The following is a 144,179-nucleotide window of genomic DNA, read 5'->3' as shown; positions in this document are numbered from 1 at the left end:
AAGGACGGGGCCGAGGGTATATGGGCTGGGGTCACGGGCCTGGCGCCCTCTTTGATCCCTGGTCGACCCCGTGGACAGATCCTCCCCCCTTGACCCTGATGAGCGGGCGGGGCTGCCCGGACGCTGTTTTTCCTCCCTACCACGAACCCGGCAGTCGGGCAGCAGGGGGGGAAGTTATCTAATACTATTTTGCTTTGTGTTGCAGGCGGAGTTACAGGGCGATCCAACGCTGGAAGGTACAGAAGGGTGCCCTCTACAGGAGCACAGTAAGGGTGCAAGAGCCAATTATCCCCAGGGAGATCCCCGGTGGGATCCTGGAGGAGTGACGGCGCCCCATTAGTCTTTCGGGCAGTGGTGAACCTGAGCAACCGGGGGTTGCCTGCAACGCTCTGCCCCCGTAGTGGGGAAGGGCGTGAGTAAGGGGTGGACTGGAGGTCCGCCAGGGGGAGGGGATAGCCCTTCCCCCAAAATTGACAACACCCCCTAGGTTAACACCACAGGGGGTTTGTGGCTCATCAGGTGGGCAGGTGGCGAGGGGCGGCCTGACCCTGGATCGCCCGTAAGATAACCCAATATGTTGGCATGATGTTTATGCAAATAAAGCTGCAACAACTTTCGACAACAAAACATTGTGTGGTGTCTGTTATTATGGGAAATTGTTGTGAGCGGGCTGGGGTATGGGCCGATGTTGGCACCAAGGGCTGTGCTCAGGCACAAGAGGTCGGTGACAAAACAAAGGCAACATGTCTGGTACTGCGGGTGAAGGCTGGAGCTGACTGCTCTATACAATAGATACGAGGATGTTCGTGCTGCTGTCCATGCGAGCATATGCCTTCTCGTGGCAGGTCACGGAGTTTACCGATAGCTAGGACTTATTTGCGGAGGATGTCCCAACTAGGTACAGCACATCTTCTAAACCACCACAGAGCTTCAGGCGAAGGAGGGAAAGGATTAGTGCTGCCATCTAGCTGGTTTTCTATGGTACCACCATTATTTTGATATCTCGCCGGTGCAAAAGTTAGCAAAATCACCTATAGCCGGTATTTTTTTTTTTTTGTCAAAGTTATTTTCATTGATTTAAAGACAGAGAGAAAACCAATCAAACATAGCGACAAAATCAACGGGTCCCACAGGGGGGACTCCGGTAATGCCCACCCGCCAAAGCACTGAAATGCAAGGAGGATAATCCACATAGTCACTTCCAAGTCAGTATCCAATCGTAATAGTGGCTCTTATCAGACCTCCATCAGGTGCAATGAGCGATAAGCCCCGCCTCCATCTAGGTACATCTCAGTGCCGGAGTCCTCTATAGTTCGGCACCAATTGCCGGCAGTCGCTTAAACAAAAGAATCAACAGTCCCCAACTCAAACCCACCCCCCCCACCCCCCCTCACCCGTGGTGGCAGCTCATCACTCATTCATACTCAGACACATACGTTCCCAAATCAAATCTGAAACAGGTGGAGTGCTCGCAGTGCTGATGGGCAAACTGCTGATGGAAGGCCCCGGGATAGAAACCTGACCAAGGGGCCCCATGTAAACATAACGTTCTTAAACTTGCCCAGAAAGATATCGGACACCCTTTCCAAACTCAGTAGTCGCCACAACCGCGCATGCCATAGTGAGGTCGCCGGCGCCGTCGGCTTCTTCCATGCCGCCGCCAGTGTCAATTTAGCCGCACCTAGGCACAACCATATAATCCTTTTGTCAGCTCTAGTCTGGTGCGTCAGCATCGGGTCACGGAGCCCCAATAGGACATAGTCCATGGATTCCGGGATCGGATATCCGACCACTTCTTTAATGTGAGCCAGTATCTCCGACCAGAAAGGCTTGATGGTTGGGCAATCCCACCATATGTGGCGGAAATCTCCCAGCAAACCGCACCCCCTCCAGCACTTGTCGGAGGTCGACGGGAAAATGCGGTGCAGCTTGGACGGGTAAAGGTACCAGTCATACATAAGTTTCAAATGAGCCTCCTTAAGGCCAAGCGAATGGTTGTGGGCCTTGATGTCTCTCCATAGCCCCTCCCACTCGGCTGTCGAAATGTCCCGCTCAAGACAGTTCTCCCAGTGTTCCATATATCGAGGCCTCGGGAACATCACCGTGTCCAAGAGCAGTTTATATATGAAGGAAATCGTACCCTTCATACAGGAAGTGTGGATGATAAACGTCTCGAAGGACGTCAGCTGTCTCGTAGCAGCATCTCTCACTGCGGGTGAAGTAGCCCAATGTAGGAGTTGGGTGTGATGGAATCTTTCAGTGGGCGGCACCCCATAGTCCCTCATGCAGTTGTGGAAGGTAAGGGGTTCCGACCCATGAAACAGGTGGGTAAGCGCTCTGCAGCCCCCCTCACTCCACTGTGTAAACGGACCATCGCGTTCTGCCGGCGGGAAGGACGGATTCCTATGGATAAGGGTAAATGGTGACGGAAAGGTGGTCCATCGGTCATCTCCAGTGACCGTGTCCCACACTTTCAGGACAGTACCAGTAGGAGTGCATATATAGGCATTCTTGGGCCGGTCCACCTTGGGTTTCCAGGCCAAATCCCATATGGATCTCCCAGCCACACTACGCTCCATATGTAGCCAATGCTTCTCCGAAAGGGGTTGCGACCATTCCACCAGCACTCGTAATTGCGCCGCTTTATAGTATAAATGCATGTCGGGAAACCCCACCCCTCCCTCTCCCCGTGGCCGACGAAGTACTGCATACGGAAGCCGAGCCCGGCCCCCCTGCCACACAAATTTCAACATCAGGGTTTTCAAGCGCCGGAAGAAGTTCAAGTCCATAGGTATGGGGAGGGCCTGGAAAAGGTACAAGAATTTAGGCAGTAGCACCATCTTAATCGCATGAATGCGACCAAGCCACGAAATGAACTTTGGTTTCCACTTCTCCAGTTCCCCACGGGTCGCCGCTAATGCTGGGGGAAAGTTGGCGGCAAACAACCCACCCAAGGTGGGGGTCAAGTTAATACCCAGATAGAGCAAGGAGGAGGATGACCACGAAAGAGGCGTAAGTGTCCGCACCTGTTCTACTACGTCAGGGGGCAGTGTCAAATTCAAGATGTACGATTTACCCATGTTAACTTTAAAACCCGCCACCTTCTCAAACTCAGACAGGACCTCATGTACCTGAGGCAGCGAGCGAACAGGGTCTCCTAACGATAAGAGAACATCATCCGCGAACAGGGAAATCTTATGCTGTTCACCAGTGAAGGGGATGCCTGTAATCTGTTCCCTTTCCCTGATCGCAAGCGCCAGTGGCTCTATACTGAGCGCGAAGAGGAGCGGGGAGAGCGGGCATCCCTGCCGCGTACCGCGGGAATGGGGAAAGCAGGCAGACCGATGTCCATTAACCAACACCCTAGATACAGGCCGATCATAATTAGCTCGAATCATCCGCACAAAGTGGGGGGAGAACCCAAAGGCTTCCAGTGTTAAATTTAAAAATCCCCAGTCAACACGGTCAAACGCTTTTTCCGCGTCCAGACCCACCAGCACGGCAGGTAAGCGAAACCTGTCAGCCTTTTCGATCAAATGCGCCACTCGCCGCAAATTGTCATGGGTTTGTCGCCCTTTGATAAATCCAGATTGATCTGGATGGATAATGGCCGGCATCAGATCTTGAAGCCGCTTCGCAAGAATCCAGGAGTATAGTTTGGCGTCCAGGTTAAGAAGCGCTATCGGACGGTAGGAGGCGCATTGGGTGGGGTCTTTCCCAGGCTTGGGGATAATGGTGACTAAGGCCTCCGCCATTGATCTTGAGGTCCGCCCCTCTGTAGCCATGGAGTTGAAGAGGGCAACCAAAATCTCGCATATTTCACCCGCGAACGTCTTATAAAACGAGGCCGTGTACCCGTCAGGCCCAGGAGCCTTGTGGAGTTTAAGAGCTTTTATAGCGATAGCCGGTATTTTTACCTCTTATATGTACATACATCAAACAGCAAATATAAATAGAAAACACTTTTAAATTTGTTTGGGAGCTTTGTTAATCACCCCTGACTATTAATTAAAGGAAACAAAAGCAGAAAATTAAATATACACGTGAATATATTTTATTGTATTTAAAGTCCTATTTATTATTATGCCTGCACCTTTGTATACATCTAAAGCAACAACAAATAGCCAGTATTTTTCTTTTGGAAAGATAGAAACCCTGGGAGTGATGTAGGTCTGCACGGTGCTTACAAGCACCAACTTTGCTTTATCAAAATCTAGGAGAGTGCGGTGAATCCGTTGCTTAGTTGGTATGGCTTGGTGAAATGGGTGTTAGACAAGTGGAGGTAGATACATGTTTTAGAAGTACTGCTCAGGGGCATCATGAGGCCATTTATATTTTAGCTGCACTCGTATCCAAAATAAATGCACTGGATCTATTATATTCTCCCTTTAAATGGAAATGCTGAAGTGCTTGTACTCACTGTCCCATAATACTTGTTAATACTAGTACTGGTACTCTCCAATAAAAAGTATTGCACCAGCGCTGAGCAGTACAGGTATACTGTTTTTCAAACTAAAGCAGTTCAGCTACCTTAAAGTGCTTGTTTTAAGGGGAATTATTCCTGAGTAAATGAGTTGACTAAACAATGTCTATCTTCCACATGAACATAAGTTAAAGCCAAGTAGTTTGCAAAATTGGGTCATGCATCTTTTGCTGCTTCAGTGCTCCTTTTGTGCTTTTCCGCCTGCTCTCAGCACACCTGTGCACCATTTTCGAAATATAGAAGCTGTACAAATGTGCCAGCCATGCACCACAGCAAAATAAAGGGATGTACCATGTTACAACGCATACCATTACAACTACCTACCATTACAACGCGACCATTACAACGCATACCATTACAACGCATAGCGCTTTGAGGTGCTGGATAGTGGTAAGTATAATTTACTATTCCAACTCCAGTCCCCGTGGACACTAGGGAAGGTGTTGTATAGTAAATTATACTTATTCCCTATCCTAGAGCGCCCCCCAGCGCAATGCATTGTAATGGTATGCGTTGTAAAAGTTGCGTTGTAACAGTAGGTAGTTGTAAAAGTTGCGTTGTAACAGGTGTATACCAAATAAGGCAATAAACATCACACTCCTGCCCAGATTGCCCCTACAGGTGCCCATCTCGCAGTGCCTCCTAGCTACAGTTGCAACAGCCCATGCTTCGATTCCAGTTAATGTAAGCAATGCTACTTGGATACAATAACTGCAAAACACATGTAGCTCAAACAAATGTTCTGAAACAGTGTCATGCCCTTTAATGTTTGTGGCCATTTGATGAGAAGATGCCTTGCTCTCTGTAGATTATAACTTGGTGGAGATTGTGTTGTGGTGTGAATAATTCTTGTTGTTTATGCTATCGGTTATTTGTGAAATGTATGTGTGTCGGATGAAGCTTCAGAGCGCTGCAGAGGGAGTAGGAGAAAAGAAAAACACGAGGAAAGGTGGGAGGAAGACGCGACACTGGTTTACCCAGTATGTTGTTGATGGGACTTCAAAGAACTGTTGGAGGTATCGAAGAAGGGAATAGGAGAGGAGTAAGGTGCAGCATGCTAGATCATGTTTTGCTTTTTATACCTCTAAAGCTACACTTAGGCTGCTTCAGTATGCCAGTGGGGAGTAGGAAGGACACAGTATGTTGTGCAATATGGGTTAACCATGTTTTGCGCTTGTTACCGAAAGACTACTTCAAAGAACTAACAGCCTGATTCATCATTCATATTTGCGCTCGCAAAGGGCCAGATTCTGAGAATCTGGCACTTTGCGAGTGCAATTTTTGCATTTGGGATTCATCATCCCAAATGCGAAATTCGCTATTTAGAAACTCGCAAATTTGCGAGGAATAGCATTTAAGGAATCTCTTCCTTACATTTCGGCCGCTATTTGCTGCGAGGTCAAACCTCGTGGTAAATAGCGAAAACTTAGAAAAATGCTTTTAAAGGCATTTTTCTAAGTTGCATGTTACACACACACATGTCCTTTGGACATGTGTGTGCGCAACACCTGTTGAAATGTGCATTTAAGGGGTGCTACAGGGTGTCCTTTGGACACCCCTGGCACCCTTCAAATCGCTATCTTATTTGCGATTAGCAAATTGCTAATCGCAAATAAGGAATACTCCCCATTCATTCCTATGGGCCTTTTGGCCCATAGGAATGAACGGGGAGTTATTCCTTATTTGCGATTAGCAATTTGCTAATCGCAAATAAGGAATCTGTAGGAATCGCATTTAATTTTGCGATTCCTACATGAATCCCGTTTTGCGAGTCTGTAATAGCGATTCCTTATGAATCGCTATTTCAGACTCGCAAAACAGGTCTTTCATGAATCTGGCCGTAAGAGGTAATAGGAGAAGAGATGAAAGACTCTGCGGTTTGGAATGTAGAATAATAAATGGCTAGCTTAGAGAGAGAAGTGATGCTAGAGCATTTGTGTAAAGTGGATGCTGTGAGTGTAACAAAGCTGCTCTCTCAAATTCAATCCAGTTGGTATATGAGATTGAACCTTCTATTTTAATTTGTATGTGTTAACAAGTCCCTGTGGTGTAGACAAAGTTATTTTGATTCTGCTTCCAAATGTGCACTTTTGTCATTGGAGTACTCCAGGTTAAATGCACATGCTGCTTGTTAATGTTTGCTAACCTTCACTTTTGGCGAACCCTCATATTTTAATTGTATTTAACTACTGCATGGAAGGGCAGGCGAACAGCAATGCAGGGAAAGAGTTTGTCACTTAGCACTAAGGTTCCCTCTTTCGTGAATGAAAGGATCAAGTGTGTTAGTGTGCTAAGTACACAACAAACATTGTCGATAGCTGTCTGGGTGCTCTTTCATCATTGACTACCTATATATTTCTTTAGTTTACCCATTTAGTAAACCAGTGATGGCCGGTGCAGATAAGAGTGGTTGGGCGGGGTGGGGGGGACTAGACAGACGATAACGAGGGGAGACAATATAAAAAAGAGAAAACCACTTAAATGATGCGACGAGCGCAAGGTAAGGGGTTATCTTTTTCTAAAATGTTTATTTTAGCTCATCAGCATCTATTGACTCCCCCTAACCCGCCCCACCGCTCTTACCGGCACCGGTTGTCACTGTAATAAACCAGTTTTATGGTTGTACCTGGCATCTGCGTTCTTAGTAATGTTAATTTTTTTCAGCGTTTTCTGGTGTAAGGTGCGTTGAATATAATTATTTTTGATTGGCCCCCTAATTTTGCTTTGAATACCCCCTCATGTTCTTTGAATGCCCTCCCCTCCATCTTCTGTGTGCACCCTTTCTCTGAGTGCAGCCTACTCTAAGTCCTGTGCTTGTTTTCCTATACCTCTATTATTGTATTGTGGGAAACTCCCCCATAACTGATCTCAAAGATATGAACAAAGGACACTTGGAGGACATAATTAAAAGAGTTTTAGACCTGCCCCACTGAAAGCCCTGATTGGTTGGCAGATGTAAAGAAGCTGCACATCTCGATGCGATTGCACAGGTAAGTGGGACAGTGATAAAGGGGAATGGAATGGGGCAGGTTGAGCGATAATGGTGTTAGCAGACTTGAGGGAGTAAAAGTGAGGAGATGTTAGAGGAGTATTCCACAGAAGGTTTTGGGAAAAGGGTCTTTTTCTGATCTGCTCCAGATGCTGCTTCTTGCCAAGACACCACCCTTTAGTGTAGTATTCGCTGCAACACAACGGCAACAAGATAGGTCCTTTATAACATCTAGTGCCAGAGTAAGTGGTTATGTTGAAAGACTTTGGCGTGAAGGGCATGGGAGTGGTCAAAGTAAGTGACTGTCTCTTTACCAACCATCTTAGATTTTAACTAACAGTAGTGGGCCACTTGTCGTACTGTTACTTGCTAAACACAGTCATGCCAGAATTGTTTTAACCCTAGGGAGGTTTCTTTGAACATGTTTTGTTTTGTGGTGTTAATCCAGTGAGATCCATTAAATGTACTGTTTAAGAATCCATATTACGTAATGGGTTTCAAAGTCCCACCTCTGAGGCTTTTGTAAAGATTTTCATCAATGCCAGTTTCAGATTTGTGGCGATTGAAGTGCCAGTTAGAAGGTGATAGTGGGGACTGATCTTCAAAATCAGTAGTATTAATAGAATTTGGACATGATTGCAGAAGTACATAGGGGCCCATTTAACATGTTCCCATTGTACACATATTGAATAGAAATTAGAATTACACTTAGAATGTTTCCTGAAGGCTGCTTTTGAATAATAAGAGGGTTTCAACTTTGGGCTGTTGTTTGAGCTTATACTGGTCTACGTTGGGCTGAAATTGGACTTGAACTTGGACAGCTTTGGGCTTGGGACGGGTCTCAAAATTTGGCAAAACTGCCTCCTGCAAAACCTCAGAACCACAACCTCCCTCGTGGAAGGAACCCCAAGACATGGCTCTTTCAGATAAAACAGGCAAGATCTCCTCCTCCCCCTCAGGCCTGCACTACTCAGCGCCTGGAGACCCTCACTGGTGATTTGCAGCACTCTACAAATTCACAAAACATATGACATACGACTTTACCTGCAAAAAATGCCTCAGTTGCATTACAAGCCAATGGGGAAAATACACTCACCCATTTTTTTCATAATCTTCCACTTCCTATTTTGAAAATGTTGGCTATATGCACTTGCGTGACCTCTTGTGATACTTTTTGTTACCTTACAAACTGGGCGTTTCGCGGAGAGGCTAGAAGGGTGGAGGGAGGGATGCTTTTGTTACTGAGAGACGCTTTTGTAGTAGTGCAGCAGTTCTAAAAGCACTGCAGAGTTCCTTGTATATCCAACAGTTTTCAGGCAACAATAAAAGTGCTTAGATAACTATGGTGATTAATGTACCTGCTAGAGAGAAATCAAAGTTTTGTTTAAGGTCAGGTTTGACTCATCTAAGGTAGCACAGACGGGTAATATGCCTGCTGAAAAGAGTGTGTACTATGCAGATGACCCAGTAGTATGTGCATAAATCAGTGACTTACCGCTTTTGTCACAGAGATAATTTTTTTTACTGTGCAGTTCACAAGTTACTATTGCAATCTAGGTTAGAAAGTTATGTCTTTTTTCCAGTTTTTCATTATCCTAATTTTGCTAAAAAAGGTTTTTGTAGTAAAAATAAATTCTTATGAATAAAATCAACCCTAACCACAGTGTTACATTCTGAATTCTAAATTTGCGCTTTCCCAGACAAATCACTCTTAAAAAATGCCTACCATTATGGAGGACATGTGAATCCTACACCTTGTAGTCCCGTTTGTCTTATGTAAAATTTTCTCTACACTGCTTTGCACACGTATGATTCATTGTCTCTGTATGTATGTGTGATGTTAAATTCTTTTACACCCTACACTGGTATTAGAGGTGCTATAAAACAAATGAAATACATGTGAGAGAGAGGCTATGGAGAGAAGAGAGACTCTGCTGGAGGGTGATAGTGAGGGAATCATTGAAGAATCATTGAAGAGCCCCCTTATAGATTGCATATACTGGTGCACTGTAAGGCCATCACTTATTGTGCTTTAAAAACAAATACAATTAAATATATAATGAAGAATGTGTTGTTGAATGCACCATTTTTGCAATTTCTTGAGGGGAGAAGCCCCCCGCCCTATTGTAGTGGCCAGATTTGTTCGCTCTGCATTGTATGGAGGCTGACAACATTTTATAGGGCTACTTTGGCTTCCTAATCCAGCCCTGCTTATAATAGCTGCCAAGTTACCCAAGTCCATGTGTGATGAGCTGCTTCAGTCCAGGTTTTTCTTTGAATTATGGAACTTATTGTCCTGATATTGTAATGAAATTAGCAAGGCTACATGTACCATAACTAAAATAAAAACCTTACATGGACCGTAGATACTTGGTATGGCTATGCAATGGTCATAGCCATTCCTTACCATTGGGTGGCTTCATTGTCACTCTCATTTGCTTGATCTTTCTACATCAACTTCCATAGGCTTTCCTTCCTTTTCTTGTGTTTGTCACTCCCCTGGAGCATGGATGCATTACTGTGTCTTTCCACTGCTCGCTTTTTTTTTTGTTTGAGCACTTTACTCGAGAGCGTGTTTCTCAGCTGTCCAGCCATGGCCCATGCAGGTAAAACCAGTGAGGCGTGTGAGTCGACATTTGTTGATGAGGGAGAATAAAATGAAAACACGTACCTTGTGATCGCCGCATTGCCCATTAAGCGATGCGGCAAGAGCTAGGTAAGTGTTTTTCTTTTTTACATTTTATTCTCCCTCGTCGTCATATGTCACCTACCCGCCCACCCCGCCCCACTGTTCTTACCTGAACAGGCTGCAGCTGTCTCCTTAGCGTACTTCTCCCTCTTCCGTACTCCTACCCCATTGCCCTCCCTCCCACCCTCCATTGTCGGTGTGTTGTCCCAGCCTCGCCTGTCCACTCTTCATTATATGAGTGCTAGTCCATTTGCTTTCCAAGCCACTCCCACTCACCCTCTGCATGTGTGCTGTCATTCCCTGACTTCTCCCACCACCCGTGTCCTTCTCTCCTACCCTCCCATTCTGTGTGTTACCTTGTGCTGCAGCCCACTCCCTCAGTTTTTTTGTTGCTTTTTTTAAATAGGGAGTGTGTGGGGGACAAGGCAACACAGATGGAGGCAGAGCAGTAGAGAAGAACACACAGCTAAAAGTAATATTAAGAAAAAGTGCTATGACATGGTCATTGTATAAAAAAGCACATTAGCACTGGCCATGTGATAGGGCTTTATAAAAAATAATTTTATAAAAAATATTTTTGGCCACGGTGCACAGCAGCTGCACTGCTTGTTGTGTCGGGTGATGAGGGAGTGGGATGACCTTGGGGAGATGTCTATGGGATCTACGCTCAAGGGGCATCTACCCTGACTAGGCCTAACACGTGGCCCTAGAATAAACTCAGCCAGACACTGGGAATAAAGTTGCTTGGTCGGTCGGCGCGTCTCTCTCTCTGAACGCCCTCTCACGTGCTCGACCTCTTTTTATTATAGGGCGGTCACATAACCAACTTGTCCGTCCCTCCGGACATCGGGGGCGGACCTTCAGGAACATAACATTCCTCCTAAAACAAGGAAACAAAAAAAAAACAAGAACCAACTGCAAACATTGACCATAGTCTAACCATACTCTTGGTCTTAGCAACATCAGGGCCGAGGCCTTCAGCGTCTTTTGAATGCCAGTACATTCAGTTCAAACATCACGTGCATATATGTAAATGAGAACAGTCTTACGTAAAGTAGTCTCTCAGCCAGCCGGAGGGGGTGGGGTTGTCACGTAGCTGGCGTTGGGACCCCCGATGAGTCATCAGCTCTGTTCCAACTGCCTCCTCGCGTCTTGGCGCCTCGCTGTCGGCCCCCTCCGGATCTGGGGCCTCATCCAGGGCCCCCGTGTCACCGCCCACTTCCTCGCTAGAAACCTGATGCTCGTCACGTGGCCTGACCTCGGGCTGAGATGTTGATTCACCAGACGGCAACGTAGTGGCAGTTTCGGTTTGGCGGTCGCCTTGCTGGCGCCTTGGCTCGCTGCTTGAGGGGTGATAGAGTTTAAAGTGAGACACGTTGCGAGTCACCCTGTCTCGTCCTCGAGTGGCTGTGATGCGGGTGCCCTTTACACCACTGACTCGCCATGGTCGTTTTTCATAACTGAGCTTGAATTTGCCACCAGTTGCCCGATTCTTGATGAGCACTAGGTCACCTCTTTTGAAGTGGGGGGCCACAGCCCGACGTTTCTTACTGATCTTGTCACATGTGGAACGTCTCTTATTCTCCACTGCATGTTCATCTATCATTTCAGGTGCCCACTGGGGGTGATGGGGAATGGAGTCAGTTATTACCCGCCCTAGGAGAAGGTGTGCGGGAGCTACCCCTGTTGTGGAGTGCGGGGTCTGTCGGTAACTGCGGAGGAATGTGAAAATGGCCATTTCCACAGACTGTCCCTTATCATGCGCAATGCGGATGACCTTGTTTAAAGTCCTCATGAATCTCTCGGCCTCCCCATTGGCTTGAGGCCACCTCGGTGTGATGCGCCTGTGACGCGTTCCTAGGGACGAGAGATATTCCGCAAAGTCCTGACCCTGGAAGGGAGGTCCATTGTCCGTTCTGAGTTCTCGCATGGCTCCATGGGTGGCAATAATTTTTTCTATCTTGGGGATCACACAGTCTGCACTGGTGCTGGTGACAATTTCGACCTCAGGATATTTGGAGTGGTCGTCGATCATCACCAGCGTGTGTCTTCCGTCCGGTAGACTGCCAAAATCCATGCTGACCCTTTCCCAGGGACCTCGGGGCCTGGGTTCCACGATGATGGGGGCTTCGCGGGGGCTGTCGCCCGTGGTTTGGCAGGCCGTGCATGTTCGCACCACATTCTCCACCATATCGTCCATGAGCGGGAACCACACCTTTGTCCGCAGCCGGGCCTTTGTCTTGACCATTCCCTGGTGCCCCACGTGCGCCAGTTGAACTACTCGTCCTGTCAACGCCGTCGGAATCACCAGGCGATGCCCTCGCAGGAGGCACCCCGCCGCGTCTTCATTCAGTTCAGCCCTCACGTGGTACAGACTGTCCATGATTTTCTGGGCCTCTGGTGTGAGCACTTTCCAGCTCTCCTTGGCTTTCTGCCAGTTAGCCTTTCGGAGCAGATCTTTAGCCCGTTGTAGGCAGGCATCCTGAGCCGTGGCGCTCACAACCTCTTCCAGGGATATGGGGCGCGGGCATGATCTGGCCACAACCCATTGCACATAGGCCTCTGTCTCTTCGGCTTCGTCCATCTCCTCTGGGGTGGCCGCCCTGGGGTGTCGTGACAGATAATCCGCAGGATTCTTTGCCCCTGGCTGGTACTCGATTGCACAGTTGTATTCTTGCAACTGCAAGATCCACTTTTCAATTCTAGGGGGTGGCTTGGAGGAGGTACCTGAAAACAGCGACAGCAGCGGCTTGTGGTCCGTCACTACTGTGAAGGGCTTGCCATATACGTACAAGTGGAAATGCCGGCATCCCCAATGGATCGCAATGGCCTCTTTTTCGATTTGGGAATACCTTTGTTCAGTGTCCGTGAGGGACCGGCTGGCAAAAGCAACAGGGGCCCAGTCTATCTCGTCTCTGGCTCTCTGCATTAGAACAGCCCCCAATCCCGCTGGTCCGGCATCTACCGCAATGAGAGTGGAATGTCTTGGATCAAAAAATGCCAAGGTGGTGTTGCTGGACAGCGCACTCTTGATGTTTTGAAATGCCCTTTCCTGCTCGGGTCCCCAGTTCCATGGCGTGGAGTCTTTGGTTAGGTCACGCAGAGGGAGGGTCAGGTTGGCTAAGTCTCTTATGAAGCGACCACAGTAATTCACCATCCCAAGAAAACTTCGGACTTCTGTAACAGTCGTAGGCGGAGGTGCATCCTTGATGTCCTTGACCTTGTCAGGATCAGGGTTGACGCCATCGGCTGAGAATACGTAGCCGAAGAACCCTAGTTTGGTCTGGAGAAATTCGCATTTGTCTCGGTGCAGAGTGAGACCAGCGCTGCGAAGCCTGCGGAACACCTGTGCCAGACGTTGGTTGTGTTCGGGGATTGTTCTCGCGTGTACCATGATGTCATCACTGACATTGATTACCCCCGGTATTCCAGTGATGAGCTCTTGGATAACATTCTGGAACACCTCCGCGGCGCTAGATATCCCGAAGCTCAACCTGGTGTACCTGCGCAGTCCGATGTGGGTGGAGAACGTCGTAATGTTCCGGGATTCTTTATCCAGCACGAGCTGATGGTACCCCGCACGGAGATCCAACTTGGAGAACCACCGGGCCCCGGCCATCTCTCCGATCAGGTCATCTATCGTGGGGGTGATATGCCGTTCTCTTTTGATAGCCGCATTGGGGAGGCGCATGTCCACGCATATCCGGACCGCTCCCGGCTGTTTTGGTTTCCTGGTGACCACGATGGGCGATACCCAGGGGGTGGGTCCGGACACCTTCTCAATGATACCCGCTGCTTCCAGCTTCTGTAGCTCTTCCTCGACCAGTGGCCTCAAATGAAACGCCACCCGCCGGTGTCGCAGGGCCACCGGTTGAACAGTGGGGTCCACATGTAGGTGTATTTCCCGACCCTTGAAACAGCCAATCCCTTCAAACAGGTCAGAGAAGTCTGCAATCAGTTGTTGCACCGATTCCTCGTGCACCCCAAACGCAAAAGAGACCACTCCCAAGTCCTCTGCCGTCCGACAACTCAGGAGCATGCCTTGACCTTCCTCCGACACGAAAATGTTGGCACGCGTGATCTTGTCTCCGTGCCGGACTGCTGCTTTGAATTTTCCTCGAATGCGGAGTGGAATGTCCTGGCCGTAGGCAAAAACAGTGATCGGAGTGGAACGGAGGCTGGGAGGGGTAGCCATGTCTCCGTAGAGGGACGCACTCATGAGGTTTATTGAGGCGCCCGTGTCCACAGTTGCCATTATGTCCTGATCAGCCACTTGTATTGCGCATTGGGGCAGTGTCCTGGTGCGTCGGGTGGCCGTGCCGATCATGTGCACCTTGTGTACGGACCGCTCCTCCTCGTCGTCGTCCATATCACTGTTGCTGGGTCCTCCTTCCGCGCCTTCGGGCTCCGCTACTGTGTGTATTGTCTGGCGGGGTTTGCTAAACTTTTTGGACCGGCACACCTTTTCAAAATGATTCATTTTCCCGCACCCGGAGCATATCTTGCCTCGTGCTGGACATTCTGGCGCCGGGTGTCTCGGGCCTCCACAGTACCCACATGATTGCGCCGAAGCTCCGCCCTGTGGAGTTGTTGTTCGCTTCACCCATTTGGGTTGTGGGCGGACTTGTAGTTTGTTCACCGGTTCCACTTTCATGTTGGCCTGTAGAGCTGCTTCCATGTGGGCTGCCCTGGCCTTGGACAGCTCCTTTGTGCGGCCCAGCGTGAGAATGTCTGGTAGGGGTTTCCCCGACTCCTCCAGAATTCTTTCGCGTAGTTTAGCAGAGGCGCAACCCTGAATTATCTGGCCTCTGATTTCCTCCGTGACGTCCTGAAATCCACACGTTAGAGCTAGCTTCTTCAATCTCGAGTGGTAAGCGTCCAGTGATTCCTCTGGCAGTTGCCGCGCTTGCCTGAAAATGAAGCGCTCATAGTCTTGGTTGGCCATCGGTTCGAAGTGCGCATTGAGTGCGTTTATTAGTGTGTGGTGGGTTTTGGGAGTTGCCTCCGTAAGGGTGCGGGCGATGGAATGGATGTCCTTGCCACCCAGATGGAGAATCATGGCACGCTTCTGCTCCTTATGGACCTTGGTGGCCTCGAAGAATATGAAGAGCCTGTCCACCCATTCTTTCCACTTTGGTGCGAGAGTGGATGGCGCACCTTCCACCACAAACGGCTCAATGGGCGGAATGTTGGTCATCGCTTCGGACTCCCGGGAGGATGCCCGCGGGCAGCCGGGAGACGATGAGGCGGCAACCGGAGCGCCTGGCCAGGCGTATCTTGGTGCGGTGTATGCCCGTGCAACCCAGTGCAGCGTGGCACTGAGGCGTAGAGGGCCCACAGAAGGAGCCCCTCGCGCGACCAACCAGACTCCTGTTCGCCGCAGGAAGATGCAAGCCAGCGCCGCTCACCTGATGAGTGCCAGGGATCAGAGTATGTCCACCCGGCAGGCAGAGTGGGGGGTGTGTGGTGGCAAGGCACGAGCACCGCGGACACGAGGGAGTGCCCGCAGCCGCCTCACCTCAAGAGGGACACACACACGCACCCCAAGCGGGGGATCGACAACCACCCTCGTCGCCAATTGTTGTGTCGGGTGATGAGGGAGTGGGATGACCTTGGGGAGATGTCTATGGGATCTACGCTCAAGGGGCATCTACCCTGACTAGGCCTAACACGTGGCCCTAGAATAAACTCAGCCAGACACTGGGAATAAAGTTGCTTGGTCGGTCGGCGCGTCTCTCTCTCTGAACGCCCTCTCACGTGCTCGACCTCTTTTTATTATAGGGCGGTCACATGACCAACTTGTCCGTCCCTCCGGACATCGGGGGCGGACCTTCAGGAACATAACACTGCTGTGCAGCATGGCTACAAATCATTGCAAAGCCAATAGCTTTCAGAGACAAGACCTATTTGCTTTGGAAATGCTTGATACGTGAAGAGATTGATAGGGAAGAGAACCAGTAACCTGTACCACAGTAACGTGTAACTACCTGGTTGATTATCTTCTTATTGTATCTGTCCGGTTTCTGTCAAAAGGCATTATGAAATTTAAAGAATCATTTATGGCTCTGTGTCGTGTCTGAAAATTTTAACATGCCTCTCTTAAATTTGCATATTTGTACATATCTAAATGATCATCGTTTTATTGTGTCTCAATAATGCTAACGAACTTCTATTGACTTGATTCCGACGGCCTTGGTGTGCTCTTATAATTTTCAAGTATGCTACATGCCTTTTTGCTAGTTTTATGTTTTTCATGCATTTTATCTATTTTTGTATGTGTGACTTTTATGGTTTACTAAAACCGGGTAACGTTTTTCAATGCATTCATTCAGTCACAGTCGTTATTGCCATATATGCATTTCATTGAATCCTCCGAAACCACCTTTTTCTTGCTACTAAGTTAAGTTATTCAGTCTTTATATATTTCTGTGGTGATTTGTCGATTTATTTTTGTCTTGTTTCATAAGTAAGGTAAGGTGCACCATGTAGTCCGCTGTTGGTGATATAGCGTCCTTCCCTGTTGGTGTAGCAACATGTAGTCTCCTCGGCTCACGGCTCCAGACCTCTTGAAACTTGGTCAGATAGTTACAAGACCCTTCCAAATTATGGTTGTACCAGCACAGACCGCATTGAGACTGACAGCCAGAGGGCTGCATTGGACTAACCCTCTACCCCATGACAAATGATTTCACTGAGAGGAAGTCTCCATTAACCTGTAACCTTCATTTAGATACCAAATTCCGGATCGTAACTCCTTTAATTACATTCAAAAGACAGGAAATATTTGTCGATTTACTGAACGGAAGGACTAGGTATAACCTATTCACTATTCTAGGCACAACATGGGCCAATATAAGAATTAACTGTTGTCATTGTCAAGTATTAACGTTTTTGTAAGCCTTGACATAGCTCTGGGCTTGCATGCCATAACACAGCGAAACACGTGTTGATGGTCCAGTCAACTGCAAATAACTCCCATATAATAAATATGAATGGTATTGTTGCATTAAACCATAAGAATATTGTCAGTCAGTCAGTCAAACAAGCTTGATTCGACGATTGTCATAAAAGCAATACATTTTAGAACAATTCATGTTATAAAAAATAAGGATAAAATTTACAGAGAAATACTACAAAACCTAAAATTCGTCAGGATAGGAAAATTTCATCAAAGCTAAGTACATCAAAAGTCATAAAATTGATCATAGACTTACTTATCCCTTTAGACATTTACTTCTAATGACCCATGCCCATCCTAAAAATTTGGCAACTGCTATATAAATTAAGGGGTTGGGGTTTGTGCAAATGATTCTAAGGGCCAGTAGTCCACTCCGAGTGCCCAACAATTTAGCCATTGTCCGCAGCCATGCTCTACGTGAAGAGGAGTATGCTTGACATTCAAAGAGCATTGTTTCCTTGGAATTCGGGCAGAATGGACATGAGGCATTTCCACCACTAGACCACCTGGATGTGAATGCTCTAACAGGAATACTGCCAAGTCTCAATTGAAAGTAAAGCTTTCTGTCCAGTGGTTTAGTTATGTCGTCCCAGAATGGCTCGAATAACGTTTCATTCTTGAACTCCATAAAAACCCCAGTTAATGAAAGTGGGGGAGTGGTCCTAAACAATTTGGAGAATATCATTCCCCAATACATGCCCTTTATAGCTTTTTTTGACGGGAATGTGGCATTCATCGGGTCCTCCCATGTCTTCACCAGACCCAGCTCTCTGAGAATCGCTCCAATTCCAGAGAGCCATTTTATCTGGTGGAAGACATCACTTTTGATAATATCAAGGAGGCCCCTTGCGAATATTTCCAGTTCCGGCATGACCCATATTCGCCTTCAGTATAGTACTGGGCGAAGATTTGCAATAATCTTGATTGGTCTCATGCCTAGGTCCTGAAAGACAGGCCCCATGGGGGTACTCTGTGGTAGCATGGTAAGCTTGCGCAGAAAACTATTTTCGGAACCTGTGAACTTACTTAGGTTCCCGTGCCCTCAGATTTCTACGCCATAGAGAGCTGCACTTATAGCCTTCGCTCTATAGACCATGATTGCGGGGGCCACTGGTTTAGTCAAGGACTTGGCATGTTCACTGTTCAATACCCCTGCAAGTTGCCTATGTTTTAGGGCTGCAAGGTCTATCTGTTCGTTCCATCGCAGGTCGTGCTGGATGGTTACACCCTGATATAAGAATGATTTTACTTGTTCCAGGGGTAGTTTATTCATTAGTATTTTCCCTCTAAATGACTTATGCTGATTAAAAGACATGAATTTTGATTATAAAACATTAATTTCAAGCCCATAATTAATACAAAAGGCTTCAAAGATCCCAAGCGCTTTTTGCAAGCCACTCGTAGTCTTGGAAATAATAAGGCAATCGTCGGCGAACATTAAAATAGGTACTTTAGCGCCTGCTAAGACTGGAGCATCAACATTTGCTTCAAGCAAGACCTTTGCCACATTGTTGATATAGAGAGAGAAGAGCGTTGGGGCTAACACACAGCCTTGGCGCACTCCTCTCTCTACTGGGAACTGGTTAGTGACACTTCCAGGAGGACCCCATCTTATTTGGGCATAATTATGCTCATGTAGTTTCACAATCAGGGAAAGAAGGGTGGGAGGCATGCCCATATCATTCAGTACAAGCCAGAGGTTTGTGCGCGGGACGAGATCAAAGGCGGCCCTCAGATCAATGAAGGCAGCATATAAACGACCCCCCCCCCCAATTGGACAACCTTCCAATAGACCATGGCAAAGTGTGGGACTTGGTCTACTGTGATTATGCAGGCCCTGAACCCTGCTTGAAGGTGAGACAAGATTCTCTTCTCACGCTCCCACTCAAAAACTTTGTTTAGTACCAATCTGCCATAGATCTTTTGGATGGTGTCGATTAAGCTGATAGGGCGATAATTGCCTGGGAGGGACTTATCGCCTTTTTTAAAAACAGGGATTATTTCTGCCCTGTTCCACGATCCAGGTATTGGTGAACCTTTGGCTATCGAATTTGCCAATAGTAGAATATACTTTCCCCAAAGTTCTCTGTCATGCAGGAAGATATCAGCTGGGACACCGTCTATTCCTGGCGTTCTAACAGGTGTAATGGAGTCTAGCGCGCATTCAATGTCCCTGATGGTAAACGCGTCTTCCGCCCAGGGGGTATATTCCATTCTCTCTTTTTGCTCTGCGGGCAAATCCTGCCCTTTAGCATATTGGGGCATGAAATGGGGCAACCAGTCCCCTTGGGCTACCCAGTTTTGAGGCTTTTCTGGGCAGCCTCCTGACCCCCATTTTACTAAGTCCCAAAATTGTTTGGAGTTCCTGATTGTGCTAGCCTCCTTAAGTTCCCCCTACCTTTTTTGTCCCAGGCGCGCTTAGATGTTTGGATGACAATTTTATACGTGCTCCTGGCAAGACGAACACTGGCTCTAGAACCGGTTTTAGTAGCCTGTCCTAGGTCTAGCCGGGCTTCCTACAATCGTTGTTATACCACCTAGGGGAATGGTTGGTTGGGGATTTGTTTGGGTTGTATGTTTTGAAAAATAAGCCCTTTATTTGAGAAAACAAAGTTTCATGCACCTTTATAACACTATCTCTCCCTAGGGTTGAGGCATCATGGTCAGCACAGGCTCGTTCTAGATTTTTTAAGATAAAATCAAGGTTTGACTGGCTTTGGGCTACTTTGGCCCACTTCAAGTGGCGTGTATCATTTGTGAGGAGGACAGCTTGGGGAATTACATTGCTCAGTTCCTCTACTGCGACTGGCACTTTCCAATATGAGAAAGTCATACATAGAGGGTTGTGATCGCTCTCAAGGCGGTCAACAACCATCATGTTGTCTAAGTACTTCCACAACTCGAGATGGACTAAAATGTAGTCGATTCTACTTTCTCTATTGCCGCTCTTAAATGTGACAGCACCCAACTTATCTTTAGGGATTCTGCCATTGGCCGCCCTTAACCCTTTATTTAGACAGATGGAGTTAATCTGAATAACCAGATCAGTCCACCTCTTAAATGGGTACAGCTCGAGCTTAGGAACCCCCCACTGGCTGTCCTGTTCCTCTAAGAGATAAGAATCGTCACTTGATAAGGGTTCAAAATGTACATTAAAATCTCCTGCGACAATCAACCGTGAGTGGGCGGAATGTTTATCAATAAAATCATCGAGTGCAACAAGAGTACCAGACTTCTGCCCCCCTGTGCTCCTTGCATAGGCATTATAAATGTCTAGTGATTCTGACTGGTTATGTGTAAGGGAAACAATCTGGATATCCTTGTGACTCTTCGTGAAGAATATTGTCATAATATAAGTGTTGACGAATGGGAAACCAGCGACATAATTTAATGTGAAGACGTTGTGAGTGAATGTAGTCTTACTTAACATGCTGAAATGTAACTGCCGACATTCAGCATCCTAAACATGATGCTTTAAGTACATGAAAAAAGGTCTGCCTCATGTCCATTAAATCGGGGTTAGCCGTGAAGGTTTATCATGCTAAAAAGTGTGATTCCAAAAGGTTTGGGAAGCACTGCCTTTGAGGATCAGCAACCGAGTGCCTGATGTGACGCTACAGGTTCCCAGGTCCCTGGCTCCAACTGTCAGAGATCCTTCTGAATTTGAACTAAAGTTTAAACTCTACTCTTCCTGCCTGCCCTCTTTGGAAAATAGTTTCTTAAGTCACATTCCGTTGTTCTAAATAACTGTCCTACAGGGTCCTTTTTCTGTCCTCATGTTTACCTGTGCAGGTGAACCTATGTGCAGAAGGGCTTTGCTGTGCAATGCGCATAGCCATATGCACTACATTGAAAGGACCCATACTTTTACTTGCATACAAAATCTCTGTACATAGTATTGCTCCAGAAAACCTAGTTCTTCATGGGTAAATAAGATAATCTGAGAAGGGACCTTGTGATCAAGCTGATTTATACCTCTGATCCGGGTCAAATACAATAAAGCAAAGAGGGCTCCATTAATGATTAACATCAGAAATTTAGAAGAGAGCTTCAGCAGACAGGGTTCTCAACCTGGACTAAAGGTAAAATAGCCTGCACCACACAGCTAACAATCAGCAGTCCAGGTGCGTAGCTGTCAGTGGTGCGGCAGGTGCAGTGGCGTTGGGGCTCAGAGGCCTAAGGGGCCCATTGAACCTTGTTTATTGTTGTATTTTACTAGTTGACTAGCGGGGGCCTTTACCTTGCTGCATCCAGTCCCATGGCACTATTTCTGCGCACTGCAGCTGACACCATCCATCAGATGTTTCTTGGCTTTGACATGGGTACAGTAGTCATCCCTGTTAAAATGAGGCTCATTTGGTGAACTAGCTCTAGCAAAGTCAAGTACTCCTTTGGGGAGTGACATTTCCAAAATTAACATGAAGCCCCTTCCAGGGAACTCATGATAGGATTATTCACCACGGGAAAGAATGCTGGATTGGTCCTCATGACATGTTCTATGGCATAATTAATAACATCCCTGATGACATCTCAAATAACCTCACAGATGACATCAGCCAAGCTTCTTTTGTACACAATGCTTTATAAATGGGTATAACATTAGAGCTATGAAAATGAGTGCAACATAGATCAGAATAATATGAAGCATCATTTCCGCTATCATACATGCAAATCCCATAGGTAAAACAAGCCTGTGTTATGTGCAACATTGACCATATACCGTTTACTTCATGGATAGTCAAGTTCATGTTGACTATGAACCACATGAAAGGGTATCCTATGATGCACACTGTGTCTAATCTGTACACAACTATTCAGGGAAACCAATTTCCTCCAGGTACTCAAGCTCAGTTACATAACTAATGCCCCCTACTATGGACAGCCTTTACTTGTATCAAACTCCTGATAGTCACTGAACCCAAATTGAGAAAACAAGTAGATACAAGTAGAAAAGTGCATACTGTTAACACGGTTTAATAAATGGAGAGAGTTTACTCTGTACCACGCTGGTTGCAGATAGTGAAAATCTCATGAAAAATACACCACAGAGTTTTCAAAAGTATCTACTAAGATCAGTGAACACTATATGCAGAACTTGCCTAAAGACTGACTATTCACTTAAAATAGCCATAGTCTGAAGGTGCTAAAGCTCATACTTCCTGCATCCTTCGTACTGTACTGAAAACTTTACAGATAGCCTATCTTCTGAAGCAAAACAAGCACGTTTACATAGGTTAGTACCTGGTGCACACAGTCTTCTATGTTAAGTAGATTCTGTCTAATAACTCAAGGCTACTTACAATACTTAGTATGTGGTGTGTTGAATCTCTGCCCTGTGGGAAACTTTATTTGCAGTACCAAAAAACTTGTGTGGAACACAATAAACGCAAGTTATTATCAGTCACCTACACACAGAGTTACTATTCAATACAAAGGTTTATAACATGTTCAGTGCCTCTACACACCTATGGTGCATTTGGAGCGCTTGCCTTTTGTAAACACTTATAGTGAATGGCTGGACACAGGCTGTACACATTTTGTAGAAAAGAAATATCATTACTCTCTACTATGTAAACTATAAAACAAACTAACAGAATTATTGGATGATATCATCAGTGATGCCATAAATGATGTCATAGAACATCATGAATGATGTAATATGTGAGGTCATATGCATCACATGACGGGGCCACAATTTATAGTTAGCTCTGCCTACTATAACTGGTGAATTTTTGTGTTTTATTTTATTTCAAAACATTAATGTTGCCACTGACATATTTACCTAACTATAACGTTACTTTAACCTTTGGTTATTTCAGTGAAAAAAAAAAAAATATATATTTTCACTGAAAAAATCATAGGTTGACTTAACGTTATGTTTTTTTCTGTGAATATATATATATATATATATTCACTGAAAAACCATAGTTAAAAAGAGAGTTATGTTTGAGGCTCATGCAAAACAATGGAAATTCACCTGCTATGTTTAGGAATGCACACATCCCCTAACTCAAGGATAACCAGTACCGCTGTAATCAAGTTACCTGTATATTGTATCTGTGCTGGTGCTGTATATGTGTTTCATTTATGGTGGCTGGGAGTTATTTTATGTGCTAAGTGATCCTAATCATAACTGATGAATTTCAGTAGTTTTGCACCTTTGAGCCACTAAACACAACTTACTTGTTGACTGTCTTTCTTTCAGTGCACTTCATTGATTTCTCTATCATGTGCCATGGAGGTAGGCATCACAGCCTTGTCTGTGGTTAGACCCAGTACCCAACCGGCAGAGGGTGCAGCTCACTGGGAACTGTGCAGAGGGCCAGGTCTGTGCCCTACTTCCTGCCTTCCAAGTAAAGCCAGGCCCTTCTTTTAGTGCCCATCAACTCCAGCACCTAAATTAGCCTCAGGCACGCTCACCTGTCATCTCCCACTTATGATCACCATGCTGAAAACCACACTTTTTTCAGACATGCTATTAATTTTACACATATTTGGGTATCCATGACTTCTGCCTTGGCCTTGTTGTCAGCCACCTTTGGAGTTGGCTACTCATTTGTGTAGATTTTGTTTTTTATACACAGCGTGAAACTTTCAAGTAAGAGCCAACGTGCAAATTTGAATGTATACAACATTTTATTAAGCCCTATTCAAACCAAAACAGTGTCTTAAAATTTGAAAACGGTAATGACAGAATTGATTTATTTGTTTAAAATGGAAGAGCTATACAAATGGTATTAATCCTTAAAGTTTTTTTGAGAACACAACTGTTAACAAATTTTAAGAAATCATCTAAGTACCTTTTAAATATACTATCAAATAGTAGGCATACTTCAATTGAAGTGATTTAGCATGAGCAGAAGACATTGCTGCACTGATGCCCAGCTCTAGTCTACAAAAGCACTGAGGTCATTACGCCCTCAAGAATGTAAGGGCACGCGGTGCAGTTCACAATGTACCAAGGACGTAACATTACCCTGTAAAGAGACACCAAGATTTAGCCTGGCTGCCATCCCCATGGTTTTCATAAATTGAAAAACTATAGCTGGTAATTTCCTTAAAGTAAACAGAAAATCAGAGAAATTAGGGTAAGCAGTTTCACAACTGCTAACAAATTTAAAGAAATCATCTAAGTACCTTTTAAATATACTATGACACGATTCTCATTTCTCAAACCCCCCGGGGCCTACAGATTCTATTAGATAGGTTCCAGCAGTATTGTATTACAAAAGGGTTAGAAATTAATGTAAAAAAGACTAAATATATGGCTCTCAATCCTCATAAAAGTTTCAGGAAAAACCTAACGCTGAATGGAGAAAAACTCGATTACGAACAAAGTTTTACTTATTTGGGGGTATTATTAGACTCATCTTTAAATTGGAGACCCCAATTAGAAAAATCTAAAATTGTGTTGAAAACAAAATTGTCTTCCGATACTGAAAAGACATAACAAATGTGCAAACAAGGCAGTTACCCCAGCATTAGAGCTCTTTAAATGCAAGGCCCAGTCAGCAGTTTTGTATGGGGCAGAACTTTGGGGACCTGTGTGTAGAAAGACCTTTGAAATCTTGGAGAATAAGTTCATAAGGGGATTATTAAAGGTTCCTAATAATACTCCATTATTACCCCTACTCCTCGATATGAACATACGACGCACCGATCTACATGCAATATTAAGACCGCTATTGCTATGGGTCAGGTTGTGGACTACCCCTGAGTTAACTGAATATAAAAATGGACTGGTTGAAGTTTTGGAACTAGACACTAGCAGTAAGATTTCTTGGTTTAAACATGTTAAAATCTGGTTAACAAAATTGGGTTTATCCCATTTTTGGAGCCAGCCAGAATCTTTGACTGTGTCCTCAAAGAAAATAGTCAAACTTTCCTTTTGGGCCCTTGCGAGCCATGATGCAGTATACGTTGGAGCACATGGCCCCATAACTGAAAAATTTTTAATGGTAAAAAATGTAGCCCAGTTTGAAATGTTTCTTGATGAGATTCAGCCACCATTGGCGAAAACCCTGTATTTAAAGTATAGGTATGGCATACTAAGAACCCGGGAAACCGAGTCAAAATGGGGGAAAATTAGTAACGATTAATGCACCTTATGCACAAACAATGTAAGAGAAGACATTTTTCACATTCTATTTTTCTGTTCAAGCTATGCAGAAACAAGAAGGAAATGGATAGTGCCATTGTGCCGTAATATCGGATCAACTTCGCATAAGGAAGTTGGTAGAATATTAATTACGGACACTAGTCAAGTAATTGTGTTTGGCATCAGTAGATTTCTCTTGGCTGTAAAATTCATTAGACAAAAATTGTCTCTGCCATTTTAAGTGTCTGGCTGTTATACCCAATTTAATGCTCTTTTAACCTTGTAAATTTTTTAACAAATCTTTTAACTATATTTATTGATGTGTGTTTCAAGCCCCAACTCATGATTTAGCTGTGAAGGGTTATGGTAATTATCTGGTCATGCACCAGCACTTTTCTTGATTGTATATTTTTGTACATTTGTCGAAAATAACGTGGTCATGTATATTATGTATTTTGTATATCTTTTATGGTGCAACTACAACGAAATAAAGATTATTGAATTGAATTGAATATACTATCAAATAGCAGACATACTTCAATTTAAGATACTGTGATCCGGCTCTTCTTTTAAAAAGTGCCAAAAATCATCAAAAAATATCTTAAGAGATATTTCCTGAAGCTAGAATACTAACCACTGCCTATACATCAGCATTAACTGTGCGCCACTCTTCAGATTTGCATGTAAATGAGTCTGAATGTGAATGACGCAATATGTAAATGAGCATTGATCCTTGTGTGAGATAGACTTACATTTTCAATCAAAGTGTTGCTTTTTGTGCCTACAGTGACAGTAGTGCTGCAAACTAGATGAAGCAAAATCCTGTCATGGTCACCCTATGAGTGTGAGTAACTTGAATACTAACATATATATACTGCATTGATGAGTTTGCTCATTAGAGCAGAGGAAGCTCAACATAGAGGTTACTGGCTGAGTGCATTTGTTACTCCCTCACCTTAGGAAAGGCCTGAGACAAGAACTAGTCACCTTCCTAGTAGGGATCTCCTGAGCAAGTAGAACAAGCAACCAGAAACCTGTAGCTGGCAGCTGCTGCAAAAGAGGTTGTGCTGGGGAAGTTTCTGATTCCCAGACTAGCTGATGCTGTTCTCCTGGTATTGAAAGTGGCTTGTGGTTGGCTTGGCTGAGTGCAATGGTTGAGATGAGACAATGTCTCATCACCCAATTCAGAATACTCTTCATCTGCTCATATTTTTTCCTAAATTGAATATGCATCACACACTATTCTGTAAGTGCTAAGAAAAAATGACCAACAGTGCTTTTCTTCCAGTACTTCTTTTTTGTCATCAAACAGAAACACTGAATAGATCTGATATCATAATTCTCTCAACAGCATGCTTTATTAGCATTTTCCAGGATATGTTCTTCACCAGAATTCAGACAATTTTCCACTTACTTCATCAATGCACTGGACATTAATTGTGTATCCATCCTGTAATACACAGAATATACGTCAATTTCAAACACTGTCAATGCAGAGATCAATCAAAATACTACAGAACATATGTTTAGTGTGATAAAGTCTTTCTTTAAACCTTTTTTTCTGAGTTGCATCCAAAATAAAAGGAACTTTTTCACAAAACTGAACATTTGGCAACAATTCAGACGACCGCCCTCCATTTTGTGACATGTTTGCTTATTGACCATGTGCAATAGAGCACTATAAACTGAATTTTGTAAGTTTAAAACATATATTTTTCCCTTTCTACAAAAAATGCTAAATTCTGTTTCAATTGTCTTTTAGTATTTCAAACATATTTCCTGACATTCACTTCTAAATTCTTGACATCAGGGACTATTCAGACAGCAGTTTCCACCTCTATTAGGAATGAGACTTAACATGTGTAGTATATTCTCCAACTTTCAAGATGAGCTCCCCTTTATTTCATTCATAAGATTTGGTATAGCCGGTCAGCCACTAACTTCTTTAAAAACTCAGAACTGTGCATAAGTACATATACACACAATCATCAAAGTATCCAGGAGACCTACAAGTCATGGACCAACAACCAGGTATGAATAAAGATAAGCAGTGAGAACATGAATGGCACAATGCAACTGGATATGGAGGGTATCAGGTTCACAATCTATACAGTTTGGAATATGGAGCTAGGATGTAGCAATAACAGGCTTCCGTGATTTAGCCTGAGCAGAAGACATTGCTGCACTGATGCCCCACACCCGCTCTAGTCTACAAAAGCACTGCGGTCATGACCCTCTGAAGAACGCAAGGGCACGCCTTGCAGATCACAATGTACCAAGGACATACCATTACCCTGTAAAGAAACACCAAGATTTAGCCTGGCTGCCTTCCCCATGGTTTTCATCAATCAAAAATATAGCTGGTAATTTGCTTAGAGTAAACCGAAAATCAGAGAAATGATGGTAAGCAGTTTCACAACTGCTAACAAATTTAAAGAAATCATCTAAGTACCTTTTTAATATACTATCAAATAGTGGACATCCTTCAATTGAAGTTACTGTGATCTGGCTCTTCTTTAAATAAGTGCCAAAAATCATCAAGAATTTATCTTCAGAGATATTTCCTGAAACTAGACTACTAATCACTGCCTATCCATTAGCATTAAATGTGCACCACTCTTCAGATTTGCATGTAAATGAGGCTGAATGTGAATGATGCAATATGCAAATGAGCATTGATCCTTGTATGAGATAGACTAACATTTTCAATCAAAGTGTTGCTTTTTGTGCTATTTTGCATCATGTTTTTATGGCTACAGTGAACAGTAGTGCTACAAACGAGATGAATCAAATTCCCGTCATGCTCACCCTATGAGTGTGAGTAACTTGAAAACTAACATATATATACTGTATTGATGAGTTTGAGCATTAGAGCAGAGGAAGCTCAACATAGAGGTCAATGGCTGAGTGCATTTGTTACTCCCTCACCTTAGGAAAGGTCTGAGACAAGAGCTAGTCACCTTCCTAGCAGGGATCTCCTGAGCAAGGAGAACAAGCAACCAGAAACCTGTGGCTGGCAGCTGCTGCAAAAGAGGTTGTTCTGGGGCAAGTTTCTGATTACCAGTCAGCTGATGCTGTTCTCCTGGTATTGGAAGTGACTTGTGGTTGGCTTGGCTGAGTGCAATGGTTGAGATGAGACAATGTCTGATTACCCAATTCAGACTACTCTTCATCTGCTCATATTTTTTCCTAAATTGAATATGCATCACACACTATACTGTAAGTGCTAAGAAAAAATGACCAACAATGCTTTTCTTCCAGTACTACTTGGTTGTCATCAAACAGACACACTGAATAGATCTCATATCATAATTATGTCAACAGCATGCTTTATTAGCATTTTCCAAGATATATTCTTCACCAAAATTCAGACAATTTTCCACTCACTTCATCAATGCACTGGACATTGATTGTGTATCCATCCTGTAATACACAGCATATACGTCAATTTCAAACACTGTCAATGCAGAGATGAATCAAAAAACTACAGAACATATGTTTAGTGTGCCTGAAATGTACTGTGTCAATCATAATAAAGTCTTTCAACCTTTTTTTCTGAGTTGCATCCAAAATAAAAGGATCTTTTTCACAAAACTGAACATTTGGCAACAATTCAGACAATCACCCTTCATTTTGTGACATGTTTGTTTATTGATCATGTGCAATAACGCACTATAAACTGAATTTTGTAAGTTTAAAACATCTATTTTTCCCTTTCTACAACAAATGCTAAATTCTGTTTCAATTGTCTATTAGTATTTCAAACATATTTCCTGGCATTCACTTCTAAATTCTTGACATCAGGGACTATTCAGACAACAGTTTTCACCTCTATTAGGCATGAGACTTAACTTGTGTAGTATTTTCTCCAACTTTCAAGATGAGCTCCCCATTATTTATTTCATAAGATTTGGTATAGCCGGTCAGCCACTAACTTCTTTAAAAACTCAGAACTGTACATAAGTACATATCCAGCCAATTATCAAAGTATCCTGGAGACTGACAAGTCATGGACCAACAACCAGGTCTGAAGAAAGGTAAGCAGTGAGAGCATCAATGGCACAATGCAACTGAATATGGAGGGTATCAGAGTCACAATATATACAGTTTGGAATATGGAGCTAGGGTGTAGAAATAACAGGCTTCAAATATCAAAGAGTTGGAAGATTTTATGAGGCAAGTAGAAGTCCTAAATGAGAAAGGATTTAGAATGTCTGTATTTTCATGTTTTACAGCATTTGTAATGCAAATCTCAAAGGAAAAGATATTCACCTCAGAGCAGGATCCAAAGCACAACGGAAGGAAAGACCAATGCAGAAAACTGGCAAACGTCCAGGAGGACAGTGACGAATGATAGTCCAAAAAAGAATTAAGAAGTTCTCAGTAAATAGCAGCTAAAGGAGGAATTTTACAAGCAGGGAAAAAAATATAGGCATGGAGGGGTAGGAAAAGCTCTAACTAATGGAGATTTATTGGCATTAGGAATGTTGAATATAAACATAAGCAAAGTTAAATCTTTAGTTGCATTAATTGGAGCTGGAATGAAATAAAAACAAATGACATCTGAGGAAAAAGGTAGGGCTGATGCTGATCGAGAACCTTTTTCGGTGTTGCCCGGCGCTAACCGCCTCTCATACCACTCGAATCTTTCAAACAAAGAGGCAGGCGCTGGAGACGGGAAGGCAGGAAACAGAAGTTTTATTCCGACTCAGACAACAGGGTATCTTTTCGAGGTGCTCTAACCGCATCTCTGAGGCCTGGCCTTTTATACATAGGTTTATAATCTTTATTACAATTTATTACATGCAGCGCATTCCTAAAAACACTTTGAAGTATAAAAAGACATCCCCGGAATCCCCGCTTCATGCCTGTTCCCACACACATTTACAGTAGACGTCCCCGCCCCTGGTCACAATAGGTGATGATTGTCACGCAGCTGGGTATTCTGCCGATTCCCGGAATGATCGGATCTCAGGGGGTGGGGGCATTTGATCAGTTGTGGATCATTTGATAGGGGAGGCTTCCTACTGTATGGGGGGGGGGGCAGTAAATAGCATCCGCAGGGCCAGGTGGTGGCCTGGGAGCGAGCAGGACAATCGGGCACAGAGGAAAAAGGGGGAGTTTTATCAAAGGGTACAGGATCATGAAAGGAATGGTGGGAGGTGTGGAGCCAGGAACAGGATGGGGCTCCGAGGCAGAGTTGCGCTGAAGAGGGGTTTATGGCCCAAACGCGTGAGAACGGGGGCCGTCAGCATGCGGGGGGGATGTTTGCGAGGTTAGGAGGGAGTGAGAGAGACACGCTGGCTATCGGCAGTGGGCAGAGAGGCCATGGCATACAAAATGGCTGCGACTTACGCCCAAGAATGGGCCAAAAAAGGGGCAAGATGGCGCCGATAATGTTGATGTCGCAAACTAGATTTTAACACAGCAAGTGGTGATTCTCCTTAGTCTAACTATGTACGATTAATTGAGAATAGAATCTCTGAACCAGGGCAGCATTCCTACTGAGTCTTAGTTTGTCGGTGGAGATAGAAAGGCACCGTAATTAGAGAAGAAGAAGTAATGGGAAGCTAAACAGATCTTTGAATGAACCTATTTTTAAGGCATCTAGGACAGAGCTGAAGTGTACTTTAATTGAAAGATCAATGTTCATGCATGGGGAATTCTTCTGACAGTTTACAGTGCTGTGGAGGGTAGTTAAATGGCCATCTGCCTACTTGTCAACTTCTGAGTCTTCTGTGATTTAGCCTGAGCAGAAGACATTGCTGCACTGATGCCCCACTCCCACTCTAGTCTACAAAAGCACTGCGGTCATGACCCCCTGAAGAACGCAAGAGCACGGTGTACAGATCACAATGTACCAAGGACGTAACATTACCCTGTAAAGAAACACCAAGATTTAGCCTGGCTGCCTTCCCCATGGTTTTCATCAATTCAAAAATATAGCTGGTATTTTGCTTAGAGTAAACAGAAAATCAGAGAAATGACGGTAAGCGGTTTCACAACTGCTAACAAATTTAACGAAATCATCTAAGTACCTTTTTAATATACTATCAAATAGTAGACATACTTCAATTGAAGTTACTGTGATCTGGCTCTTCTTTTAATAAGTGCCAAAAATCATCAAGAATTTATCTTAAGAGATGTTTCCTGAAACTAGACTACTAATCACTGCCTATCCATTAGCATTAAATGTGCACCACTCTTCAGATTTGCATGTAAATGCGGCTGAATGTGAATGATGCAATATGCAAATAAGCATTGATCCTTGTGTGAGATAGACTAACAGTGTTGCTTTTTGTGCAATTTTGCATCATGTTTTTATGGCTACAGTGACAGTAGTGCTGCAAACGAGATGAATCAAATTCCCGTCGTGCTCACCCTATGAGTGTGAGTAACTTGAAAACTAACATATATATACTGCATTGATGAGTTTGAGCATTAGAGCAGAGGAAGCTCAACATAGAGGTCACTGGCTGAGTGCATATGTTACTCCCTCACCTTTGGAAAGGGCTGAGACAAGAGCTAGTCACCTTCCTAGCAGGGATCTCCTGAGCAAGGAGAACAAGCAACCAGAAACCTCTGGCTGGCAGCTGCTGCAAAAGAGGTTGATCTGGGGCAAGTTTCTGATTCCCAGTCAGCTGATGCTGTTCTCCTGGTATTGGAAGTGACTTGTGGTTGGCTTGGCTGAGTGCAATGGTTGAGATGAGACAATGTCTCATTACCCAATTCAGACTACTCTTCATCTGCTCATATTTTTTCCTAAATTGAATATGCATCACACACTATACTGTAAGTGCTAAGAAAAAATGACCAACAGTGCTTTTCTTCCAGTACTACTTTGTTGTCATCAAACAGACACACTGAATAGATCTCATATCATAATTATGTCAACAGCATGCTTTATTAGCATTTTTCCGGATGTATTCTTCACCAAATATAGACAATTTTCCACTCACTTCAACTTCCACTGGACATCGGTTGTGTATCCATCCTGTAATACACAGCATATACGTCAATTTCAAACACTGTCAATGCAGAGATGAATTAAAATACTACAGAACATATGTTTAGTGTGCCTGAAATGTACTGTGTCAATCATAATAAAGTCTTTCAACCTTTTTTTTCTGAGTTGCATCCAAAATAAAAGGAACTTTTTCACAAAACTGAACATTTGGCAACAATTCAGACAATCACCTTCCATTTTGTGTCATGTTTGCTTATTGACCATGTGCAATAACGCACTATAAACTGAATTTTGTAAGTTTAAAGCATCTATTTTTCCCTTTCTCCAAAAAATGCTAAATTCTGTTTCAATTGGGGGGCGTGGCTTGCGCGCCGCTACGTTATGGCGGTCGGCGCTTGAGCTCCGGGGAGGCAGCGGCTATCGGGACGATTTTGGAGTCCCTTCCAGAGACCCTTTCTCTTCCGAATTCGGCATTTTAAGTCGGAGGGTGCCGGGAACGTGGTGGAATGTGCGGACATCGCTGACGACGGCAGGAACAGCATTTTCCAGCGATCTGCAAGCCCTCTCACTGGATCTCATGAGCGGCCACCATTTTGTTTCCTGTGTGGCGTCGCTCGTGTTTTCGACTTCAGGCACTATGGCGCATTCCTGGGGGCTGATCTTCTGATGCTTCTGAGGTGACATTTAACATATTTATCATTTCTTCTCAAGTTCTGGATTTTTATCAGCGCTTTCTTCACCTGCAGCTGCTTCCATGCCTCTCTTTGCCTGGTGGGTCCTCATGTACAGCCTCAGTGGTCTCCCTCTGCTATTTTGACTCTGCCTTGTAGTTCTTTTGACATGAGGTCTGTTCAACCTGATTGCGAGGTTGTCAGCTACCTGGAGTCTTGTTTTTCCACGACTCTCTGAGGTATATTTCATGTCTTTTCTTTCCACATACGATATTAAAGGCCATTACAATTCCACTACTTCGGCCAGTGGTTCCTAATTTATCGCTTCTTCTGCTATCTCTCTGGGGAACTCTTGTGAATCTACATTTTTTGGCTATTTCTTTTTTTTCATACACCTGCCTTGCTCACTTTATCTACGCATACTTACCCAGGGGCTATTTTTTTTTGTCCTTTTACCGTGGGCGGCACTTATGGCGGACAACATGGGTCCTCCTGTTACTACTAAGGATTCCAAGGGTGCCCTCAAGAGATCTCCTACTCCAGAATCTTCTCAGAAGGACCCTACTACCACTCTGGATGCCATTCTCTCGCGTCTCAATGCGGTTCATGATATTGCCCAATCTACTAAGACTAACACTGATCTCCTACAAGTTGAAGTGGCGGCAATTAGGAATGACTTTAAGGCGTTATCTGTTAGAGTCAATGCTGCAAAGTCTCGGATTAGTGGTGTGGAGCATGTTGCCCATCATCATTCACGGTCTCTCCAACAGATGGAATGTTCTATGGCTGCTCTACGGAGAGACCTCACGGAGCAGGAAGACCGTAACCGAAGAAGTAATCTACGAATTTTTGGTCTCCCTGAGGATGCAGAGAAGTCAGCCTCCTCGATGGTTGACTTTATTTCCCAATGGCTTCCTGCTACTCTACAGATTTCATTTTTGAGAGACTTTGAGATTGAGAGAGCTCATCGTGTTCCTTTCTTCAGGTCTAAATCCGCGACCAGTCCAAGAGCGGTAATTTTTAAACCGCTATGTCACCAGCATTCGGAACAAATTTTGGCTCACATGAGGAAGGTCAAATCCGTGACTTGGGAGGGTCATCGCATCTCCATTTCTCAGGATTTTGCCAGAGATACTGTGATTCGTCGCAAGGGTTTTCTTAACCTGCGGAAATGTCTTTTAGACATGAACATCCCTTTCTCTTTTGCTGGACCTTCTAAATTTCGCATCACATTCAAAGGCCGCTCTAAGATTTTTGATGAACCTTCTGATCTTTCCACCTTTTTGGATAATCAGTCTGAATCGCAGATGGATTCTTCTTCTGTTCCTGGTCCTTCTGGTTCTTGATTCTGTTTGTATCTTGTGTCTGTAACTTATTATATCTTTCCTTCCGATATGTGCCACTGTTTCAGTGTTACATGTTGTTTTTGGCTCTTCCCATCTTCTCTGATGTCGTGTTTTCTCATATCTTGACGTTGGAGTTTCTTATACCTTGAGTCATGGTCTTTAGACACATATGTTGTCTTTTGTTACCTGATTCAGAAAAGGGGGTGGTGATGAACAGAGTGTCTGAATTAAGCAGACCACTCTTACCCAGTCCAAAGATCAGGGCTTGATCCATCACCGTTTTTTAGCTCACTGCACCCTCCCAGCTCAGAACTTGGCCATATGCAAATTAGTCTGACCCTGGCCCAGTGCATCATGGGAACAGGGCAGACCAAACTACCAAGCCAATTCTTATACTGGGAAGGAAACAAGCTACCGGGGACCGGTTTCTGGCATTTCAGCTGTCTTCGGCCCGGCTTGCTTGAATCCTGATGGTGCAATGAGCTAGGGACTCACATCTGAGTATACCCTTCCACGCTTATGGTGGACAAAAATGATTCAGAAAAGGGGGTGGTGATGAACAGAGTGTCTGAATTAAGCAGACCACTCTTACCCAGTCCAAAGATCAGGGCTTGATCCATCACCGTTTTTTAGCTCACTGCCCCATCCCAGCTCAGAACTTGGCTATATGCAAATTAGTCTGACCCTGGCCCAGTGCATCATGGGAACAGGGCAGACCAAACTACCAAGCCAATTCTTATACTGGGAAGGAAACAAGCTACCGGGGACCGGTGTCTGGCATTTCAGCCATCTTCGGCCCGGCTTGCTTGAATCCTGATGGTGCAATGTGCTAGGGACTCACATCTGAGTATACCCTTCCACGCTTATGGTGGACAAAAATGATTCAGAAAAGGGGGTGGTGATGAACAGAGTGTCTGAATTAAGCAGACCACTCTTACCCAGTCCAAAGATCAGGGCTTGATCCATCACCGTTTTTTAGCTCACTGCACCATCCCAGCTCAGAACTTGGCTATATGCAAATTAGTCTGACCCTGGCCCAGTGCATCATGGGAACAGGGCAGACCAAACTACCAAGCCAATTCTTATACTGGGAAGGAAACAAGCTACCGGGGACCCGTTTCTGGCATTTCAGCCGTCTTCGGCCCGGCTTACTTGAATCCTGATGGTGCAATGAGCTAGGGACTCACATCTGAGTATACCCTTCCACGCTTATGGTGGACAAAAATTATTCAGAAAAGGGGGTGGTGATGAACAGAGTGTCTGAATTAAGCAGACCACTCTTACCCAGTCCAAAGATCAGGGCTTGATCCATCACCGTTTTTTAGCTCACTGCACCATCCCAGCTCAGAACTTGGCTATATGCAAATTAGTCTTACCCTGGCCCAGTGCATCATGGGAACAGGGCAGACCAAACTACCAAGCCAATTCTTATACTGGGAAGGAAACAAGCTACCGGGGACCGGTTTCTGGCATTTCAGCCGTCTTCGGCCCGGCTTGCTTGAATCCTGATGGTGCAATGAGCTAGGGACTCACATCTGAGTAAACCCTTCCACGCTTATGGTGGACAAAAATGATTCAGAAAAGGGGGTGGTGATGAACAGAGTGTCTGAATTAAGCAGACCACTCTTACCCAGTCCAAAGATCAGGGCTTGATCCATCACCGTTTTTTAGCTCACTGCACCATCCCAGCTCAGAACTTGGCTATATGCAAATTAGTCTGACCCTGGCCCAGTGCATCATGGGAACAGGGCAGACCAAACTACCAAGCCAATTCTTATACTGGGAAGGAAACAAGCTACCGGGGACCGGTTTCTGGCATTTCAGCCATCTTCGGCCCGGCTTGCTTGAATCCTGATGGTGCAATGAGCTAGGGACTCACATCTGAGTATACCCTTCCACGCTTATGGTGGACAAAAATGATTCAGAAAAGGGGGTGGTGATGAACAGAGTGTCTGAATTAAGCAGACCACTCTTACCCAGTCCAAAGATCAGGGCTTGATCCATCACCGTTTTTTAGCTCACTGCACCATCCCAGCTCAGAACTTGGCTATATGCAAATTAGTCTGACCCTGGCCCAGTGCATCATGGGAACAGGGCAGACCAAACTACCCAGCCAATTCTTATACTGGGAAGGAAACAAGCTACCGGGGACCGGTTTCTGGCATTTCAGCCGTCTTCGGCCCGGCTTGCTTGAATCCTGATGGTGCAATGAGCTAGGGACTCACATCTGAGTATACCCTTCCACGCTTATGGTGGACAAAAATTATTCAGAAAAGGGGGTGGTGATGAACAGAGTGTCTGAATTAAGCAGACCACTCTTACCCAGTCCAAAGATCAGGGCTTGATCCATCACCGTTTTTTAGCTCACTGCACCATCCCAGCTCAGAACATGGCTATATGCAAATTAGTCTGGCCCTGGCCCAGTGCATCATGGGAACAGGGCAGACCAAACTACCAAGCCAATTCTTATACTGGGAAGGAAACAAGCTACCGGGGACCGGTTTCTGGCATTTCAGCCGTCTTCGGCCCGGCTTGCTTGAATCCTGATGGTGCAATGAGCTAGGGACTCACATCTGAGTATACCCTTCCACGCTTATGGTGGACAAAAATGATTCAGAAAAGGGGGTGGTGATGAACAGAGTGTCTGAATTAAGCAGACCACTCTTACCCAGTCCAAAGATCAGGGCTTGATCCATCACTGTTTTTTAGCTCACTGCACCATCCCAGCTCAGAACTTGGCTATATGCAAATTAGTCTGACCCTGGCCCAGTGCATCATGGGAACAGGGCAGACCAAACTACCAAGCCAATTCTTATACTGGGAAGGAAACAAGCTACCGGGGACCGGTTTCTGGCATTTCAGCCATCTTCGGCCCGGCTTGCTTGAATCCTGATGGTGCAATGAGCTAGGGACTCACATCTGAGTATACCCTTCCACGCTTATGGTGGACAAAAATGATTCAGAAAAGGGGGTGGTGATAAACAGAGTGTCTGAATTAAGCAGACCACTCTTACCCAGTCCAAAGATCAGGGCTTGATCCATCACCGTTTTTTAGCTCACTGCACCATCCCAGCTCGGAACTTGGCTATATGCAAATTAGTCTGACCCTGGCCCAGTGCATCATGGGAACAGGGCAGACCAAACTACCCAGCCAATTCTTATACTGGGAAGGAAACAAGCTACCGGGGACCGGTTTCTGGCATTTCAGCCATCTTCGGCCCGGCTTGCTTGAATCCTGATGGTGCAATGAGCTAGGGACTCACATCTGAGTATACCCTTCCACGCTTATGGTGGACAAAAATGATTCAGAAAAGGGGGTGGTGATGAACCCGGTAGCTTGTCTCCTTTCTGGTGAAGAATTGGCTTGGTAGTTTAATCTGCCCTGTTCCCATGATGCACTGGGCCAGGGACAGACTGATTTGCATATAGCCAGGTTCTGAGCTGGGATGGTGCAGTGAGATAAATAACGGTGATGGATCAAGCCCTGATCTTTGGACTGGGTAAGAGTGGTCTGCTTAATTCAGACACTCTGTTCATCACCACCCCCTTTTCTGAATCGTTTTTGGCCACTATAGGTGTGGCAGGGTATACTCAGACATGAGTCCCTTTCTCACTGCACCATCAGGATTCAAGCAAGCCGGGCCGAAGACGGCTGAAATGCCAGAAACCGGTCCCCGGTAGCTTGTCTCCTTTCTGGTGAAGAATTGGCTTGGTATTTTAGTCTGCCCTGTTCCCATGATGCACTGGGCCAGGGACAGACTGATTTGCATATAGCCAGGTTCTGAGCTGGGATGGTGCAGTGAGATAAATAACGGTGATGGATCAAGCCCTGATCTTTGGACTGGGTAAGAATGGTCTGCTTAATTCAGACAGTCTGTTCATCACCACCCCCTTTTCTGAATTGTTTTTGGCCACTATAGGTGTGGCAGGGTATAATCAGACATGAGTCCCTTTCTCACTGCACCATCAGGATTCAAGCAAGCCGGGCCGAAGACGGCTGAAATGCCAGAAACCGGTCCCCGGTAGCTTGTCTCCTTTCTGGTGAAGAATTGGCTTGGTAGTTTAGTCTGCCCTGCTCCCATGATGCACTGGGCCAGGGACAGACTGATTTGCATATAGCCAGGTTCTGAGCTGGGATGGTGCAGTGAGATAAATAACGGTGATGGATCAAGCCCTGATCTTTGGACTGGGTAAGAGTGGTCTGCTTAATTCAGACACTCTGTTCATCACCACCCTCTTTTCTGATACGTTTTTGGCCACTATAGGTGTGGCAGGGTATACTCAGACATGAGTCCCTTTCTCACTGCACCATCAGGATTCAAGCAAGCCGGGCCGAAGACGGCTGAAATGCCAGAAACCGGTCCCCGGTAGCTTGTCTCCTTTCTGGTGAAGAATTGGCTTGGTAGTTTAGTCTGCCCTGTTCCCATGATGCACTGGGCCAGGGACAGACTGATTTGCATATAGCCAGGTTCTGAGCTGGGATGGTGCAGTGAGATAAATAACGGTGATGGATCAAGCCCTGATCTTTGGACTGGGTAAGAGTGGTCTGCTTAATTCAGACACTCTGTTCATCACCACCCCCTTTTCTGAATCGTCTTTTGTTACCTGTCGTCCGTTTCCAATGTTTTCTCGGTTTATCTTCTCTTTGCCGTGCTGTTAGCCGTCTTCTGCGTTTCTCTGTTCTATGTATTCTTTTCTTTTTCCTCACATTTGGTTTGTTCTATTTGCGCATTCGAATATGTCGCCAATTTTTCCTCGTGATTGCATTCAGGTCGCTGCTTAACATGCTCTTTGTTTTTGGCAGCTTTTTGTGTTGTTTCGTTTATAGGTGATTTCCTTGTGGTCTCTCTCATCTTCCTTTTCGGTTCTGTTGTTTTCATCACCCGGCTGATGTTCTTTCCCTCCCCTGATTTGTACCTTGTTTTGTGGGTTCCGCTCATTATTTTTCTGCCTTTTCCTCGTCTTCATTTGGTATTATGTGATTCTATTCAGTCTGTCTTGCCCATTGCCACGTTTTGGATATTTTGTGTCTTTGCATTGTAGCATGGTATTGTTTGCTCTTTTAGTTGTCGCTCTATGTTCTGCATATAGGTTTCATTTTTTGTGTATATTCCAATGATCCTTTCATCATTCATGGGGTTTATAAAATGCACTAATGTTATTATTGTACTCCTCATTTACCTACAAGTTTTACCCTGTTTGATTATTTATACCAGTTATTAGGTATTTATTCCATTTCTCATATGCTGTTACTGATGACTTTGCTTCCCATTACTTGGTTTTGCCTTTCCATATTTATTTATATAGTTATTATGTACTGTATACCTCTGTTATTGCAATCGGTTAGGTATGTTGTTGTATTCTTCTTAGACACTTATTATTGCTCTTAGGCTGTTTTACTGTCTGATTTCTGAAAGGTGCTGTTTTATTTCTATTGGCAACCTACTATATTGTATGCTTCTTTGCCTTGTTCTTTATCTTATATATTTCTTAGGGTTTCAAAGCTTCACCGTCTGTGGATTATTGTAAATCTCTTTCTTCTGATTTGGTTTTGTTACAAGAAACAAAAATTTCCTACAAAGAGGCTTTGTGTCTGAGGAAGGAGTGGGTGCTTGATGTTGCTTGTTCTGATGCCTCTGGTAAAAGGAATGGGGTGATTACATTGATCTCTAAAACTTCTGGATTATCGGTGGTCTCTGCTGAACATGACTCTGAGGGCCGATAGTTATTGTCTAGACTTTCTAATGGTACTAATGACATATATGTTTTCAATATCTATGCTCCGAATTCTGATGACCCAGTGTTCTGGTGCACGATAACGAAAAAGCTAGTAGATACTCCTCATCAGGGCAAGTTAATTGTTGGTGGTGATTTCAATTTACCTATGGACCCTCTGTTGGATAGAAATTCTGCCTTTCAGTTTCGTTCTTCTAAAGCGCATAAACAATTGTTAAATATGTGTTCTACTCTTCAGCTTCAAGATCTTTGGCGGCTTCATAACCCTTCTGGTAGTGATTTCTCTTTCTTTTCTTCTCCACATTCTAGCTTTTCTCGTATTGACTATCTCTTAGTTCATTCGTCTCTTGTTCAGACTTCATCTTCCCCTCTCATTCATCCTATTCTTGTTTCTGATCATGCAGCTGTCTCCTTCTCTCTTTCCTCATTTGGTATGAAAAAGGGTCCCAGTTCTTGGAGATTAAACACAGAAATTCTTTATGATGAGTCCCAGGTTCTGGCGTTAATGACTGAAATTGAGGACTTCTTTGCTAATAATGATGGATCGGTTAGTTCTCCAATAGTTTTATGGGATGCGTTTAAATGCTCTCTTTGGGGTTCCATTATTCAATGCATGGCTAGGAGGAATGCTGCTGCTAAAAAAGACCTAAAGGTTTTAGCAGACGAAATTAAACAACAGGAACTTCTCTTCCGTAGTTCTAAAGATAGAAGTCATCTGCAAATCATTAAGAATCTGAAATATTCCTACAACACCATTATTACTAAGCGGGCTCACATTGGGGTTCAGGCCCAGAAATCCAAGCGCTTATTGTTAAAGAATCGTGCAGGCAAACTATTGGCAGCAAAGTTGAAATATCAAGATTCTAATGTCAAATCAGTGCAAATCTCCTCAATTAAAGATAGCTCCGGCACTACAAAATTCCAGACCAAGGAGATTCTTGATGTTTTTAGAGATTTCTATAGTAAATTATATACTCCCACCAATCAATCCTCTTTTGCTCAATGCCAGGAGTTTCTTAAAACGATTCCTCTTCAATCGATCTCTACTGAAGATAGTCAAAAGTTAGGTGGTGCGATTACCTCTGAGGAAATCATTTCGGCCATTAAAGCTACTCGATCGGGTAAAGCTCCAGGGCCAGACGGTTTTCCTATCCTGTTTTATAAAACCTTTCTTTCTGCAGTTGTTCCTCGTCTTAAGGTGGTCTTTGATTCTTTCATCCAACAAGGGTCGGTCTCCGGTTCGGCAGCGGATGCCACCATTGTTGTAATCCCAAAAGAGGGCAAAGATCATTCAGACCCCAGAAATTTTCGTCCCATTTCTCTCCTTAATATGGAAGCGAAAATCTTTGCCAAAATTTTGGCTAAGCGTTTAGAATCATTAATTCCTAAGCTTGTTCACACTTCTCAGACTGGTTTTGTTAAGGGCCGCTTAGCGAGGGACAATATCCGTACCTTTTGTCATGTTCTGGGTGCTGCTAAACGCTCTTCCCTTCCAGCTGCGGCCTTAGCCTTGGACGTCGAGAAGGCTTTCGATAAGGTCTCCTGGCCTTTTTTACATGCGATTCTTTGTGCACATAATTTTGGTGACTCGTTTGTTAATATGGTTATGTCTTTATATGACCTGCCTAGGGCAAATATTAGAGTCAGTGGCACCACTTCTTCTTTTTTCAATCTTCGCCAAGGCACCAGACAAGGCTGTCCCTTGTCCCCTCTTTTGTTTTTACTTTCTATTGATCCGTTGCTTCGCTTGATTGACATCCATCCAGACATTAAAGGATTTACGTTTGGCTCACATCGTATTAAAACTGCTGCATATGCAGATGATGTTCTTATTTTTTCGGAAGATATTGAACGAGCCATTCCCGCGTTTTCGGCAACCATCTCCCTTTTTTCAGATGTTTCTGGGTATACCCTCAACAAGGACAAAACGGAAGTGTTTCCTTTAAACGCTTATTGTTTTCCGGCTCATATGGGCGCTGCAGGGTTTAAATGGCAATCTAAACAGCTTAAATACTTGGGGATCTGGTTTTGCAGCACTCTTTATGATACTGTTGCGTACAATGAGGCTCAAACTATTACTAAAGTACGACAACTCTTAGAGACTTGGTCTCCTAAACATATTTCTTGGTGGGACTGTTTTCAAACTATAAAAATGATGATTACCCCTATTATTAATTTTGTTTCTTCCATGCTCCCTGTGAAATTGTCTTCTTCTTTTTTCACACAATGCACTCCCTCACTTCCAAGTTTCTTTGGAACGAGAAGAGGGCTCGAATTGCTTATAAGTATTTGAGGAAGCCTTATGAGTTGGGTGGTTGCAACTTTCCTGATTGGGAGAAGTATCAAACTGCTTTTTTGGCTTCGCAGGGGGCTCTTTGGCTTGCCTCGACTCCTGACCATGTTCCTTCGTGGCTCTTAATTGAACAAAATATGGCCTCTCCCCTACCACCCTTATCTTTTTTAACTACATCTACTCTATCTATCCCTTTCTCGCGCTCAATCATCTTAGATACCATTGCAGCGATCAAACAAGTTGATAAGCTTGTTGCTATTCCTATTCATAAATCAAGATGGTCCTCGGTGTGGCACAATCCTCGTATTAAAATTCTTATTGACCCTGTGTTGATTGTGTATTGGGCTAACAAAAAGGGATAACTTTAGTGCGACATCTGTATTATTCTAATGGGGATCCACTTCCTTTTTCTGCTTTATCTCAGCAGTTTTCTCTCAATAATTTAGACTTCTACACTTTCCTGAAAATAAAGGTAGCGATAGCTAAAACTCGTCTGAATCCAAACTCTCCTACTATTAATTTATTTCAAGTGTGGCTCCGTTTAGGTCATGTGGCTTCCAAAATCTATAAATTTCTTTCTTACGCTTCTTCTGACGACTGTACTGTCACCCAACAGAAATGGATATCTCATTTTGAGCAGAATATCATTGCCCATATTTCTGAGGATGACTGGCGTTTGATTGGGAAGCTTTCTCTTCGGAATAAGGTTGCTCCTTCTTTAATCCAATCTAAATTTTTCTCTATTAATTTGCTCCACTGGACTCCGGTACGTTTACTCTCTCTTCAGTTGAATGATGATGATCTCTGTTGGAGTTGTGGTCTTTGTACAGGCGATTACTCACACATGTTTTTTGAATGTTTGCTTCTGAAACCCTTTTGGGATTTAATACATAAACATCTTCAATTGATTTTTAACCTCCGGTTCCAGCTTTCTTTCCCCATGATTTTGTTAGGCCCACTTGCGTCTCGGACTCCACTACCGTTAGATTCCTTGGACTCCCAATTACTAGATTTGTTCCTAACTATTGCGGTAAAGGTAATTCTTATGGAATGGAAATCTTTTTCTTCAATTTCTTATCACACTTGGTGGGCTTGGGTATCCTTTTTGAGAGGTGCACACGCCTCAGTTGATGACGCTCATCTCTCCCCTTCAATTTCTACTGGTGTCTGGAGAACTTTAGATTCGTATATGGATTTAGCTTCTAAGGGTTTGGTTGCTCAATATCCTTTTGATTCGTTTGCGTGAATTTTGTCCTTTTGTTTAGAAGTAGCTCCCCAGAAGATCATTTCCTTTCTCTCCTTTCCCTTCTTTTCTTCCTCTCCCTATCTTTACCTTCTGTCTGTCTTCTCCTCCTTCCTTCCCTTTCCTTTTTCTTTCTTTCTGCTCTCTCTTTTCTTCTTTCTCTTAAATCTCTCTTTTAACTCATGGTGATACCATTGTTCTGGGTCACGGTTTATTGGTTTCCATATTATATTTTATCTCAAATAGTAATTCCTGATGAATTTATATTTTTTCCTCAACTGTATCACCTCTATGCTATTCAAGTTTTTTATATATTCTTGTAATCCTAATAAACTTATTGAACTAAAAAAAAATACTGTTTCAATTGTCTATTAGTATTTCAAACATGTTTCCTGGCATTCACTTCTAAATTCTTGACATCAGGGACTATTCAGACAACAGTTTCCACCTCTATTAGGCATGAGACTTAACATGTGTAGTATTTTCTCCAAATTTCAAGATGAGCTCCCCTTTATTTCTTTCATAAGATTTGGTATAGCCGGTCAGCCAATAACTTCTTTAAAAACTCAGAACTGTACATAAGTACATATCTAGCCAATTATCAAAGTATCCTGGAGACCGACAATTCATGGACCAACAATCAGGTCCGAAGAAAGGTAAGCAGTGAGAGCATGAATGGCACAATGCAACTGGATATGGAGGGTATCAGGTTCACAATCTATACAGTTTGGAATATGGAGCTAGGATGCAGCAATAACAGGCTTCAAATATCAAAGAGTTGGAAGATTTTATGAGGCAAGTAGAAGTCCTAAATGCGAAAGGATTTAGAATGTCTGTATTATCATGTTTTACAGCATTTGTAATGCAAATCTCAAAGGAATAGATATTCACCTCAGAGCAGGATCCAAAGCACAACAGAAGGAGAGACCTGTGCAGAAAACTGGCAAACGTCCAGGAGCACAGTGACGAATGATAGTCCAAAAAAGAATTAAGAAGTTCTCAGTGAATAGCAGCTAAAGGAAGAATTTTACAACAGGGAAAAAATATAGGCATGGAGGGGTAGGAATAGCTCTAACTAATGGAGATTTATTGGCATTAGGAATGTTGAATATAAACATAAGCAAAGTTAAATCTTTAGTTGCATTAATTGGAGCTGGAATGAAATAAAAACGAATGACAGCAAGTGGTGATTCTCCTGAGTCTAACTATGTGCGATTAATTGAGAATAGAATCTCTGAACCAGGGCAGCATTTCTACTGAGTCTTAATTTGTCGGGTGGAGATAGAAAGGCACCGTAATTAGAGAAGAAGAAGTAATGGGAAGCTAAACATATCTTTGAATGAACCTATTTTTAAGGCGTCTAGGACAGAGCTGAAGTGTACTTTAATTGAAAGGTCAATGCGCATGCATGGGGAATTCTACTGACAGTTTACAGTGCTGTGGAGGGTAGTTAAATGGCCATCTGCCTACTTGTCAACTTCTGAGTCTTCCGTGATTTAGCCTGAGCAGAAGACATTGCTGCACTGATGCCCCACTCCCGCTCTAGTCTACAAAAGCACTTCGGTCATGACCCCCTGAAGAACGCAAGAGCACGCAGTGCAGATCACAATGTACCAAGGACGTAACATTACCCTGTAAAGAAACACCAAGATTTAGACTGGCTGCCTTCCCCATGGTTTTCATCAATTCAAAAATATAGCTGGTATTTTGCTTAGAGTAAACAAAAAATCAGAGAAATGACAGTAAGCAGTTTCACAACTGCTAACAAATTTAAAGAAATCATCTAAGTACCTTTTTTTTTTTTTAATTTGTTTTTATTGTTGCCAACACATGGTAAGCAGTCACGGGTAAACCTTCGTCAGAGCAGCTTCAACATTCAGCTGCATCCAACCATTTGAGCAACTTTTCAATTTTTTTTCCTTTTTTCTGGTTTATAACTTACAACTATAAGGGTCACGACACGTTTTCGTTGGCAAAAATCAATTATAACATCTGCGTGAATAGAAGCAACACAAGGCATTATACATGTTTTATAGCAAACATAAACTCGTCAGCACCTCAATTCGTAGGGCTCGTGCATCCCGCTGTACCTAACACCCCTCCCCCTCCCATCACTTCTCCACCTCATTCCATCTCCTCATCCTCCCCTGCGCTATCAATATCGTCATCTTCAGGCAGTGGCTCGCAGAGATCCCTCCTGTATGTGTTCCAAGGTGACCATATCTTATTCCATTTGCGTGGGTTAAGCCTCTGTTGGTACACTACCCTCTCTGTCATCATTAGCATGTCCATGTTTCTGCACCACTGAGCCAGGGTCGGGGTGTCGTGCGCCCCCCAGTTCTTCGCTATGTCACGTTTTGCCAGCATCATACCAATGATTACCCATCTCCTCCCATGCGGTGTCAGGTCGGTCGGGTCCCACACATTTAATAGGCAAACCCTAGGGTCAGGTGTAAATGACGTTTGCAAAGTCTGGCCTACCGTGCGTGCTACACGCCGCCAATAGTCTTGTATACTGGGGTAGGCCCACAACGTATGGAACAGCGTACCCTCCTCCCCACAGTTTCTTAGGCAATATGGGTGATCTGCCCTATGGATTCTGTGTAGTGTTGTGCGGGTGTAGTATACCCTATGTAATATTTAAAATTGTACCAATCTAAAGCGTGTGGATATACCCGCCTCCCTGGGCGATGCCAATGCTGCATTCCAGTTCGCCTCGTCCAAGTCCCCAATCTCGTCCTCCCAGTGTTCCTTCAGTTTCACCAGTGGATCCGGTAAGTTGTTTAACAGTTTACGGTAGGTGAGTGAGGTAGCACTTGCTTCCATATAGTACGTAAGCAATCGGTCCTCTAACGGAGCCGACTCCGGGATCGTCTTTCCTGGCTCCAGTACAGATAGGAGTGCATGCCTAATTTGTACATATCTGTATGTTTCATTTATTCCCAGGTCGTACTGTTCCCTCAGGGCCGCGAAGGAGATCACACCATCCCTTGTCCACATATCTCCTACTGTAGAGATCCCGATGTTGTCCCACTGGTCAAACCCCTTGCTGCGTCGCAGATTACCTAGGGCCCTGGCATCCCATAGTGGTGTGAGCTTGGTAATCACCCCCTCCCAGGCCAGTCGCCTTTGCGCTTTATGCCATATCGACACCGTGTGTTTGGTTGGGCCTCTCAAGTTCGTCACCATTCCCTTATTATAAAGCGGGGCCTGCAGGGTGTTTGTGCCTAGTTGACGCCTGTCCGCCAGGTATGCCGGGTCATCCTGTGCACTATGGATCCATTGGTTGATCACCTTAAGGTGGGCTGCCCAGTAATACAAATCAAGGTTTGGGAGCGCTATCCCCCCGCTATACCAGTCTCTAACCAGTTTCACTTGTGCGATCCTGGCCGGCTTATCTCCCCACAATAGGCCTGACAACTGTGCCGACACCTGGCGGAAAAACGATGGTGGGACCATCGCCGGCGTGTTTTCCAGGACATATAAGAAGCAAGGCAGTGCCATCATTTTGAAGAGCGCCGCCCTACCTAGCAGAGTTAAAGGGAGGGTCTTCCAGTGGCGCACGTCTGCCCTAAACCTGTCCAGCAGTGGCTTAAGGTTCAGGTCCTGAAAGGTCGCTTGTTCTCGTGTGATTCGAATCCCTAGGTACTTGAAGGAGAAGGATTCTACCAGCAACGGGCAGTCAGGACTTAGGGGCTGTGGAGTGCCATTTATCAAGTAGAGTACCGATTTCGACCAGTTAATTTTATACCCCGATGCCGTGCCATGTCTCTCACACAAGGCCAACAGGACCGGTATACCATTCGCGAGGTCCGTGAGGTAGATTAACATGTCGTCGGCGTATAAAGAAACTCTATCCTCCCAGTCGCCCCCCCAATGGATGCCCCTCAGCAGCCGTGTGGTTCTGATAACCGTCGCCAAGGGTTCCAACACTAAGGCGAATAGCAGCGGTGAGAGCGGGCACCCTTGTCTCGTGCCTCTCGCCAGCGGGAGCTCCCTCGAGATGTGGCCATTTGCCGTCACCCGTGCTACGGGGTTGGTGTACAGTAGCCTGACCCATGATACGAATTTCGAACCAATACCCATGTGCTCCAGAACCGCAAAGAGATAGCGCCATTCCACCATGTCAAACCCCATTTTGGCATCCAACGATAGCACCGCCGCCTGTTCCTCCAGCAGTGGACCGCGTGCCAGTACTCCGTGCAGCCGTCGAAGGTTCATCGCCGTGCTCCGGTGTGGCATAAAGCCCGACTGGTCCGGATGAATTAGGTGCGCCAGATGAGGCAGCAGTCTAGTGGCCAATAGTTTTGCCAATATTTTACTTTCGGCGTTAAGGAGGGATATTGGGCGGTACGATCCGCATTCTTCAGGGGGTTTGCCGGGCTTTGGTATTGTGATGATAGTGGCCGTGCGCTGGTCGGGCGGCAGTTGCCACCGCTCCTGGCATTCCTTGTACATTTGGAGTAAAGGCGTAGACAGCGTCTCCGCCATGGTCTTGTACCACTCAATTGGCACACCATTAGGGCCAAGCGCTTTCCCTTGGTGCAACGCCGCGATAGCTACCTGTATCTCGTCGGCTGTCAGGTCCGAGTCCAGCTCGTCCCGTTTGTCCTGTGGCAGAGTACGAGTAGGCACTCCTGCGAGAGACCCTTCCGCCATCTCCCGGGTGACCTCAAATTCAGGGGAGTATACTGAATGGAAATGGTCCGCCAGTACTTCCACTATTTGAGACTGTCTGGTCTGCACCACCCCCTTTGGGTCTGTCAATTGCAGTATGGCCCTCTGTCCTCCCCATTTTTTTTCTAACCAGGCCAACAGTTTACCCGCCTTATCGCCTACGTCATACACCCTGTTTGTTGTCGTTGCCATATTATCCACCACCCTACGGCGCACATGTGCAGCATGATGCTGCTGACACAGCTGGAGCGTGTGTTGTGTAACCCCGGTCGGGTCCCTCTCATGGTCCTGTGTGGCCCTATCCAGTTGTCCCTCCAAATCTAACAGCTCCTGTTGCAACGCGTGCTTATGGTGTGCGATAGCGGAAATGGCCTGCCCGCGAAGAACTGTCTTGTAGGCTTCCCACAAGGTTGTAGGGGAATCCACCGACCCTATATTTTCGTTGAAGTAAGACCTCGTGCCCCTTTTTAATGCCTTGGCTACCGCCGGTTCTTTAAGGTATCCTGGGTAGATAGGGTAGATGCGTCTGCGTGTCCGTTCATGATTGGAAAGGGTCAGTGTCAGCGGGAAATGATCTGAGACCCCTCGAGGACGGATTTGAGCTTCGGCCACAGTGAGGAGGCCCCCCCCAGTGTGAGGAGGTAGTCAATTCTTGACAGGCTGTCATGGACCGCCGAATAGTATGTGTATTGTTGGTCGTCCGGGTGGGACCGCCTCCATATGTCTACTAAACCCTGTGCTTCCATGAAGTCATGCAATCGGGAGGGCCCCGGTGTTCGTGTGCGCACAGGGAAGCGGTCCATAGAGTTATGTGCCACCGCATTGAAGTCGCCCCCTATAATGAGATCCCCTTCCGGTAGGTCTAGCAAAAATTTCCCCAGCTCTGGGAGAGCGATGGCGTGCAATGCCGGCGGAATATACACCGAGACCACGTTCAGCGGCTACCCCTCCCACTGCCCATGTGTCCCCGCGAAGTGCCCCTGCGTGTCGATTTTAGTGGATTGGGTTATGAATCTTGATGATCGGTGCATTAGTATCCCCGTACCACGGGACCCCTTTGTAAATTCAGAGTGAACAATCATACTGTAACCCTTCCTATCTAGGGCCCGTGTCGCTGTGCCTGTTAGATGCATTTCTTGCAGTAAAACCAGAGCGGGCTTCAGTCTCTTTATGCACTGTAACACTAGCCCTCGTTTTACTTTGTCTCCCAGACCCCTCACATTCCAGGACACGAGGCTCAACGGGGCTGCCTGCCCTATACTATCGTCCCCCCCCACCATGCTTGAAAGAGTGGAGTGCTCGGCCGAGATCGTGAGACGCCGAGCATCTTGTGAAGTGAGCATGAGTGCTATGCCATGGTACCGCTACTCTACGCGCTTGTGCCATAAGGTTCCTGTCCTGACCCTGAAAACTAACTAAAGACCCAAAACCTGTCCTACCCCCAACTCCCCCCCTCCCTGCCCCCCTGCTCAACGGACATAAAACTGCCCGCCCCCCCAACTCAGCAGAGTGCCTGATCCCAACCCAAAACATAGTACTTGCTCGCTGGGGTGAAGGACTCTCCGAAGACGGCGGCCCCCTTCCTTGGGCGCGGAGGCCCTCAGCCCAGTGTCCAAGGCAGCATCGTCGGCCAGCGTTGCTTTTAGTTCAATCAGACATTATCAGGGGATCACTGTTCTCCGTCATCGCCCCCCTCCTGAAGATCGTTCAGAGGCGAGTGTGACTCCGCTTCCTCGCCGGTTGATTGTGAGCCCTGTTGGGACCTACCAGTGCGGTTTTTGTTCTGTCTGTTAGAGCGACGAGGGAGGCCCGTCGTCCGCCATCCCTCCAGCCATTCCTGTGCCACCTCCGGGGTATCGAAAAACCAAGTTTTATTGTCGGCCACAATCCGAAGTTTGGCCGGAAAAAGCATCGAATAAGGAATCTCCCTGGCTCTGAGTTCTTTCTTTACCTCGAAGAAAGTCCTCCTCCTCCGTGCGACCTCCGCCGTGTAGTCCATCTAAGTACCTTTTTAATATACTATCAAATAGTAGACATCCTTCAATTGAAGTTATTGTGATCTGGCTTTTGCTTTTAATAAGTGCCAAAAATCATCAAGAATTTATCTTAAGAGATATTTCCTGAAATTAGACTACTAATCACTGCCTATCCATTAGCATTAAATGTGCACCACTCTTTAGGTTTGCATGTAAATGAGGCTGAATGTGAATGATGCAATATGCAAATGAGCATTGATCCTTGAGTGAGATAGACTAAAATTTTCAATCAAAGTGTTGCTTTTTGTGCTATTTTGCATCATGTTTTTATGGCTACAGTGACAGTGGTGCTGCAAACGAGATGAATCAAATTCCCGTCGTGCTCACCCTATGAGTGTGAGTAACTTGAAAACTAATATATATATACTGCATTGATGAGTTTGAGCATTAGAGCAGAGGAAGCTCAACATAGAGGTCAGTGGCTGAGTGCACTTGTTATTCCCTCACCTTAGGAAAGGTCTGAGACAAGAGCTAGTCACCTTCCTAGCAGGGATCTCCTGAGCAAGGAGAACAAGCAACCAGAAACCTGTGGCTGGCAGCTGCTGCAAAAGAGGTTGTGCTGGGGCAAGTTTCTGATTCCCAATCAGCTGATGCTGTTCTCCTGGTATTGGAAGTTGCTTGTGGTTGGCTTGGCTGAGTGCAATAGTTTAGATGAGACAATGTCTCATTACCCAATTGAGACTACTCTTCATCTGCTCATATTTTTTCCTAAATTGAATATGCATCACACACTGCTAAGAAAAAACGACTAACATTGCTTTTCTTCCAGTACTACTTTGTTGTCATCAAACAGAAACACTGAATAGATCTCATATCATAATGATCTCAACAGCATGCTTTCGTAGCTTTTTCCAGGATATATTCTTCACCAAAATTCAGACAATTTTCCACTCACTTCATCAATGCACTGGACATTGATTGTGTATCCATCCTGTAATACACAGCATATACGTCAATTTCAAACACTGTAAATGCAGAGATCAATCAAAATACTACAGAACATATGTTTAGTGTGCCTGAAATGTACTATGTCAATCATAATAAAGTCTTTCTTTCAACCTTTTTTTCTGAGTTGCATCCAAAATAAAACAAACTTTTTCACAAAACTGAACATTTGGCAACAATTCAGACAATCGCCCTCCATTTTGGGACATGTTTGCTTATTGGAAAGGGAAGACCAATCGGTCCCCCCGAACGTATGGCTGGGTGCCCCGATCCCCCCGGGAAACCGGTGTAGGCGGGGGGCGTGTCTCGGCTGGTATGCCCAAAGCGGCATAGCCGGAGCACGCCCTTTCCCGCCCAGAAGGGGTTGTCCTAAACACCCACCCGGAAGTCCGCGCAAGGATGGGCGTACCCGAGGTGGGCCCCCGCCCTCCCACAGATGGATAAATAGAGAAGGAATCCAACGAAGCGTCCTCTTGTTCCAGTGCTCTGAAGGCTGCACCACTCGTCGCTCCTGAGCCCTCGAAGGAACAAGCGGCAATTTTGAGAACTTGTAATCTTTGTTGTTTCTCTTTCAGTGTCAGGCGTGTTGAAGATCTAGTTCCTTCGGATTAAGTCAGACGGAGTAACAGGCATGTCTGGCAAGAAAGCGGGAAAGAGCTCCGAGATGGAGAAGATGCTACGCACCTTGGTGAACCGAGTAGCGGTGATGGACCGGAAAATAGGTAAAGTGGATTAGATCGGTCGGGGCTTAGCGGCCATCAAGAAGCAGATGGCAGCCCAGAACACCCCCTCGGGGCGGCCTAAAAAAGTCATAGGGCCGGCATTGCCGGATGTCGCCCCAGAGGGTAGGGGTAAGAGGAATAAGAGGAGGGCGGGTTCCAGGGAGGTCCCAGTCCCAGAAGTGCCTCCATCGAGCCCGGGCGCAGACAACCCAGTCGCGCCGGTAGATAGCCCGGTACCAGGTCCGGATGTGGGTTTACCAATCCCCGTAGTGATAACGCCAGTTGAGGATGACCAAATGCCCCCGGAACTGGCCCTTCAGTTAGCAGCAGTTTTACCTTGGCTAAAGAAGAGAGCAGGGGGATCAGTGGCTGCGGGTGATCCGGCTGAGGAAGCCAGACTAATAATCGAGCAGTTGCGGCAGTCAAGGGATGCCGGGACAGCGAATGTACCTTCTCTTCCTCCGCAGGTAACGGCAGTGGTCACGACGGATGGTCGAGCGAAGACAACGGACACGGCGGCCGAACCCGGTAAGAGACCGTTGCCATTGGTGGGGGAGAGTTCAGTGCCTTCAAGGCGGGAAAGTTTGTCCCAGCACATTCCGGCGGCCACGAAAGAAATGATATGGGGGGACAAATACATCAATATGTTTTCACTTTTGACTGACCATCGTGAGGTAGAATATGCAAAGACCCAGAAGGATTTATGGCACCCCAGCGTATGGCGGGCCAAGATGGCGGAATTCAGGGTCGATGAGACCATGGTGAACTGGGTCAGGGCCTTTTCTATTTTTACGGCAGTAATGGGGGAGCGTAAACCTGAAGTGTTGCCCGACTTATCATGTTACCAAAACAGGATCATGAATTTCTATGCAATGTACGGGGGAAATGAATGGAAGGGTTATGACGTTAACTTTAGAAAAGCAAAAGAGTTTAACGAAGCTTTAACATGGGATTGTCTGGACACGGTGTCGTGGCATAATCAGCTTTTGCCGGGACCGGCGGGTACGCCAGTGCCGAGCAGCAGCGTTTCTGGGACATACCAGCAGAAGCCGGCACAACCCTTTCGGGCGAGCGCCGGAGGGGAGTCACATCCCAGATCCGGCGGGAATGGAGGCAAGCGATGGGTTTGTTGGGGTTTCAACAAGGGAACCTGTAACAGGCCTCAGGGAACGTGTAGGTTCCGGCATGCTTGTTCGGGCTGTGGGAATTCCTCACACCCAGAACTTAGCTGTAGATCCAAGTCCAATGGTGCGGGAGGAAAGGGGGGATCCAAGCAGGATTGAGGTGGTGCCTTGGAAGCGAACATCTTCGCCCATTGATATCTTGGCTTTGACCCCCAGGCTGAACCGATACCCAGATCATGTCTCGGCCGGGATTTTGAGGAATGGCTTTCTGTATGGCTTCGAAATCCCGGCGGGAAATTTTCGGGGAGCCCCTTCTGTAAGAACCAACTATCTATTCAACATAACCCGGCGGTGGCCGCCAAGAAAATAGCGAAAGAGGTCAACTTGGGACGGGTGGCGGGGCCATTTGCCTGCCCGCCAGTTGCGGACTTTGTGTGTTCACCTCTAGGGGTGGTCCCGAAGAAGGACCCGGGGGAGTATAGACTCATTCACAATCTGTCGGCCCCTAAGGGGGCTTCGGTGAATGAGGCTATTGACCCTGAGGTGTGCTCAGTTCGATACGCATCGTTCGATGATGCCGTTGTTCTGCTGAATCGCCTGGGCCCCGGTGCACTGTTGGCAAAATCAGACATCGAATCGGCATTCAGGTTGCTCCCGGTGCACCCTCAGGAGCAGCGCCTGTTGGGATTCACGTTCCAAGGGAAGTATTACATGGATAAATGTATGCCCATGGGTTGTTCAATTTCATGTGCCTATTTTGAAATGTTCAGCTCCTTTTTGGAATGGGCATTCACCGAGGCCACAGGGCATAGACAGGTGATGCACTATTTAGATGACTTCCTTTTTCTAGGTCCGGCAGACACCACGGAATGTGCGCAAACACTGCAGGACTTCTGCACACTCATGCGGGAGTTTGGGGTTCCATTGGCGCCAGGTAAGACGGTGGGGCCATCTACCTCACTGGAGTTTCTGGGGATTGAGCTCGACTCAGTGGAGGGGTGTTTCCGTCTGCCAATTGAGAAGGTGACCAAGTTCAGGGCTTCCTTGATACAATGCCTCCGTAAGGACAAGGTGACCCTACACCAGTTACAACAGACAGTGGGTCAGCTTAATTTTGCCTTAAAAGTGATACCGATGGCTCGCCCCTTCTCACGTTCCATTGCACAAGCTATGGTAGGCCTCAAAGAAGGACACCACCGCACTAGACTGTCGGCAGAGGTTGCCAGGACATGCGCATTTGGTTGGCATTCCTGGCGGATTTCAACGGTCGAGTGGCGTGGAATAAACCCCCAGCATCGTCTGACGAACTGGGCTTGTGGACCGACTTGGCTGGGAGTGTGGGATTTGGCGCGATCTTTGGTAACCAATGGTAGCGCAAACATGGCCGGCGTGGTGGCATTCGAGTGGTCTAACAGGTAACATTGGGTTCCTGGAGCTGTTCCCCATTTGGGTGGCTCTGCTGGCATGGCCGGAAGACTTTAGGAACCGCTCAGTGGTGTTTTGGTCAGATAACATGACGGTGGTCGAGTGTATTAATTACCAGGCGGCACGATGCAAGTGGATCTTGAGACTGTTGAAAGAAATTGTATTGCGATGCATGAAATTGAATGTACAATTCAGGGCAAGGCATGTGCCGGGTGTCCTGAATAATGCAGCTGATGCACTCTCTCGTTCACACATGCAGGCCTTCAGGGGTTACCTACCTACAGCGGACCTAGTGGCAGCACCATTCCCCGAAGCACTATGGCAGATCGGTGCCCCGGATTACAGGACCTCGTGGCAGCCAGTTTAGCGCCCAGGACGAGGAAAGCTTATGAAGGAGCGTTCCGTGCATACTGCGCCTTTTTAGGGCCGGTGGGGGGACATAGCTGGGGGCGGGAGGAGTCCTTCCTCTGGTTTTTGGTGGCGCTTCATAAGGAAGGCCGATCGGCGGCAACCGCCAACAGGTATAGGGCGGCCATATCCTTCATGGCACAGCTACATGGGATACGGGACCCGACGGGTTCCTTCTTAGTTAAGATGGCCCTCCGGGGTTGGCAGCGCCTAGAAGGGCGCAGGCAAGATAAAAGGCACCCGATTGGGCTAGACAGGTTGACAATACTACTAGCTAAACTGGATGAGACATGCTCATCCCCCACTGAGGTAATTCTGTTCCGAGCGGCGTTCGCTTTGGCATTCCATGGGGCCATGCGGGTAAGTGAACTCGTAGCAAAGAACAAGAAGGATGTGGAGGGAGGTCTATGCAGGGATCATGTTCAATTACGGGGTGATTCTCTGTTGATCTCGATAGCCAGGTCCAAAACTGACCAGGAAGCCTTGGGGAGCAGTGTGGTACTGCAGTGCGCCCGAGGGAGCCCCAGTTGTCCCCTAAGGTGTTTAGAGGAATACCTGGCACAGAGATCGACAACTTGGGGGGGGGCCCTGCTTAGACACCAGGACGGCGCCCCGCTGACGAGATTTCAGTTTCGGAGGGTGCTGGCAATTACAATTGCTGCGGCAGGCTTGAATCCGTGCAATTTTGGGACCCACTCATTCAGAATAGGGGCCCCTACTGAGGCTACGGCTCGGGGTCTGGGTACGGAGTAAGTGAAACAGTTAGGCCGTTGGTCCTCGAACTGTTTCAAGAGGTATGTGCGACTGCACATGTTGTAAAAGACTGATGAAATGCACTCACGCTTGTTGTCTTTTGTTTGGATTGCAGTTTCGCAAGCCTGTGATGCGGGGCGAAAATTGGGATCGGCCCAACACCAAAGGACCAGCGGGAAAGGATCGCCGGCTGGAGATCAAGTGGTATGGGTCGTGGGCCACTCATACGTGAGGCGTGCCGGGGACATATTCAAGGCAGGTGACGCGATCCATGCACCTGAAGAGTATGGGTTGAGGGTGTCCTTCCATGGGAAGGGAGGCCTCTGTTTTGACCAGTTTCAGAGTTATATGGAGGAACTGTTAGGGCGGCAAAGGTCACCGCCATCTGTAATCATAGTACATCTGGGAGGCAACGACTTAGTAAGGCTGGGAAGATGGGTATTGCTGGAGCACATATTGTCAGCGGTCAGTTGGTTGTCCAAGAGGCTTCCAGGGTGTACGATTGCTTGGTCCCACATGATTCCCAGAAAAGTTTGGCGGGGGGGGGGGGCTGTCTGTGTCGGCGTTGAACCACTCGGTAAAGAGGGTCAACAACAAGATTGAGAAACTGTTTCGCTCTACGCGCTTACAAAGCATTCCTCACGGGTGTATCCGGGGTGATCACTATTATTTGAATGATGGGGTGCACCTGTCCAGGGCTGGGAATAAATTACTCATAGGAGACTTCATAGCATGGCTAAGGGCATTGAGGAGACATGACCTTTAGGAGGTGTGGGGGGGCCGGATAGTCGGTCAACTATCTGGCCTGTGGCGGTAAGGTCATGATCGGTGAGCAGTGATTTCAAGGTCCCTAGGGGGGGCGCCACCCAGTACGGATGGGAGCGCCCGGGGGGAGGTGGCCATTGGCCCCTCCCACGGGTGGGCGGCACCCACTACAGATGGGTCGCCCAGGGGTAGACGGCCATAGGCCCCTCCCGGGGGGAGACGGCTATATGCCCCTCCTAGGAATTTCCCGGGGGCCGGATATGCGCTCCGGCGGAAGAGAGTGTGGGGAAGGGGGGGGAGTCCATGCTGTCCTTCTTACGGATACCTCGCACGAGAACTCGGACGACCTTTAAGATGGCGTTGAGTGAAAGGGGGCCCCCACGACAAGGGAAGTTACAGTTATCAGCAAGGGTAAAGCCCTCTGCGCATGCGCCACTCACACCGTGAGGGTGGGAATTTGGTATAGGGATCTAACACCGGTTAAGACCATGCCGTTGGCCCTTAATGCTAGGATGTACAATTTTATTTTAGAATGTTATGCATTTTCAGGATGCTAGACTCGGCTAGGAAACCTTTGTATTAGAGATTTGTTAAGGTTAGCCAATCAAAATGTAATGGAAGATAAAATTGTACATGATTCATGAAACGTTTAATTTAAAGTTTTAAATTTTGTTTCATATTTTTAATAAATACGGCCGGGGGGGTAACTCCCCCCCGCCTTCCAAAAGCTCAAACCTGTGTCTGTCTCCTCCCATGGGAATTGGTGTTGGGAGAGGCTGGCGGGCATCCCGGCCCATATGGAAAGGGAAGACCACTTGGTCCCCCCGAACGTATGGATGGGTGCCCCGATCCCGCCGGGAAACCGTTGTGGGCGGGGGGCGTGTCTCGGCTGGTATGCCCAAAGCAGCGTAGCCGGAGCACGCCCTTTCCCGCCCAGAAGGGTTGTCCTAAACACCCGCCCGGAAGTCCGCGCACGGATGGGCGTACCCGAGGTGGGCCCCCGCCCTCCCACAGATGGATAAATAGAGAAGGAATCCAACGAAGCGTCCTCTTGTTCCAATGCTCTGAAGGCTGCACCACTCGTCGCTCGTGAGCCCTCGAAGGAACAAGCGGCAATTTTGACCCACCAACCAGCCCCTGTTTTGCAATGTTTTTGAATAAAGAAATTATTGGTGATTATTTCGAATGTATTAAAAAGATACAGTCCTTTTTTGCATCATGGTTGTATGCCTTTGATTGAATAGATGTTTGTAGGCCTTTTTTCCTTTGTAGAAACGTAAAGGAATGGATCAAATAAATTGTCTTGTGTTTTAGGACTTTTTGCCCTTTGTAGTAATGTCTAAGTTGGTGAATTATTAAGCTGTTGCAGATTAGGCGTATTTTTCTTTCCTTAGTAGGTAAAACAACTGTCGTATTTATTTTGGTCGGGCGGTAAGGTCATGATCGGTCAGCAGTGATTTCAAGGTACCTAGGGGGGGCGCCACCCATTACGGATGGGAGCGCCCGAGGGGAGGCGGCCATTGGCCCCTCCCACGGGGGCGGGCAGCACCCACTATGGATGGGTCGCCCAGGGGGAGACGGCCATAGGCCCCTCCCGGGGGGGAGACGCTATATGCCCCTCCTAGGAATTTCCCGGGGGCCGGATATCCGCTCCAGCGGAAGAGAGTGTGGGGAAGGGGGGGAGTCCACGCTGTCCTTCTTACAGATACCTCGCACGAGAACTCGGATGACCTTTAAGATGGCGTCGAGTGAAAGGGGGCCCCCACGACAAGGGAAGTTACAGTTGGCAGCAAGGGTAAAGCCCTCTGCGCATGCGCCACTCACACCGTGAGGGCGGGAATTTGGTACAGGGATCTGACACCGGTTAAGACCTTGCCGTTGGCCCTTAATGCTAGGATGTACAATTTTATTTTAGAATGTTATGCATTTTCAGGATGCTAGACTCGGCTAGGAAACCTTTGTATTAGAGATTTGTTAAGGTTAGCCAAAGAACTTGTCTTCATCAAAATGTAATGGAAGATAAAATTGTACATGATTCATGAAACGTTTAATTTAAAGTTTTAAATTTTGTTTCATATTTTTAATAAATACGGCCGGGGGGGGGTTACTCCCCCCGCCTTCCAAAAGCTCAAACCTATGTCTGTCTCCTCCCATGGGGAATTGGTGTTGGGAGGGGGTGGCGGGCATCCCGGCCCATATGACCATGTGCAATAACGCACTATAAACTGAATTTTGTAAGTTTAAAACTTCTATTTTTCGCTTTCTACAAAAAAGTCTAAATTCTGTTTAAATTGTCTATTAGTATTTCAAGCATATTTCCTGGCTTTCACTTCTAAATTCTTGACATGAGGGACTATTCAGACAACAATTTCCATCTCTATTAGGCATGAAACTTAAAATGTGTAGCATTTTTTCCAACTTTCAAGATGAGCTTCCCTTTATTTCTTTCATAAGATTTGGTATAGTCGGTCAGCCACTAACTTCTTTAAAAACTCAGAACTGTACATAAGTACATATCCAGCCAATTATCAAAGTATCCTGGAGACTGACAAGTCATGGACCAACAACCAGGTCTGAAGAAAGGTAAGCAGTGAGAGCATCAATGGCACACATCAAATGGATATGGAGGGTATCAGGTTCACAATATAAACAGTTTGGAATATGGAGCTAGGATGCAGCAATAACAGGCTTCAAATGTCAAAGAGTTGGAAGATTTTATGAGGCTAGTAGGAGTCCTAAATGAGAAAGGATTTAGAATGTCTGTATTTTCATGTTTTACAGCATTCGTAATGCAAATCTCAAGGAATAGATATTCACCTCAGAGCAGTATCCAAAGACCAACAGAAGAAGAGACCAATGGCAAACGTCCAGGAGGACAGTGACGAATAATAGTCCAAAAGAGAATTAAGAAGTTCTCCATGAATAGCAGCTAAAGGAGGAATTTTACAAGCAGGTCAAAAAACATATAGGCATGGAGGGGCAGGAAAAGCTCTAACTAATGGAGATTTGGTGGCATTAGGAATGTTGAATATAAACATAAGCAAAGTTAAAACTTTAGTTGCATTAATTGGAGCTGGAATGAAATAAAAATGAATGACAGCAGGTGGTGATTCTCCTGAGTCTGACGATGTGCGATTAATTGAGAATAGAATCTCTGAACCTGGGCAGCATTTCTACTGAGTCTTAATATGTCGGGTGGAGATGGAAAGGCACCGTAATTAGAGAAGAAAAAGTAATGGGAAGCTAAACAGATCTGTGAATGAACCTATTTTTAAGCCATCTAGGACAGAGCTGAAGTGTACTTTAATTGAAAGGTCAATGCTCATGCATGTGGAATTCTTCTGACAGTTTACAGTGCTGTGGAGGGCAGTTAAATGGCCATCTGCCTACTTGTTAACTTCTGAGTCTTCTGTGATTTAGCCTGACCAGAAGACATTGCTGCACTGATGCCCCACTCCCGCTCTAGTCTATAAGAGCACTGCAGTCATGACCCCCTGAAGAACGCAAGGGCATGCCGAGCAGATCACAATGTACCAAGGACATAACATTACCCTGTAAAGAAACACCAAGATTTAGCCTGGTTGCCGTCCATATGGTTTTCATCAATTCAAAAATATAGCTGGTGATTTGCTTAGAGTAAACAGAAAATCAGAGAAATGATGGTACGCAGTTTCATAACTGCTAACAAATTTAAAGAAATCATCGAATTACCTTTTTAATATACTATCAAATAGTAGACATAGTTCAATTGAAGTTACTGTGATCTGGCTCTTCTTTTAATAAGGGCCAAATATCATCAAGAATTTATCTTAAGAGATATTTCCTGAAGCTAGACTACTAATCTCTGCCTATCCATTAGCATTAAATGTGAACCACTCTTCAGATTTGCATGTAAATGAGGCTGAATGTGAATGATGCAATATGCAAATGAGCATTGATCCTTGTGTGAGAGAGACTAACATTTTCAATCAAAGTGTTGCTTTTTGTGCTATTTTGCATCATGTTTTTATGGCTACAGTGACAGTAGTGCTGCAAACGAGATGAATCAAATTCCCGTCATGCTCACCCTATGAGTGTGAGTAACTTGAAAACTAACATATATATACTGCAATGATGAGTTTGAGCATTAGAGCAGAGGAAGCTCAACATAGGGATCACTGGCTGAGTGCATTTGTTACTCCTTCACCTTTGGAAAGGTCTGAGACAAGAGCTAGTCACCTTCCTAGCATGGATCTCCTGAGCAAGGAGAACAAACAACCAGAAACCTGTGGCTGGCAGCTGCTGCAAAAGAGGTTGTGCTGGGCCAAGTTTCTGATTCCCAGATCAGCTGATGCTGTTCTCCTGGTATTGAAAGTGGCTTGTGGTTGGCTTGGCTGAGTGCATTGGTTGAGATGAGACAATGCCTCATTACCCAATTCAGACTACTCTTCATCTGCTCATATTTTTTCCTAAATTGAATATGCATCACACACTTTACTGTAAGTGCTAAGAAAAAATGACTAACAGTGCTTTTCCTCCAGGACTACTTAGTTGTCATCAAACAGAAACACTGAATAGATCTCATATCATAATGATCTCAACAGCATGCTTTCGTAGCTTTTTCCAGGATATATTCTTCACCAAAATTCCGACAATTTTCCACTCACTTCATCAATGCACTGGACATTGATTGTGTATCCATCCTGTAATGCACAGCATATACGTCAATTTCAAACACTGTCAATGCAGAGATCAATCAAAATACTACAGAACATTTGTTTAGTGTGCCTGAAATGTACTGTGTCAATCATAATAAAGTCTTTCTTTCAACCTTTTTTTCTGAGTTGCATCCAAAATAAAAGGAACTTTTTCACAAAATTGAACATTTGGCAACAATTCAGACAATCACCCTCCATTTTAGGACATGTTTGCTTATTGACCATGTGCAATAACGCACTATAAACTGAATTTTGTAAGTTTAAAACGTCTATTTTTCCCTTTTTACAAAAAATGCTAAATTCTGTTTCAATTGTCTATTAGTATTTCAAACATATTTCCTGGCATTCACTTCTAAATTCTTGACATCAGGGACTATTCAGACAACAGTTTCCACCTCTATTAGGCATGAGACTTAACATGTGTAGTATTTTCTCCAACTTTCAAGATGAGCTCCCCATTATTTATTTCATAAGATTTGGTATAGCCGGTCAGCCACTAACTTCTTTAAAAACTCAGAACTGTACATAAGTACATATCCAGCCAATTATCAAAGTATCCTGGAGACTGTCAAGTCATGGACCAACAACCACGTCTGAAGAAAGGTAAGCAGTGAGAGCATCAATGGCACAATGCAACTGGATATGGAGGGTATCAGGTTCACAATATATACAGTTTGAAATATGGAGCTAGGATGCAGCAATAAAAGGCTTCAAATATCAAAGAGTTGGAAGATTTTATGAGGCAAGTAGAAGTCCTAAATGAGAAAGGATTTAGAATGTTTGTATTTTCATGTTTTACCGCATTTGTAATGCAAATCTCAAAGGAATAGATATTCACCTCAGAGCAGTATCCAAAGCACAACGGAAGAAGAGACCAATGCAGAAAACTGACAAACGTCCAGGAGGACAGTGACGAATAATAGTCCAAAAGAGAATTAAGAAGTTCTCAGTGAAAAGCAGCTAAAGGAGGAATTTTACAAGCAGGTCAAAAAAATATAGGCATGGAGGGGCAGGAAAAGCTCTAACTAATGGAGATTTGGTGGTGTAGTGTAGTTCCTATTTTCCCTATAGGCCCTGCGCATTGGAATAACATAAACAGTAGTATTGACGTAGAAGTGCGGATCTTCCAGGTCTCCACTGACTATGCTAAACGTAATTGGGGTTGTTACCAACTAGCTCAGAGGTCACTGGAAACTTTCTTGACTGAATAGGAAGTGATCAGCTTCCCTGGCACAGCCAAGAAGGGATTCAGTTTCCCAACGACCGCAAACATGACAACTTTGCTCCTTAGAATAAGAGTCAATCTCTAGAGTCGTGTGAAACAATAGACAGTTATTTTACTCAGTCAGTTTGTGCAGGTTACTTTCACTAAGATGCAGAGAATAGAGAGACGGGCGTTTTCAATAAAAAGGTATTATTTATTGAACAGTCTTTCTTCTCATACATGAGAAATGAATTGCCACAATTGCAATACTGGTTATTATATAAAGTGCGTACAGTAAAATGAGTATTGCGAAATAATACTGTAAAAGCATTGATATGGTTTCTTAGCCACATAATGGTTAAAAGGAATAAAATATATACATTCATATATACATTAGGCTAACGTACTCAACTGGTGTTTCTAACTACGCCTACCCCAGTGTGCCTGACCTAAGCCTAACACGTGGAAGGGAATAAGTAGTTTAAGTTAAGTTGGTTTTGCCAAGGTTTGCTTCAAGAATTCTCTCTAAGGGTTTAGTCAACACCATACCTCTGGAATAGAATGTTGGAGGTCTTGTATCTCCTCTCAGGACTCAATATCCCAGTCACTCGCAAGAGTAGGCTGGAAACGCCGGAGCTGGATTTTCTCGGCAGGAGAAAAGACAGCGTCTTTCTCAGTGCGTCAAAGAGGAGGAGGAGGGGCAGCGTCCGTGGGCTGGATGCATCTGCTGGGCTCGGCAGGGGACAGCTGTTCGGCTCCTCTGTTCAGCACACTATCGGTTGCTAGTTATCAGTAGCAACTGCAGCCTTTGCTTAAGGCAATGATGGTATTATTTATACCTGAAAGGTGCCTTGTTTGACGTAGGTTTTTGGACATAAGACGTCAATAAAGATGTCACTAGTAAGTGATCATCCTTTCAGTGCTCATTAGAGTTCTATTACTAATCAAAACATAGCAAGCGGGGCTTTCCCAGGTTGCTGAGTTTTATCTTGTCGAAGAACTCGGAGTGTAATCTAGGAATCTTAGATAGTGGCTTCTGCTGTGTCATGTACGTTAATGAGCTGCAGAGGCGAGTTTCTGAAATGTGTTTCTGAAATATGCTTCTGAAATATGCTTCTGAAATATGATTCTGAAACATGGCTGAAATATGGCTCTGATCGTTTATGCCATTATAGGGGTATGAATGGATTATAGCCGTATAGGGGCATAAGGTCACAGTATTGATCGGGGTCCTAGATTAGAACGCGACACCCACTCCACGGTTCTATGTCCATCAAATTACTAAAAACTAAAGCAATAAGATGCATGTGTAACATTGCCCACCCCAAAAAACATATCTGCATTTGAAATGGTGTATTTGCAATACATGGAAATATAGGTACCGTACGTCTTTAAGCATAGAAATCATTCCAAAATTATAGCATATGTAATCAGTGAACGATTTTGCGAAAAAATTACACATGAAATATCTCAATACAGAAAAGAAGGGCGAGATAATTTCATCACAAATAAATGCATTGCTGTAAAATTTGCTAGAGGCTGATGTAAAGGTATTTTGTCTCTAGATTTACTAAAAAATAGAAGTTCTGTTCTTTATGAATAGTTCTACTTTAAGCAAAGAATTCGTGCCAGAAAAAAGGTAAATATTTTCAAAAAGAGTTCAATTAAAAAAAAAAAAAATCTTGGTGAACGGGGGAATAGAGTTCCAACGCTTTTTAGCAGTTTTTGTTGATCAAAACTGAAGGCCGAATTCAGAGTTCAATGGAACGCTGTGTGTCGGAATGCTTTTCAAAAATTATTTTTTCTGTTCAGGGGAGAACGTCATATCAGACAAGCTCTCAAAAAATTGGTCTACAAAATCAGGTGACAGTTCAACCAAGTTCGATAGTGCAGTTACTTGGCAGGTGTGAGAATGATTGCTATCATCGGTGTCTGGATCAGCAATGCTCACAGAAGGTCGTACCTGGGTGATGTTGCTTTTGTTTCTCGCTCCACTGTCACCACCTAGTCGTAGCACAGGAGTCTCAACGAATGCCGTCATCAGGATTGGTAGCCGCTGGGGACAACACAATGCGTGAGCCATTACAGGACTTAGCAAAGTATCGATATCTATTGGTACTGCTGATGGAAGTGCAAGACAGGTGTATAACACGCATTCTTCTCCGCATAGCATACATCGAAGCACAGGTAAGATGCAGGTCTGCCATATAGGTCTGAATGAAAGAAACCAGGTCATGTTCAGATCTCTCAGCCTGGCCAATCCAAGGACTCTAGTTATTCGGTCCCGGTAGCATAATGCTAGGATCGTTTCTTCCATCCCTGTTGGAGTCATGTCTGCGATTTGGTTTGCCATATCGGAGCAGGAGGGTCAAAAATAAAATTCCTGCTACAAGTCCCAAAATTAGGGGGATGCCGCCAAAGACTGAATGGACAAAATTTGGAATTAAGCCCAAGACTGCTCTGAATGGTGTTAACAGTCCCATAAAAATGGTCTTAAATATGCCTGGGATACCTACGGCACTAGACATGTTAAGAATTTGGCTAAGCATTTCTGTGAAATGCACGGGGCAATTTGTTGATAAAAGGTCATGAATCTCTAATGTTGTCCTTGCAACTTGGAGATCATACGTCTCTTTTGATGACGTGATGGGCACTGTTGTCTGCAAAAGCACAGACTTCATTCTGCTTAAAGTATCAATTCGTATAGAAGAGACATTCAAACTAGGCCATATGGGAGTCTCTGATTCTCCAGGGCCGTTTGGAAATAATGCTTGCATACAGCATTTGACCATGGATTTTACGCTTACGAGACAGGCTTTTCCTGGCAAAAGGCCACAACAGCTGTGATCCGTTATTAGAATGTAACTCCCATTCGAGAGCGGCTTAAAGAAAGGCTCTATCTGCGTTGCAGGTGTGACAAATTGGTGGCATGAAAGGTTGTTCGAATTTCCTTCACAAGCTACGTGTAAATTAATACCCTGGCACAAAAGTATACCGCTTAGTGAATGTTTGCAATTTTCACCACTAAGAAATACATTTTTGTTGCTGTCACTGATGCAAGTGTGTGTATATGGTAGTTTCCATGCTGATTTAAGGTAACCTTTACCCAAACGTTCATACTGACTAGTCGGTATGTATTCAAGGCAATTTTTAAATCGGAAAGTTGTTATCGGAATTGTGATAATCCAGTGTATTATCCATTCAATGACAGGACTTTCTGACATTGTCAATGGTAATCTCTCAAGTTTTTCGATGCTCAGGATTGTATAGTCTGCTCCTTTCTGTGCCAAGCTGATTTGTTTATCAGTAAGGTTAAAGATGGAAAACAATGACGTTGTGTTGATTAAACGCCAAGGCACATAGCCTGAACGAAGATTTTGCAGCATCCAGCCTAACTGTACAATAGACTGCAATTGTGACTGGCCATGCTGTAACATTAGCAAGTCTTTGTCTATTATATCTATGGCAGATGATACAATGCTGTCCAGTGAATATATTCTGGAGGACAGAGTCATTAACCCATTGTCCACTACAGAAAGTGATTTTTCCAAATTAATACGATCAATTTCTCGTATTTTCTCTGCTGTTTCAATTTGCATAATTTTCCATGCCTCGTTGTATGCCGCATATATACTGGTCGCTATGAAACGTTTTTGACGCTGTTTGCGTGGTCCCATAATGAAATCGCGCAAGTCAGCACGATCTTTAAGTAAAGATAAGTGTTGCTTAATTTCTGCCAGTGTGGATGATCCTAGCCATTCAAGGCAGAGTTTCCCTACACTGTATGTTGTTACTATCCCTGGATGTTGTCTCTGGGAGTATCTAGGGTCTGGTCTGGTCATTTTTATCCCCTGTGTTTTGTTCAGGAATCTGGTATTCAGGTATTGGCTTTGGAGTAGACGGATTGTTAAGGTCTTTGATCTTAGCTAGGCCAAGACAGGATGTTTGGTGAATTGTGTCATTTAAAAACATCATTTGTTCTGGGATCATGCAGGCTCGAAATAATGCTTCTAGGCCTTGTGCCTGCCACTCTTTTGTACCCCAGATGGGTTTTGTTTCAATGTTATTTTTCCAAAAATCAAAACCAAATGTCATCATTTTTTCATAAAATGCTTCTGAATATATCAATTTAGTGTTTGTCAGCATGTTTTTCGTCCCTGTTTTATCTAACAGTTTATAATAAAACGTTTCTGCATCACTGGTGTTAAACCCTGAGAAGTATCTGAATTTCTCATAGAATGTTTTCGAACTACTTTTTGGTGGAGTAGCACAATGTTCCCATTGGTTATACTTTAAAAAATTTCTAGGTTGTGCAGATTTATACAAGTAGTGGTCACCGTAATGTGTGTAACAAAACATCTGCTCATAATTAGATGAACCTTGTAAATAACCATGGTCTGTGAATCTAGCTGCATTACTTAATCTGACATCATATTATTTATACTTTCAAAATCCCAATCATCAGAAAATGTACTTGGTTTTACAAAGTCACTTAAGGAAACCTTGAACTGGTGAGGATATTTCAAGATTTCAACCGGGCCATACACTTCATAGTCAGTTTTGTCCCATACTACCCCGCCGGGTATTGGAATGGCTGTGACATTCACTGATGATAGTTCTCTTTTCTTCACGTGGGATGATTTGTGTGGTTTCAGGACTAAGTTGATGTTCTGACTTGCTGTGTCCATTGAACTGTATTTTCCCTCAATGAATTTTCCCAAACAAAGTACCATGATGAGCCAAAGCAGGAGGAAAAATATGCCTAGCCCAAAACAGAACTCTAACCATAGAGAAATAAGATACATTTCCTTGAGTTGATGAAAGAGTTCTGTTGCTTTTTCTTTAAAAGTCTTTGTTTCTAGCGTTACTTCAGGGTTACTTTGATCCTCAGAAAAGTTGTCGAAATTAATGAAGTAGCCAGAGGCAGTTCTGTCAATTGTTGGAATTGTTTTCTCAATTAGTCTTTCGGTAGCACATTCTGATGCCACGTCATTGTAGACTGGTGTTTCTTGACGAACTGTTTCAATCTGTGTTTCAAGGGGCACGAGTTCCATGGCATTATTGCATAGTCCTTCTCTGTGCACTGCAGGCTTATCGAATGTGATTAGTCTTTCAGTTTGAACCTCTTGAATTGTTGCAAATTTGGGTATTCTGTTGTTTCTTGGGAGTCCACTTGGCCTACTGTTGATTATAGGCCACATGATTGTGGTTTTACCAGGTGTCGGGATTGAGAGCAGCGCAAGAATACGCAAGCGCCACTAACCTTACTCTGATGGCCAGCAGAGACGATAGACGATAGTCCTTCCAACTCCGCACCACACAAACCCCAACAATGGAATCTACCCACTGTTTGAGCCTGTACAGATAGGGGCCGGGAGGTAGATTGGCATCGGGGGAAAGGTACTTCTGGTATCGTCTGGTCGCTACACCATGAGGTTACTGGTACTGGGACACTGCAGGTAGAGGAGGGGACAGAGAGCAAGAGATTAGTACCGCAGAGGTAACTATATGAATCAAGAATTCCCCCCTTGGATTCCACACTCACCAGTTTATCCACCCCATGTATCCTTGAAGGAAATCCAAGCATACGCAAGCATACTAAGAACAGTTTACCAGAAGTACGGAGAAGTTAACTTCACTCCTCTACCTACCGCTGTAGTAGGCACAAAGTAGATCTGTAGGACTACGAAATACAAGCGTTAAAGCACCACGCTTTCAAGAACCACAATGCTCCTTGTGGAACTGTATAGACCAAGTATCAGGTAAAGTCAGCAACCACTGACAGAGAACACAGAACTTCCCCGCAATATAAACAAGAAATGGCGGCAGCCTTGGTACCGCTTCAAACAGTAGAAGTATACAAAAGAACAGGAGGCGAGCCCGCACTCCTCAGGGATACTTGCACGACTGAATATGGCTTGGAACAGGGACTATCCAGGATTCTTGATCACGCTGGCTCTTCATCGGCGTTGATTGCTCCAACGTTGATTGACCACGCTGGCTCTTCCTCGGCGTCGTGCAGATCAGAGTAATGACCACGCTGGCTCTTCTTCGGCGACGTGCAGAACGGACTACTGACCACGCAGGCTTTTCTTCAGCGTCGTCCTCAAGAACACCACTCGAAGAGAGGATGCTCATCTGCTATGAGCAAATACGGAACACGATTGACAAGCCCCGTTGTGTTCCGGAGGTGGAGCTTATATAAGGTCCTCCCATTGAACCAACCCCCAGCGCCGGATGGCCTTCTGGGACTTGTAGTACTTCCGCAAGGGACTGTCAATATGGAATCTTTTACATTTGGCGTTGCCGATGGTAGCGATCGCTACAGAACCCCCTCTCGTGGACCGCCGTCCCGGCGGATGTCCCGGCTTCCCGGGAAACCGCTCATGGAATTGTTCCACCAAATCGGGACAATGGAGGTGATCTACGGGCTCCCAGGTCCTGTCTTCGGGGCCAAACCCTTTCCAATCCACCAGGTATTGGATCCGGCCTCGGACCAAGCGAGAGTCCAGAATAGACTGTACCTCATATTCCTCGTGGCCTTCGATTTCCACCGGACGAGGACGATCAGGCAACCTCACGCTCGGAGGACAAGGACGTAGGAGCGATACATGAAATACAGTATGAATCGCCCATGACACTGGCAACGAGAGTTTCATAGCTACAGCATTTATTACTTCACAAATGCCATAGGGAGCAACATATTTAGGCTTCAACTTCGTAAGTCCCTTAATATGCAGGTTGCGTGTAGAAAGCCAAACCTTGTCCCCTACCTTATACTCAGGTTCAGGGGTACGCCTCTTATCAGCGAACAGCTTCTGGGCTGCTTGGGCTTTTTCCAAATTGTTCCGAGCCTCGATCAGAATAGCCCGAAGATGAGCATGATGTTCATGAATAGCAGGAACCAAAGATTCAGCCGGCCATTCAAAGGGAAGCATGTTCGGATGGAATCCATAAAGGCAAAAGAACGGAGAACAACCCAAGGTGGTATGTACCGCGTTATTGTAGGCGAACTCCGCCAACCACAAAAGGATGGTCCAATCAGTGGCGTTCTGCAACGAAAAACAACGCAGGTATTGTTCCAGCGTCTGATTCAGACGTTCTGTTTTACCATCCGTTTGTGGATGGTAGCTTGATGAGAGACGAGCATCTATCTGCAGAATGGTACATAGAGCTTTCCAAAAACGAGAGGTGAATTGTGTCCCCCGATCCGTAATTAACACACTCGGCAATCCGTGTGGACGGACGATGTGTTGCAGAAAGACTTTGGCCAATTCACTGGAGGAAGGCAGACCAGGTAACGAGATAAAGTGTCCCATTTTTGTAAGATGGTCCACAACCACTAGAACGACCGTTTGTTTCTCACAAGGGGGCATTTCCACGATAAAGTCTATGGACAGGGTGTGCCAAGGCTTGGGTGGTATCGGTAAAGGCTGTAATAGTCCCGGTGGTTTGATATGACTAGCTTTACCCTGGGCACAGATCGCACAGTTCTTAACATATTCCTTAGTATCAGGTCTCACCTCAGGGCACCAAAAGGATCGTTCCACGTTAGCGGTTGTTTTGTGAATGCCCATGTGTCCCCCTAGAACAGAATCATGTGCCTATTCCAGCACTTTGCGTTGCAACGCAGATGAGGGTACATATAAGGCATGGAAATGATATGCTAACTGATCCTTTTCGCATCGATTACCTGGCTCTTCCTGTACCCAAGCAGTGATATCCTGGTCTGTTAGAGCGACTCTAACGTCATCCAGAAAATCTTCAGAGGTGATCAAGGCGATAGCATTTTCCGGATATTCGATCCCTTTTAGAATGAAAGGGGGTTCTGTTGGGACTCCCGCTTCTTCCTCACCCAACCTGGAGAGCGCATCTGCTTTTCCGTTACGAGTCCCCGGTCTATATTTGATCACAAAATCAAAGTCTGAAAAGAAGAGGGTCCACCTCAGTTGTCGAGGAGTTAATGCCTTCGCTGTCTTTAAGAATAACAGATTGCGATGGTCTGTGATGATTTCGACAGTATGTAACGCCCCCAGGAGGTAGTGTCTCCATTCTTCACACGCTCTTTTAATAGCTAGGAGCTCTTTGTCAGTGATGGTATAGTTCACCTCGCACTAGGTGAGCTTCTTAGAGTAGTATGCCACGGGGTGGAGCTGACCCGTGGTAGGGTGACGTTGGGACAGGACCCCTCCCAGAGCAAACAGAGATGCGTCAGTTTCCAACACAAACGGCATCTTTGGGTTAGGATGTCGAAGAATGGGAGCTTGTGTAAACCTTTCTTTTAGAAGTTGAAATGAGGTCTCGGCTGCCTCTCCCCATTTGAAAGGGACGTTTTTTCTCAAAAGGGAAGTGATGAGATGAATGACTTTGGAGAAATCCTGAATGAAACGCCGATAGTAATTGGCAAAACCGAGAAAGCTCTGCACAGATTTGACGTTTCGTGGTGTTTTCCAGGTTAGGATGGCCTTTACCTTACTCATGTCCATTCGAAACCCTTGAGCATCAATAACATAACCCAAGAAGGCAACTTGCTGAACATGAAAAAGGCATTTCTCCAGTTTGGCATATAGGGAGTTTTGTTGGAGCCTTTCTAACACAGTTCTCACATGGATTATGTGGTCAGACAGAGACACAGAATAGATTAAAATATCGTCTATGTAGACCACACAAAATGTCTCCAAACACCCCCTTAACACCTCGTCCATAAAGAACTGGAAGGCGGCTGGGGCGTTGCATAGGCCAAAGGGCATTACTCGATATTCATATAGACCAAACTTAGTTCTAAACGCAGTCTTCCATTCATCCCCTTTCATTACGCGGACCAGATGGTAGGCCCCTCGGGATCAAGTTTTGTAAAATAGCGAGCACCTTTCAACTGATCCATCAACACAGGAATTAGGGGCAGAGGATAGCGGTTTTTGATGGTCACCTTGTTAATGGCTCGATAGTCAATACACGGTCTCAGCTCCTCACAATCCTTCTTCGGTATAAAGAACATGGGTGACGAGGCAGGGGAGGTGGAGTGTCTTATGAACCCAGACGCTATATTGTCCTCTAGATAGGTTTTGAGATACTGTGTTTCTTTTTCTGTCAGGGCATACACCCTGCTGCAAGGGATGTCCGCACCCGGAATGAGGTCAATCCGACAATCGTAGGTGCGATGAGGAGGTAATTGGGTAGCCTTTTGCTTATCGAACAAGGAGTGAAAAGACTTGTATTCATCAGGTAATGCGGTGGCACAACAAAAGGAATCAACGGTACATTCACTCGCTAAGAAAGTAGTGGGTGAGGGAACAAGGGGGAAGTCTTGGTGGATTCCTTCTCGACAATGTTCCTTGCAATACTCGGACGTCATACATACTGTACGGGACGCCCAGCTCATCAAAGGATTATGCAGTGTCAACCAAGGCATACCTAGAATGAGACGGAACTGAGGGGCATCGATCAGGTCGAACTGGATGTACTCACAGTGATCCTCACCGAATCTCATTAACAGGGCCAGCGTATGGTATGTGACAGGGCCTGAAGTTAGTACCGTACCATCCACTGTTTTAACGGTTTCAGGTATCGATTTCTTTTCACAGGGGATACCCATGCGGAAGGCATAGTTCTGGTCTATATAGTTTCCAGTTGCACCTGAATCTAACAAGGCATCTAGTCTTACAGGGTCCTGATTGGTAACCCATAGCGAAACACTCACGTTCATATGGGCGACGGCAGGGTGTAGAGTATTGGCAACATAGGGGGAGACCGTATCTAGAGGTCGTCTCAAATCAGAGGTCTGTATCTGATCCAAGACCGTCAGTTTTCCGCCGGCTCACTGGAACTAAGAGCAGCCTGCCCTCTGGGAAGGTTTTTTTTTCCTGGAACGTAATTCCTAGCTCTGCACTCGTTGATGAAATGCCCACCTTTGCCACAATATAGGCAGAGTTTGAGCCTCCGTCTCCTGTCTCTTTCTTCCCTGGTGAGGGGACCACGTATTCCCCCTATTTGCATGGGTTCCGGTCCTTCTGGTGTCTTAACTTTTTCTTCACCCCCCTGCCGGGGTTTGACCAAGGGGAAAGAGTATCTATTGTCCCCCCTATTCCTATCCCCTTTTTGTTCCAGCAACCTGTGATCAAGTTGGACGGTCAAATCTATTAATTCCTCACAGGTAGTAGGTAATTGCACCACCTGAGCTAATACGTCCTTCAGCTCTCCCCGGAGTCCTTGGTAAAACAAGGAGATCCGTTTCTGAGCCGGCCAATCTGTTTCCACGATAAGGCGGTTAAAGGTGGTGATGTAGGACAACAGATCTTGGGACCCTTGTCTCAAGGTCATTATTTCATGATCTAGGGACAACATGTGGGACTTCCGATCAAACAATTTACGGAGTTCTAGGCAAAAGGTAGAAAAATCATGTAAAACAGGGTCATTCCTTTCCAATAAAGGAATAGTCCAGCTGGACGCATTCCCCCCCATATAGGACATCATGAAAGCAGTTTTGGAAGCTTCATCCTGAAAGACCATAGGTTTGCATAGGAAATGCAGACGGCATTGATTCAGGAATGTCTCAAATTTTCGCGAGTCTCCATAAAACCTTTCGGGGGGAGCTAGGGGTATCCCATGGTTTTGGATTATATGGACAGTGGGAGTGGTCTCAATAGAGATGGATGGGGCGGCCAGCGAACCCCCTGTTTGGAAGGAAGGAGGCGGCTGCAAGGTGGCCGGTCTAATCAATGGTTTCACCACGGCTCTCTCTGGGCAAGGTCTGATACGTCTTTGCGTAAATCAGAGACCTCTTTATATAAAGCCTGGTTCTCCGCACGGGAGTTTTGAATCTCTTGTTGAAGGCCTGTAAAGCTCTCCAACAAGGAAGTGAGAATAGCATTGGTATCCATCGTCTAGGCTGGGCTGTACTCTTGGGCTTGTCAATCTGTCGGGATTGAGAGCAGCGCAAGAATACGCAAGCGCCACTAACCTTACTCTGATGGCCAGCAGAGACGATAGATGATAGTCCTTCCAACTCCGCACCACACAAACCCCAACAATGGAATCTACCCACTGTTTGAGCCTGTACAGATAGGGGCCGGGAGGTAGATTGGTATCGGGGGAAAGGTACTTCTGGTATCGTCTGGTCGCTACACCATGAGGTTACTGGTACTGGGACACTGCAGGTAGAGGAGGGGACAGAGAGCAAGAGATTAGTACCGCAGAGGTAACTATATGAATCAAGAATTCCCCCCTTGGATTCCACACTCACCAGTTTATCCACCCCATGTATCCTTGAAGGAAATCCAAGCATACGCAAGCACACTAAGAACAGTTTACCAGAAGTACGGAGAAGTTAACTTCACTCCTCTACCTACCGCTGTAGTAGGCACAAAGTAGATCTGTAGGACTACGAAATACAAGCGTTAAAGCGCCACGCTTTCAAGAACCACAATGCTCCTTGTGGAACTGTGTAGACCAAGTATCAGGTAAAGTCAGCAACCACTGACAGAGAACACAGAACTTCCCCGCAATGTAAACAAGAAATGGCGGCAGCCTTGGTACCGCTTCAAACAGTAGAAGTATACAAAAGAACAGGAGGCGAGCCCGCACTCCTCAGGGATACTTGCACGACTGAATATGGCTTGGAACAGGGACTATCCAGGATTCTTGACCACGCTGGCTCTTCATCGGCGTTGATTGCTCCAACGTTGATTGACCACGCTGGCTCTTCCTCGGCGTCGTGCAGATCAGAGTAATGACCACGCTGGCTCTTCTTTGGCGACGTGCAGAACGGACTACTGACCACGCAGGCTTTTCTTCAGCGTCGTCCTCAAGAATACCACTCGAAGAGAGGATGCTCATCTGCTATGAGCAAATACGGAACACGATTGACAAGCCCCGTTGTGTTCCGGAGGTGGAGCTTATATAAGGTCCTCCCATTGAACCAACCCCCAGCGCCGGATGGCCTTCTGGGATTTGTAGTACTTCCGCAAGGGACTGTCAATACGGAATCTTTTACATTTGGCGTTGCCGATGGTAGCGATCGCTACACCAGGTCGATTGATACAACTCTGTTCTCCTTTTTACCAGCAAGGGGCGGTAGTACTACTGATCTTGTTCCGTTGATTGCTAAGACAGGTACTGCTTTTCTGTAAGAAGGCCCAAATTCCTTCTTCACCGCTATTTTCTCTCTGACTAGATCCCCAATCTTTGGAATCCAGACAGGCCTTGCTGGGGCTGATGGTGCCTCTTCAGTGGTAGTTGGCTGTTGCTTTAACTTTATGTTGCTTAAGGATTTTCTTGTTTCATTCAAGTCCTGTAAAACAGCCAAACGATCTTTGATGTCAAAGTCTTTCTTTTTATCTTCTACCACTGATACCTGACTATCGAGGTCCTGAACGTGCATTCTAATTCCGAACAATAGTTTGTATGGGCTGAAACCTTTTAGAGAATTTCTTGGCAAATTGTTAAGACTTAACTGGACACTTATTAAATGTTTGACCCACCCATCACCCAAACCTAATACCTTCGCAGTTATAGATTGCTTTATGTCCCGTTTTTTTTTTTCTACCACACTGTTCCCTTCGGGGTGTGATGGACAAGAATACCGCAACCCAACGCCCATGCTGGCCATGGCCTCCCTATAAGCTCGAGAGCTAAAAGCAGGACCCTGGTCAGAATGGAACATGGCAATTGCGTATGTGCCGATAAAGACTCGCAGATCTTTTATAACCGTTCTGGCGTCAGTCGAGCGCTGGGGCCACATTTTTTAAGTGAATTTAGTCTAAATGACATACAATGGGACGCATTTCTCTTTTTTGATTGTGCGTATAGAGCGCCTTATGCTTTCTATTAGGGTTCCTGACACTACACTGGCCGGTTCTCCACTGCGATCTCTGTTGCAGTCTTTACAATTTTTAGCAAAATATTGAATATCTACGCTCATTCCCGGCCACCAGTACTCTGATTGTAATTCTTTCAGAGAGTTCCTGATTGTTTGGTGTCTCAGACCCAACCCCATGTGTGCTTCCAGTAAGAGGAAGCCTCTCCCGCTCCTGTTTGGAATCACTCTATCCCCCACTCCAGGGATTCGAGCAAAAGGAACGGAGTTTGCATCAATTACGTATGCATAATTGAGTGGATAGTTCACGGGTAGCGCTGCACAGTCGTTTTTTTAAGGACGTTTTTACTGCCAGCATGGTTTCCCCGTCTATGTATTTTTCTGAACGCTTTTTTTGTGGCTACGGAAGCCGGTTCAGTTGCTTCTGCTGTGGCTGTCTTAGCCAATGAATTCCCTGCAACGTGAACGCCATCACGTTGAAGACTCTGTGCGTGTATCACGTGAGTCTTTTGTAGTTCTTTCTGTAAAAGAACTACTTGTTTCCAAAGCAATTTATGCTTGATTGTGGCACCTGTGTCATCTTTGTAATCATTTTGAACCCAGCTCTGCAACTCATTATTGTAAGAGTTGACGGAAAAATGCGAATAGCACACGATTAGTGTCGGGAATTCACGTTCCGCATTTTCAAGCGCCATCTTTAAAGATCTTATTTCAGCTCGCTGAGCCGAACATTTTCTCAGTGGGTCAGTTTTTGTTATCTTCGGTCTGAATTTACCGCACAGCCAGCGACCTTTAACAATCGCGCAGGCTGCATCATAGGATTTGTTTTCTACATTGTAGTGCTGGACAAATCTGTCTGTATAGATTATACAAGAGTATTGTTGTAGAGGTAGGATTACGATTGGCAGAGGATATTCTTTTTCATATGGTAAATCATTCAGTTCTTTCATGTTCGGACCATAGTAGTATTTCACTTTTTCAGTTTCAAGGGTGTTTCCCCACTGTATCCATTTCGGATCCAGTGACACTGTAGGCAGGTTTACCGGGCTGAATAGTGCCTCGAAGGCTGATTCTGCTGTAATGACCGTTATACTTTTACCTTGGGCAAAAGCTCTTTCTTTTGCCACTGCCGTTCAAACTGCATTTACAGAATTCTCTGTAAGACTGAATGTTTTTTCTGCTTGTGTGTACAAGTGAGATTTGTAAGCTATTGGTACCGTTTCTCCCTCATTAGAGGTTAGGTATGTGAATCCGGATCTCCCTGGGATGACTCGGATTACAAGGTTGCGTGTATTGTCACGTGTTTCTAATTTTGTTTTTGCTAACATGTCTGTTTGCAGTGATCTCAAAATTTCTGTGTGTTTTTGAGTCCAGTTGATTGGTTTGAAATCAGGTTTAATTAATTTGTAGAGAGGTTTAACCCTCTCCGCATAATTTAGAATGTAAGTTCTTCCGAAATTCAGGAAACCTAGAATCGATTGTAAATTCTTCAGCGTTTTTGGTGCCTGGAGTACAGCGCACTTCTCTAAGAAGTTGTCCGCTAGGCTCTTGCCTACACTTGATAATTTGTATCCTAAAAATAATACTATCAGATGGGCAATTCGAGACTTTTTAAAGTTGAATTTGTAATCCTCTGCTGCGAACCCAAGTATAATGGTGTTCACTCTTTTCAAGTGAGTATCCAAGTCGTCGTCTGTTAGATAGATGTCATCAACATAAGATAATGCTTCATCATCATATATTTGCAGTAACTCTGTTACTCTAGCTGAGAATAGTCCTGGGCTGTTCTTGAATCCCTGTGGGAGCCTACAGAAATTTTTCTGTGACCCCATTACTGAGAAAGCGGTCAAATATCTGCTTTCTGGTGCAATGTTTTGACAAAAGAAACCATTAGATATGTCTAATGTTGTTTTATATTTTTTTCTAGCTATGTTATTCATTAGTGCAGCACTATGCGAATTTTGTACTGCAAATGTTTTGCAACATGAGTTAAGGTGTCTGTAGTCCAAAACTAGACGATATGAATTGTCTGGTTTGGAGACAGGAAACAAAGGATTGTTCATTTGAGAGGTGCATGTTTCAATCACCCCCTGGATTTCAAGTTGATCTAAAATCTCGCTGACTTGTTTTTTAGCTTCTTGCTTAATTGGATACTGCCTTTGTGCAGTCGGTTGACTTTTTAACTGGATTTTGTGAGGAGGAGAGTCCTCATCCCATCCTACATGATTTTTAGATAATGCTGGTGCCTGGGCTACTGCCCATTTCCTCGCATATATATATTTTGCGTGAATCGGAATGTGATTCGAGAAGGCAGGCATAATCATTTCTTTGCCATGAGGGCACTCCCTGACAAACTCTGGGGGCCAATCTTTTTCAGCTAACAGGATGTCATAGCCTTTTGAGAGGTTATCCCAAAATTAGACCCCTTATTTTCCTAGTCTTATCTCCCTCTATACGCAGTGTTATTTCGTATATCTTATGAGGTTTGCTAACCCTGGTATCGGCGGTTTCCACCTGAATGTATTCATTCGTGTCCACTGTCTCCAGATGACTCATCAGGATCTTGCGAGCTATGCTGATTTCTGCTGCACTGTCTAGCATTGTCTGTGCCCACTCCCCGTTTTTCCACTGTGTCCTCAGTATTCTCGGCATGTTCGATTACTCTAATACTGGCTACCTTCTTTCTTGGAAATTGTAATTTTTTTACTTTGAGCAGGTTCCTTGTCTTTGGACTTGGTGTGCTCTCCTGGGTCTGACCGTCCTCTTCTTTCCGATTTCTGCGAAAAAGATCGAGAGGGACGTGTATCAATACTTTGATATCTATCAGGCTTCTTCAAATTATCCTTTTTTCTAAGGTTGTATCTTTTCTCAGAGGGCTCCCTCTGGGGAGACTGGTGTTCTCGAGTCGGAGTTCTTTCCCTCCGTCGAGGAGACCTCCTCTGTACTGGAAAACTTTTTCCTTGGGAGTGGATTGTTTATTTCCATCCCAGTTCTTTTTAGGAGTGTTTAAATTATTTTTAATAAATAATTTTTCAGGATTTTCGAGTAGTTGGGGTTTTACTGGTTTCCCACCCGAGCTGTCTCTACCTAATTCTTCATAGCATTTCTCTATGATTCTGGCAAGCTCAATTGGTTGATCTGTTATATCTGTTTCCCTCAACTTCTGGCGGATCGTTTTATCCTCCATTGCCAATTGAACTAACTCTCTATATGCCTTTGTTAATTCTCTTATTTTAACTAAGAGTTCTTCGCTTGATATTATATCAATGTCTGGATGTGGTGTGTAGCTGGCTAGAACCGGCCACGTTGCTCCTGGTCTACCTAGTGGACCGAGCCTGGTAATATGATCATTGTGTTTTAGGGCGCCTTTAAACCAGAGCAAATGCTCTTGGTATTTTAATGGGATTTCAATCTCCTCGAAAGGAGCGTACTCATCCGGTGTATCCCCTATTTTGTAATAGTGGAACTCTTGTGTTGCAGCGTTTGCCGCTGGAAATTTTATCCATGAATAGAATACCTCTGTCTGCCGATATTCGTGAGCCTCTATCACGAAGACGACTGTGCCACCTTGTGTGGTAAGTCCATTTTTTATAAGTTTTGACGTTATAGTTTTTTTTATGTTGACCGGGATGATTTTCGCACCCGGTTCATTAATTTCATCAGGACCCTGCTCAGTCGCATTTACTGCGGCTGCAGTGGTTCCGTTTTCTAAATCTGACATTTTATTGTCAGAAAGGTTTTTGCAGAGCAGGTCTCCAAGGAGACAAAGATTAGGTGCACAATATTTTGGAACACTGTATCCTTCAACGTTGAATAAATCAGAAACTCTACATAGGAATCTCTTCCTACTAAGTTCGGGCGGATTTTAACCTTTCACCCACTCTAGACGTCTATTGGAGTATTTACAGGAGAAAGGGCTTGTGTGAAAAATGCACGACTGAGTTACTCTAACGTCTTGCATTAGTTTATCGCCTTACCAAACGTTGGGTGCCATGTAGTGTAGTTCCTATTTTCCCTATAGGCCCTGCGCATTGGAATAACATAAACAGTAGTATCGACGTAGAAGTGCGGATCTTCCAGGTCTCCACTGACTATGCTAAACTTAATTGGGGTTGTTACCAACTAGCTCAGAGGTCACTGGAAACTTTCTTGACTGAATAGGAAGTGATCAGCTTCCCTGGCACAGCCAAGAAGGGATTCAGTTTTCCAACAACCGCAAACATGACAACTTTGCTCCTTAGAATAAGAGTCAATCTCTAGAGTCGTGTGAAACAATAGACAGTTATTTTGCTCAGTCAGTTTGTGCAGATTACTTTCATTAAGATGCAGAGAATAGAGAGACGGGCGTTTTCAATAAAAAGGTATTATTTATTGAACAGTCTTTCTTCTCATACATGAGAAATGAATTGCCACAATTGCAATACTGGTTATTATATATGGTGCGTACAGTAAAATGAGTATTGCGAAATAATACTGTAAAAGCATTGATATGGTTTCTTAGCCATATAATGGTTAAAAGGAATAAAATATATACATTCATATATATTTAGGCTAACGTACTCAACTGGTGTTTCTAACTACGCCTACCACAGTGTGCCTGACCTAAGCCTAACACGTGGAAGGGAATAAGTAGTTTAAGTTAAGTTGGTTTTGCCAAGGTTTGCTTCAAGAATTCTCTCTAAGGGTTTAGTCAACACCATACCTCTGGAATAGAATGTTGGAGGTCTTGTATCTCCTCTCAGGACTCAATATCCCAGTCACTCGCAAGAGTAGGCTGGAAACGCCGGAGCTGGATTTTCTCGGCAGGAGAAAAGACAGTGTCTTTCTCAGCGCGTCAAAGAGGAGGAGGAGGGGCAGCATCCGTGGGCTGGATGCATCTCCTGGGCTCGGCTGGGGACAGCTGTTCGGCTCCTCTGTTCAGCACACCATTGGTCGCTAGTTATCAGTAGCAACTGCAGCCTTTGCTTAAGGCAATGATGGTATTATTTATACCTGAAAAGTGCCTTGTTTGACGTAAGTTTTTGGAAAAAGACGTCAATAAAGATGTCACTAGGAAGTGATCGTCCTTTCAGTGCTCCTTAGAGTTCTATTACTAATCAAAACATAGCAAGCGGGGCTTTCCCAGGTTGCTGACTTTTATCTTGTTGAAGAACTCGGAGTGTAATCTAGGAATCTTAGATAGTGGCTTCTGCTGTGTCATGTACGTTAATGAGCTGCAGAGGCGAGTTTCTGAAATGTGTTTCTGAAATATGCTTCTGAAATATGATTCTGAAACATGGCTGAAATATGGCTCTGATCGTTTATGCCATTATAGGGGTATGAATGGATTATAGCGGTATAGGGGCATAAGGTCACAGTATTGATCGGGGTCCTAGATTAGAACGCGACAGTGGCATTAGGAATGTTGAATATAAACATAAGCAAAGTTAAATCTTTAGTTGCATTAATTGGAGCTGGAATGAAATAAAAATGAATGACAGCAGGTGGTGATTCTCCTGAGTCTGACGATGTGCGATTAATTGAGAATAGAATCTCTATACCAGGGCAGCATTTCTACTGAATCTTAATTTGTCGGGTGGAGATGGAAAGGCACCGTAATTAGAGGAGAAGAAGAAGTAATGGGAAGCTAAACAGATCTTTGAATGAACCTATTTTTAAGGCGTCTAGGACAGAGCTGAAGTGTACTTTAATTGAAAGGTCAATGCTCATGCATGTGGAATTCTTCTGACAGTTTACAGTGCTGTGGAGGGCAGTTAAATGGCCATCTGCCTACTTGTCAACTTCTGAGTCTTCCGTGCTTTAGCCTGAGCAGAAGACATTGCTGCACTGATGCCCCACTCCCGCTCTAGTCTATAAAAGCACTGCGGTCATGACCCCCTAAATAACCAAGGGCATGCCGAGCAGATCACAATGTACCAAGGACATAACATTACCCTGTAAAGAAACACCAAGATTTAGCCTGGCTGCCGTCCCCATGGTTTTCATCAATTCAAAAATATAGCTGATAATTTGCTTAGAGTAAACAGAAAATCAGAGAAATTATGGTAAGCAGTTTCACAACTGCTAACAAATTTAAAGAAATCATCTAAGTACCTTTTTAATATACTATCAAATAGTAGACCTACTTCAATTGAAGTTACTGTGATCTGGCTCTTCTTTTAATAAGTGCCAAATATCATCAATAATTTATCTTGAGAGATATTTCCTGAAGCTAGACTACTAATCTCTGCCTATCCATTAGCATTAAATTTGAACCACTCTTCAGATTTGCATGTAAATGAGACTGAATGTGAATGATGCAATATGCAAATGAGCATTGATCCTTGTGTGAGAGAGACTAACATTTTCAATCAAAGTGTTGCTTTTTTGTGCTATTTTGCATCATGTTTTTATGGCTACAGTGACAGTAGTGCTGCAAACGAGATGAATCAAATTCCCGTCATGCTCACCCTATGAGTGTGAGTAACTTGAAAACTAACATATATATACTGCACTGATGAGTTTGAGCATTAGAGCAGAGGAAGCTCAACATAGAGGTCACTGGCTGAGTGCATTTGTTACTCCCTCACCTTTGGAAAGGTCTGAGACAAGAGCTAGTCACCTTCCTAGCAGGGATCTCCTGAGCAAGGAGAACAAGCAACCAGAAACCTGTGGCTGGCAGCTGCTGCAAAAGAGGTTGTGCTGGGCCAAGTTTCTGATTCCCAGTCAGCTGATGCTGTTCTCCTGGTATTGAAAGTGGCTTGTGGTTGGCTTGGCTGAGTGCAATGGTTGAGATGAGACAATGTCTCATTACCCAATTAAGACTACTCTTCATCTGCTCATATTTTTTCCTAAATTGAATATGCATTACCTCCTCGTTAGTCTTCCTCGCCACATGACTTACAAAGTGAGCTTCAGCTCCACGACAGAACCCTCCAAAGCAAAAAAAGCAAAAAAAGCCTCCCACCCCCTCCCAACATGGCCGACCAGTCACCCCTGACCTCTATAAGAGGCGGGCCGGCCCAACCAACAGCCTGTTTTTTTTGTTGTGCGCGATTCTCTCCAGAGGCGCTGTTCAGGTAAGGTTGGACCTGCTTTAGCGGGTCCTTGGGTTTTAGGGTGAGGGTCCTGCTTTAGCGGTCCCTGGTTCCTGGAACTTCAATCCCCCCCTCTTTCTTCCCCCTGTCCTGTGGGACAGGTTAGGTGCTGCTCTAGCGTGCCAAGGGTTTACAGGGGGGGGGGCGGCCGGGGATGTATGCATTCCTTTGTCTTCCCCCGGTCGTTACTGTTGGGGCCCTTGGGCTCTGGGGTCCGGCGCTGGGGGTTCTCCTGTTTCCTTGATGGGGCTCCGGTTGCTGACTGGCACCTTGCGTGGAGTGGCCGCCGTTGGCTTTTTAGTGTGGCGGGCTCGGCATCCTTGGTGCTCGCGCATGGGGCCGCAAGTGCGTCTTGCGGCGCATCCCTGACGGCCGCGTTTGGGCGGCTGGGGCTGGCGCATTTACTTTGGCGGCTTGGGAAAACTTTGGCGTTTTCATGTCTGCTACACGCAACTTGTTCTTGTGGTAGTGCTATTTCATATGCGGGCCCCCTTGCAGGTGTGCTGCTAACCGCCGGGTGTTTGTATGCGCTATGTACATCTACTATTTAATGTGTCTAGAACCGGATGAGGTGATTGAGGCGCGTCCCGGTCGGCCGCGTTTGTGCGGCTGGGGCGGGCGCTGTCCTACCTCGGCTTTCTGGTTGTCCTCGGGGGCTCTGCTATCCGGGTCCCGGTGCTCCCCTTCTGCCGGTCTGCATCATTTCGCGGCGCTGGTCGCTGCCGCCGGCAGGGGGGTTTTTCTTCCCTCCAGCCCGTGGCGGGTTGCCGCGCTGGGATTGGCGCTTCCCGCCTCTTGTGGGCGGGGTGTTTTTTTTGTTGCGCCAGGTGCTGCTTGTGGGACTGCCTTCGCCTTCCAGGTCCCGGCTGCTTTCCCCTGCTGGCTACAGCCTGTCCGGCGTCCTGGGGCCCGGAAATTCCTCCAGGGGAGGTGGTGTCCTGACGCCTGGATCGCCCTCGGGCCAGTAAGTGCTGCTCTCGGCGGTATCTCTCGCTCGTCCGGTGACTCGGGACTGAGGTGTACTGCGCTCTTTTTGTCCGCTCTCCCATGTTTAGACGGGGTCGGGTTCCGACTCCTGGTCTGCATTGTCTCCCCTTTTTTTGGTTTCTGCGCTGTTCCTGCTTGGTGTCCTTGCTCAGCGGGATGCCCTGGCCCCTCCTCACCTTGTCACCCTCAGTGGTCCCCGCTCCGTCTGAGGAGGTGGTGGGGGGGGTGGATAGTGTGTTTTTTCACTCATCTAGGCGAGTAGTGTGGCTCAATGGTGCGGTCTGGCCCGGGACCAGGGTTCAATCCCCGCATTGTCGGGTCATGGGCTCAAGTTTCCACGGTCCTGATAATTCTCGCCTCGGTGCCTGTAATGACTGCATTATCCTCCTCCGGCGGCGGGGATGGTTCCCGGGGTTCTCATGGTGCGTTTTCTACGCATGTCTTCGATCTCCCTTCCTCTGCTTGCGTCCGTCGTGATGGGCGTTGAGGGGGTATGGTTCACTGGTGATTTTCCTCTGGCGGCGGGGGTGGACTCTCTGGTGGTGAGTCTGTCTTCGCGGGGTGCGTTCATTTCGGTGGGCGCCTACCCCGCTGGCCCTGGGGTCGAGCGCGTGGAGGCGACTGCTATCCGCTCTTGGGCTACGGCTTTTTTTCGCCATTCAGGGCCTGAGCCTATTTTTCCTACACTGGGTGCGGCTACGGCCGCTGTGGCACTGCGTTGCTGGTTCGGCGTCTGGTCTGGCTGCGGCCGGGACGTCGGTGGCGGCCAGGGGTGCTTGCTCTGGTGGATTCGGTGTTTATTGCGGGAGGCCGATATTGGCGGTCTCCTTTCCTTTCGTATGGGGCCCGTTTCCCTGGGCGCGGCCTACCTTTTTCTCCTCGTCCACCTATGGGTGAGGGCGGCTCGCCCTTTCGAGGGATGGGTCGTGGCCGGGGCACCCCGTTCTTCGACTTTTCCCGGTCTCGTCCTGGGGCGGCCGCTCCCTTTCCACCACTAGGTCCTGGCTTTCGGCCGTCTCCCTCCAGGGGGTTTCCCTGTGGGGGGGGGGCTGTCTCCACCGTTTCATCCCGGCATGGGACGTGTCCGTCTCGGATCTTGGGCTCTTCGGGCTTGCTGGCCGGTGTTTGGTCGTGCTTGTCTTGCGGGCCTTCCACGGGTTCCCACCTTCTCGAAGGTTTCAGGCACCTACTCCTTCCTTTGTCTGATCTGGAGGGTTTTCTGGAATGTTTTCGGCCTGTATTGGTTTTGGTATGGTTGTTTCCCGCCATTCCACTATTTTGTGTTCGAGTTGGCTCTCGGCGGCTTTGCTGCTTTTTCTGGTCTCCTTCCTTCCATGTCCCGTGGGTTGGACTGAGTGGCCGGATGGTTTTTTCCAGTTCTACGAGTGGGGGTTCCCACTCTCAGTTAGGCTGTACTCCTGACCCACCTGGTGGTCCTGCTTCACCGGGAGGAGGTCTTGGTGTTCCTTGTCTGGACGTGTGAGGCTTCTCGGCCTCTTCTTTTTCAGGGTTGAGGCTTCACGTCAGACAGCCCTGCTCTATGGGAGGTAGTCCCTTCTGTCCCCGTCTCGGCCTTGTCCTCGTTCGGGGGTAGTGTGCCTGGACCCGGTCTCCCCTCTGCTTCATTCGGAGTTGGGTTGGCTGGTAGGTGGAGTCTCGCCTCCCCGGGGGTCTTTCCTCCTTGGTATCCCCGTCCAGGGTGGTCTCGTCCGATGCCAGTATCCTCGGCTGGGGGCGGCCTTGGGCGCGGGGTCGTTGGGTTCTCCTACTGTCGCGCTGCTCCTCGAACTTTCGGGAGTTGAAGGCTGTCCTCCTGGCCTGCCGTAATTTTGCTCCTTCTCTACGGGGTCGCCATGTCTTGGTCAGGACAGTCAACCAGGTTGTGAGGAGCTATGTCAACCATCAGGGGGGTGCAGGGTTCGCTCCCTTTGGTTGCTAGCTCAGGAGTTGTCTTGGGCGGAGTCGTCGGTCCTGTCTCTTCGGGCTGTCTATCTCCCGGGGTCCGACAATGTGGAGGCGGATCAACTGAGTCGGTTCTTTCCTTCGTTGCCTTGTCTCTTCCTGACTCCGGTGGTGTTTCAACGCCTGGTGTCTCGCTTCGGTCTGCCGCTGGTGGATCTGTTCGCGGACAGGAACTCGGCCCTCCTACCCATGTTCTGCTCTCTCCTCCCGGTTCCGGGGGTATGGCGTGTGGATGCTCTGTCATTCGCTTGGCCCTCCAGTCTTCTGTACGCATTTCCCCCGTTCCCTCTGATTCCCCGGGTCCTCTGCAAGATTCGCTTGGACAGGGCCAGGGTGCTTCTGGTGGTTCCCGGCTGGGTCCGCCGCCCCTGGTACCCTCTCCTTTGCGAGCTGGCGGTTCGGGCCTACTGGCCGATCCCGGATCTTCCCTTTCATCTGAAGGGCCCCCCGCTCCCAGAGTCGGTGTTGCGCCGGCTCCATCTGCAGGCCTGGCTCTTGAGCGGGTGACGCTGCTTGCTGGGGTTGTTCTTCTGGAGTAGTGGATTTGCTGCAAGGCTCTCGCAGGCCTTCCACCTTTTCGTCCTATGCCCGGCACTGGGTTTCTTTCTCGTGTTGGTGCGGTCTGCTGGGTGCTGCCCCGCCTCCGTGGATCCCTTGCGGGTCTTGGTTTTCCTTGCTGAGGGGTTTTCCTTGGACTTGGCCCCTTCTTTCCTGTGGGCCCGGCGGGCGGCCTTGCGGGCCTTCCGCAGTCCGGATTTCGACGGGCTGGATTCCCTGGTGGCTCGTTTGCTCCGGAGTTGTTTTCTCCGTCGCCCTCGGACGCTCTGCCTGTCTCCCCCTTGGGATCTCCCTCTCGTTCTGCGAGCTCTTCGGGGTCCCCCCTTTGTACCCCTGGCCTCGGTGGCTAGGCGGTTCCTGGTGGCCGTGGTGTCTGCCGGGCAGGTGGGCGAGCTGGGTTCTTTCCTCCGCTCCCCTCCCGTCTTGCGGGTTTTGCCTGACAGGTTGCTTCTCCGTCATGAACCCCGTTTGCTTCCCAAGGTTCCTTCCCTGGTGTACAGGTCTGGGGAGGTGTCGTTACCTTTTTTCCCTCCCGACACGGATCCTTCCTTGTCCTTGCTGGATGTCCGGCGTGCTGTTTTGGTTTGTCTTGAGCGCACATCTTCCCTTTCCCGGTGTGATAGCCTGTTCGTGACTTTCAGTTCCGTTCATTCTGGCCACCAGCCCTCTCTTTCCACCTTGAGTCGCTGGCTTGCACTGGCTATCGTCCTTTCCTTTGCTTCACTGGGTTCCGCGGTACCGACGGGGGTCCAGGGTCGGCCCACTCGGAGTGTGTCTGTGTCCTGGGCCTCCTTCAAGGGTGTCTCCACGGAGGAGATTTGTCGGGCGGCGACGTGGTCGTCCCCCCACATGTTCATGGAACACTATCGCGTTGTCTTGGGTGGTTCTGTCCCTGGGGACTTCGCTGGGGCCGTTCTGAGTGCGGGAGCTGTGGCTCCTTGATGGCCTCTTTTTCTTGATGTCTTGATTCAGGTTTGCTGTAATTCCTGTTTTCTTTGCATTGTACTGAATAAACCTTGTATTGGTTTCTCTGCATCACCGTGTGGTGTTGTTCTTATGGTGGTCAATGAAGCCTTTTTTGGCTTGGGTATTTGCTCACTTTGTAAGTCATGTGGCGAGGAAGACTAACGAGGAGGTAATGCCCCGGTTACTTACCGGTAATCTTCATTACTCCGAGTATGGTCTTCCTCACCACATGAGTTCCCTCCCCCCCTCCCTGTCTGGCTATCGGCTTCATTGTTTGCTTGGTAGTTCAGGCTGTTGGTTGGGCGGGGGTGGGAGGCTTTTTTTGCTTTGGAGGGTTCTGTCGTGGAGCTGAAGCTCACTTTGTAAGTCATGTGGCGAGGAAGACCATACTCGGAGTAATGAAGATTACCGGTAAGTAACCGGGGCATCACACACTATACTGTAAGTGCTAAGAAAAAATGACTAACAGTGCTTTTCCTCCAGTACTACTTTGTTGTCATCAAACAGAAACACTGAATAGATCTCATATCATATCATAATGATCTCAACAGCATGCTTTCGTAGCTTTTTCCAGGATATATTCTTCACCAAAATTCAGACAATTTTCCACTCACTTCATCAATGCACTGGACATTGATTGTGTATCCATCCTGTAATACACAGCATATACGTCAATTTCAAACACTGTCAATGCAGAGATCAATCAAAATACTACAGAACATATGTTTAGTGTGCCTGAAATGTACTGTGTAAATCATAATAAAGTCTTTCTTTCAACCTTTTTTTTCTGAGTTGCATCCAAAATAAAAGGAACTTTTTCACAAAACTGAACATTTGGCAACAATTCAGACAATCGCCCTCCATTTTAGGAAATGTTTGCTTATTGACCATGTGCAATAACGCACTATAAACTGAATTTTGTAAGTTTAAAACATCTATTTTTCCCTTTCTACAAAAAATGCTAAATTCTGTTTCAATTGTCTATTAATATTTCAAACAAATTTCCTAGCATTCACTTCTAAATTCTTGACATCAGGGACTATTCAGACAACAGTTTCCACCTCTATTAGGCATGAAACTTAACATGTGTAGTATTTTCTCCAACTTTCAAGATGAGCTCCCCATTATTTATTTCATAAGATTTGGTATAGCGGGTCAGCCACTTATTTCTTTAAAAACTCAGAACTGTACATAAGTACATATCCAGCCAATTATCAGAGTATTCTGGAGACTGTCAAGTCATGGACCAACAACCACGTCTGAAGAAAGGTAAGCAGTGAGAGCATCAATGGCACAATGCAACTGGATATGGAGGGTATCAGGTTCACAATATATACAGTTTGGAATATGGAGCTAGGATGCAGCAATAACAGCCTTCAAATATCAAAGAGTTGGAAGATTTTATGAGGCAAGTAGAAGTCCTAAATGAGAAAGGATTTAGAATTCTATTATGATTTCCCCGAAACTCACCATAAATGGCTACTTGCTCTATAGACCACCAGGTCCTGCTGCAACTTTTTGCGACAGTCTATTAGATGCAATTATCCAACCAGCAGTTAGATACAACCATTTTCTCCTGCTAGGGGACTTAAATATCCACTTTGATAATACAGAGTGCATAGAAGCACAATCTCTCCTAGGGGCACTCAAATCCCTGATGTTAGAACTGCAATTTACCACGTCCACTCATCAATCAGGTCATTTACTTGACCCGCTATTTGCGAACTGGGATTCTATTCTGACTGCCCCTCCCCTCACAATTCCTTGGTCAGACCATAAGCTTATTGCTTTTGAAATCTCTCACGTCTCTAACACTACGAAATTCCATAATTCCATGTCCCATAGGCGCAGGAATTGGAAGAGATTTACGCAAGAAGCTTATAGGCAGGCCTTATTGGAAAGTCCCCCTCCCTTGAGTAATAATCTATCCAAAAGCTGGACGGCTTATGAAGAATGGATGGAAAAGGCATTGGATAAAATCGCACCGTGGACCACTAAAACCCCAGTAAGATGTAACAAAACGGCTCCTTGGTTTACTGACGAATTAAAAAGAGCTAAAGCCACATGCAAAAAATTGGAACGTCTCTGGAGGAGAGATTATAATATAGAGAGCAAACAACTTTACAAAACTGAACTAAGTAAATACTCTAAAATGATCAGAGCAGCAAAGAGTAAATGTTTTAATGACAGAATCCTGAATGCAAACAATCCTGCCAAAGAACTCTTTGCCATATATAAAGAAATTACGGTCCCCAACAGACTATTGGCTCAGGATATGCTGTCCAATGATCTATGCAATTCCATAGCAGATCACTTTATAAATAAAGTGGACACAATTCACGCCTCATTCACCATAATACCTGCAATTTCTATGCAGGTGAAGATGACAGACAGTTGCCCAGATAGATCTAGGTGCTTAAACAGTTTTGTGATGCCAGACCGCCAGTCTATGCTTCGCATTGTTAAAAGTGTGAAATCAGGTTCACCTAACGATGCTGTTCCACCTAAATGCTTCACTGACATCACAGATGTTTTAATAGATCACATAAGTCACCTCGTCTCCCTTTCTTTCTCTGAAAAGCAGGTACCTAAACCTTGGAAAAGAGCTCAGGTTATTCCATTAAAAAAGAAAGCTAATCTGCACGTGTCTCATCTTCAGAATCTCCGCCCAATCTCTCTGTTACCCTTCTGTATGAAAGTGGCAGAAAAAATTGTAAATATACAGCTTATGGAACATTTGGAGCAGGGGCGATTTCTTCACCCTACTCAATCTGGCTTCAGAGCTCAATACTCTACTGAATCGGCAGTCCTCTACTCAACAGAACTGATGAGGCAAATAGCTGATAAAGGCCAGACAGCAGCGCTTGTGTTACTTGACTTAAGCGCAGCTTTTGATACTGTGTCACACTCTACGCTGCTGTCACGTCTTACAGAGATTGGAGTTGAAGGAGATGCATATGAGTGGCTAAAGTCATTTTTGGAAAATAGAAGTTTCCAAATTCATTGTCCGCCATTCAAATCCACTCCCAGACAGCTGAAGCACGGGGTTCCACAGGGCTCAAGTTTGAGCCCTACCTTGTTCAACCTGTACATGGAACCCCTTGCACGTATAGTTGAGTCCTTCGGTGTTAATATTATAACTTACGCCGATGACACGCAACTAATAATTACACTCAGTCAAGATGGAGAAGAGACAGCTATCAACTTCTCAGCTTGTCTCTCAGCTGTAGCGAGCTGGATGAATAATAACTGTTTGCGTCTGAATGGAGACAAAACTGAGGTGTTGCTCATTGGTAAGGCTCCTTCAGCATGGTCATCAGACTGGTGGCCAGCAGAACTTGGTCAGACCCCTGTTCCTACGGATTCAGCCAAGAATTTGGGAATGATACTAGACACCAAACTCTCGTATGCGAAGCATATCGAAAAGGTTACCGGTAAATGTTACGCAGTTCTCAAAATCCTGCGTAAGGTCCTTGACCTAGTCCCGATGAATACAAGGAAATCTCTTGTCCATGCCCTAGTCACCCCACATCTTGACTATGGCAATGCCCTACTTATAGGGCTGAGCCAAAAAGGTCTGAAACAACTTCAAAGAGTCCAGAATATGGCTGCCCGCCTAGTTCTCAACCTTCCACGCAGAGCTTCAGGAAAGGATGCTTTATCCAAATTGCACTGGCTTCCTATAAAGGAGCGTATACTTTTCAAGGCCCTGTGCATTTCCCATCGTATTGCACAAGGGAAAGGACCCCCTTATCTAAACAAGCTCCTCAGTATCCACCGCCCAAAACGTCACTTAAGATCATCGGGCAGTATGTTGTTTTCAGTTCCTCGCATTTTTAAAGCCAAAATGGGCGGCCGCTCTTTTTGTTATTTAGCAGCCTCCCATTGGAATAAATTACCTCTTGAATTGCGGATGGAACCCTCCGAGAAGAGATTCCGTTTGAAACTTAAGACGCATCTCTTCCCTAAAGACTAGCGGTCTTGTTGGTTAGAGATTCTACTGATCTGGTTGGTCTGATGGTCTAATGATGGGGTTCGATAGCGCGGGGACACACTGTTCAGTGTAACCAGGCGCTTAATAAATGGTTTTATTATTATTATTATTATTAATGTCTGTATTTTCATGTTTTACAGCATTTGTAATGCAAATCTCAAAGGAATAGATATTCACCTCAGAGCAGTATCCAAAGCACCACAGAAGAAGAGACCAATGCAGAAAACTGGCAAACGTCCAGGAGGACAGTGACGAATAATAGTCTAAAAGAGAATTAAGAAGTTCTCCGTGAATAGCAGCTAAAGGAGGAATTTTACAAGCAGGTCAAAAAAATATAGTCATGGAGGGGCAGGAAGAGCTCTAACTAATGGAGATTTGGTGGCATTAGGAATGTTGAATATAAACATAAGCAAAGTTAAATCTTTAGTTGCATTAATTGGAGCTAGAATGAAATAAAAATGAATGACAGCAGGTGCTGATTCTCCTGAGTCTGACGATGTGCGATTAATTGAGAATAGAATCTCTATACCAGGGCAGCATTTCTACTGAGTCTTAATTTGTCGGGTGGAGATGGAAAGGCACCGTAATTAGAGAAGAAGAAGTAATGGGAAGCTAAACAGATCTTTGAATGAACCTATTTTTAAGGCGTCTAGGACAGAGCTGAAGTGTACTTTAATTGAAAGGTCAATGCTCATGCATGTGGAATTCTTCTGACAGTTTACAGTGCTGTGGAGGGTAGTTAAATGGCCATCTGCCTACTTGTCAACTTCTGAGTCTTCCGTGATTTAGCCTGAGCAGAAGACATTGCTGCACTGATGCCCCACTCCCGCTCTAGTCTATAAAAGCACTGCGGTCATGACCCCCTAAAGAACCAAGGGCATGCCGAGCAGATCACAATGTACCAAGGACATAACATTACCCTGTAAAGAAACACCAAGATTTAGCCTGGCTGCCGTCCCCATGGTTTTCATCAATTCAAAAATATAGCTGGTAATTTGCTTAGAGTAAACAAAAAATCAGAGAAATGATGGTAAGCAGTTTCACAACTGCTAACAAATTTAAAGAAATCATCTAAGTACCTTTTTAATATACTATCAAATAGTAGACATACTTCAATTGAAGTTACTGTGATCTGGCTCTTCTTTTAATAAGTGCCAAATATCATCAAGAATTTATCTTGAGAGATATTTCCTGAAGCTAGACTATTAATCTCTGCCTATCCATTAGCATTAAATGTGCACCACTCTTCAGATTTGCATGTAAATGAGGCTGAATGTGAATGATGCAATATGCAAATGAGCATTGATCCTTGTGTGAGAGAGACTAACATTTTCAATCAAAGTGTTGCTTTTTTGTGCTATTTTGCATCATGTTTTTATGGCTGCAGTGACAGTAGTGCTGCAAACGAGATGAATCAAATTCCCGTCATGCTCACCCTATGAGTGTGAGTAACTTGAAAACTAACATATATATACTGCATTGATGAGTTTGAGCATTAGAGCAGAGGAAGCTCAACATAGAGATCACTGGCTGAGTGCATTTGTTACTCCCTCACCTTTGGAAAGGTCTGAGACAAGAGCTAGTCACCTTCCTAGCAGGGATCTCCTGAGCAAGGAGAACAAGCAACCAGAAACCTGTGGCTGGCAGCTGCTGCAAAAGAGGTTGTGCTGGGCCAAGTTTCTGATTCCCAGTCAGCTGATGCTGTTCTCCTGGTATTGAAAGTGGCTTGTGGTTGGCTGGGCTGAGTGCAATGGTTGAGATGAGACAATGTCTCATTACACTGGACATTGATTGTGTATCCATCCTGTAATACACAGCATATACGTCAATTTCAAACACTGTCAATGCAGAGATCAATCAAAATACTACAGAACATATGTTTAGTGTGCCTGAAATGTACTGTGTCAATCATAATAAAGTCTTTCTTTCAACCTTTTTTTCTGAGTTGCATCCAAAATAAAAGGAACTTTTTCACAAAACTGAACATTTGGCAACAATTCAGACAATCGCCCTCCATTTTAGGACATGTTTGCTTATTGACCATGTGCAATAACGCACTATAAACTGAATTTTGTAAGTTTAAAACATCTATTTTTCCCTTTCTACAAAAAATGCTAAATTCTGTTTCAATTGTCTATTAGTATTTCAAACATATTTCCTGGCATTCACTTCTAAATTCTTGACATCAGGGACTATTCAGACAACAGTTTCCACCTCTATTAGGCATGAGACTTAACATGTGTAGTATTTTCTCCAACTTTCAAGATGAGCTCCCCATTATTTATCTCATAAGATTTGGTATAGCCGGTCAGCCACTAACTTCTTTAAAAACTCAGACCTGTACATAAGTACATATCCAGCCAATTATCAAAGTATCATGCAGAGTGACAAGTCATGGACCAACAACCAGGTCTAAAGAAAGGTAAGCAGTGAGAGCATCAATGGCACAATGCAGCTGGATATGGAGGGTATCAGGTTCACAATATATACAGTTTGGAATATGGAGCTAGGATGCAGAAATAACAGGCTTCAAATATCAAAGAGTTGGAAGATTTTATGAGGCAAGTAGAAGTCCTAAATGAGAAAGGATTTAGAATGTCTGTATTTTCATGTTTTACAGCATTTGTAATGCAAATATCAAAGGAATCGATATTCACCTCAGAGCAGTATCCAAAGCACAACGGAAGAAGAGGCCAATGCAGAAAACTGGCAAACGTCCAGGAGGACAGTGACGAATAATAGTCCAAAAGAGAATTAAGAAGTTCTCCGTGAATAGCAGCTAAAGGAGGAATTTTACAAGCAGGTCATAAAAATATAGTCATGGAGGGGCAGGAAAAGCTCTAACTAATGGAGATTTGGTGGCATTAGGAATGTTGAATATCCACATAAGCAAAGTTAAATCTTTAGTTGCATTAATTGGAGCTGGAATGAAATAAAAATGAATGACAGCAGGTAGTGATTCTCCTGAGTCTGACGATGTGCGATTTATTGAGAATAGAATCTCTATACCAGGGTAGCATTTCTACTGAGTCTTAATTTGTCGGTGGAGATGGAAAGGCACCGTAATTAGAGAAGAAGAAGTAATGGGAAGCTAAACAGATCTTTGAATGAACCTATTTTTAAGGCGTCTAGGACAGAGCTGAAGTGTACTTTAATTGAAAGGTCAATGCTCATGCATGTGGAATTCTTTTGACAGTTTACAGTGCTGTGGAGGGGAGTTAAATGGCCATCTGCCTACTTGTCAACTTCTGAGTCTTCCGTGATTTAGCCTGAGCATAAGACATTGCTGCACTGATGCCCCACTCCCGCTCTAGTCTATAAAAGCACTGCGGTCATGACCCCCTAAAGAACCAAGGGCATGCCGAGCAGATCACAATGTACCAAGGACATAACAAAACCCAACACCAAGATTTAGCCTGGCTGCCGTCCCCATGGTTTTCATCAATTCAAAAATATAACTGGTAATTTGCTTAGAGATAACAGAAAATCAGAGAAATTATGGTAAGCAGTTTCACAACTGCTTACAAATTTAAAGAAATCATCTAAGTACCTTTTTTTTTTTTTTGGTGTAAGATTTTTATTGACAGTTACCATCAAAATAACATCAGTACATCTGGTCAGTCATACATTTCGTATGGTAATGCAGTAGTTCGTACTTTCACACAGCTATTCAGCCGACAACCCTCCGGTCTGGCAGCGAACGTTGGAAATGATGTGGAATGCCATCACGATACAATAATTGAATTTATGAAACCTTACTTTTTCTAGTCCATTTTTTGTTTTTATGTTAAAAAGTAAACAGAACAAACTCAATGGCTCATCTGTGGTATATAGTCACAAAGCAAAAAACGATGTCAATGAAGTATGCCGATCCCAATTACCCAGGTAGATACCCCTCCCCCCTCAAGCACCAAACAAAGTCTAAATCTCTATTAGCAAAGGAACATTCCCGGTCCCTCCCCGGAATACCCCCCCGATTCAATCGACCAGTTCCTCCTCATCCACCGAATCGTCGTCTTCGTCCTCCGGCAGCGGTTCACATATGTCTCCTCTGTATCTATTCCATGCCTCCCATACCTTGTTCCATTTCTTTGGGTTAGCTCTCATTTTATACACAGTTCTTTCAGTTAACATCAATTTATCCATAGTCCTGCACCACAATGCCAACGTGGGTATCTCCGCCACCCCCATCTTTGTGCCACGTCGCGCTTGGCCACCATTGTACCGATAGTAACCCACTGCTGTTGTCTAAGATTAAGGTCAGTACCCTCCCAAATATTCAGTAGGCAGAGGCGTGGCTCCGGCGTAAGGGAAGTGTCAAGAGCCTGGGACATTGTCCTCATGACCTGTTGCCAATACCTCCTTATGGACGGGCAATCCCACAGTGTATGCAATAATGTACCATCCTCCCCACATCCCCTGAGATAGTGAGGGGTTTCAGCCCTATGTATTTTATGTAGGGTAGTCCTTGTGTAATATACTCTATGTTGTATTTTTAGTTGTATGAGCCTAAACCTGGCCGATACCCCCGCCTCTCTTGGAGACGCCATAGCAGCATTCCAATCCGTCTCATCCATAGCTCCTAACTCACTTTCCCATTTCTCTCGTAAATTCTGCAGGAGATCCGGGAGATTGTTCAACAGTTTGCGATATGTGAGTGAAGTGGCACGTGTTTGCAGAAAGTTTGTAAGAAGCCGGTCTTCTAGGGGTGAGGACTCTGGGATGGTGGACCCCGGTTCCAGTACCGCCAGCAAAGCGTGCCTTATCTGGATGTACCTATAGGTTTCAGTGGGGCCTAGTGCGTATTGTTGTTGCAGTTGTAAAAAGGGAAGCACCCCTGTGGACGTCCAAAGATCTCCCACCGTTGAGATGCCTATATTATCCCACTGGGTGAACCCCTTGCTGGACTTAAGGCAACCCAATTTTTGGGTGTCCCAAAGTGGGGTCAGCTTCGTGATGACCCCCTTCCATTTTAGCCGTGTGAGCGCCCTGTACCATAAAGTAACTGTATGCTTAGTAGGGCCAATCAGTCCCTTAAGAAGACTCGGGTTGTATAACGGGGCCAACAAACTTTGCGTCCCCAATTGGGTCCTATCAGCCAAATATGCCGGGTCATCGTGTGGTGCGTGGATCCATTGATTAATTACTTTAAGTTGGGATGCCCAGTAGTAAAGTTGTACATTTGGTAGTGCTATTCCCCCATCATACCAACCACGGTTAAGTTTAACGTGGGCAATTCTCGGTGGACGTTCACCCCACAGCAGGGTAGTCACCACTGCGGTGACTTTACGAAAGTAGGAGAGCGGAATTACATCTGGGGTGTTCTCCAGAGCATACAGGAGGCGCGGTAGCGCCATCATTTTAAATAAGGCAGCGCGCCCCAATAGCGTGAGTGGCAGGGCCGTCCAGTGTCGGGCATCTGCTTTCAGGCGAAGGAGGGGGGGCGCCAGGTTCCGATCATAGAACACGCTCGTGTCACCGGTGACGTGTATGCCCAAGTATTTAAAGGAGACATCAGTCAACACTAGAGGACACTGTTCAGGAAGGATTGGTATAGGGCCTTTCAGGACATAAAGGACCGACTTTGTCCAGTTAATGGTGTATCCGGAGGTCGAGCCATGTTTATCACAGAGTGCCAATAATATTGGGACACTCGATTGGGGATCAGATAAGTAGACCAACATATCATCAGCATACAGGGATACTCTGTCTTCCCAGGCATCAGTCCATTTAATACCTTTCAGTAGTGGTGTTCTCCTAATAACAATAGCGAGTGGTTCCAGGACTAGCGCGAACAATAGCGGGGATAAGGGGCAACCCTGACGAGTCGCACACGCCAGAGGAATCGCTCGGGAGATATGGCCATTGGCCGCCACATGGGCTACCGGGTCCGTGTAGAGAAGCCTAACCCACGATAAAAATTTTGTTCCAAAACCCATCCGGGTCAGAACTGCAAACAGGTATTGCCACTCCACCATATCAAAAGCCATTCTGGCGTCCAGCGACAAAATGGCCGCCGGCTCCTTCGTTAAGAATAGAGGGGTCCCAGTGAGGGAGGAGAGCGTATTGTTAGAAACAATTAATTGAATCGAATAAACAAAAAATGCATCTATAATGTTTAATTCACATTATAGGAAAGAAGCAACCAAAAACAAATTCACAAATTGCAGTTGTATTAGTGCCCCTGGGGGTAAGGGGGACGTGCAGTCGTGAGGGTAGTGTAGGAAGGGATCGTGACAATAAAACCACGTATCTATCAAACATTAGTATGAATTCAATGTAGGATAAACAGTAAAGCGATCACAAATCAACACAATAATTCAAGGTACACATGCCCCAATGTCCATACTATACAGGAATCGTGGGTAGGAGGAGGCTGTGTTTAAAGGTAAGGGAGCGTGTCGACGTTTCGACCCAAATGGAGCAGGAGTCAATGGAATCCTTGCACGTGGGTCTTCATCAGGACGGGAGACGGGTAGTGGGGCAGACAACCTAGTTTAAGAAATAGAACCAAATTATTGTCATTCTCAAAGCTGTCCGAATCGCAAGATAAAATATGGGGGTAGACACACCATATTAAAAAACATACCTGAGTAAATCAGTGTTGGTGGGTAATAATCTGGACAAGAATCGATGAGAGACATTCAATCCTGAGAAAAATCATTAATATGCCCATTAAAACTATATTTTAACGAGTGCATCATAATGTCAAAAACTAGGAAAAAATCAGACTTACTTGGTAAGTAAAGTCCGATATCCCGTTGGGATAAGGCAAAGGATTCGGGCACTGAGCAAGGGGGACCACTCTACGTATCTGTATAAAGGGAACAGTATTCAGCCAGGGCCAACCAATGTACAGTAATACAAAACGAGAGGTTAGTGGTCGGCATAGCTTACCGAATTGCGTGGAGAATATCATTGTGTCCCCGATGTTCGAAGGATTACGTCCGTATAAATCTGGATACGTATCCTGTGGGGGAAATGGGGTGCAACATTATTATAGTGTTGGAAGCGCCATTGTCTTTATTATTATTGCCTGAAGCCGATGTCAAGTGGGCTTACCGGTCGGTGAAGATTCAGCGTCTCTCTGCGGTAGCCTCGAGGAGAACGCCGAACTTCCTGATGCGGTCGTTGTCATAGCAACGGAAAGGTCACATGGGCAATAGTAAGGGAAAAAAGACTATGAAAGTCATCGGTTGCCGGGGTGATCAGATTAGATACTAATCTGTTATATTTTCAGGGAGATATAGAAAAAATATTTTATATCAAGACAAAAGAGACTATCATCACGTGTGTGATGTTGTTGGGAGATCGGGAATCATTATATGGGATCCGGGGGTCAGATGTGTTAAATCCGAGTATATCCGCATACCTGGAGAAACTCCGGGTTATAGTGTATTGTCATAGATCGTGAGAAGTAGAGGGAACATGGTCACACTCGGATAAGTCCTTCGGCAGATGTGCTCGAGCCAGTGCGCCATGCACCCTACGGAGATTTAGTGCCGTGCTCCTATGCGGCATGAAGCCCGATTGGTCCGGGTGGATCAGTTGGGATAGATGCGGGGTCAGTCTATTTGCAATCAGTTTCGCCAAAATCTTCGCCTCTGCATTGGGGAGCGAGATCGGGCGATACGACGTACAGTCCTCGGGAGGCTTGCCCGGTTTCGGGATGGCCACTATAGTCGCTAAACGCTGGTCCAAAGGCAGTGTCCCGGCCCTTCGGCAGTCCTCGAACATGGCCAACAGTGGTAGGCCCAAGGTATCCGTCATTGTTTGAAACCATTCGATCGGTATCCCATTAGGGCCCAACGCTTTACCTGTATGCAGTGCACCTATCGCCACACGGAGTTCTTCCACCGTGAGGTCTGCTTCCAGCTCAGTCACCGCCTCCGGCGACAGCGTCTCTACTTCTACATCCTGGAGAGCTAGCTCTGCCGCCTCTGCCGTGACCACCACCCCCGGGGTATAGACTGCCTGTAAGTGATCCGCTAAGAGGTCAACAATTTTGGAGGGGTTTGTGTGGCACGTCCCTTCCGGGTCCCGCAATTGCAAAATGTGCCTGCCGCCGCCTTGTTTCCTGTCTAACCAGGCCAATAGTTTGTTGGCCTTATCGCCTACATCATAAATCCTACTCGCTGTTGTTTCTATATTCTCTAACGTCCGTCATCTAAGAAGGTCGTCATGTCGCTGCTGGCAGAGGTGTAATGCGTGTCGAGTGTCGTCCGACGGTACAGCCATATGGACCGCGTTAGCCTGTTCCAACTGCAGTTCTAACTCTATCAGTTCCTGTTTCTGCTTGCGTTTATGGTTGGTTATGGCCGCGATTGCCTGGCCTCTCAACACCGTCTTATACGCTTCCCACAGTGTTGTCGGGGAAGATACCGAGCCGGCATTTTCCTGGAAGTAATGCTTGGTGGTTGTTTTAAAGGTTTTTCGAACCGGAGGAAGTTTAAGATAACCAGGGTAGATGGGATAGATTCGCTTGCGCGCCGCTGCTGTGCAGGACAGTGTGGCAGTCAGGGGGGAATGATCTGATATACCCCGGGGCCTAATCTGCACGTCAGTAATCGTGAGTCTGCCACCCCCCAGTGTAAGGAAGTAGTCAATGCGGGACAGGCAGTCATGAGTGGATGAATAGTAAGAATAATGGCGATCCGTGGGGTGGAGCTGCCTTCAAATATCGACCAGACCCTGTGCCTCCAAAAAGTCCCCGAATTTCGTTGGGCCAGTGGTGGGGGTGCGAATCGGGAATCTATCCTGGTCAGTATTGGCCAGTGCATTGAAGTCTCCGCCCACCATCAGGTCCCCATCCGGGAGTTCCAGAAGAAATTTGCCCAGGTCCGGAAGTGCCGATGAATGTAGCGCTGGCGGGATGTATACAGACACCACATTAATGGGCACACCTTCCCATTGCCCACACACTGCCGCGAAGCGGCCATGTTTGTCTGTTTTTGTGGATTGTTGTATGAAGCGCGATGTTTTTCTCACCCAAACACCCATCCCTCGGGACCCTGAGGTAAAATCCGAATGTGCAACCATGTGATAACCTCTTCTGTCTAGAGCTCTGGTAGCTGCACCCACCAAGTGTGTTTCTTGAAGCAGGGCGATGTCGCAGTTCAGTCGCCTGATACACTGCAGAACCAGTCCCCTCTTTACTTTGTCCCCCAACCCCCGGACATTCCATGAAATTATTTGTAGCGGTGGCACAGGCCCTATCCCAGTGTCCGTTGTTATGTTATTAGGCCGTGGGTGGTCCGCCATCGTGTAAACGTGTATGTGAGTTGGGATTCCATGGGGTAGAACGGAGCTATGGTCGATGGAGGACTTCCCCTCCATGTGTAACTAATCGCATGTTGGAGTCTTCGTAGTGCTAGAAGATCAGCAGTGGCATACCCGGTGTATGGAATGCGGTTATGTGTGACTATGAGTAACTTCCAGATGACTATTAGAGCCAAACAATTCAAACTAACAAACCAACAAAACCCCCCCGTTCCCGGAACTCCCGCCCGCCCTGCTTCCCTGCTACACGGACTCAAAACTGCCCGCCACCCCAATTTAGCAGAGTGCTTAGACCCACCCCAAAGAAAACACACAGTTACTTGCTCATTGGAGGTGAGGAGTACTCCGGAATTAGCGACCCCTCATGCCCTCAGCAGAGGCCCTCGGCCCAGTGTCCATGGCGGTTCCAGCCGCAGTCCCAAACAATAATGTCTCATACCTGTCGAGTGTTCATAAGTCTACCTCCTGGTTCCCGTCGCCACTGTCTCTAACTGGCGAGCTTCTGCCACTGTTCATATCAGCGTCTCCAGCGTCGTCCTGGTCGGTCGGATGTTGGCCACTTTTAGTCCGTCCAGGGCGGCGAGAGTGGGAGGCAGGACGCCAGCCATCTAGCCAGTCTCGTGCAGTCTCAGGGTTGTCGAAAAACCAGGTCCTGTTCTCCGCCACCACCCGGAGCTTGGCCGGAAAGATCATAGAATATGGAAGTTCTCGTTTCCTGAGTTCCTTTTTAATGTCCAGGAAGGTTTTCCGCCGCCTGGCCACCTCCGCCGTGTAATCCGGGAAGAACGCCACTATAGAGTTCAGAACTTTCACTGGTGGTGAGACCCGCGCCGCTTGAAGGATGACGTCCCGGTCGCGGTAATTAAACATTCTCACTAGGATCGGCCTGGGCGAGGCCCCTGGCTTAGGCTGACCTCCCGGGACTCTATGTGCCCTCTCGACTGAAAAGAAGGCCGACAGTCCTTTAGGTTGAAGGTGGGTTTTAATGAGGTCTTCCACGTACAGATCCATCGCTCTTGTGCCCTCCGACTCCGGAACACCAAGAATGCGTACATTGTTCCGCCTGGAGCGGCCTTCTTGGTCGTCCAGCTTATATTTTAGGATTTTGTTCTCCGCCATTACCGCCTCCATGGCCGTCTGCAGTTCCGAGACATCCTCAACCAGCGATTTTGTAACCAGTTCCAATGAATCTACTTTCTCGGCCATCTTGTGAAGATCCCTCCGGATGAGGGTGATTTCGGTCGAGATGGAACCCACCGTCGTTTGAACCTGTGAGAGGGCCTTCATAACATCATCCAGCGTCGCCTTCTTCGTCCCCACAGTTTCGCCTGCTTTCGTGGAGGAGTGGCTTCCATCCGCCGGAGGGGAAGCGGTTTTGTCGTTTGTGTATCGTTCGATGCGAGTCTGAGTCGTACCGCCTTTAACACCCTTCCCGGCCACAGTTCGATCACGGAAATTATACAGTTCATCGGAGTGAGGGAGCACCAGGAGCAACCACCGCTACAGCGCGGCCCTCAGTCTAGTTCAAAGAGAAGCTCCCGCAGCAATGGGGTAAACGCCCCGATGATCTTAACGGAGCAAATGGTCAGCGCCTTCCTGGCAGAATACTATCCCTATGGTGTTTCTGAAGATTCTCGGGCACCTCCTTCAACGAGCTACTTTCAGTTATGGCAAATGTTCCGTCCCTAGACAGGGACCCCGCTCGCTGGCCGTCGCTCGGGGTGGTTCCCCAGTACCGATCACTTCCTGTCTGTGGTAGCCGATCAGACTGCACTTCCAGTCGGCTTCACTCGCCACTGGACTCCCCGGAGGTAGGCCTGTGCTTCGATCGAATCAGCACTCGACGATAACTCCGTCATCCGGCCCTCGATTCTTGTCCGGGTACTTGCCGCCAGTTCCCCCCGGTCTCGGGCGTTCGGTGCCTCCGTCTGAGGTAAGATTTAGCCACGGATTAACGTGCGGATAGATGGAGAGGCCGCTTCCCTGCTGGAGCTAGTCCTCTATGCTGCCGCCATGTTCGGCCGCTAGCCACGCCCCCATCTAAGTACCTTTTCAATATACTATCAAATAGTAGACATACTTCAATTGAAGTTACTGTGATCTGGCTCTTCTTTTAATAAGTGCCACATATCATCAATAATTTATCTTGAGAGATATTTCCTGAAGCTAGACTACTAATCACTGCCTATCCATTAGCATTAAATGTGAACCACTCTTCAGATTTGCATGTAAATGAGGCTGAATGTGATGGATGCAATATGCAAATGAGCATTGATCCTTGTGTGAGAGAGACTAACATTTTCAATCAAAGTGTTGCTTTTTTGTGCTATTTTGCATCATGTTTTTATGGCTACAGTGACAGTAGTGCTGCAAACGAGATGAATCAAATTCCCGTCATGCTCACCCTATGAGTGTGAGTAACTTGAAAACTAACATATATATACTGCACTGATGAGTTTGAGCATTAGAGCAGAGGAAGCTCAACATAGAGGTCACTGGCTGAGTGCATTTGTTACTCCCTCACCTTTGGAAAGGTCTGAGACAAGAGCTAGTCCCCTTCCTAACAGGGATCTCCTGAGCAAGGAGAACAAGCAACCAGAAACCTGTGGCTGGCAGCTGCTGCAAAAGAGGTTGTGCTGGGCCAAGTTTCTGATTCCCAGTCAGCTGATGCTGTTCTCCTGGTATTGAAAGTGGCTTGTGGTTGGCTTGGCTGAGTGCAATGGTTGAGATGAGACAATGTCTCATTACCCAATTCAGACTACTCTTCATCTGCTCATATTTTTTCCTAAATTGAATATGCATCACACACTATACTGTAAGTGCTGAGAAAAAATGACTAACAGTGCTTTTCTTCCAGTACTACTTTGTTGTCATCAAACAGAAACACTGAATAGATCTCATATCATAATGATCTCAACAGCATGCTTTCGTAGCTTTTTCCAAGATATATTCTTCACCAAAATTCAGACAATTTTCCACTCACTTCATCAATGCACTGGACATTGATTGTGTATCCATCCTGTAATACACAGCATATACGTCAATTTCAAACACTGTCAATGCAGATATCAATCAAAATACTACAGAACACATGTTTAGTGTGCCTGAAATGTACTGTGTCAATCATAATAAAGTCTTTCTTTCAACCTTTTTTTCTGAGTTGCATCCAAAATAAAAGGAAGTTTTTCACAAAACTGAACATTTGGCAACAATTCAGACATCGCCCTCCATTTTAGGACATGTTTGCTTATTGACCATGTGCAATAACGCACTATAAACTGAATTTTGTAAGTTTAAAACATCTATTTTTCCCTTTCTACAAAAAATGCTAAATTCTGTTTCAATTGTCTATTAGTATTTCAAACATATTTCCTGGCATTCACTTCTAAATTCTTGACATCAGGGACTATTCAGACAACAGTTTCCACCTCTATTAGGCATGAGACTTAACATGTGTAGTATTTTCTCCAACTTTCAAGATGAGCTCCCCATTATTTATTTCATAAGATTTGGTATAGCCGGTCAGCCACTAACTTCTTTAAGAACTCAGAACTGTACATAAGAACATATCCAGCCAATTATCAAAGTATCCTGGAGACTGTCAAGTCATGGACCAACAACCACGTCTGAAGAAAGGTAAGCAGTGAGAGCATCAATGGCACAATGCAACTGGATATGGAGGGTATCAGGTTCACAATATATACAGTTTGGAATATGGAGCTAGGATGCAGCAATGAAAGGCTTCAAATATCAAAGAGTTGGAAGATTTTATGGGGCAAGTAGAAGTCCTAAGTGAGAAAGGATTTAGAATGTCTGTATTTTCATGTTTTACAGCATTTGTAATGCAAATCTCAAAGGAATAGATATTCACCTCAGAGTAGTATCCAAAGCACAACGGAAGAAGAGACCAATGCAGAAAACTGGCAAACATCCAGGAGGACAGTGACCAATACTAGTCCAAAAGAGAATTAAGAAGTTCTCCGTGAATAGCAGCTAAAGGAGGAATTTTACAAGCAGGTCAAAAAAATATAGTCATGGAGGGGCAGGAAAAGCTCTAACTAATGGAGATTTGGTGGCATTAGGAATGTTGAATATAAACATAAGCAAAGTTAACTCTTTAGTTGCATTAATTGGAGCTGGAATAAAATAAAAATGAATGACAGCAGGTGGTGATTCTCCTGAGTCTGACGATGTGCGATTAATTCAGAATAGAATCTCTATACCAGGGCAGCATTTCTACTGAGTCTTAATTTGTCGGGTGGAGATGGAAAGGCACCGTAATTAGAGAAGAAGAAGTAATGGGAAGCTAAACAGATCTTTGAATGAACCTATTTTTAAGGGGTCTAGGACAGAGCTGAAGTGTACTTTAATTGAAAGGTCAATGCTCATGCATGTGGAATTCTTCTGACAGTTTACAGTGCTGTGGAGGGTAGTTAAATGGCCATCTGCCTACTTGTCAACTTCTGAGTCTTCCGTGATTTAGCCTGAGCAGAAGACATTGCTGCACTGATGCCCCACTCCCACTCTAGTCTATAAAAGCACTGTGGTCATGACCCCCTAAAGAACCAAGGGCATGCCAAGCAGATCACAATGTACCAAGGACATAACAAAACCCTGTAAATAAACACCAAGATTTAGCCTGGCTGCCGTCCCCATGGTTTTCATCAATTCAAGAATATAGCTGGTAATTTGCTTAGAGTAAACAGAAAATCAGAGAAATGATGGTAAGCAGTTTCACAACTGCTAACAAATTTAAAGAAATCATCTAAGTACGTTTTTAATATACTATCAAATAGTAGACATACTTCAATTGAAGTTACTGTGATCTGGCTTTTCTTTTAATAAGTGCAAAATATCATCAAGAATTTATCTTGAGAGATATTTCCTGAAGCTAGACTACTAATCTCCGCCTATCCATTAGCATTAAATGTGAACCACTCTTCAGATTTGCATGTAAATGAGGCTGAATGTGAATGATGCAATATGCAAATGAGCATTGATCCTTGTGTGAGAGAGACTAACATTTTCAATCAAAGTGTTGCTTTTCTGTGCTATTTTGCATCATGTTTTTATGGCTACAGTGACAGTAGTGCTGCAAACGAGATGAATCAAATTCCCGTCATGCTCACCCTAAGAGTGTGAGTAACTTGAAAACTAACATATATATACTGCATTGATGAGTTTGAGCATTAGAGCAGAGGAAGCTCAACATAGAGGTCACTGGCTGAGTGCATTTGTTACTCCCTCACCTTTGGAAAGGTCTGAGACAAGAGCTAGTCACCTTCCTAGCAGGGATCTCCTGAGCAAGGAGAACAAGCAACCAGAAACCTGTGGCTGGCAGCTGCTGCAAAAGAGGTTGTGCTGGGCCAAGTTTCTGATTCCCAGTCAGCTGATGCTGTTCTCCTGGTATTGAAAGTGGCTTGAGGTTGGCTTGGCTGAGTGCAATGGTTGAGATGAGACAATGTCTCATTACCCAATTCAGACTACTCTTCATCTGCTCATATTTTTTCCTAAATTGAATATGCATCACACACTATACTGCAAGTGCTGAGAAAAAATGACTAACAGTGCTTTTCTTCCAGTACTACTTTGTTGTCATCAAACAGAAACACTGAATAGATCTCATATCATAATGATCTCAACAGCATGCTTTCGTAGCTTTTTCCAAGATATATTCTTCACCAAAATTCAGACAATTTTCCACTCACTTCATCAATGCACTGGACATTGATTGTGTATCCATCCTGTAATACACAGCATATACGTCAATTTCAAACACTGTCAATGCAGATATCAATCAAAATACTACAGAACACATGTTTAGTGTGCCTGAAATGTACTGTGTCAATCATAATAAAGTCTTTCTTTCAACCTTTTTTTCTGAGTTGCATCCAAAATAAAAGGAACTTTTTCACAAAACTGAACATTTGGCAACAATTCAGACAATCGCCCTCCATTTTAGGACATGTTTGCTTATTGACCATGTGCAATAACGCACTATAACCTGAATTTTGTAAGTTTAAAACATCTATTTTTCCCTTTCTACAAAAAATGCTAAATTCTGTTTCAATTGTCTATTAGTATTTCAAACATATTTCCTGGCATTCACTTCTAAATTCTTGACATCAGGGACTATTCAGACAACAGTTTCCACCTCTATTAGGCATGAGACTTAACATGTGTAGTATTTTCTCCAACTTTCAAGATGAGCTCCCCATTATTTATTTCATAGGATTTGGTATAGCCGGTCAGCCACTAACTTCTTTAAGAACTCAGAACTGTACATAAGAACATATCCAGCCAATTATCAAAGTATCCTGGAGACTGTCAAGTCATGGACCAACAACCACGTCTGAAGAAAGGTAAGCAGTGAGAGCATCAATGGCACAATGCAACTGGATATGGAGGGTATCAGGTTCACAATATATACAGTTTGGAATATGGAGCTAGGATGCAGCAATGAAAGGCTTCAAATATCAAAGAGTTGGAAGATTTTATGGGGCAAGTAGAAGTCCTAAGTGAGAAAGGATTTAGAATGTCTGTATTTTCATGTTTTACAGCATTTGTAATGCAAATCTCAAAGGAATAGATATTCACCTCAGAGTAGTATCCAAAGCACAACGGAAGAAGAGACCAATGCAGAAAACTGGCAAACGTCCAGGAGGACAGTGACGAATACTAGTCCAAAAGAGAATTAAGAAGTTCTCCGTGAATAGCAGCTAAAGGAGGAATTTTACAAGCAGGTCAAAAAAATATAGTCATGGAGGGGCAGGAAAAGCTCTAACTAATGGAGATTTGGTGGCATTAGGAATGTTGAATATAAACATAAGCAAAGTTAATTCTTTAGTTGCATTAATTGGAGCTGGAATAAAATAAAAATGAATGACAGCAGGTGGTGATTCTCCTGAGTCTGACGATGTGCGATTAATTGAGAATAGAATCTCTATACCAGGGCAGCATTTCTACTGAGTCTTAATTTGTCGGGTGGAGATGGAAAGGCACCGTAATTAGAGAAGAAGAAGTAATGGGAAGCTAAACAGATCTTTGAATGAACCTATTTTTAAGGGGTCTAGGACAGAGCTGAAGTGTACTTTAATTGAAAGGTCAATGCTCATGCATGTGGAATTCTTCTGACAGTTTACAGTGCTGTGGAGGGTAGTTAAATGGCCATCTGCCTACTTGTCAACTTCTGAGTCTTCCGTGATTTAGCCTGAGCAGAAGACATTGCTGCACTGATGCCCCACTCCCACTCTAGTCTATAAAAGCACTGTGGTCATGACCCCCTAAAGAACCAAGGGCATGCCAAGCAGATCACAATGTACCAAGGACATAACAAAACCCTGTAAATAAACACCAAGATTTAGCCTGGCTGCCGTCCCCATGGTTTTCATCAATTCAAGAATATAGCTGGTAATTTGCTTAGAGTAAACAGAAAATCAGAGAAATGATGGTAAGCAGTTTCACAACTGCTAACAAATTTAAAGAAATCATCTAAGTACGTTTTTAATATACTATCAAATAGTAGACATACTTCAATTGAAGTTACTGTGATCTGGCTTTTCTTTTAATAAGTGCAAAATATCATCAAGAATTTATCTTGAGAGATATTTCCTGAAGCTAGACTACCAATCTCCGCCTATCCATTAGCATTAAATGTGAACCACTCTTCAGATTTGCATGTAAATGAGGCTGAATGTGAATGATGCAATATGCAAATGAGCATTGATCCTTGTGTGAGAGAGACTAACATTTTCAATCAAAGTGTTGCTTTTCTGTGCTATTTTGCATCATGTTTTTATGGCTACAGTGACAGTAGTGCTGCAAACGAGATGAATCAAATTCCCGTCATGCTCACCCTAAGAGTGTGAGTAACTTGAAAACTAACATATATATACTGCATTGATGAGTTTGAGCATTAGAGCAGAGGAAGCTCAACATAGAGGTCACTGGCTGAGTGCATTTGTTACTCCCTCACCTTTGGAAAGGTCTGAGACAAGAGCTAGTCACCTTCCTAGCAGGGATCTCCTGAGCAAGGAGAACAAGCAACCAGAAACCTGTGGCTGGCAGCTGCTGCAAAAGAGGTTGTGCTGGGCCAAGTTTCTGATTCCCAGTCAGCTGATGCTGTTCTCCTCGTATTGAAAGTGGCTTGAGGTTGGCTTGGCTGAGTGCAATGGTTGAGATGAGACAATGTCTCATTACCCAATTCAGACTACTCTTCATCTGCTCATATTTTTTCCTAAATTGAATATGCATCACACACTATACTGTAAGTGCTAAGAAAAAATGACCAACAGTGCTTTTCTTCCAGTACTACTTTGTTGTCATCAAACAGAAACACTGAATAAATCTCATATCATAATGATCTCAACAGCATGCTTTTGTAGCTTTTTCCAGGATATATTCTTCACCAAAATTCAGACAATGTTCCACTCACTTCATCAATGCACTGGACATTGATTGTGTATCCATCCTGTAAAACACAGCATATACGTCAATTTCAAACACTGTCAATGCAGAGATCAATCAAAATACTACAGAACATATGTTTAGTGTGCCTGAAATGTACTGTGTCAATCATAATAAAGTCTTTCTTTCAACCTTTTTTTCTGAGTCGCATCCAAAATAAAAGGAACTTTTTCACAAAACTGAACATTTGGCAACAATTCAGACAATCGCCCTCCGTTTTAGGACATGTTTGCTTATTGACCATGTGCAATAACGCACTATAAACTGAATTTTGTAAGTTTAAAACATCTATTTTTCCCTTTCTACAAAAAATGCCAAATTCTGTTTCAATTGTCTATTAGTATTTCAAACATATTTCCTGGCATTCACTTCTAAATTCTTGACATCAGGGACTATTCAGACAACAGTTTCCACCTCTATTAGGCATGAGACTTAACATGTGTAGTATTTTCTCGAACTTTCAAGATGAGCTCCCCATTATTTATTTCATAAGATTTGGTATAGCCGGTCAGCCACTAACTTCTTTAAGAACTCAGAACTGTACATAAGAACATATCCAGCCAATTATCAACGTATCCTGGAGACTGTCAAGTCATGGACCAACAACCACGTCTGAAGAAAGGTAAGCAGTGAGAGCATCAATGGCACATTGCAGCTGGATATGGAGGGTATCAGGTTCACAATATATACAGTTTGGAATATGGAGCTAGGATGCAGCAATAAAAGGCTTCAAATATCAAAGAGTTGGAAGATTTTATGGGGCAAGTAGAAGTCCTAAGTGAGAAAGGATTTAGAATGTCTGTATTTTCATGTTTTACAGCATTTGTAATGCAAATCTCAAAGGAATAGATATTCACCTCAGAGTAGTATCCAAAGCACAACGGAAGAAGAGACCAATGCAGAAAACTGGCAAACGTCCAGGAGGACAGTGACGAATAATAGTCCAAAAGAGAATTAAGAAGTTCTCCGTGAATAACAGCTAAAGGAGGAATTTTACAAGCAGGTCAAAAAAATATAGTCATGGAGGGGCAGGAAAAGCTCTAACTAATGGAGATTTGGTGGCATTAGGAATGTTGAATATAAACATAAGCAAAGTTAATTCTTTAGTTGCATTAATTGGAGCTGGAATGAAATAAAAATGAATGACAGCAGGTGGTGATTCTCCTGAGTCTGACGATGTGCGATTAATTGAGAATAGAATCTCTATACCAGGGCAGCATTTCTACTGAGTCTTAATTTGTCGGGTGGAGATGGAAAGGCACCGTAATTAGAGAAGAAGAAGTAATGGGAAACTAAACAGATCTTTGAATGAACCTATTTTTAAGGGGTCTAGGACAGAGCTGAAGAGTACTTTAATTGAAAGGTCAATGCTCATGCATGTGGAATTCTTCTGACAGTTTACAGTGCTGTGGAGGGTAGTTAAATGGCCATCTGCCTACTTGTCAACTTCTGAGTCTTCCGTGATTTAGCCTGAGCAGAAGACATTGCTGCACTGATGCCTCACTCCCGCTCTAGTCTATAAAAGCACTGCGGTCATCACCCCCTAAAGAACCAGGGGCATGCCGAGCAGATCACAATGTACCAAGGACAAAACATTACCCTGTAAAGAAACACCAAGATTTAGCCTGGCTGCCGTCCCCATGGTTTTCATCAATTCAAAAATATAGCTGGTAATTTGCTTAGCGTAAACAGAAAATCAGAGAAATGATGGTAAGCAGTTTCACAACTGCTAACAAATTTAAAGAAATCATCCAAGTACCTTTTTAATATACTATCAAATAGTAGACATACTTCAATTGAAGTTACTGTGATCTGACTCTTCTTTTAATAAGTGCAAAATATCATCAAGAATTTATCTTGAGAGATATTTCCTGAAGCTAGACTACTAATCTCTGCCTATCCATTAGCATTAAATGTGAACCACTCTTCAGATTTGCATCTAAATGAGGCTGAATTTGAATGATGCAATATGCAAATGAGCATTGATCCTTGTGTGAGAGAGACTAACATTTTCAATCAAAGTGTTGCTTTTTTGTGCTATTTTGCATCATGTTTTTATGGCTACAGTGACAGTAGTGCTGCAAACGAGATGAATCAAATTCCCGTCATGCTCACCCTATGAGTGTAAGTAACTTGAAAACTAACATATATATACTGCATTGATGAGTTTGAGCATTAGAGCAGAGGAAGCTCAACATAGAGGTCACTGGCTGAGTGCATTTGTTACTACCTCACCTTAGGAAAGGTCTGAGACAAGAGCTAGTCACCTTCCTAGCAGGGATCTCCTGAGCAAGGAGAACAAGCAACCAGAAACCTGTGGCTGGCAGCTGCTGCAAAAGAGGTTGTGCTGGGCCAAGTTTCTGATTCCCAGTCAGCTGATGCTGTTCTCCTGGTATTGAAAGTGGCTTGTGGTTGGCTTGGCTGAGTGCAATGGTTGAGATGAGACAATGTCTCATTACCCAATTCAGACTACTCTTCATCTGCTCATATTTTTTCCTAAATTGAATATGCATCACACACTATACTGTAAGTGCTAAGAAAAAATGACCAACAGTGCTTTTCTTCCAGTACTACTTTGTTGTCATCAAAAAGAAACACTGAATAGATCTCATATCATAATGATCTCAACAGCATGCTTTCGTAGCTTTTTCCAGGATATATTCTTCACCAAAATTCAGACAATTTTCCACTCACTTCATCAATGCACTGGACATTGATTGTGTATCCATCCTGTAATACACAGCATATACGTCAATTTCAAACACTGTCAATGCAGAGATCAATCAAAATACTACAGAACATATGTTTAGTGTGCCTGAAATGTACTGTGTCAATCATAATAAAGTCTTTCTTTCAACCTTTTTTTCTGAGTTGCATCCAAAATAAAAGGAACTTTTTCACAAAACTTAACATTTGGCAACAATTCAGACAATCGCCCTCCATTTTAGGACATGTTTGCTTATTGACCATGTGCAATAACGCACTATAAACTGAATTTTGTAAGTTTAAAACATCTATTTTTCCCTTTCTACAAAAATTGCTAAATTCTGTTTCAATTGTCTATTAGTATTTCAAATATATTTCCTGGCATTCACTTCTAAATTCTTGACATCAGGGACTATTCAGACAACAGTTTCCACCTCTATTAGGCATGAGACTTAACATGTGTAGTATTTTCTCCAACTTTCAAGATGAGCTCCCCATTATTTATCTCATAAGATTTGGTATTGCCGGTCAGCCACTAACTTCTTTAAAAACTCAGAACTGTACATAAGTACATATCCAGCCAATTATCAAAGTATCCTGCAGATTGACAAGTCATGGACCAACAACCAGGTCTAAAGAAAGGTAAGCAGTGAGAGCATCAATGGCACAATGCAACTGGATATGGAGGGTATCAGGTTCACAATATATAGAGTTTGGAATATGGAGCTAGGATGCAGCAATAACAGGCTTCAAATAGCAAAGAGTTGGAAGATTTTATGAGGCAATTAGAAGTCCTAAACGAGAAAGGATTTAGAATGTCTGTATTTTCATGTTTTACAGCATTTGTAATGCAAATCTCAATGGAATAGATATTCACCTCAGAGCAGTATCCAAAGCACAATGGAAAATGAGACCAATGCAGAAAACTGGAAAACGTCCAGGAGGACAGTGACGAATAATAGTCCAAAAGAGAATTAAGAAGTTCTCCGTGAATAGCAGCTAAAGGAGGAATTTTACAAGCAGGTCAAAAAAAGATAGTCATGGAGGGGCAGGAAAAGCTCTAACTAATGGAGATTTGGTGGCATTAGGAATGTTGAATATAAACATAAGCAAAGTTAAATCTTTAGTTGCATTAATTGGAGCTGAAATGAAATATAAATGAATGACAGCAGGTGGTGATTCTCCTGAGTCTGACGATGTGCGATTAATTGAGAATAGAATCTCTATACCAGGGCAGCATTTCTTCTGAGTCTTAATTTGTCGGGTGGAGATGGAAAGGCACCGTATTTAGAGAAGAAGAAGTAATGGGAAGCTAAACAGATCTTTGAATGAACCTATTTTTAAGGCTTCTAGGACAGAGCTGAAGTGTACTTTAATTGAAAGGTCAATGCTCATGCATGTGGAATTCTTCTGACTATTTACAGTGTTGTGGAAGGTAGTTAATTGGCCATCTGCCTACTTGTCAACTTCTGAGTCTTCCGTGATTTAGCCTGAGCAGAAGACATTGCTGCACTGATGCCCCACTCCCGCTCTAGTCTATAAAAGCACTGCGGTCATGACCCCCTAAAGAACCAAGGGCATGCCGAGCAGATCACAATGTACCATGGACATAACATTACCCTGTAAAGAAACACCAAGATTTAGCCTGGCTGCCGTCCCCATGGTTTTCATCAATTCAAAAATCTAGCTGGTAATTTGCTTAGAGTAAACAGAAAATCAGAAAAATGATGGTAAGCAGTTTCACAACTGCTAACAAATTTAAAGAAATCATCCAAGTACCTTTTTAATATACTATCAAATAGTAGACATACTGCAATTGAAGTTACTGTGATCTGGCTCTTCTTTTAAGAAGTGCAGAATATCATCAAGAATTTATCTTGAGAGATATTTCCTGAAGCTAGACTACTAATCTCTGCCTATCCATTAGCATTAAATGTGAACCACTCTTCAGATTTGCATGTAAATGAGGCTGAATGTGAATGATGCAATATGCAAATGAGCATTGATCCTTGTGTGAGAGAGACTAACATTTTCAATCAAAGTGTTGCTTTTTTGTGCTATTTTGCATCATGTTTTTATGGCTACAGTGACAGTAGTGCTGCAAACGAGATGAATCAAATTCCCGTCATGCTCACCCTATGAGTGTGAGTAACTTGAAAACTAACATATATATACTGCACTGATGAGTTTGAGCGTTAGAGCAGAGGAAGCTCAACATAGAGGTCACTGGCTGAGTGCATATGTTACTCCCTCACCTTTGGAAAGGTCTTAGACAAGAGCTAGTCACCTTCCTAGCAGGGATCTCCTCAGCAAGGAGAACAAGCAACCAGAAACCTCTGGCTGGCAGCTGCTGCAAAAGAGGTTGTGCTGGGGCACGTTTCTGATTCCCAGTCAGCTGATGCTGTTCTCCTGGTATTGAAAGTGGCTTGTGGTTGGCTTGGCTGAGTGCAATGGTTGAGATGAGACAATGTCTCATTACCCAATTCAGACTACTCTTCATCTGCTCATATTTTTTCCTAAATTGAATATGCATCACACACTATACTGTAAGTGCTAAGAAAAAATGACCAACAGTGCTTTTCTTCCAGTACTACTTTGTTGTCATCAAACAGAAACACTGAATAGATCTCATATCATAATGATCTCAACAGCATGCTTTCGTAGCTTTTTCCAAGATATATTCTTCACCAAAATTCAGACAATTTTCCACTCACTTCATCAATGCACTGGGCATTGATTGTGTATCCATCCTGTAATACACAGCATATACGTCAATTTCAAACACTGTCAATGCAGATATCAATCAAAATACTACAGAACACATGTTTAGTGTGCCTGAAATGTACTGTGTCAATCATAATAAAGTCTTTCTTTCAACCTTTTTTTCTGAGTTGCATCCAAAATAAAAGGAACTTTTTCACAAAACTGAACATTTGGCAACAATTCAATCGCCCTCCATTTTAGGACATGTTTGCTTATTGACCATGTGCAATAACGCACTATAAACTGAATTTTGTAAGTTTAAAACATCTATTTTTCCCTTTCTACAAAAAATGCTAAATTCTGTTTCAATTGTCTATTAGTATTTCAAACATATTTCCTGGCATTCACTTCTAAATTCTTGACATCAGGGACTATTCAGACAACAGTTTCCACCTCTATTAGGCATGAGACTTAACATGTGTAGTATTTTCTCCAACTTTCAAGATGAGCTCCCCATTATTTATTTCATAAGATTTGGTATAGCCGGTCAGCCACTAACTTCTTTAACAACTCAGAACTGTACATAAGAACATATCCAGCCAATTATCAAAGTATCCTGGACACTCTCACGTCATGGACCAAAAACCACGTCTGAAGAAAGGTAAGCAGTGAGAGCATCAATGGCACAATGCAACTGGATATGGAGGGTATCAGGTTCACAATATATACAGTTTGGAATATGGAGCTAGGATGCAGCAATAAAAGGCTTCAAATATCAAAGAGTTGGAAGATTTTATGGGGCAAGTAGAAGTCCTAAGTGAGAAAGGATTTAGAATGTCTGTATTTTCATGTTTTATAGCATTTGTAATGCAAATCTCAAAGGAATAGATATTCACCTCAGAGCAGTATCCAAAGCACAACGGAAGAAGAGACCAATGCAGAAAACTGGCAAACGTCCAGGAGGACAGTGACGAATAATAGTCCAAAAGAGAATTAAGAAGTTCTCCGTGAATAGCAGCTAAAGGAGGAATTTTACAAGCAGGTCAAAAAAATATAGTCATGGAGGGGCAGGAAAAGCTCTAACTAATGGAGATTTGGTGGCAGTAGGAATGTTGAATATAAACAGAAGCAGAGTTAAATCTTTAGTTGCATTAATTGGAGCTGGAATGAAATAAAAATGAATGACAGCAGGTGGTGATTCTCCTGAGTCTGACGATGTGCGATTAATTGAGAATAGAATCTCTATACCAGGGCAGCATTTCTACTGAGTCTTAATTCGTCGGGTGGAGATGGAAAGGCACCGTAATTAGAGAAGAAGAAGTAATGGGAAGCTAAACAGATCTTTGAATGAACCTATTTTTAAGGCGTCTAGGACAGAGCTGAAGAGTACTTTAATTGAAAGGTCAATGCTCATGCATGTGGAATTCTTCTGACAGTTTACAGTGCTGTGGAGGGTAGTTAAATGGCCATCTGCCTACTTGTCAACTTCTGAGTCTTCCGTGATTTAGCCTGAGCAGAAGACATTGCTGCACTGATGCCCCACTCCCGCTCTAGTCTATAAAAGCACTGCGGTCATGACCCCCTAAAGAACCAAGGGCATGCCGAGCAGATCACAATGTACCAAGGACATAACATTACCCTGTAAAGAAACACCAAGATTTAGCCTGGCTGCCGTCCCCATGGTTTTCATCAATTCAAAAATCTAGCTGGTAATTTGCTTAGAGTAAACAGAAAATCAGAGAAATGATGGTAAGCAGTTTCACAACTGCTAACAAATTTAAAGAAATCATCCAAGTACCTTTTTAATATACTATCAAATAGTAGACATACTGCAATTGAAGTTACTGTGATCTGGCTCTTCTTTTAATAAGTGCAAAATATCATCAAGAATTTATCTTGAGAGATATTTCCTGAAGCTAGACTACTAATCTCTGCCTATCCATTAGCATTAAATGTGAACCACTCTTCAGATTTGCATGTAAATGAGGCTGAATGTGAATGATGCAATATGCAAATGAGCATTGATCCTTGTGTGAGAGAGACTAACATTTTCAATCAAAGTGTTGCTTTTTTGTGCTATTTTGCATCATGTTTTTATGGCTACAGTGACAGTAGTGCTGCAAACGAGATGAATCAAATTCCCGTCATGCTCACCCTATGAGTGTGAGTAACTTGAAAACTAACATATATATACTGCAATGATGAGTTTGAGTATTAGAGCAGAGGAAGCTCAACATAGAGGTCACTGGCTGAGTGCATATGTTACTCCCTCACCTTTGGAAAGGTCTTAGACAAGAGCTAGTCACCTTCCTAGCAGGGATCTCCTCAGCAAGGAGAACAAGCAACCAGAAACCTCTGGCTGGCAGCTGCTGCAAAAGAGGTTGTGCTGGGGCACGTTTCTGATTCCCAGTCAGCTGATGCTGTTCTTCTGGTATTGAAAGTGGCTTGTGGTTGGCTTGGCTGAGTGCAATGGTTGAGATGAGACAATGTCTCATTACCCAATTCAGACTACTCTTCATCTGCTCATATTTTTTCCTAAATTGAATATGCATCACACACTATACTGTAAGTGCTAAGAAAAAATGACCAACAGTGCTTTTCTTCCAGTACTACTTTGTTGTCATCAAACAGAAACACTGAATAGATCTCATATCATAATGATCTCAACAGCATGCTTTCGTAGCTTTTTCCAGGATATATTCTTCACCAAAATTCAGACAATTTTCCACTCACTTCATCAATGCACTGGACATTGATTGTGTATCCATCCTGTAATACACAGCATATACGTCAATTTCAAACACTGTCAATGCAGAGATCAATCAAAATACTACAGAACATATGTTTAGTGTGCCTGAAATGTACTGTGTCAATCATAATAAAGTCTTTCTTTCAACCTTTTTTTCTGAGTCGCATCCAAAATAAAAGGAACTTTTTCACAAAACTGAACATTTGGCAACAATTCAGACAATCGCCCTCCATTTTAGGACATGTTTGCTTATTTACCATGTGCAATAACGCACTATAAACAGAATTTTGTAAGTTTAAAACATCTTTTTTTCCCTTTCTACAAAAAATGCTAAATTCTGTTTCAATTGTCTATTAGTATTTCAAACATATTTCCTGGCATTCACTTCTAAATTCTTGACATCAGGGACTATTCAGACAACAGTTTCCACCTCTATTAGGCATGAGACTTAACATGTGTAGTATTTTCTCCAACTTTCAAGATGAGCTCCCCATTATTTATCTCATAAGATTTGGTATAGCCGGTCAGCCACTAACTTCTTTAAAAACTCAGAACTGTACATAAGTACATATCCAGCCAATTATCAAAGTATCCTGCAGAGTGACAAGTCATGGACCAACAACCAGGTCTAAAGAAAGGTAAGCAGTGAGAGCATCAATGGCACAATGCAACTGGATATGGAGGGTATCAGGTTCACAATATATACAGTTTGGAATATGGAGCTAGGATGCAGCAATAACAGGCTTCAAATATCAAAGAGTTGGAAGATTTTATGAGGCAAGTAGAAGTCCTAAATGAGAAAGGATTTAGAATGTCTGTATTTTCATGTTTTACAGCATTTGTAATGCAAATCTCAAAGGAATAGATATTCACCTCAGAGCAGTATCCAAAGCACAACGGAAGAAGAGACCAATGCAGAAAACTGGCAAACGTCCAGGAGGACAGTGACGAATAACAGTCCAAAAGAGAATTAAGAAGTTCTCCGTGAATAGCAGCTAAAGGAGGAATTTTACAAGCAGGTCAAAAAAATATAGTCATGGAGGGGCAGGAAAAGCTCTAACTAATGGAGATTTGGTGGCATTAGGAATGTTGAATATACACATAAGCAAAGTTAAATCTTTAGTTGCATTAATCGGAGCTGGAATGAAATAAAAATGAATGACAGCAGGTGGTGATTCTCCTGAGTCTGACGATGTGCGATTAATTGAGAATAGAATCTCTATACCAGGGCAGCATTTCTACTGAGTCTTAATTTGTCGGGTGGAGATGGAAAGGCACCGTAATTAGAGAAGAAGAAGTAATGGGAAGCTAAACAGATCTTTGAATGAACCTATTTTTAAGGCTTCTAGGACAGAGCTGAAGTTTACTTTAATTGAAAGGTCAATGCTCGTGCATGTGGAATTCTTTTGACAGTTTACAGTGCTGTGGAGGGCAGTTAAATGGCCATTTGCCTACTTGTCAACTTCTGAGTCTTACGTGATTTAGCCTGAGCAGAAGACATTGCTGCACTGATGCCCCACTCCCGCTCTAGTCTATAAAAGCACTGTGGTCATGACCCCCTAAAGAACCAAGGGCATGCCGAGCAGATCACAATGTACCAAGGACATAACAAAACCCTGTAAATAAACACCAAGATTTAGCCTGGCTGCCGTCCCCATGGTTTTCATCAATTCAAAAATATAGCTGGTAATTTGCTTAGAGTAAACAGAAAATCAGAGAAATGATGGTAAGCAGTTTCACAACTGCTAATAAATTTAAAGAAATCATCCAAGTACCTTTTTAATATACTATCAAATAGTAGACATACTTCAATTGAAGTTACTGTGATCTGGCTCTTCTTTTAATAAGTGCAAAATATCATCAAGAATTTATCTTGAGAGATATTTCCTGAAGCTAGACTACTAATCTCTGCCTATCCATTAGCATTAAATGTGAACCACTCTTCAGATTTGCATGTAAATGAGGCTGAATGTGAATGATGCAATATGCAAATGAGCATTGATCCTTGTGTGAGAGAGACTAACATTTTCAATCAAAGTGTTGCTTTTTTGTGCTATTTTGCATCATGTTTTTATGGCTACAGTGACAGTAGTGCTGCAAACGAGATGAATCAAATTCCCGTCATGCTCACCCTATGAGTGTGAGTAACTTGAAAACTAACATATATATACTTTATTGATGAGTTTGAGCATTAGAGCAGAGGAAGCTCAACATAGAGGTCACTGGCTGAGTGCATTTGTTACTCCCTCACCTTTGGAAAGGTCTGAGACAAGAGCTAATCACCTTCCTAGCAGGGATCTCCTGAGCAAGGAGAACAAGCAACCAGAAAGCTGTGGCTGGCAGCTGCTGCAAAAGAGGTTGTGCTGGGCCAAGTTTCTGATTCCCAGTCAGCTGATGCTGTTCTCCTGGTATTGAAAGTGGCTTGTGGTTGGCTTGGCTGAGTGCAATGGTTGAGATGAGACAATGCCTCATTACCCAATTCAGACTACTCTTCATCTGCTCATATTTTTTCCTAAATTGAATATGCATCACACACTATACTGTAAGTGCTAAGAAAAAATAACTAACAGTGCTTTTCCTCCAGTACTACTTTGTTGTCATCAAACAGAAACACTGAATAGATCTCATATCATAATGATCTCAACAGCATGCTTTCGTAGCTTTTTCCAGGATAAATTCTTCACCAAAATTCAGACAATTTTCCACTCACTTTATCAATGCACTGGACATTGATTGTGTATCCATCCTGTAATACACAGCATATACGTCAATTTCAAACACTGTCAATGCAGAGATCAATCAAAATACTACAGAACATATGTTTAGTGTGCCTGAAATGTACTGTGTCAATCATAATAAAGTCTTTCTTTCAACCTTTTTTTCTGAGTTGCATCCAAAATAAAAGGAACTTTTTCACAAAACTGAACATTTGGCAACAATTCAGACAATTGCCCTCCTTTTTAGGACATGTTTGCTTATTGACCATGTGCAATAACGCACTATAAACTGAATTTTGTAAGTTTAAAACATCTATTTTTCCCTTTCTACAAAAAATGCTAAATTCTGTTTCAATTGTCTATTAGTATTTCAAACAAATTTCCTGGCATTCACTTCTAAATTCTTGACATCAGGGACTATTCAGACAACAATTTCCACCTCTATTAGGCATGAGACTTAACATGTGTAGTATTTTCTCCAACTTTCAAGATGAGCTCCCCATTATTTATTTCATAAGATTTGGTATAGCCGGTCAGCCACTAACTTCTTTAAAAACTCAGAACTGTACATAAGTACATATACAGCCAATTATCAAAGTATCCTGGAGACTGTCAAGTCATGGACCAACAACCACGTCTGAAGAAAGGTAAGCAGTGAGAGCATCAATGGCACAATGCAACTGGATATGGAGGGTATCAGGTTCACGATATATACCGTTTGGAATATGGAGCTAGGATGCAGCAATAACAGCCTTCAAATAACAAAGAGTTGGAAGATTTTATGAGGCAAGTAGAAGTCCTAAATGAGAAAGGATTTAGAATGTCTGTATTTTCATGTTTTACAGCATTTGTAATACAAATCTCAAAGGAATAGATATTCACCTCAGAGCAGTATCCAAAGCACAACGGAAGAAGAGACCAATGCAGAAAACTGGAAAACATCCAGGAGGACAGTGACGAATAATAGTCCAAAAGAGATTTAAGAAGTTCTCCGTGAATAGCAGCTAAAGGAGGAATTTTACAAGCAGGTCAAAAAAATATAGTCATGGAGGGGTAGGAAAAGCTCTAACTAATGGAGATTTGGTGGCATTAGGAATGTTGAATATAAACATAAGCAAAGTTAATTCTTTAGTTGCATTAATTGGAGCTGGAATGAAATAAAAATGAATGACAGCAGGTGGTGATTCTCCTGAGTCTGACGATGTGCGATTAATTGAGAATAGAATCTCTATACCAGGGCAGCATTTCTACTGAGTCTTAATTTGTCGGGTGGAGATGGAAAGGCACTGTAATTAGAGAAGAAGAAGTAATGGGAGGCTAAACAGATCTTTGAATGAACCTATTTTTAAGGGGTCTAGGACAGAGCTGAAGTGTACTTTAATTGAAAGGTCAATGCTCATGCATGTGGAATTCTTTTGACAGTTTACAGTGCTGTGGAGGGCAGTTAAATGGCCATTTGCCTACTTGTCAACTTCTGAGTCTTACGTGATTTAGCCTGAGCAGAAGACATTGCTGCACTGATGCCCCACTCCCGCTCTAGTCTATAAAAGCACTGTGGTCATGACCCCCTAAAGAACCAAGGGCATGCCGAGCAGATCACAATGTACCAAGGACATAACAAAACCCTGTAAATAAATACCAAGATTTAGCCTGGCTGCCGTCCCCATGGTTTTCATCAATTCAAAAATCTAGCTGGTAATTTGCTTAGAGTAAACAGAAAATCAGAGAAATGATGGTAAGCAGTTTCACAACTGCTAACAAATTTAAAGAAATCATCCAAGTACCTTTTTAATATACTATCAAATAGTAGACATACTGCAATTGAAGTTACTGTGATCTGGCTCTTCTTTTAATAAGTGCAAAATATCATCAAGAATTTATCTTGAGAGATATTTCCTGAAGCTAGACTACTAATCTCTGCCTATCCATTAGCATTAAATGTGAACCACTCTTCAGATTTGCATGTAAATGAGGCTGAATGTGAATGATGCAATATGCAAATGAGCATTGATCCTTGTGTGAGAGAGACTAACATTTTCAATCAAAGTGTTGCTTTTTTGTGCTATTTTGCATCATGTTTTTATGGCTACAGTGACAGTAGTGCTGCAAACGAGATGAATCAAATTCCCGTCATGCTCACCCTATGAGTGTGAGTAACTTGAAAACTAACATATATATACTGCAATGATGAGTTTGAGCATTAGAGCAGAGGAAGCTCAACATAGAGGTCACTGGCTGAGTGCATATGTTACTCCCTCACCTTTGGAAAGGTCTTAGACAAGAGCTAGTCACCTTCCTAGCAGGGATCTCCTCAGCAAGGAGAACAAGCAACCAGAAACCTCTGGCTGGCAGCTGCTGCAAAAGAGGTTGTGCTGGGGCACGTTTCTGATTCCCAGTCAGCTGATGCTGTTCTCCTGGTATTGAAAGTGGCTTGTGGTTGGCTTGGCTGAGTGCAATGGTTGAGATGAGACAATGTCTCATTACCCAATTCAGACTACTCTTCATCTGCTCATATTTTTTTCCTAAATTGAATATGCATCACACACTATACTGTAAGTGCTAAGAAAAAATGACCAACAGTGCTTTTCTTCCAGTACTACTTTGTTGTCATCAAACAGAAACACTGAATAGATCTCATATCATAATGATCTCAACAGCATGCTTTCGTAGCTTTTTCCAGGATATATTCTTCACCAAAATTCAGACAATTTTCCACTCACTTCATCAATGCACTGGACATTGATTGTGTATCCATCCTGTAATACACAGCATATACGTCAATTTCAAACACTGTCAATGCAGAGATCAATCAAAATACTACAGAACATATGTTTAGTGTGCCTGAAATGTACTGTGTCAATCATAATAAAGTCTTTCTTTCAACCTTTTTTTCTGAGTCGCATCCAAAATAAAAGGAACTTTTTCACAAAACTGAACATTTGGCAACAATTCAGACAATCGCCCTCCATTTTAGGACATGTTTGCTTATTTACCATGTGCAATAACGCACTATAAACAGAATTTTGTAAGTTTAAAACATCTTTTTTTCCCTTTCTACAAAAAATGCTAAATTCTGTTTCAATTGTCTATTAGTATTTCAAACATATTTCCTGGCATTCACTTCTAAATTCTTGACATCAGGGACTATTCAGACAACAGTTTCCACCTCTATTAGGCATGAGACTTAACATGTGTAGTATTTTCTCCAACTTTCAAGATGAGCTCCCCATTATTTATCTCATAAGATTTGGTATAGCCGGTCAGCCACTAACTTCTTTAAAAACTCAGAACTGTACATAAGTACATATCCAGCCAATTATCAAAGTATCCTGCAGAGTGACAAGTCATGGACCAACAACCAGGTCTAAAGAAAGGTAAGCAGTGAGAGCATCAATGGCACAATGCAACTGGATATGGAGGGTATCAGGTTCACAATATATACAGTTTGGAATATGGAGCTAGGATGCAGCAATAACAGGCTTCAAATATCAAAGAGTTGGAAGATTTTATGAGGCAAGTAGAAGTCCTAAATGAGAAAGGATTTAGAATGTCTGTATTTTCATGTTTTACAGCATTTGTAATGCAAATCTCAAAGGAATAGATATTCACCTCAGAGCAGTATCCAAAGCACAACGGAAGAAGAGACCAATGCAGAAAACTGGCAAACGTCCAGGAGGACAGTGACGAATAACAGTCCAAAAGAGAATTAAGAAGTTCTCCGTGAATAGCAGCTAAAGGAGGAATTTTACAAGCAGGTCAAAAAAATATAGTCATGGAGGGGCAGGAAAAGCTCTAACTAATGGAGATTTGGTGGCATTAGGAATGTTGAATATACACATAAGCAAAGTTAAATCTTTAGTTGCATTAATCGGAGCTGGAATGAAATAAAAATGAATGACAGCAGGTGGTGATTCTCCTGAGTCTGACGATGTGCGATTAATTGAGAATAGAATCTCTATACCAGGGCAGCATTTCTACTGAGTCTTAATTTGTCGGGTGGAGATGGAAAGGCACCGTAATTAGAGAAGAAGAAGTAATGGGAAGCTAAACAGATCTTTGAATGAACCTATTTTTAAGGCTTCTAGGACAGAGCTGAAGTTTACTTTAATTGAAAGGTCAATGCTCATGCATGTGGAATTCTTTTGACAGTTTACAGTGCTGTGGAGGGCAGTTAAATGGCCATTTGCCTACTTGTCAACTTCTGAGTCTTACGTGATTTAGCCTGAGCAGAAGACATTGCTGCACTGATGCCCCACTCCCGCTCTAGTCTATAAAAGCACTGTGGTCATGACCCCCTAAAGAACCAAGGGCATGCCGAGCAGATCACAATGTACCAAGGACATAACAAAACCCTGTAAATAAACACCAAGATTTAGCCTGGCTGCCGTCCCCATGGTTTTCATCAATTCAAAAATATAGCTGGTAATTTGCTTAGAGTAAACAGAAAATCAGAGAAATGATGGTAAGCAGTTTCACAACTGCTAATAAATTTAAAGAAATCATCCAAGTACCTTTTTAATATACTATCAAATAGTAGACATACTTCAATTGAAGTTACTGTGATCTGGCTCTTCTTTTAATAAGTGCAAAATATCATCAAGAATTTATCTTGAGAGATATTTCCTGAAGCTAGACTACTAATCTCTGCCTATCCATTAGCATTAAATGTGAACCACTCTTCAGATTTGCATGTAAATGAGGCTGAATGTGAATGATGCAATATGCAAATGAGCATTGATCCTTGTGTGAGAGAGACTAACATTTTCAATCAAAGTGTTGCTTTTTTGTGCTATTTTGCATCATGTTTTTATGGCTACAGTGACAGTAGTGCTGCAAACGAGATGAATCAAATTCCCGTCATGCTCACCCTATGAGTGTGAGTAACTTGAAAACTAACATATATATACTGTATTGATGAGTTTGAGCATTAGAGCAGAGGAAGCTCAACATAGAGGTCACTGGCTGAGTGCATTTGTTACTCCCTCACCTTTGGAAAGGTCTGAGACAAGAGCTAATCACCTTCCTAGCAGGGATCTCCTGAGCAAGGAGAACAAGCAACCAGAAAGCTGTGGCTGGCAGCTGCTGCAAAAGAGGTTGTGCTGGGCCAAGTTTCTGATTCCCAGTCAGCTGATGCTGTTCTCCTGGTATTGAAAGTGGCTTGTGGTTGGCTTGGCTGAGTGCAATGGTTGAGATGAGACAATGCCTCATTACCCAATTCAGACTACTCTTCATCTGCTCATATTTTTTCCTAAATTGAATATGCATCACACACTATACTGTAAGTGCTAAGAAAAAATAACTAACAGTGCTTTTCCTCCAGTACTACTTTGTTGTCATCAAACAGAAACACTGAATAGATCTCATATCATAATGATCTCAACAGCATGCTTTCGTAGCTTTTTCCAGGATAAATTCTTCACCAAAATTCAGACAATTTTCCACTCACTTTATCAATGCACTGGACATTGATTGTGTATCCATCCTGTAATACACAGCATATACGTCAATTTCAAACACTGTCAATGCAGAGATCAATCAAAATACTACAGAACATATGTTTAGTGTGCCTGAAATGTACTGTGTCAATCATAATAAAGTCTTTCTTTCAACCTTTTTTTCTGAGTTGCATCCAAAATAAAAGGAACTTTTTCACAAAACTGAACATTTGGCAACAATTCAGACAATTGCCCTCCTTTTTAGGACATGTTTGCTTATTGACCATGTGCAATAACGCACTATAAACTGAATTTTGTAAGTTTAAAACATCTATTTTTCCCTTTCTACAAAAAATGCTAAATTCTGTTTCAATTGTCTATTAGTATTTCAAACAAATTTCCTGGCATTCACTTCTAAATTCTTGACATCAGGGACTATTCAGACAACAATTTCCACCTCTATTAGGCATGAGACTTAACATGTGTAGTATTTTCTCCAACTTTCAAGATGAGCTCCCCATTATTTATTTCATAAGATTTGGTATAGCCGGTCAGCCACTAACTTCTTTAAAAACTCAGAACTGTACATAAGTACATATACAGCCAATTATCAAAGTATCCTGGAGACTGTCAAGTCATGGACCAACAACCACGTCTGAAGAAAGGTAAGCAGTGAGAGCATCAATGGCACAATGCAACTGGATATGGAGGGTATCAGGTTCACGATATATACCGTTTGGAATATGGAGCTAGGATGCAGCAATAACAGCCTTCAAATAACAAAGAGTTGGAAGATTTTATGAGGCAAGTAGAAGTCCTAAATGAGAAAGGATTTAGAATGTCTGTATTTTCATGTTTTACAGCATTTGTAATACAAATCTCAAAGGAATAGATATTCACCTCAGAGCAGTATCCAAAGCACAAAGGAAGAAGAGACCAATGCAGAAAACTGGAAAACATCCAGGAGGACAGTGACGAATAATAGTCCAAAAGAGATTTAAGAAGTTCTCCGTGAATAGCAGCTAAAGGAGGAATTTTACAAGCAGGTCAAAAAAATATAGTCATGGAGGGGTAGGAAAAGCTCTAACTAATGGAGATTTGGTGGCATTAGGAATGTTGAATATAAACATAAGCAAAGTTAATTCTTTAGTTGCATTAATTGGAGCTGGAATGAAATAAAAATGAATGACAGCAGGTGGTGATTCTCCTGAGTCTGACGATGTGCGATTAATTGAGAATAGAATCTCTATACCAGGGCAGCATTTCTACTGAGTCTTAATTTGTCGGGTGGAGATGGAAAGGCACTGTAATTAGAGAAGAAGAAGTAATGGGAGGCTAAACAGATCTTTGAATGAACCTATTTTTAAGGGGTCTAGGACAGAGCTGAAGTGTACTTTAATTGAAAGGTCAATGCTCATGCATGTGGAATTCTTTTGACAGTTTACAGTGCTGTGGAGGGCAGTTAAATGGCCATTTGCCTACTTGTCAACTTCTGAGTCTTACGTGATTTAGCCTGAGCAGAAGACATTGCTGCACTGATGCCCCACTCCCGCTCTAGTCTATAAAAGCACTGTGGTCATGACCCTCTAAAGAACCAAGGGCATGCCGAGCAGATCACAATGTACCAAGGACATAACAAAACCCTGTAAATAAACACCAAGATTTAGCCTGGCTGCCGTCCCCATGGTTTTCATCAATTCAAAAATATAGCTGGTAATTTGCTTAGAGTAAACAGAAAATCAGAGAAATGATGGTAAGCAGTTTCACAACTGCTAATAAATTTAAAGAAATCATCCAAGTACCTTTTTAATATACTATCAAATAGTAGACATACTTCAATTGAAGTTACTGTGATCTGGCTCTTCTTTTAATAAGTGCAAAATATCATCAAGAATTTATCTTGAGAGATATTTCCTGAAGCTAGACTACTAATCTCTGTCTATCCATTAGCATTAAATGTGAACCACTCTTCAGATTTGCATGTAAATGAGGCTGAATGTGAATGATGCAATATGCAAATGAGCATTGATCCTTGTGTGAGAGAGACTAACATTTTCAATCAAAGTGTTGCTTTTTTGTGCTATTTTGCATCATGTTTTTATGGCTACAGTGACAGTAGTGCTGCAAACGAGATGAATCAAATTCCCGTCATGCTCACCCTATGAGTGTGAGTAACTTGAAAACTAACATATATATACTGTATTGATGAGTTTGAGCATTAGAGCAGAGGAAGCTCAACATAGAGGTCACTGGCTGAGTGCATTTGTTACTCCCTCACCTTTGGAAAGGTCTGAGACAAGAGCTAATCACCTTCCTAGCAGGGATCTCCTGAGCAAGGAGAACAAGCAACCAGAAAGCTGTGGCTGGCAGCTGCTGCAAAAGAGGTTGTGCTGGGCCAAGTTTCTGATTCCCAGTCAGCTGATGCTGTTCTCCTGGTATTGAAAGTGGCTTGTGGTTGGCTTGGCTGAGTGCAATGGTTGAGATGAGACAATGCCTCATTACCCAATTCAGACTACTCTTCATCTGCTCATATTTTTTCCTAAATTGAATATGCATCACACACTATACTGTAAGTGCTAAGAAAAAATGACTAACAGTGCTTTTCCTCCAGTACTACTTTGTTGTCATCAAACAGAAACACTGAATAGATCTCATATCATAATGATCTCAACAGCATGCTTTCGTAGCTTTTTCCAGGATAAATTCTTCACCAAAATTCAGACAATTTTCCACTCACTTTATCAATGCACTGGACATTGATTGTGTATCCATCCTGTAATACACAGCATATACGTCAATTTCAAACACTGTCAATGCAGAGATCAATCAAAATACTACAGAACATATGTTTAGTGTGCCTAAAATGTACTGTGTCAATCATAATAAAGTCTTTCTTTCAACCTTTTTTTCTGAGTTGCATCCAAAATAAAAGGAACTTTTTCACAAAACTGAACATTTGGCAACAATTCAGACAATTGCCCTCCTTTTTAGGACATGTTTGCTTATTGACCATGTGCAATAACGCACTATAAACTGAATTTTGTAAGTTTAAAACATCTATTTTTCCCTTTCTACAAAAAATGCTAAATTCTGTTTCAATTGTCTATTAGTATTTCAAACAAATTTCCTGGCATTCACTTCTAAATTCTTGACATCAGGGACTATTCAGACAACAATTTCCACCTCTATTAGGCATGAGACTTAACATGTGTAGTATTTTCTCCAACTTTCAAGATGAGCTCCCCATTATTTATTTCATAAGATTTGGTATAGCCGGTCAGCCACTAACTTCTTTAAAAACTCAGAACTGTACATAAGTACATATACAGCCAATTATCAAAGTATCCTGGAGACTGTCAAGTCATGGACCAACAACCACGTCTGAAGAAAGGTAAGCAGTGAGAGCATCAATGGCACAATGCAACTGGATATGGAGGGTATCAGGTTCACGATATATACCGTTTGGAATATGGAGCTAGGATGCAGCAATAACAGCCTTCAAATAACAAAGAGTTGGAAGATTTTATGAGGCAAGTAGAAGTCCTAAATGAGAAAGGATTTAGAATGTCTGTATTTTCATGTTTTACAGCATTTGTAATACAAATCTCAAAGGAATAGATATTCACCTCAGAGCAGTATCCAAAGCACAACGGAAGAAGAGACCAATGCAGAAAACTGGAAAACATCCAGGAGGACAGTGACGAATAATAGTCCAAAAGAGATTTAAGAAGTTCTCCGTGAATAGCAGCTAAAGGAGGAATTTTACAAGCAGGTCAAAAAAATATAGTCATGGAGGGGTAGGAAAAGCTCTAACTAATGGAGATTTGGTGGCATTAGGAATGTTGAATATAAACATAAGCAAAGTTAATTCTTTAGTTGCATTAATTGGAGCTGGAATGAAATAAAAATGAATGACAGCAGGTGGTGATTCTCCTGAGTCTGACGATGTGCGATTAATTGAGAATAGAATCTCTATACCAGGGCAGCATTTCTACTGAGTCTTAATTTGTCGGGTGGAGATGGAAAGGCACTGTAATTAGAGAAGAAGAAGTAATGGGAGGCTAAACAGATCTTTGAATGAACCTATTTTTAAGGGGTCTAGGACAGAGCTGAAGTGTACTTTAATTGAAAGGTCAATGCTCATGCATGTGGACTTCTTCTGACAGTTTACAGTGCTGTGGAGGGTAGTTAAATGGCCATCTGCCTACTTGTCAACTTCTGAGTCTTCCGTGATTTAGCCTGAGCAGAAGACATTGCTGCACTGATGCCCCACTCCCGCTCTAGTCTATAAAAGCACTGCAGTCATGACCCCCTAAAGAACCAAGGGCATGCCGAGCAGATCACAATGTACCAAGGACATAACAAAACCCTGGAAATAAACACCAAGATTTAGCCTGGCTGCCGTCCCCATGGTTTTCATCAATTCAAAAATCTAGCTGGTAATTTGCTTAGAGTAAACAGAAAATCAGAGAAATGATGGTAAGCAGTTTCACAACTGCTAACAAATTTAAAGAAATCATCCAAGTACCTTTTTAATATACTATCAAATAGTAGACATACTGCAATTGAAGTTACTGTGATCTGGCTCTTCTTTTAATAAGTGCAAAATATCATCAAGAATATATCTTGAGAGATATTTCCTGAAGCTAGACTACTAATCTCTGCCTATCCATTAGCATTAAATGTGAACCACTCTTCAGATTTGCATGTAAATGAGGCTGAATGTGAATGATGCAATATGCAAATGAGCATTGATCCTTGTGTGAGAGAGACTAACATTTTCAATCAAAGTGTTGCTTTTTTGTGCTATTTTGCATCATGTTTTTATGGCTACAGTGACAGTAGTGCTGCAAACGAGATGAATCAAATTCCCGTCATGCTCACCCTATGAGTGTGAGTAACTTGAAAACTAACATATATATACTGCATTGATGAGTTTGAGCATTAGAGCAGAGGAAGCTCAACATAGAGGTCACTGGCTGAGTGCATTTGGTACTCCCTCACCTTTGGAAAGGTCTGAGACAAGAGCTAGTCACCTTCCTAGCAGGGATCTCCTGAGCAAGGAGAACAAGCAACCAGAAACCTGTGGCTGGCAGCTGCTGCAAAAGAGGTTGTGCTGGGCCAAGTTTCTGATTCCCAGTCAGCTGATGCTGTTCTCCTGGTATTGAAAGTGGCTTGTGATTGGCTTGGCTGAGTGCAATGGTTGAGATGAGACAATGTCTCATTACCCAATTCAGACTACTCTTCATCTGCTCATATTTTTTCCTAAATTGAATATGCATCACACACTATACTGTAAGTGCTAAGAAAAAATGACCAACAGTGCTTTTCTTCCAGTACTACTTTGTTGTCATCAAACAGAAACACTGAATAGATCTCATATCATAATGATCTCAACAGCATGCTTTCGTAGCTTTTTCCAGGATATATTCTTCACCAAAATTCAGACAATTTTCCACTCACTTCATCAATGCACTGGACATTGATTGTGTATCCATCCTGTAATACACAGCATATACGTCAATTTCAAACACTGTCAATGCAGAGATCAATCAAAATACTACAGAACATATGTTTAGTGTGCCTGAAATGTACTGTGTCAATCATAATAAAGTCTTTCTTTCAACCTTTTTTTCTGAGTCGCATCCAAAATAAAAGGAACTTTTTCACAAAACTGAACATTTGGCAACAATTCAGACAATCGCCCTCCATTTTAGGACATGTTTGCTTATTTACCATGTGCAATAATGCACTATAAACAGAATTTTGTAAGTTTAAAACATCTTTTTTTCCCTTTCTACAAAAAATGCTAAATTCTGTTTCAATTGTCTATTAGTATTTCAAACATATTTCCTGGCATTCACTTCTAAATTCTTGACATCAGGGACTATTCAGACAACAGTTTCCACCTCTATTAGGCATGAGACTTAACATGTGTAGTATTTTCTCCAACTTTCAAGATGAGCTCCCCATTATTTATCTCATAAGATTTGGTATAGCCGGTCAGCCACTAACTTCTTTAAAAACTCAGAACTGTACATAAGTACATATCCAGCCAATTATCAAAGTATCCTGCAGAGTGACAAGTCATGGACCAACAACCAGGTCTAAAGAAAGGTAAGCAGTGAGAGCATCAATGCCACAATGCAACTGGATATGGAGGGTATCAGGTTCACAATATATACAGTTTGGAATATGGAGCTAGGATGCAGCAATAACAGGCTTCAAATATCAAAGAGTTGGAAGATTTTATGAGGCAAGTAGAAGACCTAAATGAGAAAGGATTTAGAATGTCTGTATTTTCATGTTTTACAGCATTTGTAATGCAAATCTCAAAGGAATAGATATTCACCTCAGAGCAGTATCCAAAGCACAACGGAAGAAGAGACCAATGCAGAAAACTGGCAAACGTCCAGGAGGACAGTGACGAATAACAGTCCAAAAGAGAATTAAGAAGTTCTCCGTGAATAGCAGCTAAAGGAGGAATTTTACAAGCAGGTCAAAAAAATATAGTCATGGAGGGGCAGGAAAAGCTCTAACTAATGGAGATTTGGTGGCATTAGGAATGTTGAATATACACATAAGCAAAGTTAAATCTTTAGTTGCATTAATTGGAGCTGGAATGAAATAAAAATGAATGACAGCAGGTGGTGATTCTCCTGAGTCTGACGATGTGCGATTAATTGAGAATAGAATCTCTATACCAGGGCAGCATTTCTACTGAGTCTTAATTTGTCGGGTGGAGATGGAAAGGCACCGTAATTAGAGAAGAAGAAGTAATGGGAAGCTAAACAGATCTTTGAATGAACCTATTTTTAAGGCTTCTAGGACAGAGCTGAAGTGTACTTCAATTGAAAGGTCAATGCTCATGCATGTGGAATTCTTTTGACAGTTTACAGTGCTGTGGAGGGCAGTTAAATGGCCATTTGCCTACTTGTCAACTTCTGAGTCTTACGTGATTTAGCCTGAGCAGAAGACATTGCTGCACTGATGCCCCACTCCCGCTCTAGTCTATAAAAGCACTGTGGTCATGACCCCCTAAAGAACCAAGGGCATGCCGAGCAGATCACAATGTACCAAGGACATAACAAAACCCTGTAAATAAACACCAAGATTTAGCCTGGCTGCCGTCCCCATGGTTTTCATCAATTCAAAAATATAGCTGGTAATTTGCTTAGAGTAAACAGAAATTCAGAGAAATGATGGTAAGCAGTTTCACAACTGCTAATAAATTTAAAGAAATCATCCAAGTACCTTTTTAATATACTATCAAATAGTAGACATACTTCAATTGAAGTTACTGTGATCTGGCTCTTCTTTTAATAAGTGCAAAATATCATCAAGAATTTATCTTGAGAGATATTTCCTGAAGCTAGACTACTAATCTCTGCCTATCCATTAGCATTAAATGTGAACCACTCTTCAGATTTGCATGTAAATGAGGCTGAATGTGAATGATGCAATATGCAAATGAGCATTGATCCTTGTGTGAGAGAGACTAACATTTTCAATCAAAGTGTTGCTTTTTTGTGCTATTTTGCATCATGTTTTTATGGCTACAGTGACAGTAGTGCTGCAAACGAGATGAATCAAATTCCCGTCATGCTCACCCTATGAGTGTGAGTGACTTGAAATCTAACATATATATACTGTATTGATGAGTTTGAGCATTAGAGCAGAGGAAGCTCAACATAGAGGTCACTGGCTGAGTGCATTTGTTACTCCCTCACCTTTGGAAAGGTCTGAGACAAGAGCTAATCACCTTCCTAGCAGGGATCTCCTGAGCAAGGAGAACAAGCAACCAGAAAGCTGTGGCTGGCAGCTGCTGCAAAAGAGGTTGTGCTGGGCCAAGTTTCTGATTCCCAGTCAGCTGATGCTGTTCTCCTGGTATTGAAAGTGGCTTGTGGTTGGCTTGGCTGAGTGCAATGGTTGAGATGAGACAATGTCTCATTACCCAATTCAGACTACTCTTCATCTGCTCATATTTTTTCCTAAACTGAATATGCATCACACACTATACTGTAAGTGCTAAGAAAAAATGACCAACAGTGCTTTTCTTCCAGTACTACTTTGTTGTCATCAAACAGAAACACTGAATAGATCTCATATCATAATGATCTCAACAGCATGCTTTCGTAGCTTTTTCCAAGATATATTCTTCACCAAAATTCAGACAATTTTCCACTCACTTCATCAATGCACTGGACATTGATTGTGTATCCATCCTGTAATACACAGCATATACGTCAATTTCAAACACTGTCAATGCAGATATCAATCAAAATACTACAGAACACATGTTTAGTGTGCCTGAAATGTACTGTGTCAATCATAATAAAGTCTTTCTTTCAACCTTTTTTTTCTGAGTTGCATCCAAAATAAAAGGAACTTTTTCACAAAACTGAACATTTGGCAACAATTCAGACAATCACCCTCCATTTTAGGACATGTTTGCTTATTGACCATGTGCAATAACGCACTATAAACTGAATTTTTTAAGTTTAAAACATCTATTTTTCCCTTTCTACAAAAAATTCCAAATTTCTGTTTTAATTGTCTATTAGTATTTCAAACATATTTCCTGGCATTCACTTCTAAATTCTTGACATCAGGGACTACTCAGACAACAGTTTCTACCTCTATTAGGCATGAGACTTAACATGTGTAGTATTTTCTCCAACTTTCAAGATGAGCTCCCCATTATTTATCTCATAAGATTTGGTATAGCCGGTCAGCCACTAACTTCTTTAAAAACTCAGAACTGTACATAAGTACATATCCAGCCAATTATCAAAGTATCCTGGACACTGTCAAGTCATGGACCAACAACCACGTCTGAAGAAAGGTAAGCAGTGAGAGCATCAATGGCACAATGCAACTGGATATGGAGGGTATCAGGTTCACAATATATACAGTTTGGAATATGGAGCTAGGATGCAGCAATAAAAAGGCTTCAAATATCAAAGAGTTGGAAGATTTTATGGGGCAAGTAGAAGTCCTAAATGAGAAATGATTTAGAATGTCTGTATTTTCATGTTTTACAGCATTTGTAATGCAAATCTCAAAGGAATAGATATTCACCTCAGAGCAGTATCCAAAGCACAACGGAAGAAGAGACCAATGCAGAAAACTGGCAAACGTCCAGGAGGACAGTGACGAATAATAGTCCAAAAGAGATTTAAGAAGTTCTCCGTGAATAGCAGCTAAAGGAGGAATTTTACAAGCAGGTCAAAAAAATATAGTCATGGAGGGGTAGGAAAAGCTCTAACTAATGGAGATTTGGTGGCATTAGGAATGTTGAATATAAACATAAGCAAAGTTAATTCTTTAGTTGCATTAATTGGAGCTGGAATGAAATAAAAATGAATGACAGCAGGTGGTGATTCTCCTGAGTCTGACGATGTGCGATTAATTGAGAATAGAATCTCTATACCAGGGCAGCATTTCTACTGAGTCTTAATTTGTCGGGTGGAGATGGAAAGGCACTGTAATTAGAGAAGAAGAAGTAATGGGAGGCTAAACAGATCTTTGAATGAACCTATTTTTAAGGGGTCTAGGACAGAGCTGAAGTGTACTTTAATTGAAAGGTCAATGCTCATGCATGTGGAATTCTTTTGACAGTTTACAGTGCTGTGGAGGGCAGTTAAATGGCCATTTGCCTACTTGTCAACTTCTGAGTCTTACGTGATTTAGCCTGAGCAGAAGACATTGCTGCACTGATGCCCCACTCCCGCTCTAGTCTATAAAAGCACTGTGGTCATGACCCTCTAAAGAACCAAGGGCATGCCGAGCAGATCACAATGTACCAAGGACATAACAAAACCCTGTAAATAAACACCAAGATTTAGCCTGGCTGCCGTCCCCATGGTTTTCATCAATTCAAAAATATAGCTGGTAATTTGCTTAGAGTAAACAGAAAATCAGAGAAATGATGGTAAGCAGTTTCACAACTGCTAATAAATTTAAAGAAATCATCCAAGTACCTTTTTAATATACTATCAAATAGTAGACATACTTCAATTGAAGTTACTGTGATCTGGCTCTTCTTTTAATAAGTGCAAAATATCATCAAGAATTTATCTTGAGAGATATTTCCTGAAGCTAGACTACTAATCTCTGTCTATCCATTAGCATTAAATGTGAACCACTCTTCAGATTTGCATGTAAATGAGGCTGAATGTGAATGATGCAATATGCAAATGAGCATTGATCCTTGTGTGAGAGAGACTAACATTTTCAATCAAAGTGTTGCTTTTTTGTGCTATTTTGCATCATGTTTTTATGGCTACAGTGACAGTAGTGCTGCAAACGAGATGAATCAAATTCCCGTCATGCTCACCCTATGAGTGTGAGTAACTTGAAAACTAACATATATATACTGTATTGATGAGTTTGAGCATTAGAGCAGAGGAAGCTCAACATAGAGGTCACTGGCTGAGTGCATTTGTTACTCCCTCACCTTTGGAAAGGTCTGAGACAAGAGCTAATCACCTTCCTAGCAGGGATCTCCTGAGCAAGGAGAACAAGCAACCAGAAAGCTGTGGCTGGCAGCTGCTGCAAAAGAGGTTGTGCTGGGCCAAGTTTCTGATTCCCAGTCAGCTGATGCTGTTCTCCTGGTATTGAAAGTGGCTTGTGGTTGGCTTGGCTGAGTGCAATGGTTGAGATGAGACAATGCCTCATTACCCAATTCAGACTACTCTTCATCTGCTCATATTTTTTCCTAAATTGAATATGCATCACACACTATACTGTAAGTGCTAAGAAAAAATGACTAACAGTGCTTTTCCTCCAGTACTACTTTGTTGTCATCAAACAGAAACACTGAATAGATCTCATATCATAATGATCTCAACAGCATGCTTTCGTAGCTTTTTCCAGGATAAATTCTTCACCAAAATTCAGACAATTTTCCACTCACTTTATCAATGCACTGGACATTGATTGTGTATCCATCCTGTAATACACAGCATATACGTCAATTTCAAACACTGTCAATGCAGAGATCAATCAAAATACTACAGAACATATGTTTAGTGTGCCTAAAATGTACTGTGTCAATCATAATAAAGTCTTTCTTTCAACCTTTTTTTCTGAGTTGCATCCAAAATAAAAGGAACTTTTTCACAAAACTGAACATTTGGCAACAATTCAGACAATTGCCCTCCTTTTTAGGACATGTTTGCTTATTGACCATGTGCAATAACGCACTATAAACTGAATTTTGTAAGTTTAAAACATCTATTTTTCCCTTTCTACAAAAAATGCTAAATTCTGTTTCAATTGTCTATTAGTATTTCAAACAAATTTCCTGGCATTCACTTCTAAATTCTTGACATCAGGGACTATTCAGACAACAATTTCCACCTCTATTAGGCATGAGACTTAACATGTGTAGTATTTTCTCCAACTTTCAAGATGAGCTCCCCATTATTTATTTCATAAGATTTGGTATAGCCGGTCAGCCACTAACTTCTTTAAAAACTCAGAACTGTACATAAGTACATATACAGCCAATTATCAAAGTATCCTGGAGACTGTCAAGTCATGGACCAACAACCACGTCTGAAGAAAGGTAAGCAGTGAGAGCATCAATGGCACAATGCAACTGGATATGGAGGGTATCAGGTTCACGATATATACCGTTTGGAATATGGAGCTAGGATGCAGCAATAACAGCCTTCAAATAACAAAGAGTTGGAAGATTTTATGAGGCAAGTAGAAGTCCTAAATGAGAAAGGATTTAGAATGTCTGTATTTTCATGTTTTACAGCATTTGTAATACAAATCTCAAAGGAATAGATATTCACCTCAGAGCAGTATCCAAAGCACAACGGAAGAAGAGACCAATGCAGAAAACTGGAAAACATCCAGGAGGACAGTGACGAATAATAGTCCAAAAGAGATTTAAGAAGTTCTCCGTGAATAGCAGCTAAAGGAGGAATTTTACAAGCAGGTCAAAAAAATATAGTCATGGAGGGGTAGGAAAAGCTCTAACTAATGGAGATTTGGTGGCATTAGGAATGTTGAATATAAACATAAGCAAAGTTAATTCTTTAGTTGCATTAATTGGAGCTGGAATGAAATAAAAATGAATGACAGCAGGTGGTGATTCTCCTGAGTCTGACGATGTGCGATTAATTGAGAATAGAATCTCTATACCAGGGCAGCATTTCTACTGAGTCTTAATTTGTCGGGTGGAGATGGAAAGGCACTGTAATTAGAGAAGAAGAAGTAATGGGAGGCTAAACAGATCTTTGAATGAACCTATTTTTAAGGGGTCTAGGACAGAGCTGAAGTGTACTTTAATTGAAAGGTCAATGCTCATGCATGTGGACTTCTTCTGACAGTTTACAGTGCTGTGGAGGGTAGTTAAATGGCCATCTGCCTACTTGTCAACTTCTGAGTCTTCCGTGATTTAGCCTGAGCAGAAGACATTGCTGCACTGATGCCCCACTCCCGCTCTAGTCTATAAAAGCACTGCAGTCATGACCCCCTAAAGAACCAAGGGCATGCCGAGCAGATCACAATGTACCAAGGACATAACAAAACCCTGGAAATAAACACCAAGATTTAGCCTGGCTGCCGTCCCCATGGTTTTCATCAATTCAAAAATCTAGCTGGTAATTTGCTTAGAGTAAACAGAAAATCAGAGAAATGATGGTAAGCAGTTTCACAACTGCTAACAAATTTAAAGAAATCATCCAAGTACCTTTTTAATATACTATCAAATAGTAGACATACTGCAATTGAAGTTACTGTGATCTGGCTCTTCTTTTAATAAGTGCAAAATATCATCAAGAATATATCTTGAGAGATATTTCCTGAAGCTAGACTACTAATCTCTGCCTATCCATTAGCATTAAATGTGAACCACTCTTCAGATTTGCATGTAAATGAGGCTGAATGTGAATGATGCAATATGCAAATGAGCATTGATCCTTGTGTGAGAGAGACTAACATTTTCAATCAAAGTGTTGCTTTTTTGTGCTATTTTGCATCATGTTTTTATGGCTACAGTGACAGTAGTGCTGCAAACGAGATGAATCAAATTCCCGTCATGCTCACCCTATGAGTGTGAGTAACTTGAAAACTAACATATATATACTGCATTGATGAGTTTGAGCATTAGAGCAGAGGAAGCTCAACATAGAGGTCACTGGCTGAGTGCATTTGGTACTCCCTCACCTTTGGAAAGGTCTGAGACAAGAGCTAGTCACCTTCCTAGCAGGGATCTCCTGAGCAAGGAGAACAAGCAACCAGAAACCTGTGGCTGGCAGCTGCTGCAAAAGAGGTTGTGCTGGGCCAAGTTTCTGATTCCCAGTCAGCTGATGCTGTTCTCCTGGTATTGAAAGTGGCTTGTGATTGGCTTGGCTGAGTGCAATGGTTGAGATGAGACAATGTCTCATTACCCAATTCAGACTACTCTTCATCTGCTCATATTTTTTCCTAAATTGAATATGCATCACACACTATACTGTAAGTGCTAAGAAAAAATGACCAACAGTGCTTTTCTTCCAGTACTACTTTGTTGTCATCAAACAGAAACACTGAATAGATCTCATATCATAATGATCTCAACAGCATGCTTTCGTAGCTTTTTCCAGGATATATTCTTCACCAAAATTCAGACAATTTTCCACTCACTTCATCAATGCACTGGACATTGATTGTGTATCCATCCTGTAATACACAGCATATACGTCAATTTCAAACACTGTCAATGCAGAGATCAATCAAAATACTACAGAACATATGTTTAGTGTGCCTGAAATGTACTGTGTCAATCATAATAAAGTCTTTCTTTCAACCTTTTTTTCTGAGTCGCATCCAAAATAAAAGGAACTTTTTCACAAAACTGAACATTTGGCAACAATTCAGACAATCGCCCTCCATTTTAGGACATGTTTGCTTATTTACCATGTGCAATAATGCACTATAAACAGAATTTTGTAAGTTTAAAACATCTTTTTTTCCCTTTCTACAAAAAATGCTAAATTCTGTTTCAATTGTCTATTAGTATTTCAAACATATTTCCTGGCATTCACTTCTAAATTCTTGACATCAGGGACTATTCAGACAACAGTTTCCACCTCTATTAGGCATGAGACTTAACATGTGTAGTATTTTCTCCAACTTTCAAGATGAGCTCCCCATTATTTATCTCATAAGATTTGGTATAGCCGGTCAGCCACTAACTTCTTTAAAAACTCAGAACTGTACATAAGTACATATCCAGCCAATTATCAAAGTATCCTGCAGAGTGACAAGTCATGGACCAACAACCAGGTCTAAAGAAAGGTAAGCAGTGAGAGCATCAATGGCACAATGCAACTGGATATGGAGGGTATCAGGTTCACAATATATACAGTTTGGAATATGGAGCTAGGATGCAGCAATAACAGGCTTCAAATATCAAAGAGTTGGAAGATTTTATGAGGCAAGTAGAAGACCTAAATGAGAAAGGATTTAGAATGTCTGTATTTTCATGTTTTACAGCATTTGTAATGCAAATCTCAAAGGAATAGATATTCACCTCAGAGCAGTATCCAAAGCACAACGGAAGAAGAGACCAATGCAGAAAACTGGCAAACGTCCAGGAGGACAGTGACGAATAACAGTCCAAAAGAGAATTAAGAAGTTCTCCGTGAATAGCAGCTAAAGGAGGAATTTTACAAGCAGGTCAAAAAAATATAGTCATGGAGGGGCAGGAAAAGCTCTAACTAATGGAGATTTGGTGGCATTAGGAATGTTGAATATACACATAAGCAAAGTTAAATCTTTAGTTGCATTAATTGGAGCTGGAATGAAATAAAAATGAATGACAGCAGGTGGTGATTCTCCTGAGTCTGACGATGTGCGATTAATTGAGAATAGAATCTCTATACCAGGGCAGCATTTCTACTGAGTCTTAATTTGTCGGGTGGAGATGGAAAGGCACCGTAATTAGAGAAGAAGAAGTAATGGGAAGCTAAACAGATCTTTGAATGAACCTATTTTTAAGGCTTCTAGGACAGAGCTGAAGTGTACTTCAATTGAAAGGTCAATGCTCATGCATGTGGAATTCTTTTGACAGTTTACAGTGCTGTGGAGGGCAGTTAAATGGCCATTTGCCTACTTGTCAACTTCTGAGTCTTACGTGATTTAGCCTGAGCAGAAGACATTGCTGCACTGATGCCCCACTCCCGCTCTAGTCTATAAAAGCACTGTGGTCATGACCCCCTAAAGAACCAAGGGCATGCCGAGCAGATCACAATGTACCAAGGACATAACAAAACCCTGTAAATAAACACCAAGATTTAGCCTGGCTGCCGTCCCCATGGTTTTCATCAATTCAAAAATATAGCTGGTAATTTGCTTAGAGTAAACAGAAATTCAGAGAAATGATGGTAAGCAGTTTCACAACTGCTAATAAATTTAAAGAAATCATCCAAGTACCTTTTTAATATACTATCAAATAGTAGACATACTTCAATTGAAGTTACTGTGATCTGGCTCTTCTTTTAATAAGTGCAAAATATCATCAAGAATTTATCTTGAGAGATATTTCCTGAAGCTAGACTACTAATCTCTGCCTATCCATTAGCATTAAATGTGAACCACTCTTCAGATTTGCATGTAAATGAGGCTGAATGTGAATGATGCAATATGCAAATGAGCATTGATCCTTGTGTGAGAGAGACTAACATTTTCAATCAAAGTGTTGCTTTTTTGTGCTATTTTGCATCATGTTTTTATGGCTACAGTGACAGTAGTGCTGCAAACGAGATGAATCAAATTCCCGTCATGCTCACCCTATGAGTGTGAGTGACTTGAAATCTAACATATATATACTGTATTGATGAGTTTGAGCATTAGAGCAGAGGAAGCTCAACATAGAGGTCACTGGCTGAGTGCATTTGTTACTCCCTCACCTTTGGAAAGGTCTGAGACAAGAGCTAATCACCTTCCTAGCAGGGATCTCCTGAGCAAGGAGAACAAGCAACCAGAAAGCTGTGGCTGGCAGCTGCTGCAAAAGAGGTTGTGCTGGGCCAAGTTTCTGATTCCCAGTCAGCTGATGCTGTTCTCCTGGTATTGAAAGTGGCTTGTGGTTGGCTTGGCTGAGTGCAATGGTTGAGATGAGACAATGTCTCATTACCCAATTCAGACTACTCTTCATCTGCTCATATTTTTTCCTAAACTGAATATGCATCACACACTATACTGTAAGTGCTAAGAAAAAATGACCAACAGTGCTTTTCTTCCAGTACTACTTTGTTGTCATCAAACAGAAACACTGAATAGATCTCATATCATAATGATCTCAACAGCATGCTTTCGTAGCTTTTTCCAAGATATATTCTTCACCAAAATTCAGACAATTTTCCACTCACTTCATCAATGCACTGGACATTGATTGTGTATCCATCCTGTAATACACAGCATATACGTCAATTTCAAACACTGTCAATGCAGATATCAATCAAAATACTACAGAACACATGTTTAGTGTGCCTGAAATGTACTGTGTCAATCATAATAAAGTCTTTCTTTCAACCTTTTTTTTCTGAGTTGCATCCAAAATAAAAGGAACTTTTTCACAAAACTGAACATTTGGCAACAATTCAGACAATCACCCTCCATTTTAGGACATGTTTGCTTATTGACCATGTGCAATAACGCACTATAAACTGAATTTTTTAAGTTTAAAACATCTATTTTTCCCTTTCTACAAAAAATTCCAAATTTCTGTTTTAATTGTCTATTAGTATTTCAAACATATTTCCTGGCATTCACTTCTAAATTCTTGACATCAGGGACTACTCAGACAACAGTTTCTACCTCTATTAGGCATGAGACTTAACATGTGTAGTATTTTCTCCAACTTTCAAGATGAGCTCCCCATTATTTATCTCATAAGATTTGGTATAGCCGGTCAGCCACTAACTTCTTTAAAAACTCAGAACTGTACATAAGTACATATCCAGCCAATTATCAAAGTATCCTGGACACTGTCAAGTCATGGACCAACAACCACGTCTGAAGAAAGGTAAGCAGTGAGAGCATCAATGGCACAATGCAACTGGATATGGAGGGTATCAGGTTCACAATATATACAGTTTGGAATATGGAGCTAGGATGCAGCAATAAAAAGGCTTCAAATATCAAAGAGTTGGAAGATTTTATGGGGCAAGTAGAAGTCCTAAATGAGAAATGATTTAGAATGTCTGTATTTTCATGTTTTACAGCATTTGTAATGCAAATCTCAAAGGAATAGATATTCACCTCAGAGCAGTATCCAAAGCACAACGGAAGAAGAGACCAATGCAGAAAACTGGCAAATGTCCTGGAGGACAGTGACGAATAATAGTCCAAAAGAGAATTAAGAAGTTCTCAGTGAAAAGCAGCTAAAGGAGGAATTTTACAAGCAGGTCAAAAAAATATAGGCATGGAGGGCAGGAAAAGCTCTAACTAATGGAGATTTGGTGGCATTAGGAATGTTGAATATAAACATAAGCAAAGTTAAATCTTTAGTTGCATTAATTGGAGCTGGAATGAAATAAAAATGAATGACAGCAGGCGGTGATTCTCCTGAGTCTAACGATGTGCGAATAATTGAGAATAGAATCTCTGAACCAGGGCAGCATTTCTACTGAGTCTTAATTTGTCGGGTGGAGATGGAAAGGCATCCTAATTAGAGAAGAAGAAGTAATGGGAAGCTAAACAGATCTTTGAATGAACCTATTTTTAAGGGGTCTAGGACAGAGTTGAAGTGTACTTTAATTGAAAGGTCAATGCTCATGCATGTGGAATTCTTTTGACAGTTTACAGTGCTGTGGAGGGCAGTTAAATGGCCATCTGCCTACTTGTCAACTTCTGAGTCTTCCGTGATTTAGCCTGAGCAGAAGACATTGCTGCACTGATGCCCCACTCCCGCTCTAGTCTATAAAAGCACTGTGGCCATGACCCCCTAAAGAACCAAGGGCATGCCGAGCAGATCACAATGTACCAAGGACATAGCAAAACCCTGTAAATAAACACCAAGATTTAGCCTGGCTGCCGTCCCCATGGTTTTCATCAATTCAAGAATATAGCTGGTAATTTGCTTAGAGTAAACAGAAAATCAGAGAAATTTTGGTAAGCAGTTTCACAACTGCTAACAAATTTAAAGAAATCATCTAAGTACCTTTTTAATATACTATCAAATAGTAGACATACTTCAATTGAAGTTACTGTGATCTGGCTCTTCTTTTAATAAGTGCAAAATATCATCAAGAACTTATCTTGAGAGATATTTCCTGAAGCTAGACTACTAATCTCTGCCTATCCATTAGCATTAAATGTGAACCACTCTTCAGATTTGCATGTAAATGAGGCTGAATGTGAATGATGCAATATGCAAATGAGCATTGATCCTTGTGTGAGAGAGACTAACATTTTCAATCAAAGTGTTGCTTTTTTGTGCTATTTTGCATCATGTTTTTATGGCTACAGTGACAGTAGTGCTGCAAACGAGATGAATCAAATTCCCATCATGCTCACCCTATGAGTGTGAGTAACTTGAAAACTAACATATATATACTGCACTGATGAGTTTAAGCATTAGAGCAGAGGAAGCTCAACATAGAGGTCACTGGCTGAGTGCATGTTTTACTCCCTCACCTTTGGAAAGGTCTGAGACAAGAGCTAGTCACCTTCCTAGCAGGGATCTCCTGAGCAAGGAGAACAAGCAACCAGAAACCTGTGGCTGGCAGCTGCTGCAAAAGAGGTTGTGCTGGGCCAAGGTTCTGATTCCCAGTCAGCTGATGCTGTTCTCCTGGTATTGAAAGTGGCTTGTGGTTGGCTTGGCTGAGTGCAATGGTTGAGATGAGACAATGTCTCATTATCCAATTCAGACTACTCTTCATCTGCTCATATGTTTTCCTAAATTGAATATGCATCACACACTTTACTGTAAGTGCTAAGAAAAAATGACCAACAGTGCTTTTCTTCCAGTACTACTTTGTTGTCATCAAACAGAAACACTGAATAGATCTCATATCATAATGATCTCAACAGCATGCTTTCGTAGCTTTTTCCAGGATATATTCTTCACCAAAAGTCAGACAATTTTCCACTCACTTCATCAATGCACTGGACATTGATTGTGTATCCATCCTGTAATACACAGCATATACGTCAATTTCAAACACTGTCAATGCAGAGATCAATCAAAATACTACAGAACATATGTTTAGTGTGCCTGAAATGTACTGTGTCAATCATAATAAAGTCTTTCTTTCAACCTTTTTTTCTGAGTTGCATGCAAAATAAAAGGAACTTTTTCACAAAACTGAACATTTGGCAACAATTCAGACAATCGCCCTCCATTTTAGGACATGTTTGCTTATTGACCATGTGCAATAACGCACTATAAACTACATTTTGTAAGTTTAAAACATCTATTTTTCCCTTTCTACAAAAAATGCTAAATTCTGTTTCAATTGTCTATTAGTATTTCAAACATATTTCCTGGCATTCACTTCTAAATTCTTGACATCAAGGACTATTCAGACAACAGT

General features: G+C 43.5%; 23 non-coding genes across 23 annotated transcripts; all 23 read left to right on the top strand.

The window, feature by feature from the left end:
• Positions 1-26,116: 26,116 nt before the first annotated feature.
• LOC147703505 (Nuclear RNase P) lies at positions 26,117-26,422 on the top strand. The gene has a single exon (XR_015298616.1).
• A 1,667-nt stretch (positions 26,423-28,089) lies between these two features.
• LOC147703504 (Nuclear RNase P) lies at positions 28,090-28,395 on the top strand. The gene has a single exon (XR_015298607.1).
• A 3,267-nt stretch (positions 28,396-31,662) lies between these two features.
• On the top strand, positions 31,663-31,968 carry LOC147703503 (Nuclear RNase P). Its single transcript, XR_015298583.1, has one exon.
• An 18,609-nt stretch (positions 31,969-50,577) lies between these two features.
• LOC147703502 (Nuclear RNase P) lies at positions 50,578-50,883 on the top strand. Its single transcript, XR_015298617.1, has one exon.
• A 9,575-nt stretch (positions 50,884-60,458) lies between these two features.
• Positions 60,459-60,765, top strand: LOC147703501 (Nuclear RNase P). The gene has a single exon (XR_015298622.1).
• Positions 60,766-81,556: 20,791 nt separating this feature from the next.
• On the top strand, positions 81,557-81,862 carry LOC147703500 (Nuclear RNase P). Its single transcript, XR_015298587.1, has one exon.
• Positions 81,863-92,086: 10,224 nt separating this feature from the next.
• LOC147703499 (Nuclear RNase P) lies at positions 92,087-92,394 on the top strand. The gene has a single exon (XR_015298625.1).
• Positions 92,395-102,333: 9,939 nt separating this feature from the next.
• Positions 102,334-102,639, top strand: LOC147703498 (Nuclear RNase P). Its single transcript, XR_015298550.1, has one exon.
• Positions 102,640-105,058: 2,419 nt separating this feature from the next.
• Positions 105,059-105,364, top strand: LOC147703497 (Nuclear RNase P). The gene has a single exon (XR_015298569.1).
• A 2,420-nt stretch (positions 105,365-107,784) lies between these two features.
• On the top strand, positions 107,785-108,090 carry LOC147703496 (Nuclear RNase P). The gene has a single exon (XR_015298572.1).
• Positions 108,091-110,510: 2,420 nt separating this feature from the next.
• On the top strand, positions 110,511-110,816 carry LOC147703495 (Nuclear RNase P). Its single transcript, XR_015298586.1, has one exon.
• Positions 110,817-113,236: 2,420 nt separating this feature from the next.
• LOC147703494 (Nuclear RNase P) lies at positions 113,237-113,542 on the top strand. Its single transcript, XR_015298599.1, has one exon.
• Positions 113,543-115,958: 2,416 nt separating this feature from the next.
• Positions 115,959-116,264, top strand: LOC147703493 (Nuclear RNase P). Its single transcript, XR_015298596.1, has one exon.
• Positions 116,265-118,684: 2,420 nt separating this feature from the next.
• LOC147703492 (Nuclear RNase P) lies at positions 118,685-118,990 on the top strand. The gene has a single exon (XR_015298559.1).
• Positions 118,991-121,410: 2,420 nt separating this feature from the next.
• LOC147703491 (Nuclear RNase P) lies at positions 121,411-121,716 on the top strand. The gene has a single exon (XR_015298598.1).
• Positions 121,717-124,137: 2,421 nt separating this feature from the next.
• LOC147703490 (Nuclear RNase P) lies at positions 124,138-124,443 on the top strand. Its single transcript, XR_015298558.1, has one exon.
• Positions 124,444-126,863: 2,420 nt separating this feature from the next.
• Positions 126,864-127,169, top strand: LOC147703489 (Nuclear RNase P). Its single transcript, XR_015298557.1, has one exon.
• A 2,420-nt stretch (positions 127,170-129,589) lies between these two features.
• Positions 129,590-129,895, top strand: LOC147703488 (Nuclear RNase P). The gene has a single exon (XR_015298562.1).
• A 2,420-nt stretch (positions 129,896-132,315) lies between these two features.
• On the top strand, positions 132,316-132,621 carry LOC147703487 (Nuclear RNase P). The gene has a single exon (XR_015298545.1).
• A 2,423-nt stretch (positions 132,622-135,044) lies between these two features.
• LOC147703486 (Nuclear RNase P) lies at positions 135,045-135,350 on the top strand. The gene has a single exon (XR_015298556.1).
• A 2,420-nt stretch (positions 135,351-137,770) lies between these two features.
• Positions 137,771-138,076, top strand: LOC147703485 (Nuclear RNase P). Its single transcript, XR_015298561.1, has one exon.
• Positions 138,077-140,496: 2,420 nt separating this feature from the next.
• On the top strand, positions 140,497-140,802 carry LOC147703484 (Nuclear RNase P). Its single transcript, XR_015298544.1, has one exon.
• Positions 140,803-143,224: 2,422 nt separating this feature from the next.
• Positions 143,225-143,530, top strand: LOC147703483 (Nuclear RNase P). The gene has a single exon (XR_015298582.1).
• Positions 143,531-144,179: the final 649 nt, after the last annotated feature.

Source organism: Lissotriton vulgaris, chromosome 7 (genome assembly GCF_964263255.1).
Source record: "Lissotriton vulgaris chromosome 7, aLisVul1.2, whole genome shotgun sequence".
In the NCBI taxonomy this organism is placed as follows: domain Eukaryota; kingdom Metazoa; phylum Chordata; class Amphibia; order Caudata; family Salamandridae; genus Lissotriton; species Lissotriton vulgaris.
This window is presented reverse-complemented; position numbering and strand designations above follow the sequence as displayed.